At 34.5% G+C, this 124,979-nt stretch overlaps 6 protein-coding genes and 1 pseudogene across 12 annotated transcripts in view; 4 read left to right on the forward strand and 3 right to left on the reverse strand.

Moving 5' to 3' along the window:
• The window catches only part of LOC128158617 (interferon-induced protein 44-like), a 9,766-nt gene extending 8,304 nt beyond the window's left edge, over positions 1–1,462 (forward strand). Inside the window, exon 8 of the mRNA XM_052821546.1 lies at positions 1–1,462. This exon is cut by the window's left edge and continues 585 nt beyond it. The gene's annotated coding sequence lies outside the window, so the exon portion shown is untranslated.
• Positions 1,463–8,046: 6,584 nt separating this feature from the next.
• On the forward strand, positions 8,047–17,470 carry LOC128158610 (adenosine receptor A3-like). The gene is given in 3 exon segments (XM_052821539.1): positions 8,047–8,332; positions 15,819–16,986; positions 16,988–17,470. Coding segments are annotated over 2 exon segments (1,278 nt in total). The 5' UTR covers positions 8,047–8,332; positions 15,819–15,930; the 3' UTR covers positions 17,210–17,470.
• A 1,269-nt stretch (positions 17,471–18,739) lies between these two features.
• On the reverse strand, positions 18,740–30,639 carry LOC128158608 (uncharacterized). 2 transcript variants are annotated; one of them, XM_052821536.1, is made up of 11 exons: positions 30,331–30,639; positions 28,353–28,394; positions 26,652–26,812; positions 24,400–24,625; positions 23,409–23,522; positions 23,097–23,180; positions 22,098–22,684; positions 21,411–21,645; positions 21,222–21,280; positions 20,136–20,363; positions 18,740–19,887 (listed from the first exon to the last, which is right to left on the reverse strand). In XM_052821536.1, the coding sequence occupies exons 1-11, from the start codon at positions 30,380–30,382 to the stop codon at positions 19,627–19,629; spliced, it is 2,049 nt and encodes a 682-aa protein (XP_052677496.1). In that variant the 5' UTR covers positions 30,383–30,639; the 3' UTR covers positions 18,740–19,626. The 2 variants fall into 2 exon arrangements, with proteins under 2 accessions (XP_052677496.1, XP_052677495.1); XM_052821535.1 differs by having other exon boundaries at positions 21,222–21,295.
• A 9,430-nt stretch (positions 30,640–40,069) lies between these two features.
• LOC128158618 (uncharacterized) lies at positions 40,070–50,147 on the reverse strand (annotated as a pseudogene).
• Positions 50,148–56,770: 6,623 nt separating this feature from the next.
• LOC128158607 (polynucleotide 5'-hydroxyl-kinase NOL9-like) lies at positions 56,771–69,218 on the reverse strand. 3 transcript variants are annotated; one of them, XM_052821532.1, is made up of 14 exons: positions 69,129–69,218; positions 66,078–66,744; positions 65,369–65,759; positions 64,017–64,642; positions 63,486–63,573; positions 61,608–61,705; positions 61,447–61,480; positions 61,002–61,150; positions 59,576–59,724; positions 58,906–58,991; positions 58,324–58,546; positions 58,163–58,232; positions 57,189–57,331; positions 56,771–57,005 (listed from the first exon to the last, which is right to left on the reverse strand). In XM_052821532.1, exons 2-14 carry the CDS (start codon positions 66,742–66,744, stop codon positions 56,877–56,879), a joined length of 2,853 nt encoding a protein of 950 aa, XP_052677492.1. In that variant the 5' UTR covers positions 69,129–69,218; the 3' UTR covers positions 56,771–56,876. The 3 variants fall into 3 exon arrangements, with proteins under 3 accessions (XP_052677492.1, XP_052677493.1, XP_052677494.1); XM_052821533.1 differs by lacking the exon at positions 69,129–69,218 and adding an exon at positions 67,132–67,444; XM_052821534.1 differs by lacking the exon at positions 69,129–69,218 and adding an exon at positions 66,852–67,106.
• An 89-nt stretch (positions 69,219–69,307) lies between these two features.
• On the forward strand, positions 69,308–79,024 carry LOC128158604 (uncharacterized). Its single transcript, XM_052821525.1, has 7 exons — positions 69,308–69,586; positions 73,407–73,532; positions 73,875–74,032; positions 74,363–75,208; positions 75,420–76,856; positions 77,063–77,351; positions 77,668–79,024. Exons 1-7 carry the CDS (start codon positions 69,322–69,324, stop codon positions 78,537–78,539), a joined length of 3,993 nt encoding a protein of 1,330 aa, XP_052677485.1. The 5' UTR covers positions 69,308–69,321; the 3' UTR covers positions 78,540–79,024.
• A 3,868-nt stretch (positions 79,025–82,892) lies between these two features.
• On the forward strand, positions 82,893–119,966 carry LOC128158606 (transient receptor potential cation channel subfamily M member 2-like). Of its 4 annotated transcripts, none has more exons than XM_052821528.1 (22): positions 82,893–83,048; positions 84,500–84,617; positions 85,311–85,498; positions 86,528–86,721; positions 91,711–91,822; positions 92,267–92,405; positions 93,271–93,403; positions 96,743–96,863; positions 98,881–99,119; positions 104,250–104,354; positions 105,936–106,007; positions 108,153–108,249; positions 108,348–108,506; positions 110,142–110,238; positions 111,546–111,786; positions 112,191–112,244; positions 115,871–116,023; positions 116,258–116,521; positions 117,063–117,267; positions 117,614–117,713; positions 118,181–118,326; positions 119,364–119,966. In XM_052821528.1, the coding sequence occupies exons 2-22, from the start codon at positions 84,595–84,597 to the stop codon at positions 119,450–119,452; spliced, it is 2,931 nt and encodes a 976-aa protein (XP_052677488.1). In that variant the 5' UTR covers positions 82,893–83,048; positions 84,500–84,594; the 3' UTR covers positions 119,453–119,966. The 4 variants fall into 4 exon arrangements, with proteins under 4 accessions (XP_052677488.1, XP_052677491.1, XP_052677490.1 ...); XM_052821530.1 differs by having other exon boundaries at positions 82,917–83,048; positions 84,489–84,617; XM_052821529.1 differs by having other exon boundaries at positions 82,924–83,048; positions 84,482–84,617.
• The last annotated feature ends 5,013 nt before the right edge of the window (positions 119,967–124,979 follow it).

Below are 124,979 nucleotides of genomic sequence, written 5' to 3' on the forward strand. Positions count from 1 at the left end.
AAAGGCATCATGGGATGTTTAGAAAAGGAACCGTTTGGTTTCGTCCCCAAACAGATTGGAGTTGTACAACCCACATGCTATACATAGATTGTAAACAAAGAAAACCTCAGAAATATTAGCAAAACGTACACAGGTTTATTTGTAGTTTGCCTGAACATTATGACCTTTATTTATAGCGATCGTAAAAAAGTCGTAATACAACCATGCCTGTCTTGACGTCAGGGGTGAATTTTAACATTAGGCGAAATAACGCAATACCCTTTTATGTCGTTTGTTTTGTGAACAAATTTTGTACATATTTTTTTTCATTGAAAGTTGGATTAATTGACTGAGAAAACTACTGCTTTTTCCATTAATAAACATATACTTAGCATAACCATCGTTTAAAAACGTGCACAAAATTTGATATTAAATCGGATCAAGCAGCTTTTATAATTTTACATAAACTATATAGTTTTGATATTTTCTTTTCAAGCAAAACACGATAATTTGATATGAATAAATGATTTATAAACGTAGATACATGTAGCAGAATGCTGAATTTATTTACATTTTCGAAGCAACTATGGTTGTACTAAATCCGTATTTTTCAGATATCATAACAAATGAATAGATTTTGTATGTAAAGATTATTTTTGACGAAACAGGGGAGTTGTATGATATTATGTATTTCTCAAACAAACTGATTAAAAAAAAATATCCTGTGTGAATATTTAATGCTTAAGAAAGCTGTTTAAATATATACACAAAATTTGATTGTTCATATGCAAAATATGTTAACATAAGAAAAGATGCACATTTTTTGTTTAAAGACATTGTTGTAGAATCATTTAGAAATGTAAATGTAGCAATTTTTATTACTCTATATTTATTGATACGAAATTTCATAAACCAATCCAAGAGGATAAATGGAACAGGATATTTAACATTACAGAAAGTTGTATTTGGAAAAATGTATATATGTCTAAAATTAAGAGTATGTATGAGAAAAGAATATCAGAATTTAACTACAAATTGTTACATGGTATTTTGAACAACAATGCTTATGTAAGCAAGTGGAATAAAGATGTATCCCCGTTATGTGAAATATGTGAAGATGAAGAAAATACTAAACATTTACTATATGACTGTAAAACTATCAAGACTATCTGGGAGAAAGTCAGCTCCTTTCTAAAAGTTGATATTACTTGGAAAATTATTTACTGGGTTTCTATGCTGACGTAAGAGACAAAACACTGCTTTTAAACAACCTTATAGCTTTTATTGCCTTTAGTATGTTTAAATATAAGATGAAATGTAAATTAAAGGATGAGAAAATATCAGAGAAAAACCTCTTATTTAGTTTGAAAAGTAATCCGTGTATGCAAAATACTGTTCTAAAAATGACTGGTTGTATTAGAAATGATATTTACCACGATATAGGTAATTATTTGTAGACACTAAATGTGCGATGTATGATGATGATGATGATGATGATGTTATAATGAACATGTGAATGAGCTTGATTTTAATAAAAGAAAAAAATGATTAAATATAAAAACCGTTTTCTCAATCTTCATCTAACTCTAATAGTATATTCATAAAAATACATGACATCAGTGGTTTTTATATAGAATTAACAGAAAAAGCAACTTTCCCATATTTCATGGGTTTTTGAAAGTCGTGTAGAGTATTCCAGGTGTAATTTTTAAACAACCTAATATGTAATATTTTCTTGTTTCATTAAAGCTTTTTACTAATACACTTGAACCGAAGGTTCATTGCAAAGTAGCCTTATGTAAAAGGGGGAAATAACTTTCAAAAAAATGGAGCATATCCTTTTTTTATAAATGAGGGATTTTCATTACGTTAAATTGTTCAAGAACATTGCACCAAAAATGTCAATATACATCTATTAGTCACCCGAGTCACTCAGACTATTACTGAATATATTGATCTAGGTTTTGAACATTTTAAACTTTTACAATGCTGCTTTAATGTTTAATATAAAGAACGTGTAAGTGCAAAACGGGAAGATTTGCATCCTGTAGATTTTAATAAGAAAAGACACCAGCAAAAAATGTAATTCAGGTCATTTGTTTTTAGCATTGTAATCAAATTTACGGATATAATAGAATCATTACCTTAAATAAATGATGTAGAGAAATGGCAAATCTTTAATTTATAATATATATTTTTGCAAATCGCCGGAATACCAAGTCTGATTACTCTTTATAATTTCTGTATCAGAAAAAAGCGAAAGACAACTTGCGGTCTGTAAAAGGTAGAGTGTTAACAACAACAAGTCGACATTCCAAACCATGTACTGATTTGGGGAGTTGATTTTCATAACTTACATATATGCAATCAACTACTGCATGTTGGTGTATAGTTTTGCTGTATAGACCAGATTAATGAATCTACAATATATTTCTTTAAAGATTTGAGACAGTGCTTTTATAATTATAGACATTATTTCTAATTATGTGTCAAAAGTTAAAACGATTTCTTAAATGAAAATAAATTAATTACTTATTTAGAACAAAGCTTATAAGAAGCTGGCGAGGAACCTTAAAGGGGCATGGTCACGATGTTGGTCAAATTTTATTTTTTCTGTTTTTATTATTTACAATGCTTTTAAATATGAATGTATTTCTAATGATCAAATGAAATTTGGGTGCCCGTCGTTTTAATTTTGAATTTTAAGCATGATACAGGGCTCACAATTCTTTGTCATGTAAACAAGGCTCGTGCCCTGTTTTTGTTTACATAGGTTCAATTTACCAGTAAAAAATCTTTTTCAAGATGATTTGTCTATATTCATATTCTTTTTAAGCATAGATAAACAGTTCCTAACCATAAACACATTCATTTTAGGTATAAAACTGGAATTTTCACTTCAACATTCAAAATGTAAATAAAAGCTTTGTTTTCATAGCGATGAATTGTAAGCTCTGAAACTCGCTTATAACTCAACAAATGACACTCAAATTTTGGTTGCCATTTAAAAATGCCTTACTGGAGCATTATAAACATTAAAATCGAAAAAATAATTTTTGACCGTTTTTGCACCTTTAAATAATATTCAGATTATATAACGTTTTACACTCCAGATAAAGTGGTTTGCTTGATTTGAACAAAGCATGCACGCGGTATATTTACTTAGTGATTGGCCAAAACGTTTATATCAGCTAGTCTTTTATATCTTCTGACTGGATAAAATTAAATATAAAGGTACTTCTATTTATTTATTTAAACACAATTGAAAAACACAGATTTGAACAGCACAGAGAAAAAGTATTTGCTTGCGATGAGAAACTTTACAATTTTTTTAACATAAAGAACTATTTTACTTAAAACAAAACAATAACTCGAATGTGATATTTTTGTTGTATTCCATTTATTTTTATTTCAATAATAATTTTCATGTTTTTAAAAATCTTTAAGACAAACCGGTAAACAAAGGAGGGACTTGTGGGTTTACAAGCCACGGTGCATTTTCCCTACTTAGAATTTAAGCTGTAGAAATTGACATTTAATCACAGAAACTGACGTAAATGAAAATATAATCTTACAAATATCAAACTTCCACTTTGATTTTATAAAAATCATGGCGAAAATTTGATATCAATTACATTTTTGTCCCTTAATATTAATATCCTTATTTAAAAACTTTACCAACTTCTTTTTCTTTCCTTATATTAATCTTAAGAAAAGCGAAAACTTCGGACTTTCCAGGATTTGATCACAATACCTATTAAGTTCTTATCCCGGATAATTTTTGAAGAAGCTGTTTATTTCTTAAATTAAAAAGAGATTCCTTTGATAAAAGATTTTCATTTATGTATATCACATGTAGATCAAAAACTTAAAATAGCAGAAAATCAATGCTAGGAGCTCGAAGCTATCATAGAATTTGAAATGCTCTTTTATTTGTGGTCTTTATGGACATTCCCTTTCAGTTATGTAACCTACACAATAGCCAATCATTCATAATATACAAGAGATCTTTTTGACTTGGTCTTCGAAGGATGAAAAGACAAATTCTGAACATATCATAAATGTTGTAACGATCCCAATAATAGAGAAACATGGATATAAGAGTTGATATTGTATAACTTATCAATAATGGCTGGGCCTTATCAAGAAGGAAACCACAAAGCAACAAAGAATAAATGTATTACTGTATGCATTACTGTACATGCATGCTTGGACTCCAAACATAACATTGTTTCAAATTTGTTTTTAAAATACGAGATTATGGACTGTGCTCAATTTTTCACACAGGGTATTACATTATTTTAAATATATACTAGAGTTATATATGTTAGAGTAAGAGAGAGATAGAAAGAAATATGACTGTTTAAATGAAATTAATTTATAAATATTTGTGATATTTTATAGAGTAGTACTAGTATTTGTTTTACTATATGTTACAAGAACAGGTTTATTTGAATCGTTTAACAGTTTAACGTACCACCTACGTGTGGATATTTAGGTTTTTCCACCTTTCAGGTGAAAGATCTCTTGATTTCTTTATGCTTCTTCTTCTTCTTCTTCTTCTTCTTACCTCGGGGTCACTTTTTTGTTATTAGAATTATGCAAACAATTTAAACTTTATGTAATTGTTCATTAAAAGTTATGGTACCAATTGACTCTGTGTCACAAAACTCCCAGAACTTACAGAGTTATTGCCCTTTGAGAAGGAAATGCTTGTTATCGCTACTCCTCTGAAACCATAAGAGATAGAGACTTGGAACATTTACCAATGTCTTTAGTAAAATAAGAGGGTTCTTCAATTTTTTCATACCGAAAGGATCTAGGACCCTTCTAGTAGTAATTGCCCCTGAAAGTATTGAAACTTCGATAAAATCACTTTCAACTTTTTTATTACTTATCATTGAGACTTCGGACAATTTGGAATAGAAGTGTCTACCTTGGCCAAACAAAATGACGTATAGGTCAAAGGTCAAGGTCATTTGGAAATCCGTTAATTAATGAGTTTTTAGATTACTTTTGTTTAGGGTGGTAGAGAAAAACTTTGTCATGTATGTAGTAGGACATCTTAAGACAGTTAAAAATATAGCACCTTAGCTCACACTTTACAATAATTACAGAGTCATTGCCCCTTTTATACTAAATACTTGTTATTGCTACTCTTCAGAAACCATAAGAGGTGGAGATTTGGAACTATTACCACCCCCACGAATGTATTCGGAATGTTTTCTTAATCGGTGCTAAGTATCTAATAAATCCAGAGGTGCTCGAATGAAAGTTCACGGACTTTACCGAGATTTGTTTAGTTCCTGTGAAATTTCGAGCGGAAGTAAATGTGTTTGGATAATATTCGCAAAATACGTAAGAACTGTTTGTTTTTCATATCATATCCTACTTTTATTTATGTTAAAACATGAAAATTATTTAAAATATATGTTTTATTTCACCATCTAGCAGTTATTTAAATTAAACGATGGTGTTCAGAACAGAATTATCGTTCAACCACGTGTAAAGTGGTTGAGAATATAAACTGGGGGTTGCTTAATAAAATTATAGCCATGTTTGATGCTTGCTGTGTGCAATACCAGGGTTTTTTTTTAAAAATGATGGGTGTCTGTTTTCAATTAAAACGAAGTATATCGAGCCATTTTCAAGGAACATTCTGCATAAAATAGTATAGTCTGTTTCACTATTAATGCTATTACTAGGTCAGGCGCGGATCAAAAATAAACCCTTATGGTAAGTATGTTAATTGTTGCAACAGCAGAAAAAAATATGTTTTGTATTGTCACATTTATTTCTAGAACACATTTTATCCACCAATTAATGAAGATAAAGTTAAAAGTCAAGAAACGTTTAGATTTTATATTTGACCACAAGTACCTAGATTCTATGAAATAGACTTCAAACACGTGGCACGATTTTTATTCCGAAACTGAAAGGGTTAAATATAACCACGTGGTCTAAAATCTAAATGACGATAACATTCGCAGGGGTGTATCATGGAGACCTCGGACCACTTGAAATAGAAGCGTCTACCTTGGCTAAACAAAATGACATAAAGGTCAAAGGTCAAGGTCATTTTGAAATCTGTTAATAAATGAATTTTCATATCTATTGAAATACAGAATTATAGTAAGGGTTTCAACAGCTGGCTGGATTGCGCAATAAAGTATTCAATTGGGTCAGCCAGAGGCGTGTTCAGCAGAGAGAGCGCCCGCGAGCGTTCGCCAAAATTTGTGTTGCGGGTATAGGGAATTTTGGCGAGCGCTCGCGAGCACCCGCCCTGTTGAACAAGCCTCAGGTATCACATCAAGTCCTATGGTTACTCAAGTGGAGCGTGTTTTTACTGTCAACCCATTCATTTCTTACAAAGACATCTAGCCTCTAGAACACTCTCTTCTACTGTTAGGTTTCTATTTATATGCTCGCAATTGTGTAAAGAATATTCACTTAGCTCAGTTTTGTTTAATGTAAGTGGAAAAATATTCAGAAAAGTAATTCAATAGATGTTTACGATACACAACATGGAATTCTGAAAGAAATCGCTTGTAAAAATCTCTTTAAAAATCATTTATGGCTTTGTGGATGTCCCATTTTATAGTACAACATATAACATAGGTATAATAATTTTGTGTGTACCATATTGAGCAGTCTAGCAATTCATTAAAAAGTATTAAGGTGGAAAGACCTCTAATCGTTTGAGAACAATTAGTGTACTAGTAAAGATTGAAGTTGTAGAGCCGATGTAACAAGACCTTGGATTTTCGTTGGATGTTACAATCTAGTTTGCTCATCAACACAAGCTGTCAGATGCTGACATCCTTTCTTCTTATTTGTTAGGTCACCTGAGTAAACACAAGTGCATGGTTGCATGATTATGATGTCCATGAAGCCCTCTACAAAAATTGTGAATTCTTGACCCCTGTGTCAGGGGTTCAGGCTCTAGAGCGGGGCCAAAATAGCCATATAGTAAAAATGTATTAAATCTTTAAAAAATCTTCTTAACTCCCAAACATGTGGGCAAAAAACTGAATACATGGTTATGATGTCCACAAAGTCCTCTATCTAAATTGTGAAATTCATGGTCCCTGGGTCAGGGGTTCAGAAGGACATGGGGGGCAATATGGCAGAATAGTGTTAATGCATATAATGTTTTAAAATCTTCTCTATTCTCACACATCTGTATGAAAAACTGACTTCATAATTATGTTTAACAAGAAGTCCTCTACTAAAATAAATTTTAAATATCATGTCCCCTGGAGTATGGGTTTTGACTCTAGGGCAGGGCCAAAATGGATGTATAGGTATTGATGCATATAATGTTTAAAAATTATCTTCTTTACTCCCACACACCTGAAAGGAAAACTGAATTCATGATTTTGTAGACCAGATCTTTAAGTTTTGCGCCAAAATTATGGGTTTCATAGTTCTTTTTGAAAGATTTCAGGCAGGGAGGGGGTCGTCATTACAAATTTAAAATTTTTCTACTCGAGAATGAAACCTAGTTAAATGAATATATGAGACTTCTCGACAAGTTTATGAATGGGTTATATGCTACTCAGGTGACCGTTAAGGCCTATTTGCCTCTTGTTAAAAGAAGCTCATTATTGTATATAGACTGTCAAATTCGGAATGTTGGAAAATTGACGCTGTTTACTAGTAACTGAAATAAGCATCCTTAGATGATGTCGGACGAGTGTCAGTGCGTTTAATGCTTTCATATCTATTAGCCAATGACTGGGTAGTTAACCATTGATAGACATTAAATCAAAGGTTGTCACGTTCTGACCAAGGTCCAAGCTATAATTAAAAAGTCTCAAATTTAAAATTTGGATACAAACTCTACTATATTAAAAAAAAAATAATAATTTACATCCACCTAGAAAATTCAAAATAGCAAGTAAGAAAGATCTATGCTGCAGAACGTTCATGGTATAATTGAGAAGATCCCACAATGCTGTGTCTACTTCTGAATTATGATGTTTGCTGTAAAACTATAAAAACAAACCAAAATGTTATTTAATCTCTGTCTGTATGTGGTTTGCGTAACCCGTGAGTAGTTTTGTGTACCTTCACGCGTTGGGATGTTCAGGATTATGTTGACAATTGGCCGACTCTTGTGTTGACAGACGACGTGCTTTGAGTACGGAGAGGCCCGTGTTTACAGATAGACGACACCATACAGATGCTTGTTCCCTGTGGGACCGGTAAACATCAGCGACGATGATACAGCAGTGATACCTCAGTGCGTCAGACCCAATACTCTCCACCTCTCAACTAATATCACCTTTTTTTCATGTGAAGCAGATATTTTTCTTTCGATGCCGCTTTAAACAACACATTTTCAACCAAGGTAAGCGAGTATTTTTAATCGTTAAGTTTCATTTTGAGTTGTTTTGTTTTTACTGTCTCGCAAATCAATAGTATCACTCTTTTTTTTGACTCGAAATATTTATTCAAAATTTGAGTGCATTGACACTTATAATGAATTGAGTTAATTGTCTGTAAATGTTGTCGCATTATTGGGTAGACTAACTAAATGAAAACACGCGTACGTTGCAAATTAATAGATCTCTGTTACTAGTACAATTAATATGGGAACACAGTTTAAAAGTTTAAGAATATTTTCAACAAAATATTAGCACCGCTTTTGGAGAAAGACAAGTTCAGAATATGACATTAGACTATATATGTGCTATATATTTAACAAATATGTAAAGGGCGCCTCAATTGCCAACCTTTAAAGGGATTTATACACGATTTCAGCTCAAAGTTTGAAATTTCACATTTCCATTATTAGTCTAGAATGGTATATTTAAGCAATTTAAATGATTCATCAAAATTTGAAAGTCAAATTTTGAGATACAAACAAGGTACAGAGCTCGACGTTCTTTGTTATGTACACGAAACCCGAGTCTTGTTGTTGTTTTACATTTAATTATGTGGTATTGGTATTGAGTTTCAATCAAATGTTGCTTTTTTTGGTAAATAATATTATTTATAAACACATTGGATCAGTTTATTTTGTTTGGAACGAGTTATTTTGTCAAGAAAAGGCAATTTCTATACTTTGAATTATTTGAAAACAGTTAGAAGACTCGAGCTTTGCTAATATAATTATGGTTTTCCATACCTCTGTATCTCGCTTGTAAATTGACTTCAAACACTCAATTTTTTTGTCAATCGTTCATAATACACAAATAAAAAAAAGTTAAAATATAGAAAACAAACTGTTGATATAAAAAAATCGTGTCAAGGTCCATTTAAAGACGTCGACTGCGAAAAACTCGAGGAAATTCATCTTTGCGTTTATACCAATCAAAGGGAGTCGATAATCATTTCATAATTTGATAATCGCAGGCTTTTATTTTTATGAAGTATAGCCCTTTGCACAAAAATTTATAAACTATGAAATAGGAATTCCCTTAATAGTTTCGACAAAATCTAAAGTGCTTTTCAGGACAGCATTAGTTAAAGTTGGGGTTTTTTAAGCAACCTTTCGTGAGGAGTGATCTCTACACTCTTTTCATGATACTTAAAAAGGTGGGTAAAAGATAAATTACAAGGAAACATATGGCATAGATCATTTCCACAGAATGAAGGCTAAATAATTGTCAGAGATCACGATAACGTAGCATGAGATGCAAAGATAATTATGTTATGAACTGTATGTAAAAACTCAGAAATCTTTAGGGACATTATTGTTTACAACAACTGTAAAATGATAATTGTAAACTGATCTTTCAAGTACTTCTAAACCATTTAATTTAAAAATATTACTGCATTAAACGCATGTGGTTCTATAAGTGATTACAAGAGGATGTTACTTACACAAACAAAACACTTAAGAAAAGAAAAAAAAACAGAAGCGGAAGTCTTCTTTTGCGATGAAATTTAGTTGATATATAATAGTTGGTAAGCAACTGATATGTATTCCCTTTGAAAACCCTAAATGGTCATGTAGGATATATAATTGTAAAGTGACATTTATAATTTCTTTACAGAAACAAATCAAATTTTAGCAGCATATAAATATTTCAGGCAACGAATAAGTGCTTTGTGGGGCTCCTCGGCGGCTTACAATACTGATGCGATCAGGCAGATATACCCAATGAGGCGTAAAATGTGTTTGCTTTTGGTCTTGGTTCGATTTTATCACCTTTTGTATAAATCCTGGAAAAAGAGACAAGTCCATGAATATTTGATACACTATGTGTTACCATGTTACCATATACGGCTGCCGAGGTATGAATAATCTCCCTTGCGTCTTATTCTGCTAACACCCGATAAGGCTATCAATATCTGGTCATTTTTGTAAAATTCATTGCTAGGATGCGCTGAAAAAATTCCTTCATTTTACGATCCTAATATTGATTTTTTTATCTAACTTTTCACATTATTTTTTTATTGTATGGTAAAAAGCTTCGCCTAATCCTCATGTATATTTATGTCTTTTTAGAGTGCCAAATTTCGAGAATATTCCGATAAGATAATCTAGAAATAGACTCCATTCACTATATTTCCATTCTTCTTTGTAAATATAAATTTTTGAAAATGTTAGGTTTCTCTCTGAACTACATGCACTGGAAATCATTATAGAAGGTTTTATAAAGTATTTGAGACAATGGGGGGGGGGGGGGGGGTTCTGATGATATGTATTGCGATACTGTGCGACGATTAAAAATTAAATTAAAAGGGGAATTTATAATCTGGTACGGAGAATAAAAACTCATAAATACATGTTCTAATTGAATTGGAATTTATTTTTTTTAAGTTTGCATCTTTTAAATGTGATTTTATTAAATTGTATGATTGCCATCATTTTTAAATGAAGATGAAAATCACTCATTCATTCCTTAAAATTATAGTAATGTATATTGCTGTAAAGTTTCAACTTTCCAAAGCAAACTGAATACCTTAAACCTTATAATTTATCACAGGCTAACATTCGCAGAATATGTCTCTGTTGAAAGAAGTAAAATTAAATTTTACAGTAAATGCGACTAATTTTTGTTGAATTGTATAACAAAAGCAACTGAAGTTCAAATATATGTAGCTGGAGTGTATTAAGGAATTAAGAATCCATTTGGTCTTCCCCCCTGGTTGTTAAGGAGGATTTACACCGAAATCATATACAGCTTTTACATAGTAATTAAACTTAAAGGGAGGTAATAACATGTATATTTTGACCATTAATAGCGAAAAACAATACCCTTTAATACTAATACCCTTTAATGATTATATACACTTATATATGTGTACTTAATTACTACAGATAACCAATATAAACTATTATGAATTAAACTCAGAAAAAGTTGTTTTGTAAAATTGTTTGAAGTGCATTTCATTAAAATGTAATTGAAAGGTGCTTGAAATCTTCAAAACTAATAGTAATTTCATTAAATTAATACATGTGTATGTGTGTTGGTGTGTGTGTGTGTATATATATACTGGAACAAATGTCGAAGACAGAATGCTTTGTAGAATGAAGTTAAGTAAATTTTTAAATACTCTTTTAAAATTCCTAACGCATGACTCGGCCTAAGAAAATTACGTTTTCGACACTGTTTAAAAAAACAATAAGAGCAGGGCCCAGATCCGTGTGATAGATTTATACGTAGATGATTATAAATACATCGATCCAGTGCTGTCGTAATGCCAGACCAGGTGAGAAATGAATGTATACCTGCAACATACCTGTCACTCGACGCAAGGTAAATATTGACAAGGTGTAATACATCCCAAGTGGTAATAGTCGAGAATGCTGACGATGGACGTGTAACACTTTGACGTAGGATTTATTTAATCCTTACCAGTTATCAGGTTTTTTCTTGCTGAGGTATGTTTCTATAGCTAGTCTGTTTATTTTAAATCTCTTATTTTTTTTTCGGGGGGGGGGGGGGGGGGTTATATAATTTTTTGATGAGGTATATATAATATTAAATATTTTCGCAAGTTTCAGGGTGCATATAAATGTGTTCAGGAATATATTAAATTTTCTTTCATTCTTTCATTTTTTTTTGTTATGAATTATTATTCAGGAGAAACGCGTTATTCATATTTTTTTGTTTTGCTTGTTGTTGAATATCGCCGGCTAAATGGGTCATTGCTGTGTTTCTCTGTCGTTAGAGTTGATATGTACATAGAGTTAAGACATTTAAACATAATTTTTTCGCAAAATACATGTATCTACTGCAAATATCGCTTGCCCAAATTCGAGCTACATTTTCACAATCTGTTTGATATATAATAATTTGCTTAATCATAATAAAAATAATATGCCTATTATATACTTATTTTTCATATCGTTTATGCAATTGTTATACAATTCATAAATTCTAAACGAAAACAGAAGACAAAAAAGGAGAACATCATAGAACCATTTTAACAAGACATTGGACTTTCGGTTGGACGTAGCTGTCTATTTCTTGCGTCAAAACAAGTTCAAAATGACGCGGTTTCAGGCGAAATATGCATCGATTGCGTAGTCTTAGCTCAACCTTGTTGATTTCAAAGAGCCACGGCTAAGTGGTCAGCAATGAAATAGACAGGCCTACGTCACATTGCTGTTTGATACAACTACCCAAAGTCCAAGCTCTTGTTAAAATGGTTCTATATACTCCAACTGTTATTTGTAATTAAACTTTAACAAACAGAAATCGAATGTCCTGCTAAGCAAATAGGTGGTGACGCATATGCATGCAATTGCAAGACTGTTGAGTTGAGAAGGAAACATGTGCACATTTAATTAAGTTATTGATTAATTTATGAACTTTATTCTACAATCTTAACGATGCATTCTAAGTAGGTTAATAGTCCAAAATAACAATAAACAATATAATAGATGCATTGCATGTGTGAAAAATCATGCAAAACGTCGGCAACGTTATTGCTTATTTATTATTTTTTTTTAGGGAGGTACGAATTTAAGTATCATAATCGTGACTTAAATAGCTACGTTCTTATTAATGATTAAAATGTAAAGAGTCTTTAATCTTTTTTTTTATATTGATCGATCTAAATCAATATACAGCTTTTTTGAGTAACGTGAAACTTATATGCTAAATTTTGATTTTCCCTATCTTCATTCATCAATTATCAATAAGGATTATTATCATAAAAGAAAGGGGGAACACTGGAGGGAAAAAACAGCACTGAAATTAGAATTCCAAATTTACTTTCTCCCTTGAAGCATACATATTGAATTGACGCGTCTATTTTTAAATATTTATGCAGATTTGCTGCATTATGTATCACATACATGTACTTAATAAGAGGGTTGGGGCTATTTTTAGACCATATTACTTTCTGAAAAAGAAGAGCTTTGTATAAAGAAATAACAAAATATTCAAATTTCAAAGCTGATTTTTTTTTACTAAATGATAATTCATGGTTAAAAAAAACAAATATAAAGGTTTAAGGTAGATCTGATGTTGATTTTTTGACCACCTTTCAACCTCCTTACACTTTAGAGTCAAGTAATACTTATTTGATGTCTGCCTTAACCAACCAACGTGTACTTTTTAATATATGGGTGTTTACGAGTACGAATTCCGTAAATGTAATGTATATGTATGATATAACAGGCAAGAATTACCAAATAGTAAAAATATGTTCTATGTCTTTAAGTATGCAGGTATAGAAGAAACGAAATTTTATGTAATGTTTTTAAAGTTCTTTACCAACCATGCTTTTGAATCGAACTACTAGTATTCAAAATATGACGAATAATAAGTCATTGAGCTCACCGTAAGAAATTGTCATCAAATAAAAAAATATCTGAAAACTTTGTAATACCTGTGAACTTTATACTTGGGAACTTTATACCCGTAAACTTTATATCTGTAAACTTTATGCCCGTAAACTCTATATCTGTAAACTTTATGCCCGTAAACTTTATATCCGTAAACTCTATACCTGTAAACTTTATACCCGTAAACTTTATATCTGTAAACTTTATATCCGTAAACTTTATACCCGTAAACTTTATATCCGTAAACTTTATATCCGTAAACTCTATACCCGTAAACTTTATACCCGTAAACTTTATATCCGTAAACTCTATACCCGTAAACTTTATACTCATAAACTTTGAACATGTAAACTTTATACTAGTTAACTTTATACTCGTCAATTTATATCTGCAAACTTTATACCTAGTAGGTTGACTTTTAGAAGAAAGAAACCAAACACCGCATCAAACAACAGGATACTAACAATAAATACTTTTGATCTTATACCGAACGAGGAACGTCGTCCGCCAGAACTGATTTCAAAAACTTAGTCTAATTCAATGTAATCTCGTTTAATGCTCTCAAGAAAGGTTCTCAAATACAGGCCCGAGAAATCTGTATGACTGCAATGCCTTTTAATGAGACTCTACAATCAGTTCCTGATTCCACATTCAACGAGACCAGAATTGAGGAATCTTTCTTTAATCCAGAGATCAATTTTGAATATATATTTCATTGTTTCTCTCGTGTAAAGACAAAAGCGCGCAGTTTTGTGCACGCATCCTGGAATCTATCGTCAATAATGGCGGTGCGGAGTCTTTTTAAGTCTGCGTGAGAATTGGTATCGGTGGCTTTTAACTAAAGTCTATCAAAACGAGCAGTGGGTATCAACTGAAGTAAACCTATTACCTGGCTATAATTCCTCATAACCCTTCGTCATAAAAATGCTGTCGTGTGTAATCATCACGTCAGCCACCAATTCGTTAAAAGCTTCCAATGGCGAACATCGATGGCTCTCATGAACTGGAATTTTGGAATTGTTTTCTCTCTTGGTGCATTGTTTACATGTACAGTGTCGTGGTCTTAAAAATTGGAATAGGTTTTGAAATCAGTTTTGACCGAAGACATTTTAATTCGATATTCAAGATCAAAAGTATGTGTACAGTTTCTGGATGCTTTACACACAAATACAGTGTATGAAGCAGTATGAAATGTATAGAATTTTATTTTCAACATAAATGGTACACTAGTATACTAGCATTATAATCATTTTATTGTAGAGAAAATATTTAACCTTTTCGTAGAATAACATGATTCTTTATTATACTTAAATACACATAACCATGCGTTACCTTTGCCATTTAATTCATGCTAACACAAAAAAGTATATGTAAAATACAACAGAGTATATGAACCAGTCAATTTTCTTCATGGGTGATGTTAACACTCTATAAGTACAACTGTGTTATTACGTCCAGTGATAATATGAACTATTACTAAGTCCGTTATATCATAGCTATTCATAGCTTAGTGTTGTTGTTTCTTTTGAAGAATTCCCTTAATCGATACATGTATATCCATGTACTGTTAATCTTGACTTATTCTAGGCGTCTCTCTCTCTCTCTCTCTCTCTCTCTCTCTCTCTCTCTCTCTCTCTCTCTCTCTCTCTCTCCACACCCCCAAGGATGTAGATGTTGAGTCCAGCCATACATGGATCTGTTATTATGTACATAAGCTGTTCTCACCTGCTGTTTAAACGATTACCATGCGTTATATAAGCTTGTTTACAGACGGATATTAAATTACATTTCTAGTGTTTGTACAATCTTACTGGCTAAATTGAATACAATTGTTTAACTTTCCTGTTGAATTCAATCAATATTGATGCAAATCATGTGTAATAATTTATTTTCGCTCTGAATGAAGAATGTAGGCGGATTGTAGTCATCAATAAAACTCATCAGCTCACCAAAACAATGGATTTGACAAAAACCTTTAAAATTACAAAATATCGCCATTTTACCTATTGTTTTTTTTTCTTCTCAATTTTAAAACGCGCGTCATTGACACTGTTGACAATAATTCATGTTAGAATTTCGATTTCAGATTAAAAGCGAAAACTGTATCATGACGATCCCCAGTTTAGATTCAGTATGAAATGAAAATCATGAGGGTCTTCACTTCAGGACACACGACCACATAGCGTAATGTGGACGGGATGATACTAAACTCGACAGCGCATGCGTTACAGGAATCAGTCATTCAGTCCAGGGTGTTGAAGTTCTTCCCGCTTTTATTCGTATGGGGGTCATTAGGAGTTATTGCAATTGTTGCGAACGTGATATTTTTGTTGCTGTCCAAATTCACGACGGGAGGGAAAAGCCCGGTGCTGGTCTTCATGAGGAGCATCTGTCTCGCTGACGTCATGATCGGCTTATACGCAATATTAAAGGCAATTGTATTTTACTCCCTCGAACACACGAACGTGAACTGTTTTCTGCCGGACAGTATCTTCATCACGGCGACCACCGCGTCCATCGGTTCGCTAGTGTGGCTACACCTCGATTGCTGCCTGCGGTTCACGCATCCACTTCGATACATTCTCCACATGAAGAAGGATAACGTGGTCACAGGGGTGGTGATTATGTGGAACGCGTCCTTCGTGCTAGGCTTCCTTCCACTCATGGGGTGGAACAACGTGGACGCTCTGTGTTCATACAGCGACTTCTACACCTTGGAGTATGTGGTGTTCATATCTGTGTTGTGGTGCATCGGATTGTTTTCAAACGTGTTCATGGAATCCATTCTTAAATACTACATACAAAAAGTGAAACACAATCAGCATTTACTGACCGTCAACAGCCGGGAATTTCAGCGCTTTCAGAACCTCATTCAGACCAACAGAATTGAACTTGTGGGCTGGTTCACGTGTATCGCACTGCTAGGGGTATGTATTGTCCTTGGTGTCCTAGTGTTCAATAGACTAACAGATTTCGATAGAATTGAGGTATATGTGTTATGCATGATGCCAATATTTCTACTCCGGCCGTGCATCCTGTCGGTCGTGAGAAGCTACAAGACGACTCAGATTCACACTGCTACTCAGAGATTAAAACGACAGGTGACGAGGATCGTTCGCAAACATCAACCAGCTTCAAAGGTCAATTCCACGACTGAGACAATTCGGTCTAGTGTGGACAGCAATAAATCAACGGATGCAAATAACAGTTTGAAAGCAAGCTTCCGGAGAAATGGTCCAAGTGAGGACATAAATACCATATCAAAAGACTGTGTTCATTCACAGAGTTCGGATTCCCAGGGTTCAGGCGCTTGTACATCCGGGTTACATAACAAGACAATGGAATGCAGCACAGCGGTGGACAATCCCGTGTTCAATATGGCAGACGAGTGTATGTGTAGTTCAACACTTCCGGTTCCGGTATTTTGTGAAAACGGTCTTCCGCAAACTGAAACTAGCGTTGATATATCGGATGTGATCACACATCTGTAGATCTCGAATGTTTTAACACATACAATTATTGTACCAGTAAGTTGGTCATTTTAATAAAGATTCATTGATTGATTAGTTCGTACCATTACTCAGTTTGTGATGTCACCGTGAAAGCTCTCAACTAATTATTATTTTTCATATCATTCAAATGAACTTCATTTTAAAAGTACTAGAATGATAAGTTGAAATGATCGAGTGTCTTTTTTTTCTATTGTCTCATCATAAAATGGTGCAGAACGTCAAAGCGGACACTAAATTTCTTAAAGAAATATTACTATGGTTATTTAATCCAAAAACGTTGACAGGGACAAGCAGCAAGATGAAAACAAGGTGACGACCTCTAAACCGGACGAATCATTGCCGGGTTTCACTCGGTCGGTGCCATTAAACATACATAAAAATAGTTTTGTAATAATACCAAATACATTAAGTAAGAGTTGTGTTCTCTTCGGCCACCATTTTTCTGGTCAACAGATTGAAACTTCGGTTCTTCCTCGTGTCGTTCTAGCTAATGAAATTAACAAAAAGTACTTTTTTTCTAATGAATGTTTACTTGTTGTAGTTTGAAAAAAAACTAAGTCACTGTCTCGCATAATTATTATACTTATTCCACGGGTTCATTTTAACCATATTAACCTCGGCTCCAATATGCCGATAAAGGGTTAGAACTCGAAAAACCTTTTTAGGAAAACTAAATAATGAAATAATTTTATTCGAACCTATCCGAATCTTAATAATTAAAGCTTCAAGGTCTATTTTAATTTTCAATTGATGCTGTGAGCGGTACCAATAATATTTGTATTAACTTAAAATGTGTAACTTATATTGTGTAACTTAAAATGTGTAACTTAGCAATTACGTAATGCTCCAAAAAAATAACAGGCTGCTGACGTAGATAAATTTGTTTTCATTCTTTTTATCATCGAACGATGTATCTATGTGTCTATAAAAAATAAATAAACAAAGACAGATTTAAATATTTATAACTATATGAATGCTCTACTGTCCATCAATAAATAAACAAACTTTAGAATTCACACAACCCTCATGCATGCATCTGTAAGCAATGTAAATATACAGTAACTAATTTATGTTTTATCTATACTTAATGGTGTCTTTCTCATCTACAACATATTCATAACTTTGCATGCACATCATTCGTTGTCACAACAGTTCACAGTGTATTCAGTACTCTTATACAACTTTCACACCCCCCCCCCCCCCCCCTTCCTCTAGGATTTTGGAATGTGGTTTCGTCACAAAACTGTAATTGGAGGGGGTGTTCACTTCCAAATAAATGTACAGTGTACAAATGAATAACAAGCGAGATAAAATTCAAAATGGGAGTGAACTTATAATAATTCTTTTTAATAAAAAACTGTCACGAACAAATAAAAACGCAAGTGTTGTACAGCATTCAAGATGGGTGGGGCTACATGTTTACCCTTCACCTTCCCTATTCAGATTCGACGAAAAAAATGAATTAATATTAATTAAAAAATTATGCATCTTTTTCTCCGTCGTTTCTCCATGTCCGCCATTTACCGCACATCTCAAAACTGAGACCTCGCTTACATGGGCTTGATATCTTACAGATGTAGATATGGTAGACATGTAGTCCTAACATTTCTTATGTGTAAGCGAGAATATCAAATCAAACATCCATTACCCTAAACCTTATACCCTGGCATTACTTTTGATTTTCTTTTCTTAAATACGTAAAAAAAAATGTTCATTATTGTGTAGCACCATTTGGTTGGCGATACAGTTTTCATTGCAAGCCCTGAATACGTACTCGGTATAGCGATAAACTGTACAACATTAAACCATACCGATCGTACAATACCATTCAAATATTAATGTTTTGAACACTTGAAGTAGTAAATTAAAATGAACAGTTTGACACTGACACATTGAGCGTTACATCGCTCCATCTATGTAAGTACATGTACCTGTAAACAAAAGATATCTTCAAAATGCATAAATAAATAATGGGTAATATTACCCAGAACACACTTCAGAATCAACACAAAAGCACATTGCAAAAAATATACAGCAACGATAAGAATGATGTGTAAAATAAATATTAACAACATATAATTATAAACTCCCTGGAAAAATGTCCACAATGGAAAGCAATGCCCGTGCTTTAGCAAAGCCTGCACGTGCAGACATGTACACGTGCATACATGTACAACCCTTTCACTGCTATGCAGATATAGACTAAGGGCCATTTAGTTTATGAAGCTGTAACAAAGGACTTCAAAATATGTCTTCAGTCACTCAGTAAGTGAAAACGATTCAAGTGTTGGGACCAGTTTATCTCTTGCTCAAATATCCTTCATCACGTATTTAAAAAAAAACCTGCTGAGACGTTGTGTTGGCTGAAATATGAATGTGGTGCTATAACTTTGTTTGCACGCCTGGAATGAATACAAGATCATTGCACTCTGGAAACGGAAACGTCCGTGACGGAAGTCCCGGAAACTGATTACCGCGCTGCTGATTCACAAGGTTGTCCTCTTCTTCCGGACAGCCTCGTTCCCGTGGACCAATCAGAGTCTGGTTCACAGAGTTGTCCCCCTTTACAATACACGTGTCTTTGGTTGGATTTTCTATATACACGATCCCTTTACATACATCACGTTTTAATGCCTTTTCCCACTAAATAAAAACAAAAATCAGAAATCATGAAGATATAATCAAAATCATTGTGTGTATTGGAGCGATCATATATAGTTTTATTCTAGATAGAATCTTATTTTATTTTGACAAATAAGTAGAAATACGGCCATTTTCTATAATATTTTGAAAATATATTCAAATTTTAATGATTTTGTACATATATCCGTGTTTAAATTGCCTTGATGAAATAACAAGATCAGTGAATGCAAATCCACAACGAGGCTTACCTTGACATAATACTGGCCAGACTTCCTGCGGAGCTTCATACACCGGTTCTTGCTCTTCGTTTTCAACACCGCGAAAAGTGCACATATGAAGATGATGGAGAAAAGAACCACGAGGGAAACGCACAGCGCGAGGTTGTCCAGCAGTGCCGGGAGGCTCGGGTGATCCCCGGGGCTCACATCGAGGCTCTGGGTGGTCAGGTTAAGGAACGTAGCGTGAAAATCTCTGATCTACGGAGACAAAATAATTTAAACAATACACTTCCTGATAAGACATAAAAAAGAACGGTAAATTAAAAAGGGGCTACAAATCATTTAACGATATATTTTGTACGTGTGCAATTTTTCAAAAATTGACTTTAATTAATTTTCAATTTAAACTTTAGAAAACCATGCTAGAATTTAAATAGTATATCACAATGTATTTTTATCACAAACATAATCGTATACCCAGATTGTTTTATCTTTAAATAATTTCATGTGAATTAAATACAAAATATACCAAATCATTAGAAGCACATGAACATTTAGCGCCGGTTTTATTAATATCTTTTGGAAATGTTAGTCAAAAGCGTGAACACTGAGGAATTAATAGCTGGTAAAAAGTTTACACATGTAGTTTCAGAAAAAAGTTATTTCCATCATAGCGAAACAAAATCCAACTAGAAATTAAAAACTCAGAAGATGATACAAAAAAAATTAAATGTACGCTGTAATAATTATAAATAAGATTATAAAAGGAAAAAAGAATATATTCATTTCAGAAATAGCTTCAGTATTGAAAAGAGATTTCACAATACATTCTTACCGACCGTCATCTTTATGCTGCACAATAATAAGTTATACAATCATATATGATACCATTAATTCACGGCTTCATAAAGATTAACAACTTTAAACATAAAAAAAACATTTTCAGTTGGCTATGTGCGTTATTATAATACAATATGTACCCCTGTTAAGCTATGTAATGACGGGGAAAGGGGGTGCACTATGTATGTATGCTCTACCGTACAAGATACAAAGGGGGGGGGGGGGGTATTTAGGAAGATGATGCATCGTGGACTGAGACCAAATAATTAGTCATACCTCGTCCTGAATATACGCCGTCACTGTTGCGTTTTGAAGAAGGGTCACAAGTACTCTATCTGGTAAGTACAGAACTAGAATGAGACACATTAGTACATTAAATATCAAAGTACTGAATCGGACCTCTTTCATAAATCGATGTCAATATCTACTTGATTTAAAATGAAATAAATATATAGACGGACAAACCTCTATTGAAAATGTCTTCCGCAAACACTGTGATGTAATACAGAGATTCGTTGTGAACTCCGCGACCAAAGTGCACGTGCGAGAAGGTGTAGGATTTGGACGCTTCCCTTTGATACCTCATCTGCCAAGAAAATAGTCCCTTCAGATATACCCCGTGATCCTCCACGTAGTAGATGTTGAGTAGAGAGGCGAACACGACTTGTAGTTTCTTCCGGAAGTTTGTGAAGTTTGTATCCTATAAATACAAAGAATTTAACATAATAATAATTATTCAATTGCTTGAATTGACATCAATAGAGTTTATAACATTTTTTTTCAAAGGAAAGGTTACATTGATTCTGATTGCTTCTGCCAGTGTATACATGATATATAAGGATCCAAAACGTTAAACCTTGAAAAGGGATATAACTCTTGCATACATATGGACGCTTTCAAATTTGTCGTACTGGGGTTTCGTGACCACATGAGTTATGCTTAATGGTTAAATTTTAAATTGTAGGTATAATCCATTACCTCCTAAATCGCCATCACCACTACATATCATATGTACATACATTTACATGTATGTGAGTGACTATATCAAAGTAATATCAAATTAAACGGAAGGGGTGTGCTGAAATTTTACAATATCCTAAACAATCACTGTACTAAAGAGAAAGTTCTCTTTCATAAATCTTAATGCTTTACTTGCAAATAGGAAGCCTCGAATTCAAATGCCAAGACTACCCCACAATACGACTCATCTGCCGCGGGCTGTTCATTCTGGTTGTCATGGTCCCTGGCCGCCACTTTAGTGGTCTCTGATTGGTCAATCAGGACCTCCGTGTAGTTTTGGTGGGTCGCGTTTTTAGGGGCTACAGGCGGGTTGGTTGACGTTTGTGTGACGTTGTTTTCACCCACAGTAACGACAGTGACTCGGATATCCGGGCTGGTGAGATGTTTCCTGGGACCGGAACCGGAAGTGATGGAGGAAATCACTGTAGTGTATGTCCCCCTAGGGTCGGTTCGGCTGGTGGTAGGCTGCTCTCTAGTGGACATGGATACATCGTTCTGGTCAGAAGTGGTCTCTATGATCCCCCTGCCCTCGATGGTGGATAGTGGGGTGGTGGATGGTGGGGTGGTGGACACCGACATTTTGTTTTGGTCACTAGTGGTTTTCTCGTTATCAGTATCAGTTGTAGTAGTTAAGAGAGTCGTTCTGACTTTCTTCGTGAAAAAGTGGGGCTGTCTTATTGTGTCAAATGTATGCACTATTCTCTTTGGCAACGGGTTGACTGTGTGAAAAGGAAAACGATTATCATTTTTTTTAAACAGTACAATATATATGAATAATAATTGCTTGTCGTAATGCAATTGTATAGTACATGTATTTTAAATAATAACTGAAAACAACAATGTCATACTGCAGAATATCTGATATTATTCAAAAAGTTGAAAGTTACAATGAAAGAATAAAAGCAAATAAGATCAAAATCTAAATATTTATATCTATAAATAAATTTTATAAACTATTTAAAAATCAATGTTAAATTCCAAATACTGATAAAATTCATAATTTCCAAATCAAAAATATCGCTTGTTTTTGGTTTATATATATATATATATATATTTATTTTTTGGCAATAAACATATTGAATTGAATATGATTTGCTGATTGCATGTGTCTATATAATGGTCGGTGCTTACAGTCTAATGTCATTGGACAGCTCTGGGATAATGGGACGCAACCGTTAGGACAATGTCGCTCACTGGCCGTACATTTTTTTCTTCCTAAGAACAACGTTAAATGTATATGTGTATATATCGATTACTGACTTCAATTAAATACTAGTAAATTTTACATACAACCCGATGCAATACTTAAGAGAGAGAGAGAGAGAGAGAGAGAGAGAGAGAGAGAGAGAGAGAGAGAGAGAGAGAGAGAGAGAGAGAGAGAGAGAGAGAGAGAGAGAGAGAGAGAGAGAGAGAGTCTGTTATTTTCTCAGGTGAAATATTTACCTTGCGTGGTATACGTGGGACTGACAGGTACCCGGTAGGTAGGGTGGGGTGGGTCATCAGAAGGCTCCCCTGTTTTGGCTGTGAAGGCGTGAAGCGCCATTGGATTATCTCCTCCTGAAATCAATATCTATACATGTAATGTAATTAAATATCAAAGATATGTAGATTTACATGAAAAGGCATGACATTGTATATATAGTTTTATTTATTCTTATCCAGTTTCATTTCTTCTAAATTTTACAAGAATGTATATTTTACAAATATATTAATATGTATTATTCTTTGGTTGGTTTACAACACATGTATTTAGTACATGAACATATCTACATATTCTTGTGCCTTTGGCTATAATAACACTACCACTTTGACCACTTCATTATACTAAAAGAAGGAATCTTCATTCCTTAACAAACAAATCAACCAATATATTAAACATACATAACAGCATGCATGGAAAACAAGTTGTACCCCCCCCCCCCCCAACAACCCCCCCCCCCCCCCCCCCCCACGTATCTGTATCTCTGATTCGATTCACTCTGTTTCCGCAATTTAACTAAGTGACACATTCAGCGTAAATTGGCCTGACACATTTTTATCCACTTTATAACACAAGTTAACACCTCAAAATGTTGAATGAAACAATTTTCATACCAGTCTTCTTTTTTTAGCACTAATTTGGCATGCATTCAAAAACTAACAAGTACGCAAAGAAAGTCCTACATTTGTTCTGATTTCCCAGAGACTTATGAAAGAGGGCTGGGTGGGCGTTGCGATTTAACAGACTATATGTATCTCCTATAAACGGATAGTACATATTTCAAGTCTAAAATATTTGGTATTTTCTTAATAACTTATAGTTTATGGTACAAAAACATATATTATCCAAAGTTTCAGGAAATATATGATGGATAATTATTTGTCGACCGTCCAGTCGCCTTAAGTTATCTTGATTTCGATTGGCTGACTTCTACATGTACATTCTTCTACTCACCGACTACACAGTATCCCACATCGCACCTGTCGGGGGGACTCAGGTGGTACACAAAGAAGTCACCACAGTTGTGGAGGATCCCGGGCCGCCTGAGTACACAGCAGTCCCACTTGCCGAGGATCGTATAGGAGCCACAGACAGACACACGGAGCGAGTGGTTCACGGCGGGCACCTGCTGCTCGTGTAGGTCCACCCTCAGCGGCACCACCGTCCCGCAGGCCTTGTTCTGGAGGAGAGAGAAATTAAGGGGTCACAACTATGATATATAGTTATATTGTACACCTGTTACAATAACATATATATCTACTTGTACATTTGTACATACATATGCCACAGTCCCACACGCCTTGTTCCAGAGAGAGAGAGAGGGGGGGGGGGGGTGCTCACAACTATATCATTATCATAAACACTTACATGTATATGATTATGGTATAGGTGTGACCCCCTACTCAACTCCCACGGCCATCGGAGAGAAACAGTTATCACACACAAACTGGGGGTAGGAACAACTACTGATTACAAAAAACAACAAATTCTGCAATAGGTTTCAAGAATATATTTTCAAAAAAATCCAATTCTCATGTTCGATTGCTTTTTTCTCCGGTCTTAGAATATCATATAATTTTGAAACCATTTAAGAGCTCACTGGAGACTTTTTTCCTTTAATTGCAACGAAAGAAGTGTACACACAGTCTTCCCAACAACAGAGGAATCAAGTCAAGAGCGATTGCTGCTGTCATCAAAGCGACTTATTAACAGGTGGGTATTGTATCGAAATTATTCAAGAAGATTTTATTTTACAATTTTATACAAGTCATAATATTAAAAAAGAAAAACATGTATAATAGGTTAAAATAGTTTACAATTCCAACCGATTCTGACTCTAGTTCTGATCCTGGATGCCTATACTGATTCACAGTGCTGCTGTTCACACCAAATTCAAATCAAACTTTCATCATGATTTTTACGCACATTTTCCAGTTTACAAAAAGAATTCATACACAGAAATGTAGTTTTAGAGGTTTAGATGACCAATCATAAATTATTTTTTTTTCTTCCACGAAGTACAGAAGCTGATCCTGAGAGGAGCGATTGTTGATGGATAAATAGAAATATTCCAATTAAATCAGAATTGTTTGGAAATTGAGGAAGAATACCATTAAGGCGGAAGTTGCAGAGACGTGGTGTTTACAAGGGACCGGAAGTTTATTCGCGAGCGAAGTAGACTGACAAGTGACTTCCGCTATTTGTAAGAGAGCGTGCGATTGCACTGTTCTTCATAAACACTACTGTTTCTTCCGACTTTCGAGGATTGGATGAAATAATTCACAGAAAAACATTTGTAAGCAGTAAAAGTCTCACCAAAGTCTCACTAAGTACCTAGATTATGACTTCTTACGACCAATCGACAGTATAGAATTTTACATTTAAAACTTCACAAAAACATTATGTCATTATCTACATGTAGAACCATTTCAACAAGAGCTTGGACTTTGGGTAGTTGTGTCAAACAGCAATATGACGTAGGCTGTCTATTTCTTTGCTAGCCACTCATCCATGGCTCTTTGAAATCAACAAGATTTGTCTGACTTTTGAGCTAAGACCACGCAATCGATGCATATTTCGCTTGAAACCGCGTCATTTTTAACTTGTTTTGACGCAAGGAATAGATAGCTACGCCCTACTGAAAGTCCAAGGCCTTGTTAATATGGTTCTATTTGAATGCAATACTTTGTTTATAGTCTTTTCAGACTAGACAAATACTAGACGAATAGAACACATGTGTCACACATGTATACACATGTAGCTGGTTGTACCCTGTGTCACACATGTATACACAATGATTGCCCCTGTGTCACACGTGTATACACATGTAGCTGGTTGTACCCTGTGTCACACATGTATACCACCCTGTGTCACACATGTATACACATATAGCTGGTTGTACCCTGTGTCACACATGTATACACAATGATTGCCCCTGTGTCACACGTGTATACACATGTAGCTGGTTGTAGGGTATATACATTTAACTGATTTACGGGTTTACTATGAGGGCAATGCAGTTATAGAGTCAACCTTTTAATAAAACTCAAATTATTCTGGGTTTTTAAAATCGACAAAAAAGTGTTTGCAAAAAAGTCTTGTATAGTCTATAATGTATATGTTTTTCACTGAATAAGTTAAGTACGAAAAACTGTTTTTTAAGGGTGATTGGCCATGTAGCCAAAATAGCCGGAAAGGAAGGTTACCTTAATGCACAGTGTAGGTATCTTGGCCGGTTTCCCATTGATCTGGAACTTGTACCATCCTTCCGGAAGTCCTTGGTCACAGTTTCCGGATCCGCCATTACCGATTTCCCGCCATTTGTCGTTTAACGTTGTGTGTCCAGAGTCGCTACAAACATCTACACCTGGGGAGAAAAAAACACAATATTGATTTAATATGATTATTAATGTAATCAAATCAAGATATATATATTTTTTATTTTGGATGTTTGGGTATCGTGATGACTTCATTATTTTATGACATGTTGAATCATTTTGTTATATGTGTTGATATCATATTTTACGAACTAAAAAATTCATTATTAGGGATTTTTTTTTCTAAGAAACTTTTTATGATATATGTTACCATTATATAGCTTCTGAAGATTTTAAAATGAACGCGCTTAAGCTATATTGAACGTTTTTCGTGTTTTCTTATCTAATTTTTATCGAGAGAGAGAGAGAGACTGGATATCAAATATATCTATAATTGTTAAATGATGAATCACATGAGTATAGCGGGGATATTTAATGGGAATTTCAGTCAGTAGCTTAAATAAATTCAGTATTTTTTAAAATAAGAAACTTTTGAATATTCTAATGTTCGTTTTAAAATGACTTTTTTAATTTCTCGTTAATATCGTAAAAAGCGTCTAAATTTTCCCCTTATAAAAGCAGATAGCTACTGCTTCCCCAAATCAATTGGTTGAAGAAAAAAACCTCAGTTAATGTTAAACATATTTCATCCACATGTATATCATGTTGGTGGATTCAGGAAAAGTCATTACCAAAACAGGAACTTACAAATAATATAATTAAAACACCTTTCTCCATTTCGTTTTGTTTATGACAAATTGCAATTCTCAGTTTACGTAAATTACTCATATCAGAACATCAGTCTAAGGCCGCGTCATCTTTCTGAAACCGGATCTTTAATTTTCAGAGGTCTGGGTTTTGTTTTTTACGTTTGGACATATGATTTGTGTCTGATGTATAAACTCAACTTGGAAATGCCATTCCTAAATGTACATTAAAGTAACCTAAAGGAGTATGCGCTTTGTTTTGTTTATTCTTTAATCGTAATACAGTAAAACTCGGTTATAGCGAGTTTTACAGTATACGTGCATAAAGTGCTATACCCTAGTTTACTATTATACATGATACACATTTACCTATAAAATGATTTTTTAAATTTTTAATCTTCAAACCATTTTTCTCTTCAACACATTTGATGCATCATTGTCATATACTACTGTGGTTTCATCAATATTCGTTGAATACCAATTTTCGTGGATTTCGTTGTTAAGTTTATCCATGAAATTAAAAGTACATTGAAGTGCAATTTCTACTAATAATTGTTATTGACAGGGTCATTGGCCACGAATTTACGTATCCTTGAAACTGTGATTTTCACTTTATCCACGAAAATTGATATCCTTGAATATTAATGAAACCACAGTAATTGAGAGTCGTGTACATATATTATGCAACTATATAAAATCAAGTCAATCATCCATTATTTTGTGTCTGAACTTTAATGAAAATGAGAGAGAGAGAGAGAGAGAGAGAGAGAGAGAGAGACAGAGACAGAGACAGAGAGAGAGAGAAGTGACCCAGCTAAATTAACGAAACTGACTGAATTCCGGACACCTGAGTGCGAATGAAATTGAAACAATGCATAATTACCGCTATAAATAGAACCATGGGCTTCCGTAACACTGCCAATGCCTAGAAAAAAAATAAGCAGATTTATAAAACATGTCACCTAGAATAAAAAACATATATTTACTGTGTACATATGAAACATTTGTCGAATGTATAGGGGTTCAGACACATACGGGCAGAGTGATCGGAACGGGGGGGGGGGGGGGTGTTCAGGGAAAATTTAGTACGGGGAATTCCTTAACTTTCTGTAATAGAGATAACACACGTTTGATAAATCACCTTTTTCGTGGCTATACAGTCTTTATCTTTTACCCTAAAAAGGGCATACATATAGGACATAAATGACTCACTTTTACAGGAACATAGTGTGTACACACGTGCAAAAATAACATAGATCATAACTTTCCCGATATGATATACATGTATATCTATGAATATTTGAAAATGTCCGTGTCAGCAGAGTGAGTAGTTTAACTAATTAAAATCTACCCCAAGGTCTAAACAGGACAAACACAAATATATGTGCAGGTAATGTCATGTACAACAATTTCTACGATTTCTTCTGCAGAAGATACATAAGTATCATATGTGCAAGGTTGTAAAATACATGTAAATTCAGCTGAACAATTTATTCCAAAATAGTAGTTGATTCAATATTCCAATCTATTCCCAACAATGGTTGATTCAATATTCCAATCCACAATGAAGAATAAGTAGATCTGTAAGTTAATTCATGTATACTATGATCAAACTCTGAGACCTGATCTTAAGCGACTGTGAATTAGTTTCAGATTGTTTCTAACGAGCCCCCGTGCTCTAAGACTTTGTGTTCTAGCTGTAGAGCCCCTGTGGGTACTTCAGGGGGTCAATGGTTGGGCACTTGAATTACTGGGTAATTGACACGTACATAGACTTCAGCCTGACCCCGAGGGTCGAAAGGGTGTCCTAGAAAAAATCAATCCTCAAAGAGTGCTTATTCTATAGTCGCTTCCTCTTCAGTCTGAGAGAGTTTAGTGAATTCTAATAAAACTGTAAAAGATGAACTTATTGTTCAAAAGGTTCCAACAGTAAAGGACCCCCCCCCCCCCCCCGCCCCGTCCTTATTTTGTTTCATCAACTAAACAGGGACACACGTTAAATTGTTTTTAATTGTTTGCCTCTTTATGTATAAATATATATACATGTATATATTCACAATAAGATAGTGTCCTTCTAATGATTGTCTATAGTGTTTGTTTGTTTCTTTAATTCAAGTGATCAATACTGTTCCTTTGGAAAGCTAGGTATAAATTGACAGATTACCCTGATAACAGCCATCTCTTTAGAAGACTGTACGGCTACAGTGTATGTATACCCTGATGCCAACTGAATGGGACAATAAAACAGATTGCCTTATTAAACGTAGATAAGTATCCATTCTAATAGATTATAAAATCTATTTTAATAACGCTTATCATGCGGATAAAACTTGTAATATGAAGAAAATTGTGACTTAAATGATCTTAGACAAGAATTGTGAGGAAACAATTAATTGAAACGGGTTATAAGAGGTAAATTTAAACCCAGCTTCCCTTTTCGCTTTCTAATAGGTCTCCCATGCACATATATGTCTGCATTCAATGATTGTACAATCGTGTTTTTCAAATCCGATGGAAGCTTGCGATAAAATTATTCTGTTGTCTAGTTCAAATTGTTCACTTTAAAAAAGATCTATGAGAAAAAAGAAGTTTCAAATATTTAGAAAATTTGACCCGATATTGATTTCTTTCAAAACTGAAGATATTTTTTAACGTGCTACAAGTTTGGTTTTGTTAGCAGACGACAAAAAGAGACAAGCCTATAAAATGCATAGCGTTTCACACAACTCTCTAAATATGTAAATGACATTACCTTGATTTAAAAAAAGAGAATGAATCAAAACATTGTTCAAACTGTGTTTATCAAGTTTAAAAGGTAAAAATCACAGGAGGAAGAAAAAGGTCTATAAATAAACACTTACCCTTAATAAATATTATCACAGAGAGGCTCACAAAGCGATGGACGGCGAACATGATGGGGGAGTGAAAGAACGCTTCAAATGGGGCCCCACTTTCACTATTTTGGGGACTATACGCTAGTTATAGTGATGTTACGGACTCGAGGGTTTTTTTTTTCACCGATTATCTGAGCGGCCTGAAACAAAAACCAATTAAAACGTCAACTCTAAACCGCTGTGATAAGGCCACATTGAGGCGATCTGTAGCGAATGTATTATTGAAAACACTTCGGTTAATTGAAGTCACTTTTTTGACATTTACAACAAAACATCCCGCTCGCGTAAAAATAATCAAGTATATATAGGTGAGCTTTTAAGGAACGGAAGTATTTAGATTTACTTTAATAAAAAAAAAAATTGACACAAAATTAAGTGGTATTATTCAGAGAGGAAATGACTTCAGCCACCGACGCTTGGGGTTAAAATTAGCCCGCCAGGGTGAAAAAGAAGTCCTCAGGAAGCAATTAAGAATTCTGTTAAGAATTTTGTTGACAAAGGATGCCGTATCGCTAAATATCATAGATTTGGAAGTTGGAGCTTCCCCTGTGTTTGAATCTTAAGTCTGTTTAATTAAAAGCCCAAATGTCTAAATTACCTTAAAATGAGGATTTCTCTAGGATGTGTTCGACCTGGAAATGACAAAAAACTCAATTTTGATTGTAAAATCAACTTTTAAAATTTTATTATTGCTATGCATGGAAATAAAAGTCCCTGCAGAATTAGAAACTGTGACTCGCGGGCCAGTTAGTAGACGGTAGCTACACCCAATGCGCTACAGAATTAGGCACCAGGATTTGGCGATATAAAATTCGTCGTAATGGGTTAAAATCGCCATTTTGTGACGTACTGTCTTAAAATGTTGAAGTCCCGGATATCGAGGATCCTTAAACAAATTGAAAAAATGTTGTTATTGGTTATCATAGTACACGAAATAATGCCCACTTGAAATCGATCACAAAATGTGAATACATGTATTACTAAATACGCAAAAGTTAATGCCTACGAATATCAATTAATAAAGCTTTATTCAGCATTCTAAATACTGGTCAGTTAACATATATACAAGAATACCGGTGTTAGAAATGAATGAAGATGATTACATAATTACGCCATTTGTCACTTTGTGAGTTGTGAAACGATGACTTAATCTCTACAACAGAGTGGTATAGTTGTCTCGAGTCCATCTTCAAGTTCATTTATTTATTTCACTCATAACATCTTCAGAGTACATGTACATCACGTGACACCGACAGAGGAATCATACATTATCTTTATCTTTTAGTAGTAGTTGTTGTTTTAAATAAAAATATTACTTTAACATCTCAATAGACATGCAGCAATCGAAAATTTTGTGCATACTGTATCAGCATTCACGGACCAAGTGTTAAATTTATACTAAGTATTGCTGATATACACATGTCACTATAAATAAATAAACTACTAATACTAATACTACAACATTATAAAGATGTATAGCTGAAGAGTCATCGACAGACACGCCCTTAGTGAGTCAGTACTGTGTACTCAGACCATTAGGACTAGTCAGTACTTCTTTGGTTTTATGCTGGGGAAACACCGACAGGCGTGGATCTAGATTTTTTTTTTTCAAACGAAGGGGTGGGTGGAGAAATTTAGATATGATCAATGTCACCTCTCTCTCTTTCACTCAGTTTTTTGTTTGGAAAAACATTTCGTTGTTCAGTCTAAGCCGCAGATCAAAGTCTTTAGCAGTAAGGTAATTTAGAGATAATTTTTGTCACTTTACTGCTTTGGTATGGTAAGAGTGCCAGAATATATATAGAAAAGGTCTGAGAAACCAATATTAAATGTAAGGTGATTCTTAGAGAAATGATAAACTCCATAATAGCTCTCTCTCTCTCTCTCTCTCTCTCTCTCTCTCTCTCTCTCTCTCTCTCTCTGTGAGATGAAAAATATCCCATTTGGTCAGTGCCATGACAAGGGAAAGTTTTCAGCATCGGTATAACTACTATAATTCATTTTGAGTATATTAATCACTTTTGCCATAAACACGTGAAATATACAATAAAAAGATTTAATAACGCGGTGTTCAGCATCTAGAGGATGTGTAAACAAATTGCTAATAATTGGTAATTTGAGTCTTGTACTTGAAAAAAGGAGGAAATTAACTGATCGAAATAGAAAACCTATAATTGAACCACCCTCATGTGTCAGAAAGGGGCCTGATGATTGCTTCACTCATTATTTAAGTTTTGCACCATCAAAGTGAGAATCAAAGATAAGGTCGAAACAACTTCTACGAATCACGTGATCTTGAGTCGCAAGTCAGAATCTTAATCTTCATAGAGCTTGAAAAAAAAACCACAAGTGTATTATGTAATATGCACGTGGTCATTGATTCAGTAATACGCCCCCACCTAACTCTAAAAAAAATATATTTAGTATATTATTTAGCAGCAACAATCACCTATATACAGTGTATACTTTAATATCCCTATTACGGACTTTTTTAAATAAATAAAAAAACTGCCTTTGCGGAATTAACTTAAATTAATGCGTAACTTTAAAAGTTTAAGAAATGGCGGAATAAGTTGCGTGGAATCTCACAATCGGTAATCAAGATATATTGCGTCAAATGTAATATATAGAAAACCATTATACAATGTATATGTTGCCTTCAGCATAGTTACCTTTCAATATAACATGAACATCTTCTGTTTTTTGACATTTAATTTAATTACACTAAAACAAAAGGGTTTTTATTTAACCCACTTATATTTTTTAAATTTGATACAGTAGCTCTTTGTACATGTATGTACAACTTACACTTTGTACATAGCATTTACGTCATTGGCCCAAAAACTAAAAGATGAAAAACAAGAAGTGAAAGGCCTTTTTATACATGACTTTTGTATACCATTCCATATTAGCATTATTTGTTAATATAAGTAGCTTATACATGTAGAATCACTTTGGTGATGTAACTTAATGTATACGAAAAGAAGATTTTTGAAAATTTAACCTTATACATTGTATATTCCTATGTACAAATTTGTACCCCACCCCATTGTTGCCCAACCCTTCCTCTAGGGATCATGATTTGAACAAACTTGAATCTACATTACCTTAGGATCGATGCTCCCGAAAGGTTACATTTTTCTGGCTAATTGGTTTTTGAGAAGAAGGTTTTTAAACGTTCTCCCGTACATATTCCTATGTAAAATTTTAACCCCCATTCTGGCTCCGCCCTACCCCCTGGGATCAGGATTTGAGCAGACCTGAATCTACATCATGTGAAGATGCTTTAACATGAAATTCAACTTTTCCGGCCGAATGATTTTTGAAAAGAAGGTTTTCAAAGATTTTCTTACAAAGTACTGAGAAAAGTTTTTACCCCAGAAGAATTTTCAAAAATATTTTCTCTAAATATTTTTATGTAAAACTTCAATCCCCACCCCTACATTGTGACCCAACTCTTCTCCCAGGGATCATGATTTTGAACAAACTTGAATCTGAAAAATCTGAGGAAGCTCTTTCTTATAGATCTGGCCAAATGATATTTGAGAAAAATTTTAAAATGTCAATTAAATTTTCAGGTGAGCTAAATATGCAAAAACATATAGAAAAGAAATCTAATATTTAGTTGGTAAAAAATTACAAACAAGTACAATGTCTGGTTCTCCTCTCAGAAAGTCAGAGATTAGCATTTTCTCCCTCTTTTATTCGTGTATCTATGGGTGACAATGGTCGCATTTGAGGAATGAGACAAAAACACAATGATGTTGATATATATTTTACATTGGCAATGTAAGCACTTGAAACTTGTTCGGCGGTCTTTGAATGTGGTCGTCGTTTTCAAATCAAAAGCCACATCTGAAGTTGACATTTTGACATATTTACAGAAAACATTGAGTCTCGTCTTATGTATGTCATAATGCCAAAAAATTACATCATTTGGAAGTAATGATTGTGAAATAAAGAATCAATATATTTATTATTTCTAGCGACCTTAATAATATTTATATTACTTATTATATGCAAATTTAAGAGTAATCAAGTGACTCTCTAATTCCATTGCCAAATAAAAAGATTATTATCTCGGAGTCACTGTTTTAATCTTGAGTCTTTAAGATGGAAAATAACCGAAAAATTACAGGAAACGTGTCGAACAAAGACGGTCAGCCAACGGACCTAAAAAAAAAAACAAAACAAACAATCAAACAAAAAATATGCAACACATGAGGAATTCAGCTATAATTCGGTTTACAACCGCCTGACTACATGTATATTATGTAACTATTGTGAACTGGTTACGCCCTATCTAGTCAAGATAACCATTTTATGATCGGTAGTATATCAAAAGTGTGCCACACAGGTCACTCGGACATCAACGGTGGTCAACGGACATCAACGGACATTGGGGGACGTCAATGGACGTAAACAAACATTTATAAACATCAACAGACGTCAACAAACATTAACGTATGTCAATGGTCTACAACAGACATCAACATACGTAAACGGACATCAACATACGTAAACAGACATCAACATACGTAAACGGACGTTCACAAACATTAACGGACGTAAACAAAATTTAACGTATATCAATGGTCTACAACAGACATCAACGAACTTCAATCCTTGTCAACAGATGTCAAGGAACATCAATGAACGTAAACGAACATCATTAAACATCATCAAACATTAAAGGACATCAACAAACATCATCAAACGTCATCGAACATCAATAGACATCAACGAACGTCAACAAACATCATCGTACATCACCGAACATCAACAGACGTCAACGAACACCGACGGAGATTAACGAACATTCAATTTTGTCAACAAACATCAACATACGTCAATGGTAGTCAACGAACATGACGAACATCAACATAGGTCAACGAACACCAAAGGAAATCAACAAACGCCAAGATCGTTAACAAACACCAACGAATGTCAATGGACGTCAACAGACGTCACCGAATATCAGCAAAGGTCAACGATCTTCAACAAACAAAATGGACATCAACAAACATCAACGGACGTCAACAAACATCAAAGGACGTTAAGGAAAATCAACGAACGTAAAAGGACGTAGGCCGACACGTTCTACAAAGGTTCAGTGCAAAACGCATGTTCCGAAACGAATTTTTTTTAATCCCAAGCTTTGAACATTCTAAAACTCAAACTTTCTGCCAGATAAAACGAACTTCATGAGCAAATCAAGGACAATAAACGCATGCAACAAAAAGGAGCGGATTGAACATTTTGGCGCCTTTTGATGGACAGTGCCATTGTCTAGTGAGGTATGACTGGCCATTCATTTGTTTGTACTTTAAGCTATATAGATAAAAGACTAAATACCGATCTTCTTCCATATCTAATGCGAATTAAAAAACATTTTTTATTTCATTTTTTTGGGGGCCTTATACTATTCAAGTGAATTCGTTTAGAAAATATGTTAGGGTGGGAGTCACTAGTATCGCATACTTTTCAAATTATAATAAGTAATTGTTTGTTTTTGCAATTATGCCACCTATTACTCACGGATCTGAAAAAATAAACACTTGATATTTTACTGGGCGCCCGATACTTAAAAAAACTATCAAAACTTCTTAATTACTTATCTTTAAAAGTTCAAATCTAAATGTGCAACTCATTCAAACCCACACATTTAATGCAATTTTTACACACATGTTTACGCCCCTAATCAAAATTACTAGTATGACACATTAGAAATATTTTTGTCACGCAAAAATTCCTATTTCAAGCAAACAAAACGCCTACATTGTTTTACAATCACATTGTCATGTGATTTTATTGTTGAAAACAATTCAGCAGTTCAATAAAATTCCTAACCAATAAAAGTAAAAAAAAAACACCTTTAGAAAAACAAGAGGCCCATGGGGCCACATCGCTCACCTGAGCAACAATTGGCGTTCAAAAGATATTGTGCCATATGGTCCCTCGGTAGAATAACAAAAAATAAATATTGTCAAGTATTCGAATTTTACAATTATTTTTGCATACACGTAATCTTTGACATTGTACCTTCATGAAATACTATTTTTTACCAGAATAAGAAAATCCTACGCAAGATATAAAACTAAACATTTGGTAGGGGTACACTGTTAAGTTGTTAACTTCCAATTCCCTATATTTTCGTTCTGCCCCCCCCCCCCCCCCCCCACACACACACTTTGTAAAGCGATCAAAATATATGAGAGCATATAGGTACATTTGTTTCATCAACTACTTACTTGTTATTGTATTTTAAAAAAATATATAATAGTTATTGTATTTTATTTAAAAAATCCTTCATGTATAGATGTGAAGAAGAAAATTGTACCTCAATGTGCTCAATTCCTCAAATTAAAACATTCAAAAATTTAATTTGTTTTCCATTATAATTAAATGACTGTTATTTACCTCGCGTACAAACCAGGATAATTTTCCGCTGTGATATTTTCTTAGGAATAGCGATAATTATTTTATCCCCGTAACAGAAATGTGTCAAAACTATGGAAACTGTTTTAAAGATGTCGTTTTTATTTACTCGTGTCTGAAAAACTATCAAAATTGATGTAGATTTCACATTATTTATTGTATAATGAGGGGACCCCAGAGAGTAGGTATATACAGAATATCATTCTTTTATTTTTTTTGTTCAAGTATTTAACATACTCTAATTCATATAGAATTTCTAATGTTCAACCAAAATTTCAGCGTCAATCGTAGAATTATAAGCAAGATACAGAGCTCACAGTTTCCCTAGGTTTGAGTCATATTTTGTTGACATGACTTTATTACATTCAGCTTAAGATTTTTAACTTGGTATTTCCTATTCACCATTAAAAATGGAAAAAAAGAATGGCCTAAGATTTTCAATTCTTTTATTCACTCAAGACCAGTTCATTGGTATTTAAGGTTCAAAATCAGTTTATACAAATGTACACAAACACAGTCAAGGATCACATGTACAGTAGGAGTAATAATGACGAAAAAAGGTTAAGTTTACAATACAATAAGTTGTTAAAATTGGTTTCTGGAAGAACAGACTTTGAAAATTTTCTTAATAAATATTGACAATTTTTTTACTTTTTTAATGTTTAGTTTTTAAGATCTGTGTACAAACATAGAATTGTGAGCAAATCTCTGTATCTTAATTGCTTATAATTCGAAGCTTAACACTCAAATATGGTTAGTAAATAGAAATTGTAAACAATTAAACACAAGAAACATGCATGCACTATAACAAATAAAGAACACAATTTATTTTTTCGAAATGAATCATATATACACTGTAACACATGTATATATACCTACATATTTCTTTCAGCGATATCAAACTCTATTTAAACTGAATAAACTCGAGAAAATGCCGAGCATCGATCTCAACAAAACCTATTGCATTAATCTACCATTACGCAAAAGATAATGCCGAATTACCGATAGAATGAATTGTATTTCAGTACTTTTTTGATACATCAGATTTTGCTTAATTTGCGCAGGTAAAGAGTTAACTGTTTGATCTACCGAAGTCTCTGTTTGAATTGATACGTAAAAATCACGAAATACGAGAGTTCCCAGGTTAAAATACAAAGCATAAATAATGCATACGAAACGAAAATCAGTCCTAGCTAACACCAACGTCATGTGTGAAATCTGTCAACGCATTGAAATATTTAGCCTCAATTTACTTCACAAAATCGGCACCAATATATTTTGCATGTTTCAAAAATTTCCCTTCATACACGAACTGTTGCATAAACAAGCAAATTCATCATAGTCAGATCGACCCTTTTTCGTATAATGTCATGGCTGCTTTAAACAAAGAACCTCGTTTTAGAAGTATGGAATACGAGTCTTGGTAAAATGGGTATGCAAACCCGGGCCGTGGCAAATTAAAAGCCGGGGTAGATCTGCAATCGTCAATTCCAAATACGCATTATTTTGCGGCAATATTTACAGCGAATACAAATATAACTGGTCCATCAAATATCCTGAAAATTTAATGAGATTGGCAGATTAATAACTGCCAATCTTTTGTTTTGACCAGGCCAAGTCTTGCCTACCCATTTTACCGGATGCCGAACCGAACCGAAGCTGAAACACGCCTTTCCTTTATCATTATTTTCGTAATAACTCAGATTTGAAACTGAATTAGACCTTAATTTTTGCAATTTATATTTTCCTTCCCATAAGGATAATTTATGCTAAACTACGTTGAATTTGCCTCGGTAGTTCTTGAGAAGAAGATTTTTAAAAATGCACCCCCCTTTTTCTACAGTTTCAAGGTTTTCTCCGCTTTGAATACAGATCGTACTTTTATTTCTGCAATTTATATTTGCCATCCCATAAGGATGCTTTGTGCCAAATTTGGTTGAAATTGGATAAGCGGTTTTAGAGAAGAAGTTCAAAATGTAAAAAGTTTACAGACGGACGGACGGACGGACGTACCAACGTAAGGTACATTGTGTGATTTTTGGTGTCTGTACTTTGTGGGGAATGAATGATTGGTACAAAAAATCAGTATGGGTATTAATTTTTCTGTTGGTATAATTAGTCATTATGAAAATTTCTTGTCTGTTCACAGTGGGTACCACATTCATAGGTACAAATGAAATGTCCGTCGTTGTGTCTGTACTATGGGGAATTTAAATGAAACTATCAAGTTAATTAGATTCATAGGCGTCAGAACTGTGGGTGCTAAGGGAGGCTTAGCCACCCCCCCCCCCCATGTTTTTGCAAAATAGACATCATTTAGGTATCCAACATTGGGGTGTAGGTTTAGCCCCCCCCCCCCCACTCCTCTTTCAACAGGCACGTTGCAGTGAAGTCGAGGAAGTGTAATTGGTAAAGTATGAAAGAAAAATTTTGTACTGAAAGAAGTTCCGACCCCCCTCCCCCAATAGGATTTTCGTTGTTGTACAATAGACATAGTTTCATCTTTTTTTCTTTAGCTTGACAAGTTTCTTTCAGGTTTGAATATTTTTTTCCCTTCGACAGTCACCCCTCCCCACACCCCTTACATTTAATTTGCTTTTGACGCTAATGTGATTTCGTAACTTTCCTTTAAAATGTAGCAAATATCAATAGCATGTGCGTCGGAAGCAAATTGAATGAATGTGGGGGGAGGGGGTTAAACTAACACAAACAAGCTACTTCCTGGTAATTACATGCAAGTCTAACTTTGCAAAAAAGGGGGTTGCCAAGTCCCCTTAGTACTGACAATGGAAAGAATGGATGTTCATTTTGCAACTTCAGTAACCTTGTGATCTACAGTTTTCATTCAAAATCAGTATTTTGTTTATTTACTCAGATTTTGGGTAACCATTCTGGCTCCAAACCACAGTGGGTGAGAATCACATGATTCAAGTATAACAGTACTATGCTTGCAGACTTTGATAGTTCTAGTTCTAAGTGTTACTCCATCAAGTTATTTTCTTTGATTTCAATATGTAGAAAAAACTGATCCAACACCAGTGCAATACACTTCACTATGAATTCTCCCTTTTTATATTCTTCTTTTAAATTGGTATATTTCGACTTTGTGCAAAACAGTGATTTTTTTCGTATTATTTATCCTACTATATGTCCATGAAGAAGTTAACAGCAATGGAAATTGACTCCATGTTAAGTCTCCTATTTATTGTCCCTCTATCCTTTAGATGAAAAGAATATGTCAGCCACATATTTGACACACAACAATACATAATTTTCACATAATTTAATAGTTAAATGTATATCTCTACAAATAATGCATGCAAGCATACATGTAACACAATGAGCTTAACACTTTCTCATGCCTTTGATGAAAGCACATTGAACATTAATCATTATTACAGAAAAACTGTTCTTTGGTTAAAAAATAAAATATTTAAAGGGTTACATTATCAAGGTCTACAAAGACCACAGGTTTTTTTTTAGTAAATACTCTTTTCAACCATTATTCACATCTTTAATATTTAAACCAATTATTGAATAAAATATTTGTGTACTCTCGTTCTAATCTATAAACAAAATTTTCTTCCCAAAACATCAATAAATGTAGCATAAATTGAACATGTTTCAAGTGGTGACAGCAGATAATGTAACATCTTTTTAAGAGAGCACATGAAAAGGAAAGTCATGAACACATGAAAAAAAGTGTACATGTGGCAATACTGCACTGCTTTCTATCAACTATTCCACAGCCTAATTCTTAAAAAAAAATCTATTTTTAAAGCCCTTATGTAAGGGTATTTCCTTGAATTACCTTAAACCAAGTTTTCGTTGTATTATTCTAAATATAGACAATTGAAAAAATTCAATTATCTGACAAAAGAAAGTGCAAGACAAAAAGTTAAGATGAAATATTTTAAAACTTGTGATAAACATCACTTTCACATTTAATAATACCATCTTTCAGAAATGATGCTTTTGTACATGTACAAAACCTACACAGCAAAAATATGTAATGAACAGGATGTGCAATAATCATCACCAGTGCTATTAACTTCAGGAATCAGTGAGCAAAAGTAAAAAATCAAGTAGTCAACTGGTCAACAAAAAGTGAAAAAAAAATATTCACTATATTTTCATCCATGTTGAATTGAAAGGAAAAGTGGACTTTCTCTATTTCTAATATTAGCGAAAGTTAGTTTGTACTTGTAGGTGATCATACTAAAAGGTGGGTCAAAACAATTGATCATTAATTTAACAAAACATATCAAACTAACTATGTTTCGCATTTTACATGTACTTGAAATAATGGGGACTTTATTATCGATTTTTTAATGCTAATATTGAATTGTAACTTCCAGTTATTTTTGTCAATTAAAGTCTAGATAGACTTCTTTCGTTTTTACAAAAAATCTAATACAACCCTTGAAAAATGAATATACAATGACCTTAACTTTTGGTAACAAAAAAAACAAATAAGTTTTAAGTATCTTAGTATATTAGTATATAATAGCTCTTAAAACTCTATTCACTTGCAATATGAGGCATTTTTCGGAATGATTCAATTATGTCATTACAAATCATTATTATTTTTTCTAGCTTTAACCAGCATACAACTGACTTTCTTCTTAATGTTGTCCCTTGGTCTTGTATGCAGTAGACCCCCATATTTCTTGCTTTGGGCCATCACTTTCTCAACGTCTTTTTGCCTAGGACACTTGTCCCGGGCAAGAAAACCTGCAAACCTCTTCTTTATTTCTTCTTCTTCTGCTACTGTCCATTTCTTCCTCGTAAAACTGGCCTTTTTCTTCTTGCTTGTCTCTGTAAGAAATACTTCAATCATTACCATTTCACAGAACAGTGTATAAGAAAAAGATATTGATGGAAAACAATTTGCATACAGTGATTACCAGCAAGAAAATCGTGAGACCAATGGGATTAACAGTTATCTGATAAAGCACATGTGAAATAAATTTGTAAATGTTAAAGTAATACTACCCCCCACCCCACCCCACAAGATTGAAAACATATAAAAAAAAAAAAAGTCCCCCTTTCAAAGATTGTTGAAATCTCACATTATTTATGCTGCTTTTTAAGATGAATTATATGATGGTTGGCTAAATTCATTCAACTAATAAATTTATTTTTTTTCAAATTCTTCCAAATTTGTACCAGTCTTGAAAAACAACTACTGTATTAATAAAAAAAAATAATTTTTTGGCCAAATATTTCTCACCATGGATTCATATTACTTACTGACTAGAATTTCTTCCTCTTCATCTTCTAACAGGTTTGGGATGAACACTTCATCTCTGTCCAAGAATCTGTCATCATTCTCATCAACATCATTGTTTCGTCTGGTTCTTCAATTAATTCTATGATTAAAAAGAATGATTTTATTGCATTTATTAAATAAAAATGTTTGGTCATATCATTTTGAACATTATCCTATTATATTTACATTTTCCAGTGTCTTCGCCTGTGATAACACTACATATCGATTTTGTACTATATAACCCATAATACAAATGACGCCAAATCGAGGCGCCAGCGGTGTTTGCTAATCTATCATTTAAATGTATAATGGTACGATGGCTTAAAATTATATAAATATAAGTAATAAGGAATCATTCTTTGAATATTATGAGATGATAATTTCGGTCGGGGTGTGATCAAATCTAACATAAAGCCCTTCGGGCTTTATTGGATTTGATCACGCCCCGACCAAATTATCACCTCATAATACTCAAAGAATGATTCCTTATTTAATAAGAGTTAGCAATAATGAAATAAGAAATATGTTTTATGTATAGTTGGTATTCATTTGACTACATGTATGGGATAATTTTTTATAGTTTTATGAATAATATAAAACATTTGCTAAGCACTTACCTTCCAAGCTAATTTCTTCCAATCTTTTATTTTTGAAATATCCAACCTGCTTCCTGTCCATGAGCATTAATAATTTTGCAATGTCTGATCTCTCTATGATATCTGATGTACATCTATAGTGAATGTTGTGCACATCTAGAGTATGGCCCATGTGATCGATGATCCACTTTTGCTGCTGTGGTGTCACATCCAAGGCCTAAAGAAAAAGATACTTAAAATCTGTATTTAAACCTTTACAAGAGAGAAACTGATTATAATTGCAGAGCGGTATACAATTCTGAGACTTAAGTTTAACTCTTTACAACTTGAATTGTTATGCAACATACATTTAATGTCACGTAATAGAATATGACGTTACTGTTTCCCCACAAGCACTTTATAGCCTGGTACAAGTTTCTCTAAGTTTAGTGTAAATAATATTATGACGTAACATTTCAATAAGAAAATAAATTTTCTTCTTTTATTAGATTTTATTAGGTATAAAATAAAAGGACTTTGGCAATAAAGTGAAGATTAAATGAACTTTTTAAAGTGCGTGAAAATGTGTGATTGCAGGAAACAGTATATGCGTGATTTCGCATTAGAAATAGGAAATGGCATATGCATTAAAATGCGGGACTGCAGGGAAGGGGTTTACAGTCTTTAGCACAAAACATGGTTTAAGTAGGGCGTTTAAACAAAAGTTAAATTTCACTGTATGTTTAAAAGGATAAAAACTAAACTTACCTGGCATAAAGTTGCCATGAGACGTCTCATGTTTGTTCCTCTTATGCGTTCCGGAAATTGAAGATCAGCATTCTGTGTCACAAATTGTACAGAATCATATCCCCTAAAAACACCTGCCCCTACAAACAATATTTATTTTTCATCAATTTCAATGATGGCATAATCAGGAATGAATGTTTCAGTATTTTGTTTCCATTTTTTTTTCTTTGACAATTATAACAGAATCAAAAGCATTAACTGTCATCTGCAGTAGAGATTGAAAGCAAATTTAAGGCATCTTTCCCCAAAACTCTTTTCCCCATCTTTGCCACAATTTTTTTCATAATGCAAAGTTATATTTTGAATACTAAAATTTCACTCCTTTAGTTTCTAGTTGAAATGAGGTTATGATAATTACAGACCTGTTTACCTGTATTGCTGTCTCTCAGTATTTTTTATTAGATTTGTCAGCAAGATTTGGCATTTGCAAGAAAGATTACAATTTACATCGATTTTTTATATATCACTAAAGAACAACTACATTTCTCATCTTTTTAAACCACTGCATTTTGGCCACCTGACATCACTTAAGTGTTTGAAAACTATCTCTTGTTTTAGCGATCAGAAAGTGTCAAACAGAGACGGATCATAATGAAAACTAGCTGTTAAAATCAAAACAGATTTCTTTATTTTCACTTCAGCAAACCATGAGATGTATTTTGGACTTAAAATCAGTACAAAATACACCGAAAATCATAAGAATAAACAGGTCTGTAATTGTGTAGTATACAAATTATATAAAGAGAATACCAGATCAATTGAAAATATATAGATAAAGCCAGATCAACTGTAATTTGTTAAAACTCACTGTTTGTTGCAAAGATATGGACACTTGAGCTTGGTATTCCTGCAGCTGCTCTTACACGTTGATTACATAGATGTGCCAGAATCCCCCGTACATGCTTAGGAATGATCACTGGTACACATTTTCCACACTGTTAGAAAATAAAAAGATCAAAATTAAATGCACAAGATTGCATGATACATATTTTAAGTGCATTTACTTCCAAAAGAATGATGTCTTAATGTACATGTATGTGTCTACAGCTACAACAGTACAATTAACAGCAAAAATTAAAAACACATACACAAAATAATTGTTTTATACACAATATACTTTTAAATGCTAAAAAAAATTCAGTTACAGCTTACATATGCATGTAAAAGTTGCTAACCTTTCCCCTTATTTCAATCACATCTTGTTCTTCTACAAGTTTTCTTTCAAATTCTGACAGTGATTTCACTATTTCTTCTCCAACACCAGGATCTATTCCAGTCTTCCTGTTGTGGTAATCAACCAACCTGTAAAATCAATGATTATGTCAACACAATTTAATAATATTACAAAAAATATTAATATCATATCCCTCCAGAAAAGCAAGGGAACCAGTTACACATCCTTTCCAGCAATCTGACCTCTAGAAAAGTAACAAGGACTTCTATTCCCATGTGAAGCTTAAAAATACTGATATGAAGATAATGTCTATCAAAACATAATATTTTCACCTAAATTCAAGGAGTATATCCATATTGTATTATAATTGTACATTTATAAATTTGATTAATAGCCTTAAAAATACCTCATTGCTTGAATTTCCCCTGGACGCCGTCGGTTATAGGTAATAAGTACTGCCTCAGTCAGTGTCGACCCCTTTTTGAAATTCTTGGTAGGCTCCTCTTCGAATGAAGCTGAAGGGCTCTGTGAACTCAAGGTATGGGATGGTGCCCTCTCTTGTCCTGGCTTATCACTTGTAATAGGCTTCTCTTCACATGAAGCTGAAGGGCTCTGTGAACTCAAGGTATGGGGTGGTGCCCTCTCTTGTTCTGGCTTATCACTAGTGGTAGGCTCCTCTTCGAATGAAGCTGGAGGGTTCTGTGAACTAAAGGTGTGGGTAGGTGTTCTCTCTTGTTCCGGCTTATCACGTGTGGTAGGCACCTCTTCACATGAAGCTGGAGGGTTCTGTAAACTCAAGGTGTAGGGTGGTGCCCTCTCTTGTTCTGGCTTATCACTTGTGGTAGGCTTCTCTTCACATGAAGCTGAAGGGCTCTGTAAAGTCAAGGTATTGGGTGGTACCCTCTCTTGTTCCGGCTTATAACTTGTGGTAGGCTTCTCTTCACATGAAGCTGGAGGGTTCTGCAAACTCAAGGTGTGGGGTGGTAACCTCTCTTGTTCCGGCTGAACATTTGTGGTATGCACCTCTTCACATGAAGCTGGACCGCTCAGTAAACTCAAGGTGTGAGGTGGTACCCTCTCTTCTTCCGGCTTATCACTAGTGGTAGGCTTCTCTTCACATGAAGCTGAAGGGCTCTGTGAACTCAAGGTGTGGGGTGGTGTCCTCTCTTGTTCCGGCTTATCACTTGTGGTAGGTACCTCTTCACAAGCTGAAGGGCTCTGTGAACTCAAGGTATGGGATGGTGCCGGTTTGTTTTTACTCAAAGATTTAGCATATTCTACATCTTCCATGTATTTATTTTTCAGATCAGCCTGCCTCTTTATTTTTTCTGAAATTAGTAATGATGCATTCAATTTCTTGCATTACAATATGCGAGTACTTGTATTTTTAACTAGTAAAATTAAGTTTGTTCATTTGCAAAGTTTAGTAAAAATACTTTAAGAAAATACAAGGGTTGCAGAATCCTGAGCTTTCATTAATGTTAAACATTTTTCTGCAGTTTTAGAACCAGTAAATCATAAATTATCTGTTATTAACAACTCTTATTGCTTTGTTTCACGCTAGTAATTTCATTCATCTATCATTCTTTGGGAGTATTGGACAGTTGTTTCGCTGCATCTTATAGGAACATGGTAGGACAAATTTGTACGAATTATCAATTTAATGAAACACATTGCCAAGACATGATTCATGTTTGAAAACACATAAATTTAAGTTGCCCGATTCCTAAAAAATAAATAAAATTGTTTGGTTATATAGTCTTGAACATTTATAATACACCACATGATGTAATAATTTAATTCTGTCACATTTTAGAAGTTTAACTGTCCAACCCTGCCCTTCTTCTCATAGCATGCATTAGTAGAAAACAAAAACAGTCTGGTTAATGTTAACAATTCAACATTTTTTATATGGATGTGGAATTTTTTTCTTCTGGGATAGTAGTACTTATAAAAGAAAAACAAATAAATATTCATCAGTGATTATTTCATAAGTAGGAATAACTTATGTTTGACTGATGAACAAGTATCTTAGAAAAATATCCATTTCTTGGACTTAAGATTAAATGAAAAAACATTCTGAACAAAAGGAACTAATTTAAACCAAACTTATTTACTTAAACTTGAAGCAATCAAGTCTGTGTCTGTGTCACATTGAAAATTACGGAGATTGTGGCTGTTACATGTAATCCTACAGATGTGAAAAACAATTACATATATTGTGTGCTAAGTATACACATTTGCAAAAACTTTTTTTGTACATGAAGGAGTATAACTATTTAACAAAGATATGAAGTTTGTTAAAGTCTTACTGATGCAGTGAATTTTCAACACAAAGTAAATTTTTGTACACCTTAACATAATTATAGATCAGATTTACTGGTACTTAAAATCATATACTAGTATCTTGCTTACAATAAATTCCTTTTTATAAATCACAGACCTTCATATAAAACATTTTAAATGAAAAAAATCTATATCCTTTTAAATCAAATTATTCCTTACCTTTCCTCCTCTTTCCAAAAGGAAATTTGGTACACATCGTTTTTCAAAACACTCTCCACAGCACCTGGCCACCATATTCCCTTCCAGTAACAGTATACAATTTGGCCTGTTAAATAAATAAAGATACTTCAGCCATCGTGATCATCCAAGAGAAAAGGTCACCACATCATTAATAAGTATCTTTGAATTTTTCTGCCTAATAAAGAACATGGTTGTTTTCTCATTACTAAATCTAATACTTTGTGGTGCTTTTGCTGAATAACAGGTAGAAGAGAACTCGCGTAGAAACATAATATTCAAAACAATTTTTAGGATATGCATGTTAAAAGTTGGAAGTAAAACTTGATTTTTGTATTTTAAAATTTAGTCTTGCTAAAATCCCTTCAGTTAAATTTGTTTTGTCTTTCTGTCACTCGAAAAATGACTAACTGATAGCTTACAGCACTAGAATATGGGGGCATATCAATATTTTATAATATTCAACACTTACCTTTTACATAAGTAACTTCTTCAGTCTTTCTACTTTCTAAAATAAATTTTAAAAAATGCATTTATTATACACTATCTAAAATGTTGCATCAAACCATGGGAAAATTTGTTTGCAAGGTATTTCTACTCAAATAAGTATTTGCATCATCCTAAATACTCCATAGGGGGTGGCCAAATTAATATTTAATTTTTTTCATACACGATTATAATAAAAAACACACTTTGCTATTAATTTTTAATTAACCAAGTTTACCCATGTTAACTAAGACTGTTTACCTTTCTTCCTCTTCCTTGTTTGAGCTGGCATCTTCAGATTCTTGAAAAGAACAAAGAAATTACATTTAAATCATTTTTCTTAATAATAACACTAAAATGGTTACAGATGTTTCTTATTTAATACATTAAAATGATTAATTTTATCCATGGGCATTATTGTCAAAGCCATTGTGGGCTTATTCTGTCTGACACAGTGGGTTTTTTTGTCTATCAGTATGGGGATTATAGTCAAAGCCATTGTGGGCTTATTCTGTCTGACACAGTGGGGTTTTTTGTCTATCAGTATGGGGATTATAGTCAAAGCCATTGTGGGCTTATTCTGTCTGACACCGTGGGGTTTTTTGTCTATCAGTATGGGGATTATTGTCAAAGCCATTGTGGGCTTATTCTGTCTGCCACAGTGGGGGTTTTTGGTCTGTCAGCTTATGTGGGCTTATGTTGTTTAGTTTTCCTATGTACTGTTGACTATGACTGTCAAATTGGAATTAAATCTTTTATTGGGAGGTCAAACTATCCGTCCTTATGGATCTTTTTTATTTTGTTTTACATTCCTTTTATTTAATCTAAGTTTTCCTTTTTGTTTTGTCTGTCACTTTAGGAATTGAATGTCCTTTATTGTGGGGCCAAACTGTCTGTTTTTCTGGGTCTACCCTTTTTTGGCCTTATATTTCTTATATTAGATCTATTATGTTGTCTGTCACTTTGGGAATTGAATGTCTTTTATTATGGGGCCAAACTGTCTGTCTTTCTGTGTCTACCCTTTTTGGCCTTATATTTCTTATATTAGATCTATTATGTTGTCAGTCACTTTGGGAATTGAATGTCTTTTATTATGGGGCCAAACTGTCTGTCTTTCTGTGTCTACCCTTTTTGGCCTTCTATTCCTTTTATTAGATCTTTTATGTTGTCTGTCACTTTGGGAATTGAATGTCTTTTACTATGGGGCCAAACTGTCTGTCTTTCTGGGTCTACCCTTTTTGGCCTTATATTTCTTATATTAGATCTATTATGTTGTCAGTCACTTTGGGAATTTAATGTCTTTTATTATGGGGCCAAACTGTCTGTCTTTCTGCGTCTACTCTTTTTGGCCTTATATTCTTTTATTAGATCAATTATGTTGTCTGTCACTTTGGGAATTGAATGTCTTTTATTGTGGGGCCAAACTGTCTGCCTTTCTGGGTCTATTCATTTTGGGTTAAAATCTGTTTTCATTATCAGATTATGACTGTTTTTGTTGGGATTTTTTATCGACTAGCCTTCTGAGCATATAAATACACAAGTTATCAAAGTTTTTCTAGTAAAACATATGTTAAACAATTACAATCAACATAAAAATAAATTATTTGATTACTTTTCAATTAACACGCACAAAATAAAGTCTTAATTATCTTAAATTATATACAAGATATGTACCTCTTCATTACTGAATAATATCATTCCACCTTCTGAAAAAACTTGTCCACTTTCGAAAGAAGATAAAAAGGAAAATGATACCAATACCTAAGATCATCATAATTATGATACTTGTCACTAATATCATCAACAGCAAAACCTCCATTTCTCTCCCTATAAAAATCTGTGTCATTCAGAGTCTGCCAAGTGTTTCATGTCAGTCTGTCATTACGAGGATAAAATGACTAACAGAGTGGGCCTGGGCAGTCAATCTAGGATTACTGTTGAATGCCTCAATTGAAATACTGAATTTAAATTAATTTCCAAAAGAAATACCAAACAAAAAATAAAATTCTTACCTTAACATCTACTAATTTCCTTTTTTTTTTTTTTTTTTTTTACTGCTGAATATACTTATGAACAGAAAAACCACTGAGGTTGCAAAAAAACAAAACTGCACTAAATTCCATTTGTAAAAAAAATACTAAACAACTATAACCATATATTTCAGTTTCTAAAACATCTATATCCATGTCAGAGCAAAATGCACATGCTTGAGAGAAATCAAGATCAGAATGAAATAGAATAACTGCACATGGCAAATCACAGTCCTCCATCTTGAATGTTTTTCACATGTGATTGATTACTTCCTGTTTATGGGATTAAAATAGAATTTCAATAAATCAAATAACTTTATTCATACATGAGGCCAACCTTATTACAAATCAGAGATTTATTGGATTATAGGATTATTGTAGGTAAATAAAGCTCTACTTACTTTATGCCACTTATTGACAGAAACAAAAATTTTGAAAATAGACAAAAAAGTTTGAACATCCTAAAAATTTGAAACTTTAAAAAACAAGAGGCCCATGGGCCACATCGCTCACCTGAGGAACAATAGGTATGATAAAGTCAGCTTAATGGAGTCATAATACAAACAATCTGGACAATGTACAATAATACATGTAGATCCTGTATAAATAAAATCCATTTTTCCCCCTTGGAACTCGGATAGCCCTGATTGCTGCCAATATTTACAAGAGCAGACTTTAATCACCGCTCCTGCACATATATAGGGACTCAATGTTACGCAGGGAGGGATGACCGCACACCTACGCTACTCAACAGGTTCCAATGTTAACGCAAGCAGGGATGACCGCACACTTGCGCCAACAGCTCAACCTAATGCAAGCAGGGAGTGCCACACACTTGTGCTAGAAAGGCCTGAACACCAGCAGGGATGACCATACAAAGCACCACCACCGCAACCACCACCAATACAAGCAGGTATGACTGCACACTTGTATTAATGCGATACAGGGCAGGAATGACCGCACACTCTGTATCGAAGATTAGATAGAGCAGGGATGTCCACACACTCAATCTATTAGTACCTGTTCAAATTTAACCCCAAACAGTCGCTCTTCATAATGCTATAGACACTGTCCCTATATATGTGCCGGCCTAAAATAATTCATAGTATCTAAAAATTGGAAATCAAAAATAAACAAACTAATCCGGCCTAACCCAAAACTTCTTATGCAGAACAACTTATATACATTAAAGTTTTATTATTGTATAAAAATAATCATCACAATAATTGGTTAACAGTGGATGCATTAATTAAAATAATCAAGAATCAATAAATCAAGGGCAATAACTCACTACAGTAATACAAAAAGATTCTAATGAAAAAATAGCTGCCTGCTTCAATTTTATAGTCATATCAAATGTTGAGTATTGCAGTTCTCAAAAAGATCCTTTACAATTGTTTATATATGGGATATTTAGCTACATCAAACTCTGAACCTTCTTGTGAGACCGAAGAATTGTCCTGGAGCCAAAGTCTTAACAATTATAAAGAATCATCTTGCTGATTAGTTTCTGAGAAGAAGATTTTTAAAGATTTACTCTATATATTTCTATGTAAAACTTTAACACCCCCCCCCCCCATGTGGCCTCACCCTACCCCCAGGGATCATGATTTTCACAACTTTGAATCTACACTACCTGAGGATACTTCCACATAAGTTTCAGCTTTCCTGGCTGATTAGTTTCTGAGAAGAAGATTTTTAAATATTTACTCTATATATTCCTATGTAAAACTTCGACCCCCCCCCCCATTGTGCCCCACCCTACCCCCAGGGATCATGATTTTCACAAATTTGAATCTACACTACCTGAGGATGCTTCCACACAAGTTTCAGCTTTCCAGGCTGTTTAGTTTCTGAGAAGAAGATTTTTAAAGATTTACTCTTTATATTCCTATGTAAAACTTCAACCCCCCATTGTGGCCCCACCCTACCCCCGGGGGTCATGAATTTCACAACTTTGAATTTACACTACCTAAGGATGCTTCCACACAAGTTTCAGCTTTCCTGGCTCTCTGGTTCTTGAGAAGAAGATTTTTTAAAATATCTCGAAATTTTTCATTAATTTCTAATTATCTCCCCTTGAAAACGGGTGTGGTCCTTAATTTTCACAACTTTGAATCCCCTTTGCCTAAGGATGATTTGTGCCAAGTTTGGTTGAAATTGGCCTAGTAGTTCTTGAGAAGATGTTGAAAATGTGAAAAGTTTACGGACGGACAGACGGACAGACAGACGGACAGACAGACGGACAGACGGACGACAGACAAAATGTGATCAGAATAGCTCACTTGAGCTTTCAGCTCAGGTGAGCTAAAAACCCAAAAACAATCAAATAATGGCTGTAAAAAAGTTTGAGTCGGGCGCATTTTTAGTGGGTTGATAGGCAACTGCAAACAAACGATTTTTTTTTTATTTTAGGCCTGAATATTCTTCAAAACTAGATGTGTTGTTACACCAAGATTGCTCCTGCAAACAGCTAAAATTTCAAATGCTACATGTACAGGGGATGAAATGAGAACATGTGAGAAATCATTTAATAGAAGAAATAAAACTTGAAGCAAGTGACTAAAACACGGTGGCCATAAATCGAGGTTTTTACAAAACTTGTATCCTGTAGCTCTCTCTCAGAATTTCATCAGTCACAGAGCTAGAGTTTAGCAGTAATAAGAAAAGGAATCCTGTAATATTCATGTATATGCTTTTATCTAAGATTTCATATTAGTTGTATGCCTATATGGTTATCTTACAAAAAATGTTTTGTTGCCCTTTCCAAATCGACTACCGGTAACCAAAAAAGGCCCTATTTAATTTTTTATTACATTCCAGGACATATTTTTTTCTTTTTAATTCTTTTATCCCGTCATCAAATAAGTCAAATTTTTTTGGAAAAAAGATTTTCTCACCTACCTACCACCCAGTAATTTCACCCCGAGTCAGGAAAGGACAAGAAAACATCATTTTAAGATGGACCAATCTTAAAATTCTTACCCCTTTGGCAGTACAAAATTGACACGTAAACTCCAAAACAAAACAGTAAAAGGATGTCAATAACCAGGGAAGTGTAAAATAGGACAGGGAACTTGAAGAAAACACAAGCGACACGCAATACTAAATTCAATAAAAAGTAAACAAAAATAGACAGAAACTCAAACTTTTCCATATTTCCCCTGAAAAAAAAATTTAAAATATTTGGCAAAAAAATTTTTTTTGATTAAAACTGTTAATTCTTATTATAAAATCAATTAAACAATTCATACCTATTTTTAATTCACTGACAAAGAACTTATTTGCTGTATTTATGACCCTACTGTAAAATCACATATTCTCGCGGGTTAAATTCTCGAGGTTTAGGGATGATAAAATATTGCTTTCTGTACATCTGTATCTATACGTTGTAGATTCCAATTATGACTTTTTTAAAACAACAGTTTGTTTATATTAGGACTTGATTTCGTGGTTGGCGAATGTTAAGTAGTAATGCATACAATTTTTTTTATTTTGTGGAAGTCACAACTAGGTATATAGAATTACCAAAATGCCCGCGATTTACCGAAATGCCCGATGAAAACACCGAAATGCCATTAAAAAATTCTCAATTTTCAATCATTAAAGATGTATTTCAGGACACCTAATATACAACTTTGTAACTCATTACATTCCAAAATATGAGAAATATTAGATAGTGCCCATGGTTAAAGAGGACAAATGAAATCCTAGGACAATAATTCTTCCATTTCTTTAATGTTATTATACATTTTTTTTTCCTTTTAAATTTTGTTAAATTTATCTTTTATTAATCATTTTCTTGTAAAAACAATAAACCAAAACAATAGGTTTGATTATATATTTTTTGTTGAACAATTCACCGTATATATTGTTCTTCACTCAACAGGTCCAGCACAATCTCTTGATTTAGCTATACAGCTTGAAAAAGCTATATAGCTTTATAAAGCTATTCAAAATAGCTTAATAAAGCTATTTATATGCAGTTTTTAAAGAAAATATTTATTGTAAGAAATGGACGAAAAATCGTAATTAACTTGCTACTCATATTTGTGCCATTGACCATTATAAACTTGACCCAAATTAAAGATAGATTTAACTCTGCAGCTTTTAAACACTTTTAAGCAAAAACTATATTTCCATTGTTTGGGTAACTGTTCACCACTTTGTGTGCAATGAAGCGTGGATAAGTATGATTTCTTCTCATTGTGATAAATTATTACCAATCAATTATCTTGTTCACCATAACTGACCTCCTTTATATTTCATTCAAGAAGTAACTGTGTGGTCATGAATCAGTTGCCCCAAAACTTATAGTGCAAAGTCTCTTAAGGAGACGCAAACTTATGAGTAATCTTTACATGCATTGTTTACAGAACAGTTCAAAGTTGAAAATTATCACTGCACTAAAGTGCGATTTTTTATACATACTGAAAAATTACACATTTAAGAAAAATATATGACAAAATAGCTAAATGAAGCTACTCTGAATAGCTTAATAAAGCTATTTAGCTTATTCAAGCTATATAGCTAAATCTGGAGATTGTACTGGACCTGCTCAAATGTGTTTACATGTGAAAAACGTAATTATTTCATATATAGTCATATTCATTGCCGGAAACATAAGGAATAACAAATGAACATTTAAAGGGCATTTCGGTGTTTTCAATGGGCATTTCGGTATATTGGGGGGGGGGGCAGTTCGGTAATTGTAGTTACCCGTCACAAATTTGTATGTCTCTCCTGGGTCCATGCTTCTAACACAACGAAAATGACCCCTCACGATAATAAGTAATACTAATGCATATTAGAAAATAGTAGTAAATGTATGTTAGCTTATTATTTCAAGCTTTCGTGGCATCGAAAAGCACAACCAACTTGACGCGTCAATTAATCCGAGATTCCTCTGATCCAACCATGAACGTCCTACGAAACTTTCCCGTTTCTATTTTTAAACTGTATATGTAATAACAAATGTCTAAGTTTAGTAAGAATTAGGTGGTTATCAATGTATATAAACTCAAAGATGAAATACAGGTGTTTTTTTTATCTTTTCTACCAGCACACTCACCTTCTACGTTTATCGGTTTCCACCATGCCATGTTACATCAAAATGAGCATGCGCAAAAAATTACGTCACACGACGGAAGTGGCAAAGTAATCCGATTGACAATACCTAACGTCTAGAGGCTCTCCGAAAAAAATCCGAAGAGATCCGAAATCAACTATTTCACGGTCAAGGGGGAAGGAACTCTTGTACTACAGACATTTTTCAATAAAGACAAAGTTGACTATGGACATCGGACAATTCACTCTGGGGATGTCTTTGTCACTGAAGAACAATCATCCCCACAATTCATTTAAAGACACTCCGCCTTGTGGGGATATCCCCACAATTCTAATTTTCCCCACAATGTATGTTTGAACTTGTATTCATCCCCACAATGTAGCTCTCGTAAACCCGGACGGACAGACAGACGGACAGACGGACGACGGACAAAATGTGATCAGAATAGCTCACTTGAGCTTTCAGCTCAGGTGAGCTAAAAAACGAAATTTTACGCCAAAAAAAATCTGTCAGTAGTTGGCAACAGGAAAGACAAAAATTTTAATCAAAAGGAAATTGACAATATAAAAGACCAACCCAGAAAAAATCACCTTACAGAAGAAATGTCCTTTCAGTAGCAAGAAGTGGACTAATTGTCTTCACAAGTGGTTCAAGTTCAGCCATTGATAGAGTAGCTGATAGGAAATCATGAATAGAGAAAAGCACGACTTTGTTAACAGAGCGGACATGTGTATTGAGGGGGAGTGTTCGAGTTCGAGTGTATTCATACATCAAAAAGTGTGCTATCCCCCCCCCCCCCCCCCTCCTTTCGTTAGATATCCTATATATGATATAATAGGCCTAACAAGAAAAATACAAAATCGAAAATTTCTTCCAAAACGCAACATTTTTAAATGAACGCATGAAAAGGATAAGTGTGTATTATGACAAGAAAATCAACAATTTTTAAACTAAAGTAGCTTTCATGTTACAATCTCTTCAAAAAGGAAAATAAACGACAATGCAAACACAAGTCACATTTTTCAGAAAACATAACTTGAAACTTGAAAGATAGAGAACTGGCTCTCTTTGAAGTTTCTCCCCGTCTGATTTACAGGTATTAACGTTTGTTTGCACAATTCAATGACAAGCCCAAATCAATGAGCGCTTTTTGTTTGTGGTTCCAATGTACTCCAAGTCATCAGATAGCAAAGCAGCTAGCAACATTAACAGGAAAATGCTCTTTTTTATTGTGTGTTATGGGGAGGGAGGGGGGTACAAATCTACAAACATGGTGCACAAAAATGAGCGGATCAAGAATGGGGTTCTGGAGGTATGAACCCCTCCCCCCACCCCCCCCCCCCCCTGAAAAATTCAAATTTTATAAATCCACAAACACAATTATTCATTTGCAACATCCCATCCCCCCTGAAAAAAATATTCTGGATCCGTGCATAACAAATATAATCTTTGAGGTTCTATCTAGACGATAAAAATTGACTACCATCATTTTTATAAAATTCAGAATAGTTAATTTATTATAAAGTTAAGGTTTAGATTTTTTTCACGGGTGCCCTACGTGATTTATATTATTTTGTCTATTTAAACAATATTTTATTGAAAATTCCAATGGCCAATTGGTTTTCTCTTTCATTTTTACCATCAATTATTTCCTTGATCAACATCCTTCAGTTATATATTGTATCCCGGGCCCTTTCAGACAGCTCATTTTAATTATGTCATGTTTGTTTAATTTCTTCAAGAAACTAAATTAAGGAGAATATTTCATAATGTTGACATTCTGCCTATCATCAATTATACAAACTAGTAACTCAGAAACATTATTACTTTTTATTCCAACATGTTTCGTAGAATTCAGTGATTTTGACCCAAAATCCTACATATCCTTTGTGAACATTCAATAATTGTGAACATACATGAGGTAAAGTACATGTACATATCTGTGTAGTTGAAGGTGAAACCAAGGAATTTTAATCATGAAAACTCTCTCTCTCTCTTGCTCTCTCTTTCTCTCCTCCTCTCTCTCTCCTTCCTCTCTCTCTCTCAATTTGAAAAAGTATCTATAGAGCATTACATGTATTTACAAATAATTACATAGTAATCTCTTTATACTTTCTCTCCTTATTTCCACACTCTCTTTCTATTCTGTGGAAGTATTAGCCTCTGTTGCTCTCTTCCTTGACTTTGCTGGGATATGCTTTCTCTGTCTGGGATTCTTTGAGGCCCAGGTGGAGGTAATTCTGCTCACATAAGGAATTTCCCTTACTTCCTAAAATAAGACAACCTAATCACATGAATAAATTTGTACAAAAAGAAATATATACTGGTAACCGTATATACATTGGAATCAGATTAAGGATCCTTACAGAAATGATTGGAGAAAACCTACTAAAAAAATCTGTTCAGAGAATCTCTGCCAGGGTCTTGTACATAAATATGTAGAGTAACCTACCCTGGTGATCTGTTCAGTAAAGATCTGCTGGGGGACATTACTGGAGCCACGGATGAGGGTGTTCACATGAACTAGGTCAACCAGACTCAGGGGCGTGGTGATGTAGATGGTCTTCCTCTCCATGTCAATGGCTCGAACCATACCTACAGAGGTCAAAGATATATGTATACACTCAGGTTAAAATGTACAGGTAAAATGTACAGGTATATGTATGTGGTGATGTAGATGGTGTTCCTCTCCATGTCAATGGCACGAACCATACCTACAGAGGTCAAAGATTTATATACACTCAGGTAAGATGTACAGGTATATGTATGTGGGGATTAAGATTGTCCTCTTTTCCATGTCATTGACTCGAACCACACATACATAGGTAAAAGATATACACTGTGTATACACTCAGGTAAAAATGTACAGGAAAAATGTACAGGTATATGTATGTGGTGATGTAGATTGTCCTCTTTTCCATGTCACTGGCTCGAACCATACGTACATAGGTATAAGATACCGGTAATAAAGATATATATAAAGGGAAAAAGTACAGGTATATGTATGTGGTGATGTTGATGGTTTTTTTTTCAAGTTAATGACATGAACCATAGAAAAGGTATTCAGGTAAATACAGGTATTCATGTATATGCATATGTATCAAGGTAAGTATTGACTAAATTAAAAAAAAAAAAAAGACAAAACTAAGAAATTAAATGTTTACAAGTTGAAAAATATTCAGTTGACAGTAAAAATCAGTACAGGCATCAAAAAAAATATACATGTAAGTTAACAATGGTAAAAAGATATTCTGGTATTAAAAAAGAAAGAGGTAAAAAAAAAATACAGGCCAAAAAAAAAACCCCAAGAAACAAGCAGGAGAAAATGTACACATGGAAAACAATGCAGTTGAAAAAAACCTCTGTGAGACACTCGGGTCTTAAGTGTTAGTTTTCACTTTGACAATGCCTACTGGGAATACTTACCAAACCCTATACAGGGGCAGACAGGGGTGGTGTCAAAGAAATAAGGCTCATCCTCTCCATCTTTCCTGGCCTGAAACGATTCATCAAGAATTATGACATGCATTTTATAATAAAATGTATAATATAAATATAATTGTTATTTCTTTGAATCCCCTGTGTACCTCTGACAGATCAGCATGAGCCAGACCCACTATTGTAGCATTAATGGCCGACATCCACTCCTGCTTGGGCACGCCCTTCCTACAGATGTTGATGGCGATGTTACTCCACGGAACTCCGTACGGCGTCTCCAGACTCAGACTCGAGTCTTTACTCAGAACAGAACTCATGTAGCTGATCACGGCCAGGTCTCGCAGCTCAAAGGGCTTCCACTGATCTCGCCGCCTGAAGAAAGGTTTACAAATTGTTTTAGAAATCTTATAGAGCCTGGACCCTTGGTCATAAAACTTGACGAGCTACATAAATGTAACTCAGTTTGCCTCTACTTGTATACATTCATTTTGCCGAAGAGTGACTAAGATTTAATTGAGCTTGTCTTATTTCTATGACCCTAAGTCAAGTTATTCCATTGCAAAATTTTCTATTTACAGAAATTTTACAAGTTTCTGATGAATGCAACTACATGTATCTCTATATGATGGAGGAAGTGGAAAGGCCACGTATGATGCACAGCTAACTGAATGATATCCTTTACTACACAAGCTTTCATAAGACACAGTCACTAGGTTTGTTCCTTCACGTACCTGGTAGTGTTAGCCGGAGAGTCGAGCGCGAGCAGACAATGTTCTGAGTTCCCCTGTAGACCGGAACAGTCACGACTTCTGTAGAACTAGATAGAAATTAGTCCTACATGAGAATACCAGCATAGCTTTTCATTGTAAAAAGTTTGCTATAGTCACTGTTTTATGCTATACCGAATCATTGAAATCAATAAATTCCGTGCGGGCCAATTTTTGCGGATTGCTTCAATTTCATTTAATACTAGTTTACGCTAGTCTATTTTTGATGAACAGAAAACCCCAACCACATTAAAAGTTTAAATGTTGAAAAAAATCAGCTAGAGGTAAATGTAATAGCAGGACATTCACGTACATGTATATAACAAGGGCTCCCAACAAAATTGATATTTTAGTTTTTGTGGTATGATTTCCCTTGAGATATTGATATGGTCCCCCAACACTACATACAGAGAGGCTTACCCTGGAGTGCCCCACACCCACACTATATACAGAGAGGCTTACCCTGGAGTGCCCCACCCCACACACTATATACAGAGAGGCTTACCCTGGAGTGCCCCACCCCCCACACTACATACAGAGAGGCTTACCCTGGAGTGCCCCACCCCACACACTATATACAGAGAGGCTTATCCTGGAGTGCCCCACCCCCCACACTACATACAGAGAGGCTTACCCTGGAGTGCCCCACCCACCCTGGCTGGTAGTTCACAAACTCAGGGGTGAGGGGCTCAGCGTTCATCTTGATGTTCCTGAAGTTGATCTGGACTAACACACTAGGTAGGGTCATCCTTATGATGCTGATCAACAGTTCCAGGCCCAGATCTACAGAGGACAGCATGATACAGTCACAGGGGCCAAGCCCGTTTTAACATTAATTTTAATGTAACCATAAATGTCTGAGTAAAAATAAACTGGTGACATCGAGAGAATAATGACGTATATCTCCGCTATTTTAAGACCCATCAACTTGAAATTTGGCATGAGTGTATCTTAGATATTACTTTTCTGAAAAATACATGCATATTGCAAGTGTTGTAAAAAATCATTGATTTATTAGGCTTTTGAAGTGAGCTGGTAATTTTTTATCTGAGTCAGAGTTCGACCCCTTTATTTATGGTTACATTGAAATTAATGTTAAAACGGGCTTAATGTTAAAACGGGCTTGTGTAACCAGATAGCCGTATATATATGAAATATAATATTATGATTGTATTCTGCTTTACGGTAATTAGTCATTAGCTTGTTGTGCACTCGATACGAAATAAGTGTATAGTGAACAATGTTAAAGGTCATTGACCGAAAGGGACAACTGCGTAGTTAGAACTCGTGGTGTTAGCGGAATGACCAGGAAGAATAAAACTCTCGATGGTGATTGGACTTTGGAAAGCGGTCAACGGATGCAAGACTCTTAATTGTAATTAACCTTTAACAATGGACTTCGTTATAAGTCACTTATGAACTGTGACCCGAAAGGATGTTCTAACAATTGATTATTTTATTTTACTGATTTATATACTTATGATTTGATTAATAATTAGGAGATGGATTTTGGATTGATAGCAGATTGATTATATATTGCTTTTATACCACTATACGATTACAGTGCTTAATAAATATCATAAAACTCCAACTGACTTATGATTTCAAAAGTCTAAAGAATAACAACAGAAGGATCACACTTGGCCCTTGTGGATAGTTCGGATGCAGTCATAGTATTTGATTACTGTGATTTCATCTACCGGTATATTTGATGAACACCAATTTTTGTGGATTTCCTTGTTGATTGAAGTGCAATCATTACTACCATTTTGTATTGATAATATCATTGTCCACGAATTTACCTATCCTTGAAACTGTGATTTTCATTTTTCAATCCACCAAAATTAAAACCCACAAAATATTGCTAAAACCACATTACAAGGTCTATATTATACACATCCTGGTGATATCTATAGAAGTAAATATACATCCTTATGATTCTTACCATGAGGCCTAATACCCCACCTCCCAAAAGGGAGGCAATCAACAACACTGTCTTATTAATCAGTTATACAAACAACCAAGCTTGTCAGAAATAAGCTCTGTGGCGAGTTACCTACCCTCGATCCAGCCCATGGTGTTGACCACTAGGGGGAGCTTCCGGTGGTGCCTCTGTTCCATGTTGCGGTACTCCTGCAGACATTTACGGATACACTCTATGTACAGGTTAGGGCTGTCTGTGGCAGTAAGTCCTCCAAAGTAGTGGCACCTACAGACACACAAACCAAACCAGCACTGATTAAGGTGCATCACCACTGATTAAGGTACATCATCTTTCTGTACTCTAACACTTATCTTTACTTCAGTATGAATTTTTCATGATCTTTCAAGAGAAAAGTAAATTAGATTTTTTGAGACTGAAATTTATACAATTTCAGCACATAATATGAGGCAAAATTTGAAAGTTTAAAATGAATGGAAAGAATACAATATGGATGAAAGCATTTTACATACTATGATCAGATTATGGCACAGCAATTATCAAAATCTTTACTCGGTACTTACACCTTGGGTACCTTCTGGTGGGTAAATGGCGGACCTACAAACCAATTTATCTATTTGAATAATTTCATAATGATAGAACAGTATATATTAAATTGACATATCGTTTACAACATTCATTCTTTTATACAAATAATACCATTTCTGATTTAAGGAAGACAGACCTAGAACTGGTGAGCTGACAACCTGTAGACTGATGCAGCCAGGGGGAGTGAACTCTGTCTGACCTATATCACATTCCAGAAAACAGACCTCAGGAATTCTGTAACAAATCAATCACTGATATACATCTCCACTCATGGCACCAGTACATTCAAATCAGGAACCATTATTTATTGGTGAAGCCAGTATACAGTTAATAACTACAGATATAATCATTCAATGTTACAGTGATATGATATCAATTAAATAATTATCAAACATCATTTCATTTTTTTCAGTTACAGGTATTTCTAAATGTTGATTGGATAATATTAAATGTCAATAAAGTGTCTATGCAATGTTAATGAGTTATCTATTCAATGTTGGTGGGTTATCTATTCAATGAATGATATCTATTCAATGCTACAAGATATCTATTCAATGCTAATGAGATATCTAATTCATGATACCGGTAAGGCCTAAAAAAAAAAAGTGTTTGTTTCCGCTTTCCCGACCGACCCTAGCTTTTACCCCCCGACTCAAAACTTTTTTTCAGGATTTTTGATGGAAAAATCGTTTATTTCCGTTTTTATCCGATTTGGAAAAAAAAATTGCTCAAAATTTTGGTCATAAAAACGCTTGAAGCAGTTACTCTTCTCAAATCAGTGTAACTCAAACGTTTTGTTTCAAAATGGCTGTATGTTTCCATGTGTTGTAGATTTTAATAATGCTCTCATCGTTGGCAGAGGAAGTATCTGATATGATATCTAATATAATATCATTTTTGTGTTTTTTTAAGGCCAGCTTAATATTCAGGAATGATATTTAAAGTATTTCTAATTTTATACCATTCAGCAGTGTCAGTATCTAACCGCTATTTATGGATACTGCAAAATTAAAGGGAAAAAAAATATTTCAAAAAAAAAAAAATTTCCGACCGACCGACCCTACTTTTTTTCAGCATGAAAGCGGAAACAAACCATTTTTTTTGTTAGGCCTAATAAGATATCTATTCAATGTTGATCAGATTTCCAAGATAATAAAATATATCTTTTGTTTAACATAAGGTGATATGGGACAGCCTTGATAATAATGTGGATTAAAGTACATTACAATTAAAATACTTTCACCAGATTGAATTTTCAAATTTTACAATATTTAACCAAAATACCGGTATACGTTTTAAACATTTTTGGAAAGGCAAATATTTAAAAATCCCCAGAGGGATTCGAACTCATGACTTCCAGATCCGTACTGAACCCTCTGACCCACTCTGCTACGGTGTTAGGTGACAATTTTGGGAAAAAAACTATTTATAAAATTATACTTGATTTCATTGTTTATTTCAATAGATAATATGTCTTAATATTGAGGTATGTCCTATACCACCATAATAAGATATCTGGTCAATGTTGATATTAAGTATTGATTCAAATGCTCATCAAATATTTATCTTTCCAGTTATGGTAATCATCTCCAATCCTAATTCATGTTGACCCTCACTCGTTTTGTGAGTTGAGTTCATTATCTACATAATTCATGTTGACCCTCACTCGTTTTGTGAGTCGAGTTCATTATCTACATAATTCATGTTGACCCTCACTCGTTTTGTGAGTCGAGTTCATTATCTACATAATTCATGTTGACCCTCACTCGTTTTGTGAGTCGAGTTCATTATCTACATAATTCATGTTGACCCTCACTCGTTTTGTGAGTCGAGTTCATTATCTACATAATTCATGTTGACCCTCACTCGTTTTGTGAGTCGAGTTCATTATCTACATAATTCATGTTGACCCTCACTCGTTTTGTGAGTTGAGTTCATCATCTACATAATTCATGTTGACCCTCACTCGTTTTGTGAGTTGAGTTCATTATCTAATGTTAAACTTGATACATACTTATTCAGGGTGTGGTTAATCAAATATCTATTCAATGTGGATTTTCCTGAATTCTTTCCACCCACAACCATTATAATTGGTTCCTTATCTGAAAGTAATGCAATACAAATAATGTACAATTTTAAAATAGAATTTTCAATCTAACCAAGAGCTTCAAAGCCCTCTTGAAACTTGAGTAAATAGCAATTTCAAAAATACAATTCAAATTTTAAAGTCAAATCGTAAACAATTTCACTATATCTTGTGAGTAAATTTTCAATAGAAACTAGCATTTGACTTGATCATCTTGACAAATCTATAAATAATTGAATTTATTTTACCTTGAAGACAGTTATCTTTCTTACTTAATGGTTAGTGCACCATAATTAATGTAGTCTCATCTAACAATTATGAATTGCAATATAAATTCAATATACATGTTAATAAAATTTTTATTTTTTACCTCAATTAAACCTCAATTCTATCTCTTTTCTGATAGACAGAATAGATAAATAACTCAATAGATTCATAATTTATCTCATAATAATGTACCTGAGTTAAGAATATCATCCCACTTCTGAGCTATCCCGAGCTGTTGCTTTGAGACACTCTGTTTTGAGATATCTGTCTGGGGCGAGATATAGGTCATCCTGACCGAGTCAAGTTTCAGGTCAACAGGAGTTTTCTCTTCTGTCCTTGACTTGAGAGGAACTGGGTTATCCCAGAGTTTTGTAAAAGCTTTGAAGGTGGAAATGTAATCAAAGACATTGGAATCCATTTTTCTAACAATCAAAATGGTGATGTTTTCTTTAGGTAATTTTTCCATGTCACTACTCAGCAATAGACACTGGGAGTATATCTTCCTCACCGTCTCCTGTTCTGACAAATCCTCCACTGCTTTTTCGCTAGATTCAATTTTCTTTTGAGAGGTGTCAGCTACCTCTTCAACTCCAGCCTCCGTTTCAGGGTCAGTAAACTGGTTCCCTTTGGTAGTGATGGTCAGTAAACTGTTACAGGCTGGGGAGTAGAAGGCCTGGAACTGATCTGTTAACCGGTACCCGAGTACCTTCGCCTGACCGTGAACACATTTGACAAAGCATCTGCCCAGAAAACAATAAATGCCTGGATTCTGTAACACTAGAAGCACCTGTCCATCAAACGAAGCCAAAGCATGGAGTCTGTGGGGGAAAAAGAATAAAAATGACAGTAATTTCATGATTTGACACAAATTGATAAGATAATACCACAGTTTTAAAACCTGATCTTGATCACTGTGTACCTGGGCAGCATTTTACAAAAGAACTTACGACAAAGTCATAATTATTTTCAGTCTTATGGAATAATCATAATTGTGTAAACATTAATTCATGGCCTTTTATTCTGAACTATTTTCTTAAAATACATGAAATAAGTATGTATACTCAATTGGATTTACTTTATGTAAGCTCAAACATTTGGACGCTTGAAAATAATGAGCATTGTAAAATTTGGTACTAAGTCGTAAGTTCTATTGTATTAAACACAGCCCTGTTTGATATTTGGTTTTATAAAATGAAACTTTAATTTTGACAGTCAATTTTATTTTAAGAAAGGAGAGGTTTAAAAAAATACATGTAAAGAGTCTTTTTTTGGCAATTTTCTTAATAAAACATTTTATTGAAAAACATTTAAAAAGTTAGATTTCTTTTGTTACCTAATTACCTTGTTACCCAAAATATAATTCCATACCACACTTTGTATCTTATCGTTAGTTAGTTTTAGTGAGTAACAAAAATTTTGACTCTCCACTGCTCACAATTTGTATATTCTAAGTCGCATGTTGCGAGCTGTTTATAGGGAATTTCTAACCTTGCAAACCATGTACAAGTACATTTGTTTGGTATTTTGTCACAACTTAATCCTACCTCGGTGGATCTTGTTCTTTAGATTTTTTGGTCATTTTAGAGTCCTTTTTGCCTCTGACGTCGACGGATCCTGCAGTCTGGGGAGAGGGGGACACTGTAGCATCCTCCTGTTGGCACACAACCCCGGCAGCCTCTGTCTCAGGTTGTCCGTCCTGACTTTGATCAGGTTCAAAGTTCACAGCCTCGTTTTCAGTATCATCCAAAGTGAGATCAACTAAAGAGAAGTCACTGTCAGACATTTCAGATTCTGAACTTATCAAATCAATCACTTCTTCTTGAAGTGGTACAGTTGACTTATTTTCAGAGTGGGATGGCACAGTTGACTGGTTTTCTGGGTGAGGCTGTACGGTTGAATCAGTTGATTTAGCTGATTGGGAAGCAATTTCTGCCTCTGTATAGACAGAATTGAAGTAATACATTTAATATATTTAAATTGTTTAAAATACCATATCCTACAAGCAATTCAGTCACCCAGAAAATAAGAAGATAGGTATGCATTATTTACCTCATTTGCAAAAGTGACTGGTGTTAAAAGTTAAGACTGTTCAGATAAAGATACAAATACAGGAACACCTGCATGATTACTTAACTAAGTAGATATTTCTTATTTAAACTGATCAATACTTATTATCAATAGTCTTTGGTATTTTTTCAAATCATTGGTAATAATTACACATAAAACTTAACATGAATGATCAGAGTTCCCTACCTTTAAACTTCTTCTCCCCTGATCCTTCAGTCTTGTCTTGATCTGTTTCCCTCCTCTTTCTCTTTGATACACTGCACTCATTCGACACAGTTTGAGGAGTCTTACATTTTGCTGTATTCCCCTTGTTCTTAACTTTTTTTACTACTGATTTTGTTTTCTGCTGACTTTCACTGTCCACTGCTGTGTTACCTGTCTCTGATGTTTTGTCAGATTTAACAGTCTGAGCTGTGGAATTATTTCCTGCAGATTTCTTTCTAGATTTATTTTGTTTCACATTAGTCTGTTTCCCATTTACTATGGGCTTAAGTTTCTTTCCAGAAGAGTTGTGGTCGACTCTTTCTGTGTATTCTTTAACAGATTCACTCGCCTTACATGTTGGTTCACTAACTTTCAATACATTAAAAGCACTCTTTCCTCTAGTCTCATTGTCTTGCAAAGCTTTAGATTCCTTTTTTTTCTTTTTAGACAAAAGTTTTGCAGACTTCTTTCTCTTTTTCAATGAATAATTTTCCTGAATCGCAGAAATATTCTCAAGAGGAGAACCGCTGATGCTCTTTCCACCCTTTTGCAATTTGGGTTTCTTTTTGTTATGTGGTTTGAAGGTACTTGTTTCTTTCACCTTTTTCAACCTGTCTTGGTTTCCAGTCTTTTTCTTTGTTTTTCCCATCTGAAAAATCATTCAAAGATATATACCTGTAAACATTGAGTCAAGATGTATACTATACCATGTATACATGCTATGCTTGCCTATTTCTCACAATGTTTTGTTTCTACCTGTACTTCAGTTCACCAAATGAAAAGTCGGTTGTAAAATTTCCAAAATAGAGTAATGATCATATACTAAATATACAGAGTAACCACTGCACTATCGGAATAAATCATTTGACGATCGGTTTTATTTCAAGAAATTACAACATCGGTCAAAATATTGCAGCATGTGTCACAGAGGTGGTGAAGGACTTTGCACGCATAAATATCCACACTGACAGCATTTGGATATTCAACTTAGCAAATATCTAAGCAGAGTGCAGTTGAAATTTTGCTAATACAATACCAATCTCGGTGATCACTCGTCGCAGAAGTATGGACTTTGAGAATTAAAAAAATCACGGTAAGATAAGCGGAAACATGTGCGCACACGCTAAAATCAGAACCGAAAACTAACGGAAGCAACAGTCCCGAAAAATTTAACTACAAAATGTATGCTACCGCAGTGTTTTTAGTCTTCGCGTAGACTTTTTATGATGTGCTTATTATAGAATCCAAGTTCAACTGCTGCATGTATGTTTATAAATATGCCAAATCAACTGCCTACTCCCGAATGGAATACGCCATATGCAATAGGCCTAATACAAAGATGTTATAATAATTTTAACCACTGATCAAAAGCAAATGAATTAAAATCTTAATATAAGAAAATACACATGCGAGGATCCAGTATTTTTTTTTTTCGAGGGAGCACCCCCTAGATTATTTTCACAATCCCCCACTTCAACTCTCACCCTCCCCCCACCCCCACCAAAAAATCGTCATGAAAAAATGCTCAATTTAATACATACATGTATTTTGAAGAACTAATCAATGATGTCACTGTTTTCAGCATCTTCCCAAGTCAAGGGTTTCCGATCCGCTCTGCTCTACATAATTGTAGAGCGGAGCGGATCAGAAACCCTTGACTTGGGAAGATGTGTTTTCAGAAGATGGACATCAAATTGAATTTTATTTATCACTTTAGCTAAGTATCTGGATACCATGCACCTACATATGTACCTTGACTACATGTACCTTCCTCCCCCCCCCCCCCCCCCCCCCCAAGCTCCTCTATCCACGCATGATTTCATGTAAATGTATTTCGCTGTGGAAAAAAATCCAAGTGTGCGTCTTTAAATAATTATTGGTCAAAACATTATCAAGTCGCTCTGTCGATTGTGTACATAGGAGATATCAATGTAGATAAACCAGAATAGAAATTTAAAAGTATAGAAAAACGAACAAAGAAGGAATGTGGCTTGTCGGGGGCCTATGTTGACACTCCAATATCTTGATACGCTCCCTCGTCACGCTCGAGTAGCCAGTTATGAATGCACATGGATGATTTCATTATTCGGTCGAGAATGTGAATTTTCAGTGGATTGAGCCTCACCTGTCCCGTGACGACTTCTTTAGTGAATACAGATGAAGAGGAGACGAGTTTTGAGATTGGCACAAAGTTAGGTTCAGACGAAAAAATGCCGATATATCGATCAAACGACGTCAACAGGTGAAGAAAGGACCCAAATATATACACCTTCTGTTTACAAAATAATAACCTACCTGTACAGGTGAGAATGGTAATGTGATGAGACTGTTTCTGATAAAGAAGATTGTTTTGATTACTGTGCTAGTGTGGGGACTGGTCTCCTATACATTGATAGGTACACGGGAGAAATAATTAACGAAATCAATCAGGATATATATGTGACTGACGATAATTAGGATATGGAGGAATGAACAGTGAGTTCGCCACCTCTCGGGTACAAGAGATAATGAAAGCTGGGGATTCGGTCAGGGATAATGCTACACACATGCCCTAGACTCGGTTCTATCGACGACGGGTAAGCCACACCCGAGCACTTCAGCAGAAGAATTGATCCTGTTACATGTATGTGTGCCAAAGTGTGCCACTAATTAACGCCGTTTTATAAATGGCCTTGTGTTTACATTGTCTATTAGGAGTGCGTATTTAAACCGAAAACAGGAACCGGGTCATTCCCGTTGTTGGGACAGTATTCAAGACATCGCATGGATATATACCAATACAAACCTGGCAGGTTCTCCAGGAGATTACCAATATAACATTACAGCATGGCATTGTATTGTGAACGTGTATCAATGCGGTCTGTTTTCAGAGGCCCAAGTAATATTTCATAATAACAAATCTAACCGTGCAATAAGTCTCAGTTTGATTTTTGAAGTGCCTTTAATTATTCTCAAGAAATATAAACAAGATTAGGAGCTGTACTTTCGAAAATTGCATACGAGAAAAAAATACAGTTTAAATTCTATGCTTACCCACCACCAGTGGAAGGAGCATTAAAAGCATCAAACGTACCCCCACGCCAGCATACCGTTACCGTGTTCACTGCAGGATGTAAATGTGACTTAATTAATTCTGACACCTTGTTGTGACCAATGTTTATATTTTATTTCACTACAAGCGATCCGTGATTTGTGCTCAGTCTCATCAAAGAAAAGGTCTGCTACTATGTCACTCTCTCTCACATTCACCTTTGCCCTCTTGACCTCTGTTCTGATTGACCCAGTGTCGGGAAACCAGCAATGCCAAGCGAGCCCTTTGCTTATCAACCCTACTGCGCAGGTGCGGTTTTCCGTGGTGAGCAGCATCCGCCAAAGCACCAGGACGGAAGAATGTTACAGGGTATCCCAGAATGCTGTGCAGTATCTTGCCGCCATACAGTGGGCAGTTGACGTCATCAACTCCTTGGAGTTTCTCAAGGTCATGTCTCTTGGTAGGTACATGTATCCAATAGAAAATTAATGAACAGATCTAGAATGGTGGATGGGAAATTCTGACCCCCCCCCCCCCCTCCCAGAAAATTCACATTTCTTAATTAATTGTACACAGAATAATTAGCGAAGATAGACCTCGGACCCCAACCTCTCCACGGTAAAGTTACATGTAGATATCCTGTAGGACCCTGGTTATTGTATAACCCCAAAATGAGAATGCACATCATCAAATGAATTGTGTTTGAATATTTGGTGTATTTTTGTCTGTCGGGATTTATTGAGAAAAAAAATGCATTTTAAGTAACTGTTTAACTTCCTCATGAATCAAGAAATTCCCTACAGTAACATACTCTTGCAGCGAACATTTATTAATACATCTTGGTCGCCGTGAAATCAAGCAGTAACTGCATGCTCCATCAGATTTTAATTGTAAAACCAATTTTTGGGGGAATATGATAAGCTGCAAGATGTACATATTCAGCACGAGTTCACAAAACATCTCTCTCTCTCTCTCTCTCTCTCTCTCTCTCTCTCTCTCTCTCTCTCTCTCTCTCTCTCTCCTCTCTCTCTCTCTCTCTCTCTCTCTCTCTCTCATACACATGTACACACAATATGGCAATTTTAGCATTCACTATGCTTTTCATTCATTTATACCTTTAACTAAGTAAAATACTTCTGTAATTATGTTTTGTAAATATCTTTAAATATCTCAATGAATGTCGTGTAAATAAGAAAAAAATCTCCAGTAGATAGGCATATGCCCTTCCTTGTCAAACTTGTTTCAGGATTTAAAAAGAAGTAAGATCGACTTTTTGATAATAAAGAAGATCGGGTGTCGAGGCATTTCACTGCAAGGATTAGAGATAGGAATTCTTTAGTGGAGCATTCACCCGAGAATCCCCTCCATTTTGTTCTGTAGAAATCTGACCGATAACCCGAAAACATTCAATGAAGTCAGAGGGTGATTGAGTTCTTTAAAAATACAGTAGCCACAGGATATCTTATTCATTTGTGCAAATTCCTTTAATTATTATTATATATTTTTTTTTTGGGGGGGGGGGGGGGTATGTTATTCCATTCATCTAGTACATGTATTTATTCGTATACAGTACAAACAGGACAAATCTTTAATATGCATTTAATACTTAACCTAGAATTAGATTAGGGTCGACTCAAAATAAAAAATAATTAATTTATTAAATAATTTAATGATTCTCATTTGTGCTTGGGAATGTTTTGTTATCGATAATGAATATTCCCCTGTACATATAGACGCTCCTTATTGTCTAAAATAGGTGCCGTTTTGTGTTCAATTTGAATTCGCATGTAGATGTAACTATAAATGCTAGGTATATATGTCAATATGATTTGTATTCTACATGTAACTTGATTTTAAACTTACGACAATTAAATGGAAAGACAAAATGGCGATACTGTTAGGTACTGGGGGGGGGGGGGGTGTTTGGAGAGGGAGAGGGCTATAAAACAAGGTCATTCCCAATGTCATTGAGTGACCTTTGTAGTATCTCATGTAACAAACAATATCACAAGGTTTAAATATTTCTGTAGTGTTTGTTGATGATTGTAGGAATAAAAGGTATTTAAAAATAGGATACGCCATAATTTTTATAACAGGTATAATTTTACCTGCAAAATATAGAGCAAAGATACCATCATGATGATCCGACAAAATATGAATAGTTAAAGGCAATATGAATGCAAGATCAGAAAAGAGCAAAGATTGGGAAGGGGTTGCATTGTTTGGTCAATATTTCAGATTGTTATATTCAGTTGAACTGAACTTTATTTATTTTACAACGATTGATAAACAAGTTCTACAACTTATATTAATATCTCTCGTTGGCACGGATGTTAGCGCGAGGGGGTCATTGGTGTGGGAAGAAGCCGGAGTACCCGGAGAGAACCCACGTGTCCAAGCGGGCGACTGCCATACCCAGTTGTATATTCTGACTAGATAACTCTATATAAACAAATAGTCAATAACTGAGATATTAGCTTGTCCGAAAAATATTGACGCTCTGCGTCGGGCAATATTTTGTCTCTCGGGGGTTAATATAATCAATGCTGCCCTCCACCCAAAGTCAATATTTTTAAATATATAAATCTTATTGTAAAAAATTAAAAGGTTAGCGACCTGATAAGTTGCATGATCTGTCATCAAAAACTTCGACTTCATTTCACCCCTCCCCCCCCCCCCCCCCCAAAAAAAAAAGTTGAAAGGAAATTTAAACAAGAGGTACTGTGAGCTTGCTCCCCCCACTAAGAAACTATTACAACTCAAATATTTTCTAGTGGAAATAATGGATTTTCCATTACAAGATATGGCATAGACAGGAATTAGGCATTTTTCTTCCACTGACCTTGAACTTGCCCAAATGACCTTGGGTCAAAATCATGACATACCCTCTGGTCATGAGCAATCTTTGTGTGAAGTAAGAACTTCCAATGTTTCTCCATAAGAAAGATATTCATTTATTTAACTGAACACGAATTGGGTTTTTCCTTCCAGTGACCTTGACCTTGCCCAAATGACCACGGGTCAAATCCATGACACGCCCTCTATGGACCAGACACGATCGCACAGACGGACAGAGAGATTGACGGACGGACAAAACGATTTCTATATGGCCCCCAAACTTTGTTTGCGGGGGGAATATTTGTAAATGTACCAAAAGAAATTAAAAAATCGAGTCCTATATCTTTATATCCCTAGATAAATCTTGTGCCTGGGACCGTATCAATGTATTATGTTTGTGTTCTTCATTGCATATTTATGATTTGGAAATATATCACAGTTACGTGTATAGCCGCGGTGCATTCATTTTTAGGATACCTTAAAAGTGTTGGTACATGTAGCAGCAGAACAAAGTTTTAAAAGCCTTTATTGATATATTTTACAACCACGAAACTGAAGCCGGTATCAATTTTCACCTATCAAATTCATACAAAAATCTTTTTAAACCAAAAATACATCAGCTTTCAACAATCTATAAAGAAGGTGAGCGGATAAAGCGTGTAAAATGCCTATAAAAGGACGGAGAAGATACTAAAAAAATTATTAGAATATCAACAATTAAATCTGATTTTAAAAAATCATTCAAAACAATGTACATATTTAACATAACACCGATTTGTAACCCTTAAATATCTTCAATTCTTAGAATATAGTGTATGTTTATTTCAACTGGCGTATGCGTATCAAAGCCTAGCCTTATATAACTAGGCTTTTTAGGTTGCGGGTTCGATACCACCAAAACTTAAGACAAAGTTATTTTTTCATATCGTTTGTTATAATATTCAAAACTAAATAAAGTTAGAAAATGTGCCTTTGCAAACTGATAAACATTATCAAATTGATTTAATTGGAAAAAATAAATTTGAAATTGTATTTCGGATTTATGCAAATTGATTTTTGCGTTATCTTATCCCCCATCTCCTTTGGGAGGCTCCTGTTAAATTGAATCATTACCTTTTATTATGATTTGAAGATTTTAGTGATTTTAATTTTAGGTTACAAATAAAAACGATTTGAATTTTGTATTTTATATGGATTTTGTCACCAAATACTATACAAGTAGTTTCTGTTGTTTTCTCATTAGTAAATTGATAACAAATAATCACTACAACGAGAAAGATTTAATTGGTTGGCATATTTTCAGGAAGCGTACGCAAGTCTGGCCGTGGGTATTTTCTATGGCGAGCACTGCCAATGTCTTCCAATCATATATTGTTGATTTGTACTGATGTACTAATTTTTTTGGTCTTATCTCTATTTTGGTGACTACCGTTCTAATTCAGGGTTTGATGTATATGACGACTGCGGGCTGGACAGATTAAGTACCTATGGTGCCATGAATGCCGTCAGTACGTCATTTCCGGCCAAAGTGACTAACTGCACAGAGAACAAGACAATTTATAATTTAGGTAAGGCCAATATTAAACTTTAAGTCTCTTTACATCACATTATTAAAATTAAAGAAATTTAACATACTAGATGCAAGCAATAAAAAAAATCCACAAAGTTCATTTTAACCTTTGTTAAGTTACTTAGTATTCGTCAAAATCCAACAAGATTCGATCATCTTGCACCGAAAGTTGTTCTTAAGTGCACAATGTAACGTGTCAACTGGTAATTAAAGATATCGATTATAAGGTGTAAACCATCTACACTAAGCGTACCACAGTGTAGACAAATCAAGCGCGCCCTAAACTCAACCACGTACAGTGTCATCCCATTATATTTTCTGCATTGTCTTTGTCGAACAGGAATACTCGGTACTTCAAGAAGCCAGACGGCCAAACATGTGGCGAGTCTTCTAAAAGGCACCAATATCCCCATGCTGAGCCCCTTCGCCTCCCTTCCTGAACTCCGTAACTATGACAACTTCCTACGAACTACGCCAGACGATACTCAACAGGTCAAGGTGAGGCTCTGTTCTACATGAAGTAATAAAATCCTTGTTTATTATAATAAAGACATCTGTAAGTATACGTATATAACGCTTTTGTGGTAGTTTTCATTATATTTTCTGGGATGATTTTGTTGTTTTAATTTTGAATTAACTGGTTGAAGTAATCACAAAAACTACAACAAGTAAAAAATTATCTGTTATAGATTTTCAATTTATTACTACAAAGTTAATTAAGAATTAACAACTAGAAAGTTTTTGGAAAAGTGATTAAGGTTGAGTTTGGTGTTACAAAACTCAGCGCCAAATTAAATAGAACCAAGTAAAGTTCTGTTGTCATTTCAGGCCATTGTTCAGTTGTTGTTGGAACTTGATTGGACCTACGTGGCGGCTATACATACTGATGATAACTATGGATATAACGGAATCAAGGAAATCCAAGTTCTTGCAAAGATCCACAACATTTGTGTCGATGTAGTCGAAAGCTTTAGTTCCACAGAAGATTTCAGTTCGGACACCACAAGACAGAACCTGTATGGAAAACTAGAAAAACAACAGGAGCGTTCAGAAGGACGCCGATTGGGCGTTATCTACTTTGGGAACAAGAACGTGATCAAATCGTTGTTAAGTCGTATTCGATTGGACAACAAGTTCAAAGAACTGATCTGGCTCATGACGGACTTTGTGGGGCGGAGTGAGGACGTGTTTAGCACTGTGGAGAACGTTTCCAGTGGTTATATCACAGTCTCCTCTGCATCAGTACTAATAGAGAGAGCAAGAGAACACTTCAACGATACGTGGAATAACAGGACCTCGGGTTCAGAGGATCCAATCGAAAGATTGTTGTCTGAAGTTGGAAACGAGGCTCAGGAGAGTTACAGGTCGGATTATGTTCGTCCAGTCGTGGACGCGGTGTTTGCCATGGCAACCGCTTTCAATGACGTGTTTAAGGATAAGTGCCAGAGCTACACCTCCGTTTGTGACGGATTTTGGGAATACTTGCAGCAGAATTATTTACGACGGTTGAAATTAGTTGATTTTTCGTATAGTTCGCTGAATTCCACCCTGGAACCGAAGGAACTAATAGAGATGGGAAGAAGAATTCGGTTTAGCGGTCTGGGGGATTACCTAGCCACTGACACAACGCCGCTATACGACATCAACGTCTTCCGAAATGGAAAATTTGAAAAGGTAACTGTCAAATATATTTTGCTTTATCGAATAAAATTAGCTAGGTTACTATGGTTAGAATACGTTAAAATGTACTTAATTTTACGTTATGGTGCAAGAAAGGTCTAAAGTCACTCTCTTTTACTCATAAAAAGAAATGCGTAGAACTTGAATTAAATCATGATTGCAAAATCCGAATAACTGACTGATGGGTTGTTTTTACTGTCTTTAGGTCGGAGAGTATTTAAACAGAACGTTACAAGTGAACACTTCTTCACTGCAATCGTACAAAAGCTCGGTCTGTGCGAGGGTTTGCGAGAATTGTCGATCAAAACCGGAAATACCCTATCGGTATCAATATGGAGGGGACCAGAGTCAAGCAATAATACTAGGGATTTTCCCTCTGCACACTATTAATGAGACTGATAAATATGGCTGCGGGGATCTGGACACTGGGTCGTACTTTGTCTTAGTCGTGGAGGCGTTTTTCTTTGCAGTGAAAGAAATCAGCCAAAAAACAAACATGAACTTCAGTGCTTTAGCCTTTGATGACTGCTACAGCAAAAACAGGATTTCCCTGATACTGTCAGAATTCTTCTCCGGAAAATTGAAAATTCCGGATGAACAAGGAAATTTCTTGGACCCAAACAATGTGGTGACAGTTATCGGCGCCGCCGCCAGTGGTGTTACTGTGCCGATGACATTTCAGTTCACGGCTTTGAGTATTCCGGTCATAAGTTACGCGTCGTCCTCGCCTGATCTTGACGATCGAATCAACTACCCTTACTTCTTGAGGACAGTCCCTAGTGACGTGGACCAAGCCAGAGCCATGATAGAGATAGTCAAGCACCTTAAGTGGAAGTACATTGGAGGCATTTTGTACGTGAACAACAACTACGGGAGTAAAGGGAAAGAACTCTTAATGAGATACGCCAATGAAAGTGATATCTGCATCGGAAAAGCCATCGAACTTCAAGAAGCAGAAGACAATTCTTACGATGTAATTGATGAAATGAAAAGAACCAACTCCGACGTGTTTTTGTACTTCGGGACGGACGTACGTCTGAAATCTCTGCTGGTCAATATGAAGACGGACAATTATAAGTCTGTGGTTTTCCTGGCCAGCGAGGACTGGGGGGAGAGGCAGGACATTCTAGACGAGCACGGTGATGCTGTGATTGGTTCGATCACGTCGAAGTTCGAAACTAGGTCAGCCGTAACCGGATTTGATCCCTATTTACAGGATCTCAAACCCGACGTCCAAAACTCGAACGACTGGTTTCGGAAATTTTGGACCAACTTCTTTAACTGTAATCCTCCTGGGAGATTCGACAAGACCAAAACCAATGATTGTCCTCCCAGTACGGAGTTCCCTCGGCCGAAAATTGAGCAGTGGGTCAAAAATCAGCGTATTGTCCACGTCATGAACGCGGTGTTCGCTGTGGGGACGGCCATGGTCCGGGTGAAAGAGAAGCTGTGTCAGGGAGTCTCGTACCCGTGCGAAAACATCAAGAGTCATGTGGACGACGTGGTGAAGGAAATCCAGGCTGTGGAATTGTCAGGTGGCGGTTTAACCTACTCTGTGTTCAATGCAAATCGAAATGGGAATGTTGGATTCCAAATTCTCAATATACAGAGGAGAGATGTTACGTCTTACCAATACAGACAGGTATTTCTCTCAAACTATCTACTGTTTCTCTGTTTAACTATCATCACAGGGATTTTTATGCTGAAAAGCATTATCTATTTTTTAATGTTTAATGTAGTGTTTCACTCTGCTTTTATCTGTTTTATTTTGATTTCCGTGTCCTACTATGACTGGGTAGTTGGTGCAATAAAAACTTACACCTTAATATCATTTTTTCTTTATTAAAGGTTGGAGAGTACAAGAATGGACAACTAACGCTCTCTTCCAACTTCCGGTTCTATAACGCCAGTGGTAATCCCCGGGAGATAAAAGCGCTGTGCACCAAGGAAACCTGCTCACACTGTTTATTCTCCAAACCTGCAGAGAGCGCCTCAAGCACGTCTATAGTCGATCCGTATGGAACCGAGGAGTTCCGCATAGCTGAAATCATTTTAATCGCGCTACTCGGATTTTTCTTGGTCTTCTTCATCTTTTCAATAGTTATCATAACGAGATACTTCAAATCCAAAATCAAAGGTATAAATAGAAACATGTTACATGTCCCTGTCTATTAATTTACAAATATTGATGGCATATTACTATCAACCTTAGACTACCTCACAAGCCTTACAAATCAAGTCAAATTCTAGAAATAGTTGCTATATAGTTGTCAACATAAAATTAAATAAAAGAAAAAAAATCATTATTTCTTAATGCATGAAAGCAATTAGTGTTTTGCTGAATTTTGTCATTTCAATAACATTACTTTAAGTTTCCAAATTTAACAGCAGATAAAGAATTTGTAACAAGATAAGCAGTTTATAAATTAAAATTATTCTTTTTTTCTTTTTAGGTATCATAGAAAATAAACCCAAAGTAATGTATGTTAACGAGACACCTGCTGCGTCGAATCCCTTACTTTTAGGAAACGGAATCCATTTTCAGAATCCGGGTCACTCCAATGGCACCATGTCCGTAAGGAACGACGGATCATCCGGACAACGTGGTTTTGACAACCAAGCCTTCGTTCGCGAAAGCTACAATCATTTAAACGACGGCTCAGAAACCTCTTCTTCTCGAGGACAGAGGCTGGACTACTCTCCTCTCTCCCCAGACCCGCCAGTGGTCGGGGGAAAACGGATCAAAAGGACGAGCGAAAGTCAGGAATTTCGACCCGACTTGCCTCCAAGAGATCATCCGCCGTCGCGGATAAAGTACAACAGTAACTCGTCTCTTGACAGCGGCGGGACAACGACCCCCACCGTGCCTAAGATGGGGATTACACGCTCTATGCAGGCCAATGGGCAGGTGCCCGGGGAATCTGGTACCCCATCCCCGACTGGACCGAAATCGGCACGTCTCCTTCCAACCATTGACCCCATCACTCACACACCAGTATCGCCATTAGCATCACCCACACACTCATCGTCGTCCTCAAGTCAGAAAATGGGGCCTTCTCCGCGGGTCATTTTACGAAATTTACCCTTGGCTGATAAAAATATGCACTCCCCGTCAGGAGGTTATCAGATGACGTCAGCGCATTTATCTCACAACCTTAATTCACCACATGGAAGTGTTTCGCCGGAAGATATATCCGCGGAATTTCCTCCACCTCCGGATTTTACTCAACCAATTCCAACCTCCGTTCCTCAAACTGCAAAAATAAAATCTAGAATCAGCGCTAGCAGGTCCGCAGAAGAAGCCGCTCGCATTTCTAGAGTTTGATTGTTTACAATTGTATGAATTATACCGATATCCGGAATGAGAATCTCATAATCATTTCCAGTTTTATATAATTCATAAAAGGAAAAAATCGTATCCGGAAAGGGAAATTCACGATACCAGGGATCATTGCATGAATATTTATAATGTGTTTACTGTTCCTACATTCAATGTAGGACCATATGTCATTAATGTCACGTCATCAGAGTGTTTGCATCAGTTACCAAAAAGTCGGAAAGCTTTCTACGTGGACGTCATTTTAAAAGTGACTTCTGTTTTCACTTGGAAATCAGATTTTTGATAGACTGATATTATTACTCATTTTGATTAGAACAGGATTCTTGTTACCTTTATTCGTTACATCATTCTTTTCATCATTGACATACGACTTATGCAAGTCGAGATATTACTACACGTATAAGATTGTGTATATACTATTTTTTTAAAATGTTTATAAAAATAAAATAAATATATTTATTACAATAGTATTATAGAGCGATTATTGGTTGATTATCCAAGAATCCATATGCTACAATTTAGACTTGAAAATGGTTTTAATTAGCTAACACTGGATACAAATGAAAACTTGATTATTAATTGATAAAAAAAATGATCGATTTATTGATCGATTAATTCAACAACTACCTTTCTCCTTAAAATGTTTTACGCATTTGGAAGTCTTGCTACTCTAATTAATATTTTGGAACGAATTTGGGATCGATGTTTCCTAAATTGATATTGATTTGTACAGCATCTTCAAATATTCAGGACCCTATTATCATAAACAGTGTTTTGAACACATAGGATGACGGAAAATTTAATTAAAACACCATGTGTCTCCCTTCCCGACATGTCATGTTGTTTATTGTATGATAATGACTGAAGATCTACAAGCCAGATCCAGAAAGTGTATAATGCACGTGTTGTTATATAAGAATTGTTTCTAAATTCACATAAAAATTGAAGTATCAGAAAGCTTGCCCCCCATTTTCGGTAGAATGTAAGAGACTGAAATGAAAAGAAGGAAATACATGTATTAATCATCGTTAATAGTGTTATAGGAAAAAATTAGAGAGTCATAGTCATAGGTATACCTCCCCCCCCCCCCCCCCCCCCCCCGATTAGGAATTTAATGATTTTGGAGAGAAAAAATTTGGAAGTGAGAATTTTTTTATGGAGTTATACTACACCTACCCCATCCCGCCCCCGCCCCCTCCCCCACGGTTTAGGATTTTGTGATTAAGCCTTTTTTTTTTTGCTTGTCAAGATTTCTGATGATTAGTCTAGCCCCCTCCCCACTTTCAATTTGCTTTCGACGCCACTGGCACGTATTACATGTATCTAGCAATCATCGATGACATATGTGAAAAACTGTAACAGGGAAGTGTTTTAGGATTCCCCCTACGTACGGTGTATGTTACATGGAACACGTTAAGTAATCTGCCCATGGATGACAATTCAGACAAAAAACTTATTTACCAATTAATTCCGTCCGTTTACAATTAAGAACAAAATTAGTTGAACTAAAAGTAAAGGAAGCTCAATTAATGCAAATTATCATAAAACTAAAATGATGTAAACCTGTTTTAATTGCTATTTTCAACTGTAGCACAAAATTCGTTTTCAACTATATCAGGATTTATAAAGCAAGTTATATAAGACAGTTAAGCTTCAGTATCGTACTATAAACTTATTACCTCAAAAATATGTACTTGAACAAAAGGACGGGATTCTGCTTACAAGGCGCGAAAAAAATGATATAAGTAAAATAAGAGCATTTACAGTGATGCGAATTAGGATTACCTACAGAATTCAACAAAAAATAAGTCATCCCCAGTATTAATGATTACACAGTATTAAGTTCCTACCAAGGTCATTGACAAAGTAAGACCCCCCCCCCCCCCAACAAACTCCAGAAAAAATAAGAGTTGTAACTTTCATGTTCTTTTGTACTTGCACAACACAACAATAATTAATTCATTTGTAGTGTCATGTTGTAAATTTTGAATTTACTAAGTGGCAGTAAATTCAAAATTTACAACATGACAGTAAGGGGGGGGGGGGGGGGGGGTGTGCAGAAAGTCAATCCAATCTAATCTTCAACATCAAACGCACAGTCATTTTGAAAACACTTTCTTCAGCTTTAATATTTAATAACGAGCAACTTGTAATAACAGCTAAAGAGCCAACCAATCGATAACAACTGGCCGCAGGTGTTTGGTGATCGTGCGTGTGGTACGGGTTGTGCCAGCCCTGGCCCCACGTGACTGATCGCAGCGTTAAAAACCGTGTCGAAATGTTTGAGAGTACAGCGTAAGACAAACGAACGTTTGACGTGCCAGTCGTAGATGTCACATAAAATTTTGTTTAAGAGAAGGTTGCCACTCGCAAATTAAAGTGCGATGCCTGTAGGAACCGTACTTCCGTCTCACTATTATCGTGCACCAGACGTATGTTTGCCTTGCAGTAATAACATTTGTGTCGTAGGTCACAAGTCAATCGTACGAACATGCTTTCTTCATCACACTGCACGGACAATTATTAGTTTTTGCATTAAGGAAGTATGTGACACTTACATGTTGTGACGTATTGTTGATCGAAATAAACAATAAAATGAAGTGTGATTATATAAGTAGTTTCTTTCCCAATACTGTCACCTAACAGCGTAGCGCAGTGGAATAGAGTGTTTAGTACAAATCTTTAAGTCATGAGTTCGAATCCCGCTCGGGGTTTTACAATTTTTACCTCTCCAAATATTTTTAAAAGCTATTTTTTGGTTATGTATTGTAAAATTTGAAAACTATAAACCGGTAAAAGTATTTCAGTTATAATGTACTTTAAATTACAATAATTTCGACAGATGTCCCTACTACCTGAAATAAAGAATATTTTTTCTTTAAACATGTACTGAAATAAATCTACCGGAAGCAATTGAATACTGAAACTTCAAAAGAACTCGAAGAAAAAGAAAAATATAAATTATGTGCGTACGGTTCGGCGTAGAATTTACGTCATTTTTATATAAAAGAAGTAAAAAATTCTCTAGAATTAAGACACTCAGTATAATAAAATAAATAGTGCCTGTTTGGGAGGATAACAGTTGAGATTGACAACCCTCGAAAACCATTGTCAACCTCCGCTTCGCGTCGGTTGACAATGGTTTCTTCGGGGTGTCAATTTCAACCTTTACCCTCCCAAACAGGCACTATTTATATAATTGTATCACATAATTACGGATTATAAAGCGTAAAGTGCCACAACCAAGGTTATACTCGTATAACTTGGGTAGACATTGAGTTCATTTCTTAATTATTTTGTGATATGATATTGTATCATATGATACTATTTTATATAAATAGTGCCTGTTTGGGAGGGTAACAGTTGAAATTGACACCCCAAGGAAACCATTGTCAAATGGCTCCGCGAAGCGGAGGTTGACAATGGTTTTCGAGGGGTGTCAATTTCAACTCTTATCCTTCCAAACAGGCACTTTTTATTTTATTATACTGAATGTCTTAATTTTAGAGATTTTTTTATTACTTTGATATAGAAATGACGTGAATTTCACGGCAAACCGTACGCGCATAATTTACGCACATGTAACAATTCGTTGTGTTACCCGTTGCGAAGTGTCTTGCTAACGCTGAGGGTAATATAACGGATTATCAACTGCGTCTTAACTTATCAGATTTCAGTATTTAACATGAAAGTATAATAATGTATTATATAATTATTATATAATGATATTGTATAATGTGATCGAATACAATACTGCATAACACAATAAAATGTTATATCATATGTTACAATATCATATTGCATCATTATTTATTACAGTATTTTATGGTTTTATACGATATATATTGTAAGTATCATAGGATGCAATATCATATTTTATATTATTGTATTGATTAACATTGTATCTTATAATTCCGTATGAAATGAACATGTGATTATCATGCACTTTTTTAACATATCGTATACAATATTGTGTCAAAACAGTATCCATGAATATCCAAGATCATTAACTATGATTTTCATATAATATGATAAAGATGGTCTCATAAAGGTGATGCCTCGTCTCGGTGAGCTTTGTAATCTGTGATTACCTATGTTTAACCGAAACAAATTATACCTCATATGTTGAATGTCGAACTATATAGTAATCGGGGGGGGGGGGGGGGGGGGCAAATGTGTGCCACGTGACAGGGCCGACTCAGGATATTCACAGGCAGGACTTAGCGGTAGATAGACAGATGGAACGAGGACAGAAAGATAATTTAACAGTTTGAGCGGTTACTTTGCAAACAGGAAGAAAACATGTCATTGCATCGATTTTTGTCAGTAAGCATTGCTTTCCTGTTTAGCCGTTCAATGTAAAATGTATGATAAAAATAGAGAGAGAGAGAGAGAAAGAGATGATTTACTTTTTCGTTTTTTCCAGTTGTGCGTGTTGTTGTAATTTAAACAGATCATTCAATTCCGCTCAGTCCGAAGACAATAATTTATAGGGTGAGTTTTTGTGATTGTTTTTAAATTCCAAGTGGTATAAATGTAGATTCTTAGTATAATTGTGTACCAGGTTGACTTTTTGCAGCAATATATATTTTGACAATGCTTTGAGTTTTACTTTAAAAATTTCTGCGCGGTTATGTATCGCACAAATTATACTGATGCAAAAGATTTTTTTTCTTCATCTTTTCATCTTAAAATGAGTTATTAGATAAGAAGTTTCTAAAGTACTTTATATACTGTGGAATCATTTAAATTCGTGGGGATCAATTTTCGTTGATTATATCATTTTTGCTCATTCGTGGGGATGAAATTTCGTGGATGCGTCGGTTACTGTTTCAGCATCAAAGATAACTCATTCTAAACTTGTTTTCGTTGAGGATTTAAATTCGTGGGAGAGGGCTACCCATGAATACCACGAACATTGAGCCACCAAGAATTCTAATGATTCCACAGCAATATATTAACAAGAAGCTTTTCTTATAGAAAGAATAGACCCGTTTTATCAGTATAAACAGAAACAATGCACAAATCAATTATTAAAATTCGATACGTTAGATCAGTTTATTGCTTACTCAAAATCTGACCAGTACCTTAGCAAGAGGCCCATGGGCCTTATCGGTCACCTGAGTAACTGCAGTGTGGCTTTTGCATTGTATAATCATGTGCATAATAAGTAAATCATTTTTATTGTTCCGGTATTTTTTGATCCACTTTCAAAAATTCTAGAAAAGAATATTTAAAAATTGTAGCATAACATACGGTGACAAAATTAAACAAATATTAAGTACAAAAAATAATCGGTCGAACAGAACCCCTGACCCAGGGGCTATGAAATCTATAATGTTGGTAGAGATATTCTTCCTCATCATAACTATGTACATGTACTTAGTTCATTGGCTAAATACCCAGGAGCATAGGGGAGGATTTTTAAATGATTAATGCATTTTCACTATATAATCATTAGAGCCCCACCCTAGCGCCAGAACTCATAACCCTGGGCCATAAATTTCACAGTTTTGGTGGAGAGCTAAATGCTTATTACAATCATGCCAGCAGTTTGACAGCTTGGTGTCCAGGAGTAAAAAAGATTTTTTAAAGATTTCATTAATTTTGATGGTTTAAGCCTTACCCCTCAGGCCCCGGGAGGGAGAAGGGTCTATGAATTTCACAATGTTTACTTTCTTTCACCCATAGATGTTATGTGCCAAAATTTAATTGAAATTGGTTCAGTGGTTCCAGAGAGGAGGCTAAAAATGTTCAAAAGTTTACGACCGACGTACGACGAATGATGACGTTCAAAAGTTTACGACCGCGTGAGATACGACGACGGACAAAAACAGATAGCAATAGGTCACTGAGTGACTCAGGTGCCCTAAAAAAAACTAAAGGATTTACTTGTATAATATTGTGTAGATAAAGTAAAGCTATAGTTGACAGATTTGACGCAGGTTAAGGAGAAAAGAGCGGGCACTTTTCAGTGAGATAGAGTTATCAACTCTAAACCCCGCTTCTGACAGTGACGGAAAGCAAAGAAGAGGAAGTGATGGATTACATAGAAGAAGAAACGTGAGAATATTGCTATTCTTATCAAAGATCAAAATATTAAGTAAAAACCATTTAAATGCATTCAGTTGTATTTCATTATTAAGACGGCTGGATGGTTTAGACTTATATCAATATTTTGATCTCCTCGAAATATAGGGTTCTATATAAAGACATAGGAAAGTGTTTTATAAAGAACCTAAATTCTTCAATGAATTATTGTTAACGGCCAAAACTGCTATGGTATTTAAAGGAAGATCTTTTTAGTAATTTGTTAAAGATCAAGCCTCCTTGAAATGTTCTAAACATTGGCATAGCCTACATATTGTAGATTGGCAATAATCACGATGGTTTTAATTTCTCTATGTTCGCGATTTATTATTTCCCCGCAAAATTAAACCCATCGTAAATACGAACATAATTTTTTTTTTAAAAAACGTGTAAATGCTTATACTTTAATTAACTGGGTTTCTTGGAGCGTGAAATTAAAACTATCGCGATTGGTACTTTTTGAGAAATCGTGAAATATTAACATCGTTGAATTAAAACGACCTACAGTATTGCTTCAGCAAATTTAGTCGCTGTGAACCAGTATATCTTCATAAAACGTGCACCTTAAGTTTGGTATTTGAAAAGGCATATTGTAGCAAATTTACTAGTATTTGTATACACTTATTATTATCATTATCATTCATAAATAATAAAATATTTTGCTAGAATTTGGCGACCCCAGGCGTCAGGACAAGAAAGCCTAATTGACGAATTCATGGAGAAATTCTACACCGAAGATGATCGCCCCAACATGATTTTCTCAGTGATTGGTGACTCCAATAGCCTCGTTCCCAAAATTTGGCCAAAGTCTCGTTTTCAAGTGACATTGACTTATGCGGCAAAAGCTGCCGGAGGTGGGTTGTTGTTCTCGTCTTGATCAAGTTCAGTAGCTTCCTGAACTTGTCCTTGGTTCATCTCTTAATCTTGCATTTTATGTCATTTTTTTCCTGAACATCTTTTTTGAGATCGGCTTCGGCCAATCACAGTTGTTTACGTACAAGGCATCCGACAAACTTTTCTTTTTGCGCACGCAGTTCACCATGCACTACCTTGTTTACTATGCAGTGACAGCTTTATAGAAATCTTTAATTACATGTCGATTACTAAAAAAAACATCATTCTGATGTGTTTGCCTTGAGATTAAAATATTTATACAGTTTCATAATGATTCAAATCACGTTTTTCTTTACACGCGTAAGAATTTTAATCAGATATACACTTCGCCTTCAAAGAGTAAAGTTTACTAGTATTCATTCCTTGCTATTTCTGAAATCAACAAAACAGTGCGATATATTCTACTTATCATGCTTAATGCATATTGTGCTTTCTTACGGTCTGATTAAAGCCACCCTCTCTTCTCCATACACTCATCAGGGTCACGACCTCTAAATTTGCATACAATCTAAATATATCTAAATATACCCCAACCAATTGTAAACATGCCTTTATTTGTTTTAGAGAGGTGTAACTCTTTAATACTGGCGGTAACATAAAAAACAAGGAAGAATTGATTTTTCTACCTTCTTTTGAAGAGTTCCATTAGGTTTTCCAAAGCAGTGATCATGAAAGCCCTTCCCTGATTGGTCAGAAGTAAAGGTTCTGTAAAGATGACCTTCTATCGATACCTGTCAGACCCTGACGAGTTTAAGGAGAAGGGGAGGGGCGTGGTTTTAATGAGACTGGCTCTCGCACTGCATTAACATGGAGCTAACTAATGCAAACACATGCTGATCACCCCTTTCAAAGGAACACTTCTTTCATTTTGTTTGTTTGTTTGTATGTGTTTGTTTGTTGTTGTCGTTGTTTTTTTTTTTTTTTGGGGGGGGGGGGAGATTCAGAATTAATCTACATATTTACCAGTAATGCATTCTACATTTCTGTAGTGAGTTGGATACTAAGTCAGGGAGAGCCCCTGAAGATCTCCAAAATCATTCGAGAAATGGTGGAAGAATATGTTTATTTGGAGAAACCGAACCAAGCGTCTCCCATTCGTCTGGTTTCGATCCCTTCTAAAGAAGTGGTGGACAACGAAACACTTTACTTTGACTTGCCGGAAGTTTACGAAAATGAAACTAAGGTATGTTAAGGTACATTGACCCCTCCCCCTCCTCGATTCCCTCTCTGACCAGGGGTTATTTACAGGAGTAAATGACTGTCGTGCTTCCTTTTAAATTAAACAAGCATCCTTTTTATTTTGTCCAACGAAGAATCTCGTGAGTTTTGTTGATTCATACAAATGTAGTCCTCAATTTAAAATTTCCCGCCAAAAATCTAATTTATATGCAGTGCAAACAATGCATAAGAATGAGATTGAAAAGAGTCATAGCCGTCTTTATTTCATTCAATGAAATAAAATTCAGTTAAGATTGCTGGAAGGTCATGGCCGTTTATATATTTGTATGCTATATTTACTTCCTATAGACTAAATGTTCTATATATATATATATATATATATATATATATATATATATATATATATATATATATATATATATATATATATATATATATATATATATATATATATATATATATATATATATATATGGATACAACTAAAACTATTATATTTAAAAGTTTAAACCAGATCTGATGCATTGGTTGATTTATTGACCACCAAGGTTACTCAATGTTTAATAAATAACTTCGTGTGACGCAACGGTACTACTTGTACATTTACCTGCTTTTTAGCTCAAGTGAGCTATTGTAATAACTTTTTGTTCCGCATCTGTCTGTTCTTCTCTCCGTCTGTAAACTTTATTTTACATTTTTGACTTCTTCTACAGAACCACTGAATCGATTTCAACTAAACTTGGCACAAATCAACCTAAGGTTAAGAGGATTTCAGTTTATTAAACTGAAGGTCCGGTCCACGCGTTCTTGCAAAGGGAGATGATTACAAATCATAAAAAAATGTTTGTATCTTTCAAATCTCTTTCGAAAAAACCGATGGGCCAGAGAAGCTGAAACTTGTGTGAAAGCTTCAAGTTTGTTCAAATCACGATCCCCGAGAGTAGGGTAGGGTCAGAATGAGTGGTCGAATTTTTACATAGAAATATATAGAAAATAATCTTTAAAAATCTTCTTCCCAAAAACCAATTGGCCCGAAAAGCTAAAACTTGTGTGGATACATTCTCAAATACATGTACTGTAGATTCAAGATTGTTACAATCATGATCCTTGGGTGTAGGCTGGGGTCACAATGGGTGTTCGAATTTTACATAGGGATATATAAAGAAAAAATCCTAGAAATATTCCTCTCAAAAACGAACTGGTCAGAGAAGCTGTTACAAGTCTGAAAGCATTCTCAGATAGTGTAGATTGAAGTTTGTCAAAATCATTATCTTTGAAGGTAGAGTGGGGCCACACTGGAGGGTCGAATTTTTTCCTAAGTTAGATTTTGTAATTTATTCTCGAAAAATCAAATGTTTCAATATCTGGTATTACATATACTTATATGCAAACATTTTGATGTATTGTTAATCATAAATTCCTTAAGACGTGGGCCCCTGGACAATTATTGAGCCCCACAAAAGGTTCAAAACTTGATGTAGGTTTACATATCTATGACTATCAAATCATCCTGTTAGAAAAGGGGCTCAATGTATTACATAGTATGAATATCTGAAAAAAAAATTGAAAATCTTATAATTCAGTATCTATTCTACAACAGATATTTTTTATATGACTCCATATAGGTTATTTAAGTAGGACATTTGTGGGTCAGGTGCGCGATGTGGTCCATTGGCCTTTTTTGCTGTTATTTGATATAAACTGCATAATTACATGAAAATCTTGCAGACAATCTGTTTTATCTTAATTTGCATATTTATCATCGACTTAATGAAAATTTAAACGTAGAGAAAAGTACAAAACTATATGTACACATTACAATACTAACAATTAAGTAATTGTTAATGTATTTTCATTTTACCTATTTTCCCAGCAAAGACTTATCTGTCCGTATTGATTTTTTATTGATTGATTAATTGATTAATTTTTAGCCGGGCTTTGCCGAAAGCAGAGTCCTGACTATAGGCAAGCAAAGTGCCAATGATACTATAAATAGCACACATTCAAAAGTAAAACAAAAAACCGAGCAGCGTCAAAGTAAAAGCTTCCGCTATACCAAATAGTTACACATAGAGCCATGCTTTGTCAAATCTATTGGTTTTTCATTTGTTTGCGAATAAATTTTTTTCTTTCTTATTAATAACGTGTTTATTTTAACAAGACTATGCGTTTTAGGCACATATACAATGCGCATGAATTTCCATGAACTACTTTTCGAAGCATTGGTGTTTGGCTGCACATCGAAGTAATGAAAGGAAGGGGTTGATTTTATAACGCTCGTTTCAAATTTCAATGCAACTGTTGATTTTTGGGAGTTGATTTTAATCAACTCTCCTATGCAGTTACTCTAACAAACCGAAACTGAAACAGTGTTTAGACCTAAGCATAAATCATCACCGCTGACAAGACTTAGTTCTTAAAAATAATCGTTAAATTCGATGTAAAGTACGCTGACACATTTTTTAAAGGAAACTTATTTATAAATACCTTGGAGATAGTCCGATTTTAAATATTACGAACAATTAAGAAGTTTTTTGCAGTCGTATGTATTCCTACGCCAGAGTTCAATATAGTCTCGTTCAACCATCGGCTGTCTCCGTACTATATTTAGAGGTCGCATCATCAAGCTATCCCGTGACCTGGAATCTCTTATTTTTCGGAGATTAACGGAGATAGCCGAGCATCTGATTGAACGAGACTAGAGTTCATTATTGATTGGATCCATACAGTTGTTGAAATATATCGAATACCGATACATAATTTGATGAAATCAATTTATGTTTTAAATATTCCACAACATGATTCACTTAAGGTTTTCTCGAAATTCTTGTCGGAAAAGTCCGAGAATTCATATTATAAAAATGTGCGTAATTCAAATACAGATTATAAACTACTTGCCAAGCAAATTAACATATTGATGATTTTAAGATAAATAATAATCGATAAAATCAACTCCCGTCAGTACTTCAGTACTTTGATTTTCTATTAGAGAGGCATAATTGGGAGTTGATTTTAATCAACTCTCCTATGCAGTTACTCAGACAAACCGAAAGTGAAACAGTGTTTGGACCTCAGCTCAAATCATTGCTGCTGACAAGACTTAGTTCTTGAAAATGATTGATAAATTCGATGTAATGTATGCTAAAGCATTGTTTTTCAAGGAAAGTTATTTATAAATACCTTGAAAATAATATTTTTTGTAGTCGTATGTATTCCTACGCCAGAGTTCAATATAGTCTCGTTCAACTCGACACTCGGCTGTCTCCGTAAATCCTTGTCGGAGATTTACGGTGTCAGCCAAGCGTTTGGTTGAACAAGAATAGAGTTAAATATTGCTTTGATCCATACAATTTTCGAGAAATATTTCTATTACTGATAAATAGTTTGATTAAATTAATTTTATCTTTAAATATTATTTAACATGATTTATATGGGGGTTTCTCGACATTCTTGTCGAAAAAGTCCAAAAATTCATATTATAAAAATGTGCGTAATTCAAATTAGAAACTTCATGTACTTGTCATGCAAAATAACACATCATTGATTATAAAATAAATAAATATCGACAAAATCAACTCCCGTCAGTTCTTCAGTACTTTGATTTTATTTATAGTCGCTTACAAAACAATAAACAATTCAGTCGCTCTCTGGCGCATTTCCGACTTTAAAAGCATGAGAGAGAGAGAGAGAGAGAGAGAGAGAGAGAGAGAGAGAGAGAGAGAGAGAGAGAGAGAGAGAGAGAGAGAGAGACAGCGCTAAAGAGAGAGAGATTACCAGTTTTTACTACACAATATGCATAATGACACATCAAAAGAGCTCGGCTTTCAGTACTTCAGTTCTTTGATTTAAATCCAGCCTGTGGTTCTAATGTGTAATATTACTCAGAGTGTTACATTTACATCTTCTTTGTTGTTTCACCTTCCGTATATAAATGTACTCTCGTGGCTGTGAAACATGCAATGATTTAAGACTTTCTATCTTATTGCGTAATACTTGTATAATACATAATATGATAACATATTATTCAATATGTGATGATTAGTTGATGGTTGGAAGGATGTGGATATTTTTTATATAAGTAAATCAAAAATTCTTTACTACGTGTTAGTGTATGATTAAATAATCTTATCTCAAAATTTAAAAAATAGATCATGTGGCTATATCTTTTTTAAAAATCCAATGATCAGCCTTTGATATTAGGGCACGTACCAACCGGATATCAGATATCTACCGGATATCAGATAGGAATCTCGTGTGAGAGCATTTCCTCGTTGTTTATATGTAGATATCGAATCAGAAGCCCGCCGTTAGAAATCATTGATATCAAGCATACCCATTGGATAATCTGAAAACTGAAATTTTAAGTTGTGATCTTTTTTAGATAAAGTTAAATGTTAGTAAAATCTATTTTATTTTATTATGTTTCCCTGTATCGTTGGTCTATTACTGGAGAAAACACGGAAATGATAAATAAAAAAAAATCTTAGACATATTGAAGAATTATGCAATTGAATACAACTTAATTAAGCAAATTTGCTCTTGATATGCGTTGAAGAAATAAATATATGAATAGTATATATTTATTTTCTTATCATTGAGTTATGAAAAATAAAGGTTTTAAGTTACTATTTATGTATAACCTATTTAAAATGATGTCAGATTAGATTTTTAAAAAAATGTCATTTTTTGTTTTTGAAGCGGGATGCGAATTAGATAGTATATAAAAAAAAAGCAAAATGTTTAATATAAAAAAACCCAAAAACCTTAACACAAACAGCAACTTGCTAGTCTTCAGATATAGGCGCTACCTGACAATACCTTTCCATGAATATTTGCTCTAGTCTCTTCTCTTGAATTTGCGGCAAAACCAATTTTAAACAACATTTTAATATCCTGCGTGAAGTGAATCAATGCGAATTCGACAGAGGTGAATTTTCGAGCATGAAATTTATTTTATCTAATTTTAAAATTGTTGATGATTTATTTTCTACAGGATGAGTATAACAATAGTGTGTACATGAGTCTACGTGCCCATGCCTGTAACACTGACTACATAGATTTCAGACTAACGTTTGAGAGCAGACTACACAGACCTCAAGCCAATGGTAACTTTAAACAATCTTGTTTCGCTCATAGATGCATGTAAACTGTAAAAAGTCTACATTAGTTAGTACTACTCTCTCTCTCTCTCTCTCTCTCTCTCTCTCACTAACTAATTATTTAAAAAGTTAACTAGCTTTTAGTGCGTTGATTTTGTTTGATAACAAAATACAGTTTTCCCTCTTCAAAGAAAAACACGGTTAAATATACATTTTACAGTCATAATTTGACGCATATATATTTAATAAATTAAAGGAATTGTATCACATAATTTTTTAATCTTCCATTTCAAAAATCCAATAAAAAGAGGGAAAGGAAATGAAATCATCAATGTTTTGACAAATTGTATAAATGATTTTACTGTTACTGATTTGATTGTTGATTCCAAGAATGGTCTCAGTAGTAAACAGACGAATCTACTGAGTTTCTATTTGTTTATTCCACCACAGAAAGGAACGCGGTGTTGCTGGTTCTCGTGGAGGGGGACCTGTCCGCCGTAGATCACGTGAGGCGGGCCACCGAGAGCGGTATCCCCGTGGTGGTGGTCCAGGGTACGGGAGGGGCCGCCGACCTACTGGCTCAACACATGTAGGTACCCCGACTTTATGGAGGGGAGGCTTTAATATCAAGTACTATAACCAGTTCAGTAAAATTATGTACCACGCAATCCACTCCATTGCCAGGATGGTTAAATGTTAAGTACATTAGCCGGCTCAACATATGTAGGTACTCCACAAACCATGGAGAGAATGTCTATATATAAAGTTGTACGTATATGTATATAGCCCATACATATATGTAATAGCCAGCTCAGCACATGTATATATTCCATAGTCCATGGAGAGGGTGGTTATACATTAAGTCGCTAGAGCATTCATACAACCCATTTATATAATACATAGCTTCCACTTTAAAAACCATCACACTGCTGGAGAAGATTACTAGACATTTAAAAGTGGCAAGAACGTGTATCCAATATTTGTATCATATGGTAGCCAGTTTAAACAGATATTCCCGCTTAACCCCCCCCCTCCCCCTCCCTCCCCCCTCCCCAGAAGATCATCTTGTTCAAATAACTTAATTCTAATTGATTTGGTATGTTTCGTGCAATATACAGTTTATACACGTATGGTTAAAAGTTTCCTTGTGTCGTTTATCTGTAGCATTATTTATCGACGGCATCACATTTTTAATTTTCGGGAATGTTTCATTGTCTATTACTTAGTAAACTGTTAACCTTCAAACTACGATCAAGGCATGTTTGAATGTTATAAAGTGAAAGTTTTTATTAATGAGGGTTTTAGGGCTCAATAACCATTATAAGCGAAGTCAAATCAAAAATAAGTGTAGTACGGAGTATTGAAATTAAGCTCCTCCTACGATATTTAAAAAAAAACCGATTAAAACAAGAATTGAAAGTTTATGATTTGTTTTTTCCAAATTCATTCTTCAGAAACGCAGTAAAAAATAACCAAAGTTTGGACTGGAGAATATTTCTGCCTACATTGTTTGGTATTCAGTTGGAGGAGGTCGTAGTGAACGAACTAGAACGAGACTTGGAGACCATAGGAGACAAAGCCTTCTTAGTAGGTGCAATCTAGATGTACATGTATCCGTCACTGTCGAAATTATATGGGTCATACATTGTAAATTCTAAATACAAAAGAAGGATTTATTTTTTAGCAGAAATAATTTACAAAAATGACGAAAATGCTTACGTTTTAATGGCATCTCAAGAAAACGTTAAACAATTCTAAATGATTCATGTATATATGAAAACTAAGCGTTTAATACAAATATATTTTAGTGCTCCAAAATGAATAAAGTCAATGATAGTGTGACTACTGTAAACGGACTTCTATTCGCAATGTCTTTATTTCGCAAGATAAAGTTGTTCGCGACTACTTATTTTCGCTGACAAATCTTACCCACATCCATGTTCATATAAATTCATATACATGAACTGTTTAGTGAGCGAATATTAGTTTCTTTACAGTGTTAATTATCATTTTTGTAGCTTGTGTATTTGAGAGGCATGACTGTACTCTCTAAATGTTGATCATTGCTCATTGGTTCACCTTGTCATTGGTCAACCTTGTCATTGGTCCACCTAGTTTTTGTAGATTGTGTATTTGAGAGGCATGACTGTACTCTCTAAATGTTGATCATTGCTCATTGGTCTACCTTGTCATTGGTCAACCTTGTCATTGGTCCACCTAGTTTTTGTACCTTGTGTATTTGAAAGGCATGACTGTACTTTCTAAATGTTGATCATTGCTCATTGGTCTACTTTGTCATTGATCTACCTTGTCATTGGTCTACCTTGTCATTGGTCCACCTTGTCGTTGATCCACCTTGTTATCGGTCTAACTTTTCAATGGTCTCCCTCATTTGTCCACATTGTCATTTGTCTATCTTGTCATTGGTCTACCTTGTCATTGATCTACCTTTTCATTGGTCTACCTTGTCATTGATCCACCTTGTCATTGGTCCACCTTGTTATTGATCTACCTTGTCATTAGTCTACATGTACCTTGGCATTGGTCCACCTTGTCATTGGTCCACCTTGTAATTAGTCTATGTTGTCATTTGTCTATCTTGTCATCGGTCTACCTTGTCATTGGTCCACCTTGTTATTGGTCTACATGTACCTTGTCATCGGTCAACCTTGTAATTTGTCTACCTTGTAATTGGTCTACCTTGTCATTAGTCCACTCAATCGCAACTTTTCGGGCCTTTCCGGCAAGCTCGGAAAAGCACCTCGAATATATCTACATTATCGGATGTTAGAATTTTATACAAAATGGAGTCGATTCCCATTAAAATAAGTATCGGCTAAAAAGCCTTATAAGTCGCTTCTGTGTTATATTTTAGGTTAAATCATTTCCTTTAATGAAGTTTAGCTTACATCTCAACAGATCGTAAAATGTGTTGTATTTATATCAAGTTTTATAAAAAGGGGGGTTGTCATAGACGCCTAGCTAATACATTCGAGGTGTTTTTCCAAGCCTGCGGGAAAGGCCCAAGAAGTTGCGATTGTAGTCCACCTTGTCACTGGTCCAACTTATCCTTGGTCCCTTTTGTCATTGGTCTTCCTTGTCATTTGTCTATGTTGTCATTGGTTTACCTTGTCATTGGTATACCTTGTCATTGGTCTACCTTATCTTTTGGTATACCTTGTTATTGGTCTACTTTGTCATTAATCCACCTTGTCATTGGTTCACCTTGTCATTGGTCTACCTTGTCATTAATCCACCTTGTCATTGGTTCACCTTGTCATTGTTTCACCTTGTCATTGGTTCACCTTGTCATTAATCCACCTTGTCATTTATCCACCTTGTCATTGGTCCACCTTGTCATTGGTCAATCTTGTCATAAATCCACCTTGTCATAAATCCACCTTGTCATTGGTCCATCTTGTCATTGGTTCACATTGTCATTTATCCTCCTTGTCATTGGTCCACCTTGTCATTGGCCCACCTTGTCATAAATCCACCTTGTCATTGGTCCACCTTGTCATTGGTTCACCTTGTCATTGGTCCACCTTGTCATTGGTCCACCTTGTAATTAATCAACCTTGTCATTGGTCCACCTTGTCATTATTTCACCTTGTCATTGGTCCACCTTGTCATTGGTTCACCTTGTCATTGGTTCACCTTGTCATTGGTCCACCTTTTTCATTGGTCCACCTTGTCATTATTCCACCTTGTAATTGGTCCACCTTGTCATTGGTCTACCTTGTCATTAATCCTCCTTATCATTGGTCCACCTTGTCATTGGCCCACCTTGTCATTAATCCACCTTGTCATTGGTCAACCTTGTCATTGGTTCACCTTGTCATTGGTCCACCTTGTAATTGGTCAATCATGTCATTGGTCTCCCTTGTAATTGGCTCACCTTGTCATTGGTCCACCTTGTCATTAATCAACCTTGTCATTGGTCCACTTTGTCATTGGTCCATCTTGTCATTAATCCACCTTGTCATTGGTCCACCTTGTCATTGGTCCATCTTTTCATTGGTTCACCTTGTAATTGGTTCATCTTGTCATTGGTCCACCTTGTCATTAATCCACCTTGTCATTGGTCCACCTTGTCATTGGTCTACCTTGTCATTAATCAACCTTGTCATTTGTCCACCTTGTCATTGGTCCACCTTGTCATTGACCCACCTTGTCATTATTCCATCTTGTCATTGGTGCACCTTGTCATTGGTTCACCTTGTCATTGGTCCATCTTGTCATTGGTCCATCTCGTCATTGGTTCACCTTGTCATTGGTTCATCTTGTCATTGGTCCACCTTGTCATTAATCCACCTTGTCATTGGTTCATCTTGTCATTGGTCCACCTTGTCATTGGTCCATCTTGTCATTGGTTCACCTTGTCATTGGTTCATCTTGTCATTGGTCCACCTTGTCATTAATCCACCTTGTCATTGGTTCACATTGTCATTGGTTCACCTTGTCATTGGTTCACCTTGTCATTGGTCCACCTTGTCATTAATCCACCTTGTCATTGGTCCATCTTGTCATTGGTCCACCTTGTCATTGGTCCATCTTGTCATTGGTCCACCTTGTCATTGGCCCACCTTGTCATTAATCCACCTTGTCATTGGTCCACCTTGTCATTGGTTCACCTTGTCATTGGTCCACCTTGTCATTAATCCACCTTGTCATTGGTCCATCTTGTCATTGGTCCACCTTGTCATTGGTTCGCCTTGTCATTGGTCCACCTTTTTATTGGTTCACCTTGTCATTGGTGCACCTTGTCATTGGTCCACTTTGTCACTGGTCCATCTTGTCATTGGTCCACCTTGTCATTGGTTCGCCTTGTCATTGGTCCACCTTTTTATTGGTTCACCTTGTCATTGGTGCACCTTGTCATTGGTCCACCTTGTCACTGGTCCATCTTGTCATTGGTTCATTTAGGTGGACGTGTTCGACCTTCAAAACAAGAATGAGGAAGAGTTTGCAGCAATGGTGGGTGAGCTTGTATATAGGGCCTGGTCACATGAAGAGATGGATTACGTAAAGGGAAACAGGCAAAAGAGTACGTTTCAATACCTATCAAATAATTAAGTAAATCAAAATCTATTGACAAAGATCAAAGTTAATTAGTATATGCTGTGTATTTTGTCAAAAGAGAGGATACTCGCATATCTTCTATCAAAGGATCACTTGTATATTACAAAAGAATTGACCTATTAGGCCGATATTTGTGTCTGTCTTTACATAGAGCATATCGATGTCCGTTCCACATCTTGATTTTAGTCCAAACACAGCAAACTCTTAGGTTCTAGTTCTCATAATGTATACTGATCGAAAAAACTTCCCAGTCGTTGTCCGAGCAGCATGAGTTATGGATGATTTTTTTTATACTTTTATTATTATCTTTAAATTTTATTTTCTGTTTACTTTCTATAATACGGTACTTTATATGTGTTTATTTACAACCAAGGGACACATTAGCAACTATCGAAAGTCTCGCGTTACGCGATTTTAAAGGTCGTTTTATGCATAAATTTTCATTTATTCTATTGTCTATTAGTAGTTAAAAAAATTGATTGTCAATAAGTTCATTACTAATTATAATGAACTCAATGACAAATAAAAAATTGTTATTTATGAAAAGATACTATTGAAACTATTAATAAAATATCCTGTAAAATTAAGAAATATGTGATTTTACTACATTCCCGTACAGGATCATAATTACGATAATTAAATTCTCACATATGCCGTGTTCACAATGACGTTAAAATCGTGGATATATGTTCCTTATATCTCATCCAGTTTTTAACACGATAATTTAAAATTCATAAACCAGATCCGTATCAGCAAAAAGGAACATATTCATTTGCTTTAGTCAGAAGCAATGTTTTTAAAAGATTATTTTATATTTGAACTTATTTTTTTTTTCACAACGATTGACAAGCAAGTTCTCATATTAATGTGGTTCTTAACGGGCAAAAAAGACACCAATGCAAACGTTCTTTGCAAAGAACGAACTGCATCTACTTTGCAGTACTTCTCCCACAATTGTGCCATTTCCTATGGATGTTCTGGAAAGGCAAATGCAACAGTTTTTGCTCGGAATGATTTTTTTTACGTGACACCTATCTCGAGTAACACAGATTGAATGTTTCTTGTCCTCAAACAAAGAGTGCTTACACTTAAGTATTGTTACGGTTGAGTGATTTCAGCTCAGTACATACTTTTTCATAACTGTCTTCAATTTGAAGAGCAAACGTGCATTAAAAAAAGAAAATCGGAGAAAAATACAAAATGCATAATCCTGAATGTAAAGAAACGTGTTTATACAAACAGATAGTTTTAAAAAAGAAAAATCATGCCAACAGGTGGAATCGAATCGGGATACACAAAAAACAATTGGATGTGCGGTAAGTGACAGCTGTGTAACCAAATTAACTATTCACAACTTACAGGTGTTACACATCTAAATAAACTACTATAGTATAAATAATTTTTAGAAATATTTGTAGGTTTTTCGCAAATTTCGACCTCAGAGCAGGGGTGCCCCTAAAAAATTTATCTTAATTTATTCCTTTGATCAAAACCTATCAAAATATCTTAGTTTTTAAGGGGACAGGCCTGCCCTGATTGATTTTTAGGCCAAAGTATATGCAGATATAGACCGTTTTACTGCAAAAATGATGTTTAAGCTAATTTGAAGGTCAATTTAAGACTTACAAGCGCAATATGCTAGGCTCTAAATGAAAATTTGATCAATTTTGAAATATGTTTACTACAGAAGAAAATATTAAATGAACCTTAATTTTCAAAAGTTTTTTTTAGGAAATCGAACTCCCCTTTGGGTCAATTCTTTTGTTATATACAAGTGATCCTTTGCATTTGGTATATTTGGTCATAATCCGTTAAAAAGATGTACAGAAAATATAACACATTTTGAGAAATTAACAATTAATTAAAGTACATCAAATTGTGTTACCTGTATCAAGGTGTGTCAAGGTCTTTAAATTGTTTGAAGTAACGTGGATGTGTATTCCTTTGTTAATTTCATTTACTTTTTAAATCCTTAATTCTAGATACCATCGGGCGTTCTCACAAAGATGTATCAAGGAAAGACCGCAGCAGATCTTACTGCGTGTCAGTAAACTGGAAAAGAGAAAAAAGCACGTGGCACATTGCGAAAATTCACGAGACCCACTCGTTAACATCATTCTCATCACCGTTTTCGCTTCCTTTGGACTTTTTCTTTCAGTTTTCTAAGCATTTGAATGAGAATGACTCGAGGGTCTCTGAGCAATTCACCGAGACAGCTAAGGTAAATTTAATGACAACAAAAATGCTTAAAGGCTTATTTTTCTTACAAAATTAAATTTATCAAAGGTGTCAATTTTTTTTAAAATATATTAATTATTTTATTTTATATACATGAAACAGTGGTAACTATAGGTTTTTTTTTTCTTTATTAAAATATGTACAGTAGTATACAAATTAATGCAGGCTACAGTTTTAACGAATTCCTAATGTAGAATGTTTATCCATAGAAATTGCACATTGGCCTCTTTTGGAGACTACTAGTATTTAAAAAATTCCAGCTGGTTGATTGAGTTATCTTTTAGCTGCAATAATGTAGCCCTCTCCGATTTCTTATATCTGATGGTTACTGTAGAGGGCTACAATTCCATAGGTGCAAACATTTTTTTTTTATTGCAGCAGAGATCATTTTTATATCTGACTTCCTTTAGATAAAATGATTTTTTAATTCAGATTTAACAAACTAACCGTATATGAGTCAAAACCAGATAAAGCACATCAGCATGATTATCAGTCGGCAGTTCTCGCATGATTTTATGGGATTTACGCCTGGAGTTTTTATGGGTTTGATAACGACTGTCAGTGTAAAGCGGTCTTTCTATGTACTATCACTAAATCATTATTTAGGGAAAAGGTATATTATAGAAAATTCATTTTTACCGCGTTAATTATGTTTAAAATAGGAACATTCCTATATTCAGTTTAAGATCCGCTTCTTTGTTTTCATTGGCTGTACCAAAATAAAACCGGTCAAGGTCAGTAAACATATAGCGGACACATTCAACTCGCATTATTGATATACACGAAAAATAACCGATAAATGGACTAAACTTGATATTTTTGGATTAGTTTATGCCAAACACAACTCAGTTTTGAGTTCAGGTAAGAAATGCAAATGTTATTGTTATTTATACACAATTTTAGCCGAAATCGTTGTGGGAGTGAATCACTCGGGCACTTGCACCATTACGGAGATCCTATGGAGCTGTAGCTCTCTGCCCCCCAAAAATCGGGAGAGGGCTACATTATTGCAGCTAGTTATCATTGTACACTCAGAAAGGTATTATTTCTCTGAACACACCTTGGTGTTCTTTTTCCGATAGTGTCACGTTCAATTATGTCAGCTGTTTCATGCATACAAAAACCCGTCCCTTAGCCACAAACTTTCTGATAGGTGGATACAGCTATCCGCTGATTGGCTGCTGGTGTAGACTTATCGCTGATTGGCTGCTGGTGCAGACTAAATTATGCACGAACAGAACAACAACTTATTATGAGAGAATGAACAATTCATAGAGTTACTTTTGGTTGTTGGAACTGGGGTATTTTTTTTTTAAAGTGTATACTGCATACGGTACATATAGCATTAGCTCTACGAGGAAAACTTTGGCTAGACTACATATATGTATATGTATTTTAGAAGCAGTACATACGATACCTGTAATTTACGGTGCACAAAGTTTACGCTAGTTTTGAGCATATTAACGTTATTGCATACCTCATTCTGTGCAAATAATCCATTTTGAAAAATATTTCATTCAGTTTACTATTGTTCATAGTTCCTGTTTTACTTGCCCAATCTTTCTCCTAAAAATCAACATTTAGGCTAACCGACCACGGAAAACGATTCAAAAGTCGTAATTTTTGGGAGTTGATTTAAATCAACTCTCCTATGCAATTACTCTGGCAAACCGAAAGTGAAACAGCGTTTGGACCTAAGCACAAATCATCACCGCTGACCAGACTAAGTTCTTGAAAATAATAGAAAAAAATTCGATGTAATGTATGCTGAAGCATTGTTTTTTAAGGAAACTTATCTATATACACTTTGAGTCAAGTTTTATATACCTGTACTACGAACAATTTAAATAGTTTTGTAGTTTCATGTATTCCTACGCCAGAGTTAATATAGTCTCGGTCAACCAGACGCTCAGCTGTCTCCGTAAATCTGCGACAAGCAGAGAGGGGGCTCTCTTGCTTGTCGGATATTAACGGAGATAGCGGAGCGTCTAGTTAAACGAGACTAGAGTTCAATATCAATAGTGCTTGGATCCATACAATTTTTAGAATTGTTTCGATAACTAATACATACTAGTACTAGTATTTGAAATATATCTTTAAATATTACACAACATGATTCATATGGGGTTTCTCGAAATTCTTCTCGGAAAAGTCTAAAAATTCATATTATAAAAAAGTGCGTAATTCAAATTCAAACTAGAAACTAATTGCCATGCAAGATAAATTGATTTTAAAATAATTGATAATCGATAAAATCAACACCCGTCAGTACTTCAGTACTTTGATTATATATTTACATCATATAGTACGATTCCCTCTCGGATATTGATTGTATATTCAAAGCTCTGTTGAAACTGACAGGACTGAAATCTACAAGCCCCTTTTATCGATTGGTCGAAACCTTTAGCGATCTGAGGAAAATCACCGACTGAACGAAATAACCATGCTGATGTCAGACTTAAATTCCTATAGAAGATTTTTTGGCTGTTTTCTTTTATCTAATGTACTGATGTACATTCACAATAACTTAGCTGATTTCCCTTTTTTACGATCAATTTATTAATTTGTTAAGAGAGAGAGATGTAACAACAAAATGCTTTTTTTTCGCTTTATGCGGTTTATGAAAGTAGCAATCTTTTCAGAAAAAAATTTAAAAACCAGCTAACGAATTCATTTCCACCAGTTGGACTGGTTATGGTTAGTAAGTAATGCATGCACATGATCATACTTTTATATACGTGGAATGAACACAGATCACAAGCCATTTATGAATATATTTTATTTAACGTCATCGCCGCAAATCACGGTCAACAACCTGTTTCCCATCGTGGAGAGAGCTAGGCGTACTATTTTTGTGAAATCCTTGAGCTCCTGCATTGCGTGAGCGTGAATAGATATCCCAGCCTAAGAAAACGAGTTAACCAATCAAAGCTCACCAAAGGCGGTTATTGTTTATGCTAAAGGTAGCTGACAGAATTGATCGCGATGCTATCGAAAAAAGCACACTAAAGCGGCAATGATAATAAAAGATGACATTGTCATAAACGAATTGAAGATTTTACAAAGAGAACAATAGTGTTGTACCTTTTACTTATTTCATCTGACACGCTTGATGATTGTATAACTCTTTACTGGTATAAAACGATTTAAGTTTGAACTTAGGTGGGAGCTGTCTGCTTTACTTTGGACTGGTATTAAGTGACTAAAGCGAGAGCTTTACTGTTAGCTGTCTACTTAACTTTATACTGATATTAAGCAAAAGCTTAAGTATAGGCTGTCTGGTTAACTTTATACTGATATCAGCGAAAACTTAAGTATAGGCTGTCTGGTTAACTCTATACTGATATTTAGCAAACACTTAAGTATAAGCTGTCTGGTTAACTCTATACTGATATTTAGCAAAAACTTAAGTATAAGCTGTCTGGTTAACTCTTTACTGGTATATAGCAAAAACTTAAGTATAAGCTTTTTGGTTAACTTTATACTGATATTAAGCAAAAACTTAAATATAGGCTGTCTGGTTATCTTTATACTGATATTAGCGAAAACTTAAGTATAGGCTGTCTTGTTAACTCTATACAAATATTTAGCAAAAACTTAAGTATAGGCTGTCTTGTTAACTCTATACTGATATTTAACAAAATCTTAAGTATAGGCTGTCTTGTTAACTCTATACTGATATTTAGCAAAAACTTAAGTATAGGCTGTCTGGTTAACTCTATACAAATATTTAGCAAAAACTTAAGTATAGGCTGTCTTGTTAACTCTATACTGATATTTAACAAAATCTTAAGTATAGGCTGTCTTGTTAACTCTATACTGATATTTAGCAAAAACTTAAGTATAGGCTGTCTGGTTAACTCTATACAAATATTTAGCAAAAACTTAAGTATAAGCTGTCTGGTTAATTCTATACAAATATTTAGCAAAAACTTAAGTATAAGCTGTCTGGTTAACTCTATACAAATATTTAGCAAAAACTTAAGTATAGAACACTGTGCCGGATAATTATGCCAGTGCCAAGGTGGCATTTTTGCACCCGCTTAAGCTGCATATATCGAAAAATTCAAATATGCCATATGATAGACCATTGTTTAAAGAGTTAACAACCACCTTTGTTATCAGTGTATCTCACCTGTCAGGTAAGATATTTACCTTTCAAAAATAAATTCCTATAGGAAAATAATTTTTCCCATAGGAAAATCAATATTCCTATAGGTAATTTGAAATTTCCTATCGGAATACAAGAACTTCCTATAGGAATTTTAATTCCTATAGGAATTGATAAAATCCGTTAGGAACACTTAATATCCTATAGGAAAACTACATGTCTGAATCAAATTCCTACAGGAATTACCATTCTCCTATAGGAAATATAATTCCTACAGGACTTTTAAAAAATCCTATAGGATTGTCAATATTTCCTGTAGGAGAGTCAATTCTCCTATGGGAATTATCATTTTCCGATGGGATATTAATTTTTAAAGGTAAATATCTCACCTGTCAGGTGAAACACACTGAACATAAAAGTGGTTATATACTCACTAAACAATTGTCTAATATTTGGTATACATGGATTTTACCGAAACTGCATCTTAAGCGGGTGCAAAAATGCCACCTTGGCACTGGCATAATTATCCGGCACAGTGTTATAGGCTGTCTGGTTAACTCTATACTGATATTTAGCAAAAACTTAAGTATAGGCTGTCTGGTTAACTCTATACAAATATTTAGCAAAAACTTAAGTATAGGCTGTCTGGTTAACTCTATACAAATATTTAGCAAAAACTTAAGTATAAGCTGTCTGGTTAACTCTATACTGATATTTAGCAAAAATATAAGTATAGGCTGTCTGGTTAACTCTATACTGATATTTAGCAAAAACTTAAGTATAGGCTGTCTGGTTAACTCTATACAAATATTTAGCAAAAATATAAGTATAGGCTGTCTGGTTAACTCTATACTGATATTTAGCAAAAATATAAGTATAGGCTGTTTGGTTAACTCTATACTGATATTAAGCTCCGATTTAAGCAAATGCTTTACTATTAGCTGGCTGGTTAACTTTATGAAGATATTAGAAAGAACTAAAGTGTGAGCTGTGTGGTTTCAGGAACTGTTGCTGGAGGCCTTGCTCACCAACAGGACGGATTATGTCGAGGCTCTTCTGGACTTGAACCTGTCTCTGTCAACAGAGCAGATAGACAAACTGTACCACGTAAGTAACTGACCGTACCGAGTAAGTGACTAACTGTACTGATTAAGGGACTAAAGTTACCGAATATGTGACCAACTGTACCGAGTAAGTCACTAACTGTACCACATAAGTGACTAACTGTGTTAGTGAGTAATTGTACCGAGTATTTGACTAACTGTACCAATTTTGTGACTAACTGTACTGATTTAGTGACTAACGGTACCGAGTATGTGACTATAGCTAAATACCAATTTATTTTGTGACTAACTGTCCTGATTAAATGACTAACGGTACCGAGTATGTGACTAACTGTACCAAATTAGTTACTAACTGTACCAAGCCAGTGACTTACTATATTCACTAAATGACTGACTGCTCCAGGTAAGTAACTAAGTGTATCGATGAGTGACTAACCGTACCAAGTATATGACTAATTGTATCCACGAAGTGACTAACTGTACCCAGTTAGTTACTAACTGTACCAGTAAGTGACTAACTGGTTAGTTGACTAACTGTACCAAGTTAGTGACTAAATTTATTAAGTTATTGACTTTTTACCCAGGAAGTGACTTACTGTACCAAGTAAGTGACCAACTTTACTTATTAACTATCTGTAACTAGTAAGTATTTAACTTTACCCAGTTTGTGAATAACTGCACCAATTAAGTGACTTATTGTTTTGAGAAAGTGATTACAGGTAGAGCAACTTCACCAAGTAAGTGACTAATTACAGACAGACCAACTATATCGAAAAAGTGTCCAACTATACTGATTTCGAACTTTACCCAGTAACTGACTCTGATTAAATAACCCGAGTCACTGACACTGTACAGTTAGACCAACTTGATCAAGTAACTGAATGTAGAGTTAGTGTCACAATAGAATGATAGACGTTAAATTACGGTGTCACCGTACCACGTAAGTGGCATTGTTGTTACACCAAATATCACCAGAAAATAGCGCTTTACAGAGTAAGTGGCATTGTTGTTGAACCAAATTTTACCGGAAAATTCATTAATCTGGGCACTGAGCAATCCGTAATCTAGGGAAGACCAAAAACTTGCTTTTCAAGCTTTTGATGACGAAGTCCGGCACACCGTGACACTATATAAAGTTTTAGAAATAGAACTGAAATAATTTGTAATACTAGTAACTTTAATTGATTGGATCTTACCGATACACAATGCATTAGAAATAATAAGAAATATTGCTTATAGAGCAATATATATCTTTTTGACAGACGTGAAGAAAAGAACCATATGAAGGTTATTACATGTAGCAAGTGGACATATATTTTTTAGTTTTTCAAATGTATCTTAATTCAAATTATGATAAAATGTGTATGACAAAGATCTTATTTAAGAATGATATAACTTTTCACTTCACTTGAATCTCAAAGACCGTATGTTATGTAACTGTTTCTAGATTTTGTTCGTTTCAAAGGCAAGTTCCTAGACTTGTCTAGATGGCCGAGTTCTTCTTAAAATGGTCACACACTGCTCCGAGAGTGGGTTCACGGGTCAATTCAAGGCTGTTGAAGAGAGCTTCTAATACTGCCAAATGTATCTGAGTGTTTTCATATTCTCTAATTGTTTGATTCAGAAACGGTTTCAAATAAATGAAGATCCAAGTGATGGTATCAAGGAAGATGATGATTTGTTCTGGGTTATTAAGGTAATTAAACAGGTCTGAAAAAATATCAAAATCGGTTTTTTTATTCATCGTCCTTAAGGGAGATGTGCGGCCATCTTGCACATTTGAGGATTAAAATGTAAACATTTCTTGAACTGGCTTGTTTCTTCCCGAGACTGGATTAGCCGCACATCCCCCTTAAAGGGGACTAGACACGATTTGAACTGAACATTTTCAAATTTTATTTTTTCAGTTTTAGTGTATAGTTAATATATCAATATATACACTGACACTGAAAACATAAAATGTTGATAAAGTAATAATAGTGACTATTTGAAAAATTTGAATGTCAAAGATCGAGATTATCTAGCTGTATCTCGCTTTTGACTTGACTTATAAAATTCGAATTTTGGCTAATCATTAAAAACCCCAAACTCATTTTATACTTAACTTATGAAACGAATGAATTTAAAATCATCAATTTCAAATCGTGCCTTGGCCCCTTTAATTTGACGAGGTGATACAATTTTAGAAACTTTATCATTTTCTTATCATGATATGTTGTTGTTGATTTTTGTGATAATCTTTTTTTTTAAAGAGGTTTTGCTCACCTAAACTGAAAGCCAAAGTGAACTTTTTTGATCACTTTTTGTCTGGCCTCAGTCTGTCTGTCTGTCCGTAATATTTTTACATTTCTACTTCTTCCCCAGAATTACTGGGCAAATTTAAACCAAACTTGGCATAAAGCATCATTGAGTGACGGGGAATTAAGATTCTTAAAATGAAGGGTCATGCCCTCTCTCAAAAGGAGATAATTAAGGTATTCAATGTATAACGACCACATTTTGTACCTAATAAATGAATTATTCAATATTCTTAACCATGGTATCATTTTAAAGGTGTTATCAAATACAAATTCTCCATTTGCAAAATTTTAACTACTGTCCAATTAATTATACCTTGAATTTTACATTGAAGTCTATGTGCAACGCATGTTTTATAAAGATATTGTAAAAAGTAACTTGAAATTTAAAAAAATCACTGGGTGAATACAAGCATAAACTTTCTCTGTATTAATATCAAATAAAATGAATCATTTACCGCAAATATTTTGACAAAATTAAAATTTTCTTCTTTTTTTTCATCAAGAGAAGATAACTCTTTAAAAACGTCTAAGGTGCAAATTGGCGGGCTTCCTATATGATATCAGTCATGTGAATCTGGTTCATTACACTTTCATTGATATCTAGAAATACATTTTTAACTTATTTAAATTGATTTTCATTTCAAAACTGTTTAATATTCCTCCACTAATTATTGAATACCTTAAGAATTATTAACAAAAATTGTTGGGTTTTTTTTTTCAAATCTTCTCACCAGAAATCGATTGGCCAGAAAAGCTTTAACATATGTAAGAGCATCGCAAAGTTTATAAATTCATGTTTGTTCAAATCATGATTCCCTGGAGATAAAGTAGGACCGCAATGTGGGGGGGGGGGGGGGGGTCGAATTATACATAGGAATATAGGAGTAAATTCTTCTTCTCAATAACCGGTCAGCCATAAAAGCTAAAACTTGTGTTGAAGCATTCTCAGGTAGATTAAATTTCAATTTGTTCAAATCATGATATCCAGGGGTAGGGTGTGGTCATAATGGGGGGGGGGGTTTAAATTTTTTACATAGGTATATATATAGAGAGAGAAATATCTTTATTAAGCTTTTTTTCTCAGAAATCAATACTGACCAGGGATCAATTTAAGCAGGAAACCATTTCTTGTCATTACGTTGACGCGTCACACTATCAACACGTAACATTACTTTGTGGCAAAAAAAAAATATATATATATATATATATGTGTGTGTGTGTGTGTGTGTGTGTGTGTGTGTGTGTGTGTGTGTGTGTGTGTGTGTGACTTCATAAAGCTTATTATGTATATTGATTCCCAGGTGAGTGATGTGGCCCATTGGCCTCTTGTTATTTTTATCACTCAAAGCTTAAAACTATCGGTATAATATATTATTAGATACAGTAGAACATATAAATATTAGACCATTATTTATGATAAAAATTGCATTTTGTAAAAAGTAACCAATTTTACCTGGACATGTATCATATAGAGATTGTGCCAAGAAGGCTAACGTCATTATAATTCGGGACATGTGATATCATATGTCACTATCTTGCAGAACATGGCTAAGAAGAAAAATGCATTTCAATTGTTGGAAGGAAATAAAACGCACGAAAATGCGCAAAAGATTGTCAAACAAATACTCCATTATGAAGGTAAGTCTCTCTCTCTCTCTCTCTCTCTCTCTCTCTCTCTCTCTCTCTCTGGAATATTCAGACTCGCATTTGACAGTTGCTTCTTACCAATGTTACAGAAACCGAAGACCCACGGATAGAAGCTGGGTGCAGTACGAAAAGACGAAAGTCGTATGTCGTCCGCCAGAAGTCCTTACAGGCGATTCTGCTCTGGTCCCTGCTTACAAACAAAGCTGATATAAGCACTCTGATGTGGAAGAGAGTAGCCAATCAACTTTGTACGTAAACGCTTCTATAGTTTGCGTGAAATTAGAACCATTTGAACAAAGAGTTAGGACTTTGGGTAGTTGTGTTAAACAGCAATATGACGTAGGCATGTCTATTTCAACAAGATTCGTCAAACTTTTGAGCTAAGACTACGCAACCTATTGATATTTCACTCGAAACTAGCATCATTTTAAACTTGTTTTGAAGCAAGAAATAGTTACGTCTTACCGAAAGTCCAAGGTCTTTTTAAAATGTAGCTTCAGGTCTGTAGCTCCCGGTCTGAAAAAAAATTCCGAGGGACGACGTTGGATGTACAGTACCTCCCATAGTAAAAAAAACTGCAATTTACGGCGCACATAAAATTGCGCTAGTTTTGGACTGTTAGTTAGTTAGGCCTCTTCATGCCAGGTGGCACATAAGGCAGCCACACAGTCCCTCCACCCAGTCCGATCCTTTGCTTTTGCCACCACTGTTTTCCATGATAACTCTATCTTTTACAGCTCACTCTCTGCTGTTCTTGTTGTTTTTGGCGTACCCCTTTTCCTTTTGCCATCGGCCGTTCAGAAGATGCTTTCTCTGGTTTCCCAGAGAAAAGATTTTGGACTGATTAACCTTATTTTGAATTCTTACATTCTTTGAAAATTATTAGTACCATCAAATTTTTTCAGTCACTTAACTATTGATATCGGTACTTTACTTGCCTCAAACGCTAACCGACCTCGGAAATTGATAGCTCCCAGGTCGTCCAACTGATCTTTTTCAGAGCTACAGACCTGCAGCTAAAATGGTTCTAAAACAAACTTGTCAAGGTGCATTTTTTCTCTGAAGTGAGTCTTATGGTATTCAGTGTATAATGAGGGGATATTAAGAAATTTTGAATCAGTTTAAATTAGTTGAATATGTATTGCTGGATAACAATGTAAGTGAAATGAACCAAATTCACATGACAGATAACATAAAAGAAGTTGATCAGTTTGCATTCGAACTTTTTTTAAAGAGTTATCTTTCCTTGATTAAAAGAAAAACATTATAAAATTGTCAAAATATATGTGGTAATTCGTTTATTTCATATTTTGTTAAAGAAAAAGTTTATGCATTTATTCGCTAAGAGAACTGTATGAATATCAAGTTACTTTTTACAATATCTTAATAAAACAAGAGTTAATTGCTTATATACTTCATTGTAATATTCAATTTGCAATGAATTGAACAATAAACAAGAACACTTCTTAGGTGGAGTATTTTTATTTGATAACAACTTCAAGATGATATCATGATTAAGAATTTCGGACCATAAATTTATTTGGTACAAAATGTGGTCGATATACACCGAATACCTCAACCAGGTTCAATGCATGGTCGTATTTTTTTCTTTCTCAGGACAAAGATTTTTTTTTATTTACTAAACGATGTAGAAAAAGAATATAACTTAATAAAACAGCAAATGCATTTGCGTTAAAATACGCCATCTTGAAAAATCCAAAATGAGGCTGCCCCCCACTTTTAAAAACGATGCTACGTTCCTGAACATCGTCTGTTTTATCTTATTATAGATCTATGTGACATTTCATCTTTCAATGCAAAAAAGTCATTGTTTAATGATAAATATGCAAAAAAACTAATAGCAATTGCGTGTTTTATTCTAGATACAGGTATTGTAAGCTCTGTGATTTTAAAGATTATGGCCAGCCATGCTGAACTGAAGGACAAAAATCTCGCCAAAAGTTTAGATGAACATTCAAAGTATGTACATATACATTTGTAAAAAAACACCACTTTACTTCTTTTCTTCCTAATTCCATTTGTTAGAAGTGTTCTCCTCTTTTTCTTTAAAAAATTCAAATAGACACTGCACAAACGACTAAGATTTACAGTTTTATAACAAACCAATCGCGTATGTCGATTATATGTAATCCATCAACCAACGGCTGTGGATTTTTATGCATTGCTCTCTATCTTTCCTGCCCGCATGAATTTGCATTTTCAAATTATTGCTTCAATACAACATAATCATTTATACATCATATACGCCGTGAAGGGGGCTCAACATCCGGTAACTTTAAGTTTTCATGACATGTCACAAGATGGCTATTCAGCTCATTGTAAAACTGTGTTTATCGCCAAATTGATGTGTTTACCTCTGAAGTGCAACGGGTATAGCTTAGACCTACTTACCCGCAGGTTTCGAGTTCGAATACGGCAGGAGTGTTTTTTTTTCGGATAACGATACGTGTACATTTTTAGCTCACCTGAGCTTGTGTGGAAGTATCCTCAGGTAGTGTAAATTCAAAGTTGTGAAATTCATGACCCCCGGGGGTAGGGTGGGCCCATATGGGGGGGGGGGGGGGGGGTTAAAGGTTTACCTAGGAATAAATAGAGTAAATCTTTTAAAGTCTTCTCAGAAACTAATCAGCCAGATGATTCTTTTTAATTGTTAAGACTTTGGCTCCAGGACAATTCTTCGGCCTCACAAGAAGGTTCAGAGTTTGATGTAGCTTTATATCCCATATATAAACAATTATTAAGGATCTTTTTGAGAACTGCAATACTCATCATGTGATATGACTATAAAATCATCCTGTTAGAAAAGGGACTAATGATTATAAACATAAGAATATCCAGGGGGGAAAATGGATTTTATTTATACATGATCTACATGTATTATTGTACATTGTCCAGATTGTTTGTATTATGACTCCATTAAGCTGATTTTATCATACCTGTTGTTCCTCAGGTGAGCGATGTGGCCCATGGGCCTCTTGTTTAGTGGAATATATCCCCCCCCCCCTTAAAAAACGGATCTTATTTCTGTCGTTTTCATGTCAAATGCATGGTAAAATTCTTCTTTTAAAACTATGTGCTTGTATACGACACTTTTATCAAAGACGGAGAGAGCCCTTGAGGAAGCAATATGTGATGTCAAACCAATCATTGCTTTATTGTCAGGAACAACTTCTTCGCAGGAATAACAACATTTTAGATAGTGTCTATATGTTCTCAGATCATTTCATTTTTGTCCGTCAGAACAATGTTTCTTCTCTATGCTTTAGAACTTTCAAGATCAGAGCTTTGAACATGATGGACACGCTTTTCCAGACGGATAAGAAGGTGGCATTTGATATAATGGATAGTTTGGAGACAGTCTGGAAAATCCAAGCAACACCCATTGCGTTTGCATATGAATTTCAAATGTATGACGTCATTGCGCATCCCAGTACGGTGGCTTTAATGAATAAGAAGTGGTACCGTGATATGGTTCCAAGCTGGAAGCAGTTGTTCACCAAAGCCTTGGTAAATGATTGTCTTTTTTCTCCATAAAAAGCCAAAATATATATGTTTATAGAGTACTGAGAGACTAACTGTCATATTATGTCAAATGTTATCCCACTGATTAAATTCTTAACCATCTTTTTAAAATTGGAATAATGTCCTTTCCGATACATTTTATTTTATCAAATAAAATATACACCATGATTAGTCAATATTTTATTTGATAAAATGAAATATATCAGAAAGGACAATAACATAATTTTCGCCTTGGGGATGGTGAAAAATACCATAATATGGATCTTTAATATGGTTCACTTACATGTACATGTATGAAATGAACTTCAGTACAAATCAGTTTGATATTTTGGTAGCAATGTACGCGATTGTTAATTTCTGATGATATGAAGCATTTTTCTTTTTTCCAGAAAAATCCCTGTTTTGTCTTTAACATGAGATGTTCCCACTTCGTTCTACACTACGTAAGTCTTGCTTACTAAGTAGATACATACTATATAGTATTTACCAGCAGTTACGTCCCAACGTAGACAGATTTTTTCTAGGGTATTCCTTGGTACATGTAGTTGAGATAAGTTGAAAAAGTCATCCGATACACAACATGATCAAAATATTAGCATTGAATGTGCAGGTTGTGTGTTAACTGCACAATGGGTACGTAGAATAATAATTAGCACATTTTTAGTGAAAATGAGTCGTTGAATGCATTTAAATTTTAATATTGAGACATTCATCTAGAACATCATATTCATTTTGCATTGTTCTAACTATGTGTTGTTGTATGTCTATAGTTAGTGTATTTAGTGCAGGAATGTGTTAATAACGTTTTGTTATACTTTCATGTTAAATACTGAAATCTGATTGGTTTAGACGCAGTTCATAATATGTTCTATTACCCTCAGCGTTAGCAACGCACTTAGCAACAGGTAACATTACGAATTATCACATGCGCGAAAATCATGCGCGTAAGGTTCGCCTTAGAATTCACGATATTCCTATCTAACAGCAGTGATGTTTTCTTTAGAATTAAGACATTCAGTATAGCAAAATAAATAGTGCCTGTTTGGGAGGATAACAGATGAAATTGACACCCCTCGAAAATCATTGTCAACCTCCGCTTGGCGTCGGTTGACAATGGTTTTCTCGGGTGTCAATTTCAACTGTTACCCTCCCAAACAGGCACTATTTCTATAATGTCATGCTAAGTAAGCATTGAAATATAGTGATAAAACCGAATTGACATTGGTATAAATACGGTTAAACTATAGCTATGGTTTGTCCCAAGTTATTGTTTCCGTCACGTAAGGACGTTTTTTATAAGAATACACATACCTGTTAAAGAAGTACGATTGATATTGATGAAACGGAAAACATCCAAGATATCTTCATTGACACAATTTCGTTTTTTCACTCGAAAAATTTACAGCAACAAAACCAGATTTTTTAATCAGATTTGTAATGGGGAATTTTGTCATCTTTTATGGCATTCGGAAGTCTCTCGGAATACCTTGGGCAATTTTTTTTAACGTTACCATCCAGGTACTTTCATGTCTGTTGCAATGCGAAATCCCGTAGAGGTTCGATTTTGGATTTTTTAAATATTTGAATGAACATCGTTCGAACCCTAAATATCGAGTAATTAAGCAAAATGTGAATTATAGATGCATGACGGTTACTTTAGGAGATATAGAATCCATGAAACATGCTATTGACACCATAGATAAATTTTGCAAATTAGGTGGATCAAAGATAAATCTATCAAAAACTGAATGCATATTGTTAGGAAATTTAAAAGACCAGTTCGAAAATCTCGAAGGTATTAAAGTAGCTAAACAGGCTGTTAAATGCTTAGGTATTTTTATAGGACACGACAAAATCGAGTGTTATGATAAAAATTGGATGAAGATTTACCACGATATTGAAATTTTGTTTGAATCATGGAAAAAGAGAAAATTAACATTATTCGGTAAAGTTACTGTAGTTAATTCTCTTGCCTTACCTAAACTTATATATGTTTCTAGCATTTTAGAACTTCCCGAAAGAAATTATGTGAATGATATAAATAGATTAATATACAATTTCATATGGAATAAAACAGACAGAATCAAACGAAATACGATGATAGGTGATATTATGGATGGGGGTATAGGCATTACTGACATAGACTCTAAATTAAAGGCTATAAAGGCAACGTGGATTGCCCGCCTCATTACAACTAATCATGTTGTAAAAAAATATATAGATAGTCTCTGTAAAGCGTTGGATATCAATATAAACTATTTAATGAGCACAACAGAAATATCGACTGAAAATTATGGTATACTAAAAAACTTTCCAGAATTTTATAAGCAAGTTTTTACCTGTTTTAATCTGTGTTAAGATGTTAAGCAAAATCATGACAGATCAATAAATACCGAATCGTTTTTATTACAACCAATTTGGTCGAATACTTCATTTACTTTTAAAGGTAAAACGATATGTTTTGATGAATGGATTAAAAGCGGAATACTGTATGTTAAAGACATCTTTAAAGAAAATGGTAAATTAAAAAGTTCAAGAGATATATTTGATAGGTTAAACAAAAAAAGCAATTGGATATGCGAGTATAAAATAATACAAAAAGTGTTTAAGAAATTTGAATTCATGTATGATTTTTCTAAAATCCCCTATATCAAAATGCAACAGAATGACGAAGAATATAAAACTAAATGTTTTTATTTGAAGCTTGTAAAGCTCAAATTTCAAAGTCCAATTTCACAAGGAAAACTTGGTAGGGATTTCCAAATCCAAGATAAGGAAATTTGGAAATCAATATATTTCAACAAAATTAAAAATGTCAAAGATAAAAGTATTGCAGAATTTAATTATAAACTTCTAAACAATTTACTAAGTAATAATCTGTTAATTAGTAAGTGGAATAAAGGGGTAAATAACAAATGCAAAATATGTAGAACCGAGATAGAAAATACACAGCATCTAGTTTTTGATTGTGTAAATGTATAACATGTTTGGCATACGGCAAGCCAATGCTTAAATTTTACTATTGTTTGGAAAAATGTCATTGTTGGTTTTTTTGTTGATGATAACGAAACAACAAAGCTTTATAATATCTTCCTTTCATTTATTGCATTCAGAATTTACAAATATAAAATGTTCTGTAGAGTCGAAAACTTAGAAGAAACAAGTCAATCGTTAAGAATGTATATTAAAGAGAATACTTTATCATATTGTTCAGTTCTAGCTTTTTTACATCAAATGAAAGAAAAGAAACTTTTTCAAAATTTTGCATTTTTACTATGAATATTCATTTATGCTATGAATATGTATTTATGCTTATATCTATTATATATATATATATATATATATATATATATATATATATATATATATATATATATATATATATATATATATATATATATATATATATATATATATATACATGTACGCCCACCCTCCGAGGGAGACAGTCCCTCTGTTGTATACAAGGGTTTCTAACATGGACACAGACTTTGAATGATGGTAGGGAAACCCTTTGTTATGTGTGGGCCAAAAAAAAAAAAAAAAAATCACATGTAAATTATCAATGGTTTTTTGCCACTTTTTTCTGATTAACACATACATGTTTAAATGTACGTACGGTTTTTTCAACATATGTTTATTTTTTTCCTTTTTTCTGATTGACTCATATACATATACAGTGTACGTTTTTGGTTTATAAAAAACCTGATATATATTGTTAATCTGTTTTGATGGGGAATTTTGTCATCTTTTATGGCATTCGGAAGTCTCTCGGAATACCTTGCGCAATTTTTTTTAACGTTACCATCCAGGTACTTTCATGTCTGTTGCAATGCGAAATCCCGTAGAGGTTCGATTTTGGATTTTTTAAATATTTGAATGAACATCGTTCGAACCCTAAATATCGAGTAATTAAGCAAAATGTGAATTATAGATGGTATCTTGGGGCAGAGTATAGTATAGAATAGGACAATTTGTACCAATATAAAATAATTGTTTACAACAAAAGAACCTACGTCTAGGTAAGTATAAATGTTGTCAGCGTTTGCAGTATTTCCTGATTTTGTAGATCCTGTTTGGAATAACATTGATAATGTACAGCTACTTTCTGCTGACTGATGTTAAACCTCTACGAAACTTGTCAGCTAAGGATGCCATTTGTGAAATGACGCTGTACCTGTGGACTACTTTGGATTTCATTAATGACGTCATCAGCGTTTTTGTACGACATTCTAGTATTCTTTAGGTTATTTAGCAATCACCAATTCACTTTTTATCCGTTTAAGGAGGCTAAATTGTCAATTTATCAATCAAATCTTCATTAGAATTTCAAGATTCATTAAGTTTTTTAATAACTAGTTTATCCGTAAAAAGTAGTATTTAGTAAAGAAAAATCCCCTATATTTCAGTTACCCATGAGATCCGGGCCTTTTTGAGTTATAGTTGTTCGTTTCAGGGTACACTCTGTAGAAAGGTAGAAACCAGACGACACAAAAAGCGGAAGTTTTTCTCCCGGCTGAACGACATGTGGAAACTTTTCGGACTCATCTGCTTTTGTCTAGTTATATTTACCTTCAGTGTAAGATGGAAGAAATCAACAAAATTTCGGATGGTCAAGAGAATCGCCGCTCTGCTGTTGCTCTTCTCCTACCTCAGATATATGCGCGTCTTTGCTCTTCGGAAGTTTACCGGCATAAGCTTCATGTTCCTGAAATACATGGTGGGTATTTTTAAAATTCAAGTAATACAGGGTTTTCTGTCTTCTGCGGTTAACCCATAGGCGTCGGAACCGGGGGGGGGGGGGGGTTGGGGGGGCTTAGCCCCCCCCACTTTTTTTGCAAAGTTATACCTAACCTTTAGAAACATAGCATGATAGAGGGTTCAGCCCCCCCCCCCCCACTTTTTCTCGCAGGAAAGATAATTGTTCCTACATTTACCTTGAAATATTGAGAAGTCGGATTCCCCCCCCCCCCCCCCCCCACGGATTAGGATTTCCATGATTCTGGGAATTACTTTTCTCTCAATATTTCTGAGGATTAGTCTAGCTCCCCCACTTTCAATTTGCTTCCGACGCCAGTGTAACCAATAATCATTTCCTTCAAATTATTAGACCGTACAGTAGGTTATTAGCATTAGGTACTATTAAGGGGTATGATTAGAATGTAACGCTAATCTCGACTGAAAATTTTGAAAAATTTGGTGTACTGTTATGATATAATTTTCTTGACACAACTGATGGTGTGATTATTGATCTCCCCTAGTTGTATAACCTGTTGAAGTTTCTGATCGTGGTGGCTTTCCTGATAATTGGTGTCGGAGTTTTTTATGAGGCTCTTCGCGATAACTCAGGCATGGATATGTCTGGCAAATGGTACGAATGGAGTCTCTGGAACATCCTATTCCATCCCTTTTACCAATTGTTTGGAGAAATGTTTGAAGATAAGTTTGGTTTCGACGGCAACCCAGGTAAAACTTAAAATCAATTTTAAACGAAAAGAAAGAAATGCGTACTTTTATGAACTCTTTTTATGATATACAATGTACTGTTGTTTTCAATAAATGTTATTAAATTTTCAATTTAGTCGAACCACCGGTTCATGGTTATTTAAATCTGAAACCAATGATCAAAAACATCAGTACATTTTGTTATTAGATTACAGGTGTTCTGCGGATCAACTCAACAACGAAATCCACCAAAATTGTTATTCAACAAAATATTGATAAAATAACAGATGGCGTTTAATTTTTGGTTCTCATCCAATTGCATTTTTTTATGCAACAACATAATAATAAATTATATCTCACTCATTAGATAAAAATCCAAAAACCGATTGGAGTGTCAAGATGGTGGCTGCCGTTTTTATGATGGTTGGAAATTTGCTGGTTATCTCCCTTATAACTGCCTTTTTTACGTAAGACATTTAGATTTTTAGCTCACCTTAATCAAAGGTTTAAGAGAGTGTCTGTTCATCTGAAACCTTTTAATAGTACATTATTTTTATCTTCCTTAAACCTACTGTACCAATTTCAACAAATGTTGACCTAAGATATTATAATTGTTAAAGGACATCAAAAAATCAACTTAATGGGCCAATAAAACCCTTTATAATTTAAAGCGAAAGTCAAAATATATTAAAACAGTGTTGGCGTCTTATTGATCCTTATATTCTTATACATGTAATAACTACTTCACTGTGACTGCTTTTATAAATAGCTACACACCAATGAACAGTTTAGATTACATGATCTCCAAACCAATACTGAAGCCCATTAGGGGTTGAAAAGCTCGACACTATATTCTTAAAGAGTATCAATTTCTAGGCTATGATATGTGCACGTGAAATCACAACAATATCAAGAGTGTTGAATTTGTTTTCAGAACAACGTATGATGAAGTTTTGGCAAAATCAGAAAAGATGTGGCAGTATGAGAGGTACCAAATCATAATGGATTTCCAGGATAGAATCTTTGCCAATCTTGATATAGTCTTTCCAATTTTCAAGTGTATAAGGAAATGTAAAAAACGTAGGTACAAGTCGGTGTGAAAATACTGATGTTCTATCCTCTATATTTACATTGGCAAAATATTTCTTAATATGAACCTACTGAGAAGCAAAAACTTTCATTTTTGAGTAAGAATTTAAATGGTCAAGATGCCGTCTTTATGACGGTTTATTGATTAACGTTATGTCATGTTGTAAATTTTGAATTTACCGAGTGGCAGTAAATACAAAATTTACAATATGACAACTCGTAAAGTTTGTATTTACTGCCACCCGGTAAATTCAAAATTTACAACATGACAGTTATATTGCATTTTCCTTTAAAAAAAGGCATTTTTTTTAAACGATTTGAAAATTTTATTATAATGTAATTACATAAAGGAGAATACTTTTTTTAATTTTCATTTTTCAAATTCAAACATACAAAATTTATATTAATATGATGTAATTTTCTAAAAATATTTTAATCACTCTCTTCCCATGCCACATTCATTCATACACTCATTCAAAATTCAAAAGTAAATGGACCTTAGGTTGTATATTAAAAAGGAAAAGGCAAAAGTTTAACCATAATACAAAATCAGCTCCAACTTTCTCACTGAAACTAAAACTAAGCCGGGGCTAACAATCAACGATTTTAGATGTATATCATTAGCACAGTCCATACTAATTAGGCAAGTTTTATCGTTAATATATATATATATATATATATATATATATATATATATATATATATATATATATATATATATATAGCACAGAGAAATTCACCTTGTTGGAGCTCCACCTCCGCGCGGTGGCCGCTCACTGCTAGGAGAATGGGTTCCAGAGGTCGTGAGTTCAAGCCCCGGCCGGGGCAAAGGTGAGGCTCCAATAAGGTGAATTTCCTTGATCTTTATATATATCTATATCATTCACTATGGGCAGATATATGTAAATTTGAGAGTTATTGCAATGTTTGTGCTTATGATATATATATATATATATATATATATATATATATATATATATATATATATATATATATATATATATATATATATATATACACACACACAGGCGAACTCAGGGTGAAGGAACATTTCATCAATTACCGCCATCATCAAATTCTCCAGTACATCATGGCCGGAAGATCCATGGAAAAATAAGCCTTCCGACCGTCCTCGATTCTACCATATATAGAGCAGCATTTACTTCCTGCAGAAACGTTTTCTTTTACTTACCCGTGAGGGGTCGCTCTTGCGGCATTTTCTCACCAAAATATTTTATAACTTGTATAATCTTGTCATTTACATTTGTATTATTCTAATATTTTTTATTTTTTTCATTGAGTATACATTGATTTTTTATTTAGAATTTGAATGAAAAAATATCAAAATCTCAGCTTAAGATACGAAAATGGGCCGTCTTTGACTAAAACCACCTCTTTTATCCACTGTCACATCTTACAGATTCAAAAACTTTGAATTTACGTTATTTTTGGGTGTTAATAATAAGAAAAAAGCTTTTAAATTAGTTAATAAAGTACCTGCCCTGTTCCCGAGTCCAGCTTTTTATGCGCGAAAATTAAAAAATATTAACAAAATTGAAGATGAGAAATGTAACTTGGGTAAATGACTTTAAACAGTGGAAAAATGTGAATACGATGACAAAATGTATAAATAACTAGACACGATCTCGTTGCGAGCAACGAGGAGGTCTTCCGTCCGATTTTTAGAAGAGGAAATGACCTTGCCTTTTATTTTCATCAACGAAACATACCAGGAAATGCAGATGTGATCTAAAAGAGCGATGGATGAAGGATTATCCACCCTGTAGGATCCTTAATTTTAAGGACCAGTCCCATTTTATTTCATATTAAATAAGAAGTCTTTTGACCTAATAACAGGTCTAATGACCTGTAATAAAAAGAAACCGAAGAAAAAAAAAGAGGGTCTTCCTTTGTAAACGGAAGACCCTAATAGCAATAAGAATAGACGGGTCTTCCGCTGAAGACGGAAGACCCTAATAATAAAAGACTGTTTTTGTCTAAATCTTAATTGAAGAGTGGTTTTCAACTTGTACTACAATCCAACAACCCTTTTATGTTGAATATTTTAGTTAGAAAATTAAATAAAAAGGAGAGAAAGAAATAGAGAGAAAGAACAAATCTTGGCTCCGGCGAGAATAGAACACACAGCCTTTGCAGGTGTCTCAAAACATGGCTGACGCGAAATAATTCCCGAATTTGTCTTTGAATTTGCATGGGGTAACAGTGCGAGGTCATTTGAAATATTGATGCGTGTTTGTGTCTGGAGGGGGGTGAAAAGACCCGAGCTTGATTTTCGTCTTAAATAAATCGAAAATAGAATTTTGAGGTCTGGATCTCGGATTCGGTTAACAACAATTAGGGGAAGTCCTAAAGCAATGACTGATGCATTTTACCCATGTATTTCAGTGTTGAGAATTTTTTTTCGTGTCGTTTACTATTATGTTTGACTGTTTTATTTCAGCAGGATTGATAAAATCTTTATAAATGTAGAAATAACGAAATCAGTAACACGTAAATTTATTCGGTAAAAATTTGATGACAGTAATTTCCACAGTTCTAACATTCATAAGTAGTTCACACGCTATCGTAGATACAGACTAAACGGAAAACAAGAAATATACATGCAACAGAAATATTACGCGGCTGCTTACATCCCAATTTGAAGTCCCCGTACATGTTATACTCGCCGTTTGATCTCAGGAATTTCTTCTTAATTGTTCAATCCGTTGCATATTTGGCAGACAATAAGAATGGGGTCCGAGGTACATTTACACAAAATTTCATTAGGATTGAGTAAGGGGCTCGGGAGTTAGAATTTTTTTCTACAGTACATGTCAAGCACGCCAATCGAAACTCAAATGCCCAAAAATTCATATCTCTCTTAAAAATGAACGAATAGGTCTGGTCATTCGTACAGTAATCTAGACTTGAACTAGGTTGAAAGTAAGGTTCAAGATGACAGATCCAGTAAAATCAGGCCAGAAAAACTTCATGATTTTGTGAATAGGAAAGGGGGGGGGGGGTCGGTGGGTGTACTGTGTAAATTTAATTTCCACGTATAGGCATTAAGCGCCGTTTAATTTCAGGAATTTCGTCTTAATTGTTCAATCCGCTGCATATTTCACAGACAAACAGAATGGGGTCCGAGGTTCATTTTCACGAATTTTCATTAGGATTGAGTGAAGGGCTTGGGAGTTAGAATTTTTTTTAAAGTACATGTCAAACACGACAATTGAAACTCAAATGCCAAAAACTCTGTTATTAATGAACGAATTGGTCTGGTAATTAGTACGGTAATCTAGAATGGTATTTAGTTGAAATTAAAGGCCCAAGATCAAAGATCAAGGAAAATCGGGCCAGAAAAACTAAATGATTTTATGAATTGGGAGGGGGGGGGGGGGTCGGTCGGTGACTTCTATATTAAACGTAGAATATTAAATTCTAAATATCACATATTACACAATTTCTAAATAAAATACATATGTTAGAACAATGTAAAAGCGTTGTTTGAAAGATGTAACTGTTGATTTTTTTCTACATCTATATATTCATAGGCTCAAATACTCATAAACGGGTGGTCAGTTTTTAAACCTTGTCGCAGTCACCCGTTCGTTTGTATAGTTACGTGTATAAACTTCGGAGGTTTTTCTTAATCCCGACAGGCAACAGATTTGTATCAGTATATAGACATGCACAAAAAAAGGAAAAAGTACACCATCTTTAATAAAAATGACTTTTTAGCGTTGACTTCCAATCAGTAAGAAGACAATCATTAAACAATGAATTTCAAATTATTTGAATCCATAGACATTATCCCGTAACTTGATATAAAATATGTATAATTTTTGGACGCCAATGTACATTTAGCTTCTATCCAATTTACTGCATGTTACCTGTACTAGTTCTTATTTAAATGCTTAAACATTTGTACTTGAGAGAGAGAGAGAGAGAGAGAGAGAGAGAGAGAGAGAGAGAGAGAGATTACATAGTGTTTTATAATGTTCAGGAAATCATTATATAAGCAAATTATGTCAATAAACGCATGTATACATGCATGTGTGTATCTATATAAGGGATTAAATACTAAGCAGTCCTCCTTTTTAAGCCGAGTACAATAACGTGGGTGCATTGCTAAATGTTGTGTGCATACAGTCATTGAGATTGCGGCATTTCTTTAATGCCGGCAAAGCGACCCAGCGAACTCTAATGCGATCGAACTGCAGGGGCACTTCGGCGGCATGCCTTTGATGTCGGCGATACGACGAGCGTCGGAATTTAGAGAGCTGCTGACAGAATTTGCTCTATATTTGTACTGAAAAAAAAGCCGCTATTTTTTTTTTTATTTATGACAAAAATAAAACGAAAAACATTCAATTCCATCATTTTAAAGATAAAACCATTAATCAAAACACAAATAAGAGAGAAAAAAGATTCGGCACTCAGGGACTGAACCCGGGTCGCCTGGGCACAAGTCCACCACTCTAACGACTGAGCTACGCGGACCCTCGCTTCAGAACTTTGGAGTCCAAAATCTCAAGAATGCGTGGATTAATTTTAAATCAAATTTCCTATTCTGAAGTTTTGAGATCGTCTCTATCGAATGAAAAAATAAAAAAAATTCAAATCCAAAAAATTGAAAAATTAAGGTTTTTCATTTCCTTCCGGTGACAACCGGAAGTGACGGCAGACGTTCGGATATGTTAGAGACACTGCGGCTAACGACTCTCTACCACCACTGAAAATTTGAAAGTTTTATCTTTGATACTTTTTGAGAAAACGCGTGAACAAGCAAAAACATAAAATCTTTAATATCTTGGGACCAGAAGTGACGATCAAAAATTTGATCGATAAATTTCTTACAAATTTTGTGCTCAGTGAGGTCTGAAAGTTTCATGAAAATCGGCTTAAGCGTTTTTGAGAAAACGTCAAAGAAAAAAAAAATAATAATAATAGGGGAAAAGAAACAAAGCAATAACAATAAGGTCTTCCGTTGGAAACGGAAGACCTTAACTACGTGTATTTTACATTTTGAATGGGGAACGATACTAAAAGAAAAAATAAACGAACAATCAACAAAAAAAATGTACACACGCGCGAATGAAGAGAGGGTCGGGGGAGGCGTACCCCCCCCCCCCCCCTTTGAAAAATTCAATCACTTAAATTTACGTAGTAAAATTCCCCTCAAAAAAGACTTCGACCCCCCCCCCCCCCCAAAAAAAAAAAAACAACCCCAGAATCTTTGGATCCGTGCATGTTAGCAAAAACATAAACAAATAGTCAACAAAACAAAAAATTATATTCAATTTGAAAAATTAATTATGAGAAAGTAAAGATATCAATATAGATTTTTTGATAAATTAGAATCGACAATATATGAGGATGATTGCATTGAAACACTAATATCACGGACTGTAGCATTGTTCTTGAGAACATTTTTTAACATTTTTTTCCATTTATGACTATCTTAATATACATTGTATTCTGTTTTGTTTTACATTATTTTTAAAGCTGTTTGAGTTTTTGTTTATCATATAGATCTATAAACATTAATTTTTTGTGGATTGCTGTACTCTAGTTAATTTGTCTCTTTGTTTTATTTTTGAATTTTTTTGTTCCGATTTGTTTTTTAATTCATAACGAGTTTGTGGCTTAAGTGTTATTTTATGCATGGATATGAGTTGGAATAAGTTTATTGTTTGGATCAAAAACAAAATACCTTTCTTTTCTTTTTTAAATTTCGGATACTGTTTTTGATTTAAAAATACATAAGGAATTTTTTAAGAAAATAAAGGTTTAAAATGAATGCATTTTGTTTTGTTTGACACCGGTGCACACGGTTGGTGCATAATATTTTGTAAAAATGACAATTCAGAATTATTGATTTTAAAATTATTTGCTAACATAAAGTAATTTTCCCCTTTTTCTATTCATTTACATTTAACAGAGATCGGGATGACGCTCAAATAGCAATGTGAATATGTGTCTCTCTCTCATTTTGTCCTGAATCCGTTGCACGATTTGTGCATTCTTGCTGGATTTGATTAATTCTTGAATTCTGTGTGGTAAAATTCATTATGATATTAAAGTGGCTCCTTTAAAATAATTTCGATATACCAGCTGATCTGGCGGATACCCCAATCTTACTCTTACTCAGTCGATCTGACATAACCATTTTTTTTTCAGTCAGTTTCAGAAATGGACAAATTGAACTCCATTTTAATGTTTGGTCACATTTATTTTATAAAAAAAATATTAAATAAATAGAAATACATGTAATTTACGAATACAGTGGTTTTGGAGATGTATGTGATTTCAAAAAATATTTAAATTTATTTTATTAAATTACTTAGCAGAAAGGACAGAGTTTCCACTGAATCATACATCTTCACTTAAACATTAAAATGCTTTCTATGGTGGTTTATGCGGGATATATTTACATTCAGTGTATATTTCCCCTTACGTTTGCTTTGGAAACCTGCGACATTCAATTTTCTATGAATACACCTTGCTATTTCATGCGCCATGAGCACAAATATAAAGGTCTTCACGTGTTTTGAGTACATTTATTTTTGTGAGATTAAATGAAACTTTCAATCTTACATAACCAATTTGATATGTACTTTTGAAAAACATCGATATACATG

The sequence above is a fragment of the Crassostrea angulata genome, chromosome 8 (assembly GCF_025612915.1).
Source record: "Crassostrea angulata isolate pt1a10 chromosome 8, ASM2561291v2, whole genome shotgun sequence".
Lineage (NCBI taxonomy): Eukaryota > Metazoa > Mollusca > Bivalvia > Ostreida > Ostreidae > Magallana > Magallana angulata.

Coding starts and splice junctions, on each gene's coding strand:
- LOC128158604 (XM_052821525.1), top strand. CDS start 69,322: ATGTCACTCTCTCTCACATTCACCTTTGCCCTCTTGACCTCTGTTCTG. Junction 73,533..73,874: donor CAAGACAATTTATAATTTAG/GTAAGGCCAATA, acceptor TTTGTCGAACAG/GAATACTCGGTACTTCAAGA. Junction 75,209..75,419: donor GAAATGGAAAATTTGAAAAG/GTAACTGTCAAA, acceptor TACTGTCTTTAG/GTCGGAGAGTATTTAAACAG.
- LOC128158607 (XM_052821532.1), bottom strand. CDS start 66,744: ATGGGAAAAACAAAGAAAAAGACTGGAAACCAAGACAGGTTGAAAAAG. Junction 64,643..65,368: donor AAAGAACAAGATCCACCGAG/GTAGGATTAAGT, acceptor TTTCCCCCACAG/ACTCCATGCTTTGGCTTCGT. Junction 57,332..58,162: donor CTGCCCCTGTATAGGGTTTG/GTAAGTATTCCC, acceptor TGACCTCTGTAG/GTATGGTTCGAGCCATTGAC.
- LOC128158608 (XM_052821535.1), bottom strand. CDS start 30,382: ATGTTCGCCGTCCATCGCTTTGTGAGCCTCTCTGTGATAATATTTATT. Junction 26,813..28,352: donor CCATGGTTCTATTTATAGCG/GTAATTATGCAT, acceptor TTTTCTCCCCAG/GTGTAGATGTTTGTAGCGAC. Junction 21,296..21,410: donor GGAAGACATTTTCAATAGAG/GTTTGTCCGTCT, acceptor GTCTCATTCTAG/TTCTGTACTTACCAGATAGA.
- LOC128158606 (XM_052821528.1), top strand. CDS start 84,595: ATGGATTACATAGAAGAAGAAAC. Junction 92,406..93,270: donor GACCTACTGGCTCAACACAT/GTAGGTACCCCG, acceptor TTCATTCTTCAG/AAACGCAGTAAAAAATAACC. Junction 93,404..96,742: donor TAGGAGACAAAGCCTTCTTA/GTAGGTGCAATC, acceptor TGGTTCATTTAG/GTGGACGTGTTCGACCTTCA.